We start from the raw sequence: 144,179 nt of genomic DNA, 5'->3' as shown, positions 1-144,179 counted from the left end.
ATTGCTAATTCGCAACACTATCTCGTCAGTGGCTACTGTGCCTTTTTTTCCTCTAATCCTCCTTGGCTGGGTGAGAGGGGGTAAGGATGGCAGGAAATTGGTGTTAAATATAACTTCTTCATGGACACATAACCCTTCCACTTATGCCTGTAAGACATTGACCAGTTAGGCATGAGTCAGTGATATGAATTATGATAATAACATGATTGAATTTATTGTTACTTGTGAATGTGATGTCTTTATTTTAGATTATGAAGGAAAATTTGCCTTCTCATTTCAATATAGGTAGGAATTTAAACAGTTTTAAGTATCCTTGAATCTTTAACAGCAGATATGAAAATGTTAAGAATATATGTTTATTATTTTTGACTTTAAAAATTGAGCCTCTAGTCACAAACTAGATTTAAAAAATTATTTGTTGATTTAACATAGAGGCAGTTAACCACAAGGTTTAAGAATGGAGTTCATGTGAAAACTCCATTACTTATTAGCTGGGTGAACTTGGGCAAGTTCCTCTTAACCACTTTAAACCACAGCACTCTCAATTTTAAAATACTGCTACTAAAAAATAGCCACACAGTAAAATTATCACTATTACAAGATTATATGACAATATCAATGTAAGGCATTAGCACAATATTGAACACAAAATAACACCTCAAAATTTATCAACCACATGACAGTTAATTTTATTACATTACTATTGTTATTGCTACTATTATTATTTGAAAGTTATAGGAAAAGTGTTCTAGAGTAAAAAAAAAAAAAAACCCTCCAGTACATATCAATGAAGCTTTAGGTTATTGGACACAAGTTCAATGGATTAACCACTGAAATACCTCTTGGATATTTTAGGGGTTAATCCCTCTTCAACTGCAATGGTACATTTCTCAAGATCTTAACCCTTGACTATGACAATAGTTATTTAACTGGTCCCTTAGTTTCACTAATAATCAACTCTCTACACAGCTATCAACATGATATTTTTAAAGACCAATAATCTAATCTGCTCTTACCTGCTAAATATAACTATAAGCCCTGGAAAAAATGCAAAGCAAGCCAAAGGATAACTCCAAAAATGGGGAAGAAAAAGGCAAACTGAATTTCAGGATTAGAGAAACAACACAGGACATGTTACTATGATGAGAGAGAGAGAAGGAAGGGAGAGGAGCCTTAAGGGACTGAGGGAAAATAACAAAAGATCCATCATTAGTCTTGTTGGAATCCTAAAAGGAGACGAAAAAGAGAGTGAGACTTAAAAAGCCTTCAAAGATATAATAGTTGAAAAATTCCTAAATTTGGTAAAAGATATAAACCTACATATTCAAGAAGATGGGTAAACCCTAAGTAGGATTAACATCTGTGTATTGATTGATTTTTTGCATGTGGAAGTCCAGTTGTTCCATATCCTTTGTTTAAAAAAAAAAATCCTTTCTCCATTGAACTACCTTTGCTCCTTTATCAAAGATCGGTTAACTATATTTTTGTGGGTTTGTTTATGAGTTCTCCATTCTACTCCATGGATGTGCTTAGCTGTTCTTTGCTGTCCTGATCACTACATCTTTATCTAGCAAGTCTTGAGATCTAGTAGAATCAGTCCTCTGACTTTTTTCTTCACAATTGTGTTGGTTGTTCTAGGTCTTTGGCTTTCCATATAAGTGAAGTAAGTCAGAAAGAGAAAGACAAATACCATATGGTATCATTTATATCTGGAATTGGCACAAATGAGTCTTTCCACAGAAAAGAAACTCATGGCCTTGGAGAACAGACTTGTGGTTGCCAAGGGGGAAGGGGAGGGAGTGGGATGGACTGGGAGATTGGGGTTAACAGGTGCAAACTATTGCCTTTGGAGTGAATAAACTGAGATCCTGCTGTATAGCACAAGGAACTATGTCTAGTCACTTGTGATGGAACATGATGGAGGATAATGTGAGAAAAAGACAATATATATATTGTCACTGGGTCACTTTGCTATACCTTTGAAATTGACAGAACACTGTAAATGGAAAAAATAAAAATTAAAAAATAAAGTGAAGGAAGTCAGACACACACACACACACAAAGCACAAGAGAGTAAAAGGACCATTGGAGACACTCAAACTTGAGCTCACTTCTTATTGTCTAAGTGGTTTCAAAAAAATTCTGTAACCTTTCTTTAGCTTTATTAATAAGTTCAATTGCCTCAAAAAAAAAGAGATCCCCTTGTATATCATTTTCCTTTTTAAAATATCTTCTCATTTAAAACTACAGGAATGCAAATATCTGAATTATTTTCCCCAGTGCAAGGTTAAACTTAAACTTAATTTTTTTAGCAGTTCAATTTCTCTTTCTTTCTTTCTTTCTTTCTTTCTTTCTTTCTTTCTTTCTTTCTTTCTTTCTTTCTTTCTTTCTTTCTTTCCTTTCTTTCCTTTTTTTTTTTTTACTTTTTAGGGCCTCAGGTATGGCATATGAAAGTTCCCAGGCTAAGGGTCGAATCAGACCTACAGCTGCTGGCCTACACCATAGCTACAGCAATGCAGGATCCGAGCCACCTCTGTGACCTACACCACAGCTCATGGCAAAGCCAAATCCTTAACCCACTGAGCAAGGCCAGGGGTTGAACCTGCATCCTCGTGGATCCAAGTAGTGTTCATTACCATTGAGGCCTGATAGGAACTCTGCAGTTCAATTGTTGTCTTAAGGCCACAACTCATTTTGAATACCCATTAAATATTCTGCATAATAAACTTATTTTCTATTACTACCAAGCCCCAAACAGAGTTCCAGCATGTTCTTTGTTTGCCTTTTTTTTATTATTTTGGTTTAGTTTAGAAGTCTCAGTCCTGAAAGTAGTGCCAACTTGAAAAGAAAAACCCACAGAAAAATAAACAGCAGCAGAATACACTCAGTGAGGAAATAGTAAAATAGCAGAGCTTAGATGCAGATAATTAAAATATTTGCAAAGTTTATAATTTATTTGACTTCAAATTTAATTTCTTTCTTTTCATAAACACAGGTCAATTTATATACGCATTTTTAAACATTTTATTAACCAAAAGAGAAAAACCCAGATTGGAAAGTAAAACCAGCAGTGTGCACATTGTCATTATCGTAGAGTTCCCTGTGCTATACTATCTTTTTCTTTTAGGCTCTACACTGTGTTAAATCATTGTTAGTACCTGTCTTGGCTATTTTTATCCTATAAGGCATGTGATTGATTTTTTTCTGTACAGTTAATTCACTAAAGTCTTCTAGATCCTTTTTCTTTTCTTGTGACTCATATATAAAGGATATTAGCATTATACGGCAGGATTTGAACCCCCAGTAAACTCTGAGTTTATGCTCAGGAGAGAGGAGATTATTCCTTTTTAATCTTCTGATTGGACAGAGAAAAAGTGCAGAAGCAGTTTGGGTTTTTTTAAATGATTTTTATTTTTTCCCATTATACCTGGTTTATAGTGTTCTATCAATTTTCTACTGTACAGCATGGTGACCCAGTTACGCATACATATATACATTCTTTTTTCTCACATTTTCAGGCTCCAAGGGGGAGGGGGAGGGATGGATTGGGAGCTTGGGGTTAACAGAAGCAGTTTTTGATGAGCCTTCCTGATAAACAGGGAGCTACAGCTTTCACCCTGGACACCAGGGTGGCACAGCAGTCAAAAGGCAGTCCCCAGAGCTGCCCATCCACTGACATAGGCTCACCTCCTCCATGCCTGACTGCCCAGTTTGGGTTACTCCAACCTCTGGTTTCTCTACTTCTGTTCCAGCCCCTGAGCAGTATTAGATCATATAGAGAAATGAGCGGCCAAACTTCAGGGGGGTTCTTTCCACTCCTGTGCAATGATTTCATAGATCACTGGGATAATGCTTCAGGGACGACACCACCATTAGGGCCCAGACTTGCTTCTTTTTCAAGGTTTCCTTCCTACTCCCCCGTTTTAGTCCTCTGTCCCAGCCAAAGCCTTTCAAATCCACCTGGAGTCAGCTCCCATATTTCTCTCCCTTCTAGCCCAATGTACTTCTTTGTCTACAGCTACATTCATCTTTTCCTTTTAGACAAAGAAGGATTCTACTTCTTACCTAAAGCTACTTTACCGACAGTAAATGTTGATTTATTCCTCTTTCACTTCTTAAATAACTCACGTTGTCACCATTTCTTCTATTTTCATGCATAAAGTTCTTCTCAGCAGGTAGACATCTCCTTTTGTTTAATGATGACAATGAAAACCCTCACTTAACACAGCTGCCTTGTCTAGTTACCCATCTTATTTCGTTGTAAAATGTCTTACATGTCTAGACAGGACAGTTTGCTGCATCTGGGACAATGCTCCCAAGTTTGACAGACAAGTATAAGCACTTATGCTACCAATGTCCTTATCTCTAAATCTCAATAGTTTCAAGAATAACAAGAATGACCAATGCTTTGCTCTATCTACCATTTTTAATAATCCTTTAATTTGGGCCATGATTATTCATTTTATTTCAACTATTAGACTCCTGGAGAATATGATCCAAAATCTCTTTTCCTTGGCTTCTTCTCCTTGGTCTTTTGTTCTTCTTTCCAATCTCCCTTATTCATAATAGGCATATAAGATGTTCATTCATTCATTATTTACCATCCAGATGCTTTAAACATCTTACTTAACTGGAGAGTGACTACTGATCAGGAGGAAGTGACTCTCACAGAGAGTAGAGTCAGAACTTACTCCAGCCAAACGGTATGCTGAATTTCTTTTCTCCTGGATAGAAGAAAGGACTTCTTCTCATTCAACAGAACAAATAATCTCCAGGTGACTGAGGCATGATATCACAGTGAACCACCAAAGCTACATATGCAGTTCAATTTCGCAACAGCTAGACATTTTATTCATGAAAGAGAAATCCAATAAATATCATAACATCATTTGATTGTTCTTATTCTCTGAGTATGTCTAGAGCGCAAGATCAGACATAATTTCTGAGTACCTGATGTACATCTGACAAAGACAAAGAATACATGAAAGAAAATGAAAAAAAAAGTGATACTGACTTGGCGCCAGTGCTATGGGAGTTTATTACCAGAGTCAAGAAGTCAATTCTACTTATCCTTAGAGAAAGTGCATTATGTTCAGGTTCACAGAGAGGTGCAATAGGTAATTGATGTTTCAAAGTGGGAAACTTTTCCCAGTGAAAGTGACAAAAGACTTAAACTTTTCTGGGAAAACTTCCATGCAAAGTGAACATTACTACTCTAAAGTGTAGTGAACTGGGCAGGCAATGAGAACCCAGGAGACTGTTGATACTTGTCTCATCTCTGGTTGCAAATTTAAAAGTAAAATATTCAAAATAAACACAACAATTGACAGAACATTGTAAATCAACTACAATTAAAAATTAAAAAAAAAAAAAACAAGATAAACACAATGAAAGGAATTACACTCTAATACTAACTTGTCTGTTTCTAGCCTGCAGTGAACAATGGAAGCTCTGGTATCTGACTAACTTGGGATGGCCTATTTCCCTGCTCTGTCAGTGTGGGTCTTGTTAGTGTGGCTATCTACAATTATCAGGATTTTTGTTTTTTTTTTCATTTTGCTCAATGTATATTTTTAGATATTTTCTATGCTAGACACTGAGCTATATCCTAAGATACAGTCAAAAAAGACAGGATCTTTGTTCCTGCTGATTCACAATGGAGCAGAACAGGAGATAGACTATTCTTTAGCTTCATAATTAAACATTAATATATAAATATACCTTTAAAAATTATCCCTTGTTTCGGATTATCCATGTCATTACTTCCCTCCATTGGTGCAGAAAATTGATCAAAAAATTGAGAAAGAGAAAATCAATTAGATGTAAAGCTAAATATGATTAGACACAACTTAAAAATCATTAAAATATTAATTTATTGATTTATTCATTATTTAAAATATGAATAAAATACTTCCAAGAAATCCAAAGTCATGTACTGTAAACAGCAGAATTACCTTACCTGTTGGTCAAATGCACTCAACTCAATGAGAAAATATGCCCACTGTCTTCCCTTGTTTATCAATCCATCAATCAACCAAATGGAAAGTATTTCATGGAGTGCATTCAATACAGGTAAAATTTTGACACTTTCTTTATTCACCAACACCACTGGAGGTATCTGAATTTTCCAAAGAGAAAATAACTAGGATGTAACCCTTTTTTGGAATGTCAGCCACCGTGAAACAAAAATAGCATGAGCTAGAAAAGGCCGCACTTTATCATAATCTCAATGTTAAAAGTAAAATAATCGTCCCTTAGCCATTAACGTATTACCTTATGTGACTTTCACTAAGATGACTCTAGGTCACCAATAAAATATTTCACATATTCCAGGTTTCTTCTGAAAGCTTTGTAACCACTGACACCGGATCCATCTTACCTTGAAAAAGTTAATTATGAAATTAAAGCTTAAGAAGCTAAGCCTGTCATTATAGCCATGTGATATCACAATGTCACCAACTTGTACCTGGGCTTTGGTGCTTATGACTCATACTAGTGATCCATAATGAATCAGGCAGGCAGGGCTATTTCTAAGTCATTTAGTCAAAAGGTTTTTTCCTTCATTGCTGAATGTTCCCAGAGAATATGCATCTCATACATATTATACATAGTTCCCATTAATAAGGTTCACTTTTTAAAATTTATATTCTTAAGAGGAACCTTATACTAACCAATAGTTTTTTTGGGTTTGAACAACCACATTTTTTCCTTTTAAATGTGTACCATAATAGAAATGAATAATATTAATCCCAGAAAAATCGATACTCCTTCCATAAAATTGTGGATAATGATAGAAGTAAACTTGGCTTATAAGAAGATATAAAGGTTAATTTGAGTTAAAATGGGTTATATTTGGGAAATATATGATTCTGGAAGATGAGGTCAATGGATCATTACAGGGATCTATAATGGCAAATGGTACTTGGCAATGTTATTTCATTGGCTGTTTCCATTGAGCTTACATGCAGGCAAATCCTCTCCAAGTATCAACTTCTTACCCTAATTTACCAACAGATCTATATCTATTATTTATTCATAGTGGAGACTATAGATTATATTTAAGTTCTTCTAATTCTGCTATTCTCCTTGATCTTTCTGTAGACTAAAGGATAAGCCACTAAAGTCTGTCTTGGTTAAAATGAGGTTAATTATATGGCAATGACTTAAAAGGGTGCTTGAGGATTAGCTAAGTACTATTTCAAGTAATATGCAAGTAATATTTCAAACAAACAAAGCTAGACCTTCATGTAATTTAGAAACCACTGGAATGGTATTAGGTATCCATAGTTAGATATAATATTTATATGTACTTATCAAGATCAATATCTTTTTCTCTGTCTTACTTGACAATGGATTGAGAAAAAATTTCTGTCCTACCATACATTTTGCATAGTAGTAAAGTGGGTGTGTTACACCAGTGAAGCCAGTGCTTCCTTCACATCACCAACACTGCTGATACAGGCCCCTGTTTGTCTGCTTACTCTCAAGAGTCCTGAGACTAGATCATGGCAGGTGGACCCTTAGGAGGGGGTGGATACAGCAGGCCCTCCGTATCCACAGGTTCCAAATCCACAGACTCAACCAAGAGCAGATGGTACAGAATCTATGACTACAGAGAAGACTGGTTATGAGACATGAGTATGCCCGAAAGCTGGTATCTGCACCAGGTCCTGGAACTAATTCCCTGCAGATAATGTGGGACCACTGAATGTTGTCTGATTTAAGAGGGTGGAAAAGTCCTGCTGCCAGAAAGACCTTTATGGTACTGCAAAGCCTAGCATCCTGGTCACCCGTTTGGATGGAGCACTCTTTCCAGCTGGCTTCTAATACAGAGCATGCAAGTTGTTGGTAGGGTGAGCAGGATGGGTCTGGAGAAGGAGTGCTCATTAGCAGACATTTTTATCCCAGCATTGAAAGAAGAGCAATCTCTGAGTGAATGTAGCACAGAATACTGTTTGACGGCCTGGTACATAGAACTGTACTTGGGGAAGCCTAGGCTGCTAGAGGCAGATAGAGGCTGGCCACCAGGTAAGCAGGAGGATAAGGCTGAGCCTATGGGAGGGAGAAAGAACCAAACTTTCAGAGAAAACACCGGAGAAAAAAATTCCTTAGGAAGTCACCTGAGAATTACGGCCAACTCATAATCCATGTATCTGCGTCAAATTCTCCCTTTCTAAGATGCACATATCTCATCGGGATGCAATCCTTTAATTGAAATGGGTATAATTAAAGTCTAACCAGGAAAAAGAGAGTTGAATAAGAACAGGCATGACTTGATTTTGGGTAGCAAATGTGACAGTGTCCCTTGGGATCTTTCAGGCTTTTAAACTAGTCTTGTATGCTTATATGTCATACTTAAGTATTAACATGATGCTGATTTGCTTTAAATTTTACAAGTTGTAAGTAATGTTTATCTAGTATGGTAAAGTTAAATTATAATACAAGTCAGTGCATGATTCAGGGCCAAGGAGACATAGAAATAAGGTGACCTGGTATCACAGAGTCAGGTAGACCAGGGATTGAATCCTAACTCCACTTCTTAGTAGCTTTGCCATGTTGGTGAGTTGCTTAGCCTTTTTGATTCTCAGTTTCTTTGTCTGTAAAATAGGTAAAATGGGACCTACCCTCAGGGTTAAATATATCTATGAATTGCCCAGAAGAGCGTCCAGTAAAAATGGTAACTGTTATTAAGCAATTATTATTATTTGTGTTGCTATTACTACTGCCATTATAGACAATAAAGGCAACAGATGTTCAAAGAAACTATAAGGTTCTGTGCACTTCAGCCTCTGAGACATTTGCAAGGTAGAGACCCGGCTTGTGCTGACTGTGAATGTTGAGTAGATTATGTAGAGGCAAAACGGATTCTATGAATGGGAGGAGGCTTCATTCCATTACAGGGAGAATGGTATACATGGGCAGACAGAAATATCTCTGTCATGATTTAGAGAGACAGTGAGTACACTGATTTAATAAGGGCCCCCTTTTTAGGGTGACTTGGGGAATAAAGGCAGAAAGATTCATTTGGGACCTAATTATGGATGATCTTGAATAACTGCCAGCCCTTGGGCTTTTTTTTTCTGTGGATAATTAGTAATGGACTGGGTTATGATTAATGAACGAGTGTCAACCAGAAGAGAGATGTGTGGCTATAATCTGTAGGGCTGTCCTCATAGCTGACATTTTATCAAAGAACCAGCCTACAAAATTCGTGGGGGCTCTCTTGGGAGCAAGAGAGTTAGGGGTTCCGTTTAACTGCTCACTAGGCAGACCACACTTGAGGAGGGGGGACGCCCTCAAAAGAGTGAACATAGTAACGAAGAAACTAGAAACCTTTGCCATGGAACAGTAGAAAGACCTGGGTATTGTCAAAGAAAAAGCTCATAGGCGGGTTTTGAGAGCTGACTGAAGCTTTTTCCTTCTTATAATGGTGATCATATGGCAACGTGCAAGGGAATGCAGCTTGCGGAGTAACTGGGGTCTCAAGATAAAAAAGAGAAATATTTGAAGAATTTTTTTACTCTCCTACCTAGCTTAAATGTTATATTTTATACTTCCTGGACCTTGTAATATTCTGCTCTGTATTCTTCAAGGATTATTTAAAGTTAAAACAAAAAACAAAAAACAAAAAAACAGTTGGATAACGTTTCATTCATTTTGACACAAGCCAGGCATTCCTGTGTTTGATAACAAGAGAAAGGAATTTTCTGGCTTGCAGCATGATCCAGAGCTATCTGAGTCTGTTTGTAAACTGTGTCTTTCGGGAATGCAAGGCATTTAGAAATGTAAATCTTTCTGATCCAGGGAATGTGACAAGCTCTATGTCCAGCTAGGGATGGGTTAAACTAATAACAAATCATCAGTTTAACTTTTTTTTTTTTTTAATTCTACATGTTTAGCTTGGGGAAAAAGACTACTCAGAAAGACCATGTTAGCAAATGTTCAAATAATTAACAGGCTGTCACGTGGAAAAGGATAAGCTTATTCTTCATAGTCTCACAGTGCAGAACTAGTTCTGTGGGTTAGAGATAAATAAAAGCCACTTTTAGCTTAACATAAGAGTTATTTTATGCTCTAGGTATACTTCCTTTTTAGGTTTTTTTTCATCTTCTGATGTTTATACTGTACCGTTTCATTTAAATTTCCTACATGCTAACTTCGTTTGTTTGATTGAAATAAAATTACAATATATACATGTTTAACAAAAAGAGATATTTTATAGAGTGGGCGGAAAACAGCTGAGCCTGCTTCATGAAGATGGAAATATTCCAGCGAAATATGGATGATCAGTTGCTTGTGAGGCCAGAAGACATCAGTTAACTCAGAGATTTTCTTTCAGTCTTCACATTAGCATCGCTTGAAGGTTTCGCTTGTTTGTTTTAAGCTACACTGATGCCAGAACTCTAGCTGAGATCAATTCACCAGAACTTCCTGCGGTGAGGTTCATGGGCATTGATATTTTTAGGACGCATCAGACTTTGGAACTGCTACATCAGCTAAGGTAAGTCTGGATGGTCTCACCACAGCCACCCTGTCTGTAATATTTAATGAGGAGAGAGGCATGAAGAAGCCTTGTTAGCGTGGCCCGTCATGGGAGGGTGTGCAGAATAATTGGAGGATAATCCATAATTTGAAAGAAGTTCTTTTACCTTAGAGATTGTTAGAACTGTTTTCCCAAATGGGAAAGCATCTGTGCACCTTCGATGTGATTACTCTTTATCCTTTCCTCCAAATTCTTCATTTTTCTCTTCATTGGGAATATCAAATTTTCTTTGTTCTTACTTTGGCCCTGTGCTTATTCTCTGAACCAAGCTCTGCACCTGTTCAGAAGGTCCTTCTTAAGCTTTGCAGCTTCTTGTAAGGATCTCAGTTCTTCTTAAGCTTTGCAGCTTCTTGTAAGGATCTCAGTTCTTCTTGCAGATGCTTTAACGGTGAAAGCATTTGGGACTTTTCTGAACAGGCAGCGAATTCGCTGCTGCCAGATGGAGGACTGGCTCTATAATTTATGGATTCCAGTGCAAAATGAAAACGATGAACCTCTTACTCAGAAATGATTAGAAATCAAGATGGTGACTTGCACGACTGTACAGATCTCTTGCCTGGACTAGATGTTTTCCAAAATCTCGGGTGAAAGCAATAATTTTTATGAAGGATATTTTGAGGGCCATCCAGTCCACTACTCTTTATGCTCTCACATATTTCTCTGCATTAAACCTGGCCAACGGAGAACTCTCTGTCAAGTAAAGTAGCTAGCTAAAATACAGCAAGCCCAGTTAAATCTGAACTTCAGATAAACAAGGAATTTTTTTCTAGCATAACTCTGTCCCATGCAATATTGGAGAGATACTTTATTAAAACTTATTTGTTTTTAATTTGAAATTCATTTTTCACTGGGAATCCTCTAATATTATATACTACAATATAATAGTATAATGCTAATTCCAAGGTCAGGTTATTTGACTCTTCGTAAAATATGCTTAATACATTTTTCTTCAGAATATTGTCCTATGATGTGCTTATTTATTTATTTATTTATTTGTGTCTTTTTAGGGCTGCACCCGCAGCATCTGGAGGTTCCCAGACCAAGGGTCAAATGGGAGCTGTAGATGCTGCCCTACACCACAGCCACAGCAATGCCAGATCCCAGCCATGTCTGCAACCTGCACCATAGCTCACAGCAAGCTGGATTCTTAACCCACTGAGCAATGTCAGGGATCAAATCTGTGTCCCCAGGAATGCTAGTCAGATTCATTTCTGTTGAACCAAGATGGGAACTCCTGATGGAATAATTTATGATTTAAATTTGATTCAGTGGTTTTTATAAGATTGTTATTGAAGATATTGTTCCTTTCATTCTAACACATTATCTTAAGGGAAAGCATTAAAGAAGACGCTCTTAGATGTCATTTCTCTATGCCTCACCATTGTGTCTCTGTCTTTAAGACATCATAAACAAGACATCTGATACCATCTTTTTCTTTGCATTGGTTTCTTAGAAACTTAGATAAAAATCATGTCGCATTTCTTACAGGGATATATACATGTGTGTGTATATATATAAGATTTGGATAACTCTATCCCTGACTTTATCTTCTTTCTCTTACACTAACTTTATCTTCTTCCCAGTATCTTCATTTTTTAATTTTTTTTACTTTATCTCATCATTATATATATATTTTTGTAAGCAGTATGTTTTTAGAAAAAAACAAGTAGTAATTAACAAATTGAATAATTAATAAAACAATAGAGAGACTTCCTGGAAATTTTATATATTGTTGGTAATATTAAATTTCTTACTGACTCTAATATTCCATGAACATTTATTAATTTAACTACCTGCCTAATATAAGTATATAGACAATACTGCTGTTGATTTATCAAATTACAATTTAAGAAAAGTACTTAGAACAAAATTTCAGATAAACTTTATAAAATCATTCGCCAAAAACAGAGTTTCAGAGAATAGGAAAATCTGCTTGAGCAATATGGTTTAAGGCGGGTGGGGAGATCTTTAACTTGAAGCCTAGATATTTGAATGGTATTATAAACTCATAAAAAAATGCCGTTATATAATTACTCACTCAACAAAATATTTTTTTTTTATCTTTTAGGAGATTGAAGTCTATAGGATATCAAATATATTACAGATTTAAAAGAAAAGCATTCAACAATACAACAAATAAGACAACTTTACTTTTATCATGTAGAATTACCTAAAGCTAAAAAGCATTTGCTCTTGTGTTTTGTCAAATAAAAATAGTTATTTAGGCCAAATGATATATCTTCTTGTCCAAACAAGACTGGTACAAATCATTAACTTTTTAATGGAGATTTCCTTTTATTTGACTCAATTCCAGCCAAGTACTAAGAAGTTATCCATATTTTCTCATTTACAACAGATATTCACTGAATAAGAATCTTCAGGCATTCCCGTCATGGCTTAGCAGTTAACGAATCCAACTAGCATCCCGTGAAGACATGGGTTCAACCCCTGGCCTCTCTCAGTGGATTAAGGATCTGGCCTTGTCCTGAGCTGTGGTGTAGGTCACAGACACAGCTTGGATCCCGCATTTCTGTGGTTGTGGCGTAGGCCGGTGGCTAAAGCTCTGATTGGCCCCCGAGCCTGGGAAATTCCATATGCCTCAAGTGCGGCCCTAAAAAGACAAAAAAAAAAAAAAAAAAAAAAAAAAAAAGTCATTCATCAGGCAGATTTCTGCCATAGGTAGCAATACACAGGATTTGTTACTTTCTTTACTAAAGAATGTTATGATCGAGGAGGTAAATTGTTGCAACCCTTCAACTCTAAGATTAAATCTCTCCTATATACCAACAATAAACAAGAGAAATCTGAAATTAAAAATGCAATATCATTTAAATTATCACCTCAAAGTGAAATATTTAGAGATTTCAAATGTATAAAAGGGACTTCCCTGGTGGCTCAATAGGTTAAGGATCTGTCATCGTCACTGTTATGGCTAGGGTCACTGCTATGGCATGGGCTTGATCCCTGGCTCAGGAACTTCTGCATGATGTGGGCACAGCCAAATAAACCACTGAAACGTATCAAAAATCTATGTTAGAAAAGCTACAAAACTCTGATGAGTAAAATCAAGAGCTAAATAAATGGAGAGATAGTCCATGATCATGGATAGGAAGGCCCAATATGGTCATAATGTTGATTCCTCCCAACTTGATTTATGGATTCAGTGCAATTCCAATCAAAATACCAGGAAGTTACTTTATGGATTTTGGTAATCTTATCCTAAAGTTTATATAAAAAGGCAAACAACCCAGAATAGCCAACATAACATCGAAAGAGAAGAACAAAGTTGAAGGACTGACACTACCTGGCTTCAAGTACTACTATAAAACTATAGTAACCAACAGTGTAGTATTGGCCAAAGAATAGACAAATAGATAAATGGAACAGAATTGAATCTCCCCCAAAGAGGCCACTACATATATAGTCAATAGTTTTTTGACAGAGGAACAAAGGCAATACAATGTACCAAAATAGTCTCTTCGACAAATGATGCTAGAAAAACTGGACATCCACATGCAAAAATAAATAAATAAATCTGGTCACAGACCTCACCCTCTTCACAAAAGTTAGCTAAAATGTATCATGCCCTGACTGTGAAACACAAAACTATAAAATCCCTAGAAAAATAATAAGAGAAATCCTAAATGACCTGCATTTGGTGATGCCGTTTCAGATACACACCAAAGAAATGATCATGAAAGAAATAATTAATAAACCGGTCTTCATTAAATTTAAAAAGTTCTGCTTTGTAAAAGACAGTATCAAGAGAATTAGAAGACATATCTGACTGGGAGAAAATACTTGTAAAAGACACATATGATAAAACCAAAGCAAAGTAAAACAAAACAAAACAAACAAACAAAAAAAACCCAACAACAAAAACAGAAATCACAAAATAAAATATACAGATGGCAAAGAAACATATATGCTACATTATATCATATGTTATCAGGGAAACACAAATCAAAACAACAATAAGGTACCAATACGCACCTACCATTATGGCCAAAATATGGAACATTGACAACACTAAAAGGCTATGAAGAATGTGGACCAATAGGAACTCTCATATATTGCTGGTGAGAATGCAAAATGATGCAGCTACTTTGAAAGAAAGTTTCAATCATAATCCCTAAAACTTGGAAGAAACCAAGATGTCCTTAAGCAGATGAATGAATAAATAAAATGATACATCCATACAATGGATTATTCAGCACTAAAAACAAATGAGCTATCAAGTCATGAAAAGAAATGGATGAAACTTAAAACCATATTGCTAAATGAAAGTATCAATTTGAGAAGCCTATGTAGTATATTTTACCAACAATATGGAATTTCTGGAAAAGGTAAATTATGGATACAATAAAAAAAGATCAAGATCTAGGAGCATGGAGGAAGGAAGAAAAAGATGAATTGGCAGAACAGAAAGGAATTTCAGGGAAGTGAAAATATTCATATGATATTATAATGATGGATATATGTACAAACGCATTTAATGCACAACACCAAGTTAACCCTTGAGTAAACTGTGGACTTTGGGTGATTTTGTTGTGTCGGTACAGGTTCATCCTTGATGAAAAACTTACTATTCCAATGAGTGATGTTGATAATTGGGGAATCTGTGCCTTATGAGAGCTGGGAGTATATGAGAAAACTCTGTACCCTCCTGTCAATTTTACTGTCAATCTAAAGTTGATTTTTTTCTTTTTCCTTTTTCCTTTTCTTTCTTTTTTATATAATTATTTTTTTCCTTTATAGCTGGATTACAGTGTTCTGTCAATTTTCTACTATACAGCATGATGACCCAGTTACACATACATGTATACATTCTTTTTTCTCACATTATCATGTTCCATCATAAGTGACCAGACATAGTTCCCAGTGCTACACAGCAGGATCTCATTGCCAATCCACTCCAAAGGCAACAGTCTGCATCTATCAACCCCCAGCACTCCATCCCTCCCACTCTTTCCCCTCCCCACTCCACAACCACAAGTCTATTCTCCAGGTTCATGATTTTCTTTTCTGTGGAAAGGTTCATTCATGCCATACATTAGACTCCAGATATGTGATATCATATGATATTTGTCTTTTTCTTTCTGACTTACTTCACTCAGTATGAGAGTCTCTAGTTCCATCCATGTTGCTGCAAATGGCATTATGTCATTCTTTTTTATGGCTGAACAGTATTCCACTGTGTATATATACCACATCTTCCTAATCCAATCATCTGTTGATGGACACTTGGGTTGTTTCCATGTCTTGGCTATTGTGAATAGTGCTGCAACAAACATGCAGGTGGATGTGTCTTTTTCAAGGAAAGTTTTGTCCAGATATATGCCCAAGAGTGGGATTGCTGGGTCATGTGGTAGTTCTAAGTACAGCTTTCTAAGGTACCTCCATACTGTTCTCCATAGGGGTTATACCAGCTTACATTCCCACCAACAGTGCAGGAGGGTTCCCTTTTCTTCACACCCTCTCCAGCATTTGTTATCTGTGGACTTATTAATGATGGCCATTCTGACTGGTGTGAGGTGGTATCTTGTGGTAGTTTTGGTTTGCATTTCTCTAACAATCAGTGATGTTGAGCATTTTTTTCATGTGCTTGTTGACCATCTGTATATCATCCTTGGAGAAGTGTCTATTCAGGCCTTTTGCCCATTTTTCAATTGGGTTGCTGGCTTTTTTGCTATTGGGTTGTTTAAGTTGTTCGTATATTTTAGAGATTAAGCCCTTGACAGTTGCATCATTTTGAAACTATTTTTTTCCCATTCTGCAAGTTGTCTTTTTGTTTTCTTTTGATTTCCTTTGCTGTGCAAAAGCTTGTCGGTTTGATTAGGTCCTATTGGTTTATTTTTGCTTTTATTTCTGTTGCTTTGGGTCTTTCTTGTTTTTGCTTTTTAGGGCCACACCAGAGGCATTTGGAAGTTCCCAGGCTAGGAGTTGAATTGGAACTATGGCTGCCGGCTTACACCATAGCCACAGCAATGCGGGATTCAAGCCACACCTGCCACCTACACTACTGGATCCCTGACCCACTGAACAAGGCCAGGGATCCCACCCACATCTTCATGGATACTAGTCAGATTTGTTTCTGCTGTGCCACATCAGGAACTCCCCTAAAGTTGATTTTTAAAAAGTCTTTTAAAAATAAATCTATTTAAATTTATTAAAATAGAAAGATAGATGAATTTCTATAAGCTTATGTTGAGAGAGTCTAGATGTCCTATCATTTATTATATGAATAAACACAATCTTTCCTTATTAATATTTATTACATTTACATGAGCTAGAAGCACCTATTTTATTTTTCAGAAGAGATTCTCTAATGTCAGTATAAACACCAAGTGGAAATTTTAAACCTGCAGATTTTTTGACATTCTGATTGATATAAATGATCTGGGAATGATACCTAGGCATGTAAATTTCAAAAAGCACAAATCAATAGGATTATAGTCAGTATCCAAGTGAATTTCAGATCATCTTTGAGAACATAGGTCTACAAATAAGAAATACGATTGAAAAATATCTTTAGTATAGAAGTCAATACGCTTCTCTGAAAGCAACATAATTAGAAAATGTTAGTAATATTTTTAAATGAGATTTTTTGACCAACTCTACTTATAGTATTTTCAAAGTAATAACAATTAATGTAAATTATTTCTGATTTTTATGTAATGCTCAATTTCTTTCATTATTCTGCGGTCATCTCATTTTGTTTTCATTTTTCTCCTATTCAACTCAGGTAAGGGCCATACCCACATTTTAGGGTAATGGATAGACTTTTATAATTCAAATAAAATCCAGAAAGATAGGCTGATTACTTTAGGATCAAGTCACTGGATGAGAAGTTGCACTCTTGCTGAGATAAAAGGCCTGGCTGTATTGAAGCTTCACCCTAAGAGTGACTTTCTTTTGTATCTGGCATTCATCAGATATATTCACAGACCCTTCCACCTCCATGGGGTAAAGTTTAAAGGAACTGAATAGTTGACATTCCAAGGAAAAGGTCTGAATTGGGTCCAGAGAATAGCATGTGTGTGGAGGTCAATGAGGTCACTTATGTGGGAGGAGAGGAAGTGTCACTACAAAAATTCTTCCCAAAAGACCTGAAAAAGGACATTCAAGCAAACTACTGCTGCAAGTATCATAACAAAAGCTGTTAGTGGCATTTAATGAGCCCACTGGTTCATAACAGTCACTCCTGCTTCCCCCTTCGAGTGGACTCTCCATAGATCATCATAAAGGTTTTGGACTTGAGATAAAGTAGGTTTTAGCACAGCTTTCTGGACTCCATCGGAGTGTTTGGTCACCTAAGGATTTTTTTACTGTTTTGTTTTGGTTTTTGTTTTTTAACCAATGCACTGCATGATTTGGCCATATATATTAAGGAAATAGTAAGGAGATGATAGTTTTTATCAAGAGATATGGATTATCCAGCGTTTTGATTTAAGATAATCTAACAAAAATACTAATAATAAATGGAGTCGTATTTACTAAAACATTAATACTATCTGGGATAATAATTTTAAAACATTAATCATTTCTAACTAAGCATCCGCTATTTATTTCTCATTAAATGAATCCTATTAAATCCAGTAACATCCAAATTAAGCATTTATGGTTTCTGTCCAGAGAGCAATGTAATATGATGTAATATGAATGAAAAGTCCCAGATTTTAGCCCCAATTCCAAGCTTTTACTCTAATTAACTGTGTGATCTTTGGCAAAGTATTTAATATCTCTTGAGATTTTGTTCCTTCATGTATAAAAAAGGATATTTTTTTTGCTCTTTTTGCTAATAACTTATGCAAAAATGTTGTGTCAACTATAGCAAGCGCAAGAAATGTAAGTTATTTATATTATCATAACAAGTAGTATAAACTACATATTAAAATACAGGATATTTTTCATACATATTTTAAACTAACTACTTATTCCAGAGAGATTTTCTATTTTAATGTGAAAAACCAAAAAAAAAAATGTCCGCTAATAAAAGCCTAGAGGGGATTAAACTCTCCAAGACGGCTTCATTCATTGGCTTAACCTGTCCTCTTAGTAAATGCAAATCCTTCATATACGGAATAGACAACCATCTGAAAATAAGGGCCTTGTAGCATGGATCTTAGAACTGAGGATTTTGTTCTCTTTCTGGACACACAAGATTAAATATACTTTTGGAAAAAAAAATTATTTGTCTCTATCCCCCCATCCATTTTCTGCACTATTGCAAAATGGTATTGCCTGTTCATTTCATGAACCAGTCCTTAGGTTTTCCTACATGCACTTCATTCTCTACCTAATATCCTCTCCAATTGTCCCTGTCAAATAAAAAAAACCTATAAATTTAGTCACAATGTTATTTATATTAAAAGATTGAAAACAAAATGAGTGTCAATCTCAGAGAATATCAATTATAGTCCACTATTTTTTTCTCCACTTCTTGATCATGAAACCCCTAGCTTTTAGCTGTGTCTCAGTTGTCTGAATTGAAGGCTACTTTTCTCCGATTCTCTCACAGCTAAATGGGAACATGTGACTAAGCTCTAACCCTTGGATTAAATAAGAATGGCATGTGCAACTTGTGGAAAAGTTCTTCCCCTCTGCTTAACTTTACTCCATTGTCCTGAAACTTGAGGAACAGATAGGGTCTGGGATTCTACATCATGTGGCATCATATCAACCCAGAAATTCTTTCACGCATGTAAGAAAAATATTCTGCCATGTTTAATCCACTCGTAGGCTTGGTTTTCTCTCAATTGCAGCCGAATCTAAAACTAAAAAATATAGATTTTTACTTAGGAGAACTGATTTTTAAAAAAACGATTCAGACATTAAAATGATATAAGCAAACAGAAAGTTAATCACAATATATTGTGATAAAAATCAGATGACAAAACAGCACTCCTAGTATGATCTGAAAGCATAGCAAGTGCTGTGTTAACTATTGACCAATTTCCTGTACAGCAAACTACCCCCCACAATTCAGTGGCTTTAAAAAAATTATTATTTATTCTGAGGCACATGTCTATTGGTTGTTCAGGAGTTAGCTAATCTAATCTAGACTTGGCTCCAAGTGGTTGGTTGGTCCAGGTCGTCTCTACCAGTTCTTATTCTCCTCGATCCAGCAGACTAGCTTATTATTATTATTTTTTTTTTCATATCAATGAGAGCAATATGAGGACAGTCACATTTCAAGCTGTTGCTTGTGTCACATCTGCTAATATCCTACTGGCCAAGCAAGTCATGTGGCCAGGCCCACAGCCAAGACACAGGGAAGTACACACAGCCTTTAGGGGGAGGAAATGCAAGTCATATGGAGAAGGTTGTGGCTATGTGAAGGGAATAAAAAATTATGACCAGTAATTTAGTCCTCAATTGCAAAATTACTTTTGATTGACTAGCTTATGGGTAATTTTATTTCTATCTGAATCAAATGTCTAATTGATAGGAAATAAACTGTTTTAGTATAAAATACATTCAAAATAAACAGTTTTAGTATAAAAGAATTTCACAAAGGAGTTCCCATTGTGGTGCAGCAGAAATGAATCCAACTGGTATCCATGAGGATGTGAGTTCCATCCTTGGCCTTGCTCAGGTCTGGGATCCTGCATTGCCCTGAGCTGTAGGTCACAGACACAGCTCAGATCCTGCATTGCTGTGACTGTGGTGCAGGCCAGCAGCTGTAGCTCTGATTAGACTACTGGCTTGGGAACATCCATGTGCCGTGGTGGAGGCCCTAAAAAGGGAAAAAAAAAGAAAAGAAAAGAAATTCACAAAATTTATTTTTAAAACATGTTTATGCTTCAAGTCTAATCTCAAGGCCACTTTCTCTTTGAGTCCTTCTTGAAGAGCCCAACAAGCACTAGTACTTTCTTCCTCTAAACTACAAATCACTTACTTATGTCTCTTGTGTGGAATTTCTCCTGTAGCTTTTTATTTTAATTATCATTGTCTGAACTCATTTCCTGTTAGATCACAGACCAGAGATTATACTTTGTTCAGAAACATATCTACTTAGCCCAAGTTTTACATGTAGAAGGTATTCAAGAAATATTTCTCAAATGAGTTGGTGAAATATAACCCAATTAAAAACATATGACACTTCTATAAAAATATTTATACAAAACAGATGTTGACAGATCATATATAAAATGTATGAAACTTCTACAGAAATAGTAATTCACTGGGACAGGCTCCCTGAGAGATACTGTTGACCTGATTTGCACACTCTGATGACCTCGATCTTGACTCTTGTAGACAGATAAGGTCCATGCATTTTTGATAGCCAATACTTTAACTTAGGACCTTACAAACATCACAGTAAGATTCACTGAAAATGAACAGAATGCGAGCTGTTCTCCCGGACCACTCCAGGAGCTCCCAGGAATAATTTGCAGAGATCTAAAAGGTGGGATCTAGGGTGTTCTCATCATGACTCAGCATAGGTCACCAATGCAGCTCAGATCTGATGTTGCTGTGTGTGGTGTAGGCCTGCAGCTGCAGCTCTGATTTGACCCCTAGCCCAGGAACTTCCATATGCCACAGGTATGGCCATCAAAAGCAAAAGAAAAGAAAGAGAGAGAGAGAGAAGAGGTGGGATGTAGACCCTTGCTCCTCTTACACAGGTAGCGGCTACACCATTTTGAAAGTATTAATAATGTGTCATTATTCATTTCCATTGATTGGTAAGGAGAAGCTTATATATGTATTATATATAATACATATTTGCTTTTTAGGGCCTCACCCATGGCATGTATTTTTTTGTGTGTTTGTGTGTGTGTGTGTGTGTGTGTGTGTGTGTGTGTGTGTATGCAGTAAATTTTACTGAAAAAATGATGGATACATAATCAATCTCTAGTGCTTCCTTACAGTAAGCCTTAAGAGAAGTCTCATAAACTAATAGTTACATCCAACACAATTCCCTTCTCCAGATGTCTCATGTAATTCTTGTTCTATGCCACTTGGGCTCTTCAAGGTATGCCAGTTCTTTCTTTTCAGACCTTTACGTCTACATTTTTAAAATAGACTTATTCATCGCATCAGTGCTCATTAGCAGGTTTCTTCAGAAGCCTTTCCATCGCTCCGAAGGGATCCGACAGATGCTTCATGTGACTGTAGGTGCCACAGTTCTCTGTATCTGAGAAGAGGCTTTTGAGTTGTACTCTCCCATAGAGAATAAGGGGGATACAGCACAAAAGAAAGCTTAACCCTGCCTTGGCCGGGGGGTTCATTTCCTGCCAGATATGGAATGAAACCATCTTGCCACGATAGGACCCCCATGTCCTCCACCAGCCTCTTGAATGTAGACAAAATTTAGTCAAAGAATATATTTAATTGGAGATGTGAGAAAATGCAGAAACAAAAGAAAGCAGTGAAACAAGACCAAAGAATAATAGTTGAGTTATTAATCAAAACCAAGTACTTTTAGTTTCCCCTCAAGGGCTATAGATGGTATTCTGAGCCATATCCTTTGAGCTGTTTTGTAGAAACTTGAAACCCCCACCAGGTGAAAGAAGTTAAGTACATGATAACCAGACTGTAGCCACGACAAAAGCTGCCACGATTCCAAGGACTGGCCACAAAGATATGAGAATAAACCGACTCTGGAACAAAGATTAACTGTACTTAAAACAATCAAGATGACCACACAGACCACCACATGGCCAATTTCAAGACGACTGTCAGAGCTGACTGGGCTGATGTGCACATAGCCCCTTCCTTCCACCTATACACCCCTAAAACTCTCCCTGAAAAGCTCTTGGTGCCTGATCAACAGTGGGGTGTTGGTCCTTTGGGACATGCAGTCCACCTTCTCTGCAGGATTCTGGCTCCCTTGACAAAGCTATTTCTCATTTTATCCAACACTTGTCTCTCAGTATTAGATTCTTGTGCAGTGAACCCCCTCACCAGAGTTCAATGACAGAAGTGATACTTAAAAACGAATGTGTCACTATGCAAGACCAAGACATCACAGACACTGTATATGACTATCAGAACATAGAGATTTATTGACTATTTAAAATAGCAAGTTTATGTCATGGACCACTGAAAAGTTAGCTTGGCTTTACTTTTTATTGCTATAAGCCCTTCGAGAAGGAAAGACAGCTTTCTTTCCTCTACCTTCTCAAGAGAGCCAACAGTTTTTATTTGTAAAGTATAGATTCTCCTTCTTCGCATGAAGATGTCAAGAAAAAGGAGACTTTTGTATTTTGTGACTGGGAAGAAACTGCAAGTGTAGGATGAAATGCTGATGGTAACTCTTTATGACCTTTGGAGAAAATAAAGCAACTCAGATGGTGAAAGTTAGAGTAGTTTTGTATATAGAATTGAAGTGTGTATGAGAAGAAGGGCAAAAGAAGAAGGGACACCTGACCAGAGACAGGTAAGAGTTTGAGGACTGAAGTTTTTGTGAGAGGTACCAGGTCCTAAGAAACTTATTTGAAGTCTCTTTCTTAGAAGTAATGCTCAAAAGAGAAAAAGCACAGCTTCCTGGGTACCTGTGAGCACCAAGGATGTAGTGGGGAAGGGGGAAGGGAGGGCACTGAGTAAGCAGCACAGCCTGAGAGCCCAAGCAAGGAGCCCCTGGTGACAGAACTTGGACCCACATTAAAGAGTCACAAGTGAAGCTGTCCAACTGAATGGGGTCCACTGGTTCACGAAGGAAGCTGGGAAAAACCCAATATTGGATGGTACTTCAGCATTAAACAGAGACAACAGACCAGAACCTGCTGTGATATTCTGCTTCCATTCAGATCTGAGGTTGCTATGGAAACTGGGATTTTTTTTTTTCCTGAACCAAATAAGCACATGAGCATGCATAGCTGTTTGCATAAACTTAGGGATGGAGAAGGAAAAATATTAATAGAGGTAGCTATAGCTGCATTAAAGTTGACTCAGGCAATCCAAAAACATATGAACACCGGAGTTCCTGTCGTGGTGCAGTGGTTAACGAATCCGACTAGGAACCATGAGATTGTGGGTTCGATCCCTGGCCTTGCTCCATGGGTTAAGGATCCAGCATTGCTGTGAGCTGTGGTGTAGGTTGCAGACATGGCTCGGATCCCACGTTGCTGTGGCTCTGGCGTAGGCTTGGCAGCTACATTTCCAATTTGACCCCTAACCTGGGAACCTCCATATGCCTCGGGTGCAGCCCTAGAAAAGGCAAAAAAAGACAAAAAAACAAAAACAAAAAAACATATGAACACCACTTTTACTAATACTATTATTACTATATTTTATTGCTAGTATTATTAGTATTATTATTTGTCTTTTCGGGTTCGAGGCCAGGGATCGAACCCAAAACCTCATGGTTCCTAGTCAGATTCGTTAACCACTGATCCATGACAGGAATTCCTATTATCAGTATTGTTATTTGTGGTAAAAGTGCTTAACATGGGATCTAACTTCTTAATTCTTAGGTGTACTATACAGTATTATTAACAATGGACAAAGTGTTGTGCAGAACATCTAGAGATTTTTTTTTACATCTAGAGAGCTTTATTTTAGTACTTCTTTAGTGTTTTTAGTTTAATAAAATGATTGAAAATGAAATAACATTTTTCACCCATCAGCTTGTTGAGAATAATAAATATTTATGTTCATGATTGTTAAAGGTGAAGAGAAATTTGTATTATTACACGCTTTTGTTAAAAGGGATTTTTTAAAAAACATAATCCTTTGTCCTGGATCACGGACCTGGAGCTATCAGAGTAATCCTAACTGGGGCCCTCTTTTCTCAGTCTGCTCTGTACCTCTCCCATCAGTACTTTCAAACCTCAGAAACAGGAATTCCTCACCTAAATGGTTCCTTGATAGAAAATTAGTGTGTGAGAAAGGTGGATTCCAAGAACTCACCTTCTCCCAGGCCCACAACCACCAAGTGTCTTAGAAATGTGATGTGACCTGTCCGGCATATCAGCTCCCTCTAATTTCATGCAATGCTCTTATGATATCACTTTGTTATTTTCCTGACATTTTTCCGTTGAACTAAATTTATATTCATAGAAGTGAAACCAGATTGACACTGATTTTGCATTCATTGAATTAAACCGGTCACTCTGCCATTGATCTGTTTTTTACAAATTAAACAGGAGCTGAGTACAAGAGGGTCGCATTGCTCAGGATCCTCACTGATTTAACCCAAATATGATTCTAAGTGTCAATTTCACACACCACATTCTTTGAGTTGTCATTATTACCAATACATTAGTTTAGGTTACTAATGCTAGATGAGATAGTAACAACATGACAGTGATTCTGAGCAAATCAATGTCAACAATCACAGAGTGTTCTTTTACATCTATAAAATTCAATTTTATCTAAACATATACCAGGCACAGTGCAAAGGGCTGTACAAAAATCATAGTATTCTAATGACAATTCCACAGTCACTGTTTCCATGGGGTGCCTTTTTCTCACTCTGTCACTTTCACTGCCTGTGTCTTTGTGTCTAAAGCAAGTCTCATGGAATCAGTTTAAAGATTAACTATGAGAGGTGCGGCTTTTTTTGCAAGCTATTCTTCCAATCTCTCTTTTTATTGGAATGTTTAATCTACTAATATTTAAAGTAAATATTGATAAAGAAGGATTTACAGTTGCAAAAATACTTTATTCAGATTTTATATTTTGGACCCTATTTACATATTTGCTGTCAGTCTTTGAAATTTGCCTAGTTGCATGGGATTATGCCTAATCCTATATTTTTGATGAGATTGCTATTGAAATTTTGTGTTTATTTTTAATAATAATATATTTTAAAAATCTCTTAAATTTAATCATTTTACATGACTGAAAATATATACCCATTAACTAACAACACCCCATTTTCTCCCCTCCTGAGCCCCTGGTTACCACTGTTCTACTCTTGGGTTCTATACCTTTGACTGGTTTATATATCTCACGTATGTGTAATCATGCAGTAGTTGTCCTTCTGTGACTGGCTTATCTCATTTAGCATAACATACTCACTGTTTATCCATGTTGTCACATATGGAAAGATTTCCTCCCTTTTTAAGGCTAAATAATGTTCCACTGTATGTTTAACCACCTTTTCTTTAAACTTTCATTTGTTGGTTGGATATTTAGATTATTTCCACATCTTGGCTATTGTGATTACTCACAATGCTGCAAAGAATATGGGGATGCAATATCCTTTCAGGATCTTGATTTAGTTCTTTTGGATAAATACCCCCAAATGGAATTACTGAATCATATTTTTAATTAGAGGAGAAACTTCTATTTTCCATGTTAGCTATACCATTTTATATTCCCACCAACAGTGTATAGGAGTTCCAGTTTCTCTATATCCTTACCAATACTTATCTTTTTTTTTTTAAGAATAGCCAACCTAATAAATGTGAGGCGATATTTCACTGTGTTTTGATTTGTATTTCCCTCATATTTATTGACGTTGAATCTCTTTTCATATATCTGCTGGACGTTTGTATGTCTTCATTGGAAAAAATGTTTATTCAGATCCTTTACCCTTTTTTATTTATTTTTGTTATTTAGTTAGTTAGTTAGTTAGTTGTTGCTTCTTAGAGCCGCTCCCGTGGCATATAGAAGTTCCCAGGCTAGGTGTCAAACTGGAGTTACAGCTGCTGACCTGCGCCACAGCCACAGCGACAGCAATGCAAGATCTGTGCCACATCTGCAGCCTACACCACAGCTCACAGCAATGCCAGATCCTTAACCCACTGAGCAAGGCCAGGGATTGAACCTACATCCTCATGGATCCTGGTCTGGTTGGTTACTGCTGACCACAACAGCAGCTCCTTTTTTTTTTTTTTTTGCTATTGAGTTGAGGGAGTTGCTTATATATTTTGGATATTAACTTCTTATATGTTTAAAATGGCAGTAACATACCATATATACCAGATACATTGTTTGCAAATGTTTTCTCCACTTCTGTAGATTATAATTCCATTCTGTAATAGTTTCCTTTGCTCTACAGAAACCTTTTCATTTAATGTAATCTTATTTCTCTAGTTTTGCTATTATTTCCTGTGCTTTTGGCATTATGTTCAATAAATCATCAGCAAGACCAATGTTATGAAGATTTTCTATGTTTCCCCCAGAAATCTTACAGTTTTAGGTATTATGGTTAAGTCCTTAATCTATTTTGAGTTGATTTTTGTGTATTGTGTAAGATAAAGTTTCAATTAGTTCTTTTGCATGTGGATATTCATTTTTCCCAATACTCTTTTGGGGAGGCCATTCCTTTCTCCATTGTGTATTCTTTTCTCTTTTGTCAAAGGTCAGTTAACCCTATTGCATGGCTTTATTTCTGGATTCTCTATTCCATTCGTCTTTAAATGACTGTCTTTAAATTAGTATTATACTGTTTTAATTACTGCAGCTTTGTTTTTTTTCTTTTCTTTTCTTTTCTTTTCTTTTTTTTTTTAGGGCTGCACTTGCAGCATATGGAGGTTTCCAGGCTAGGGGTTGAATCAGAGCTATGGCTGCTGGCCTACACCACAGCCACAGCAACGCCATATCCAGGCCGTGTCTGTAACCTATACCAGAGCTCACAGCAATGCTGAATCCTTAACCCACTGAGTGAGGTCAGGGATTGAACCTGCATCCTCATGAATCCTAGTTGGGTTCGTTAACTGGTGAGCCATGAAGGGATCTCACTGTCATATACTTTGAAATGAGAAGTGAGACCTCCAGTTTTGCTCTTTTCTCTCAAGAGTGTTTTGGTTATTCAAGTCATTTGAAGTTCCATATAAATTTCAGAATTTTTTAAACTTTTTTATTTTTTGCTTTTTAGGGCCATGCCTACAGCATATGGAAGTTCCCAGGGTAGGGGTTGAATCAGAGTTACAGCTGCTGGCCTAGGCCACAGCCACTGCAATGTGGGATCCCAAAACCAGATCCCCCACCCACTGAGCAAGGCCAGAGATCAAACCCGCACCCTCATAGATACTAGTTGGATTCACTGCAGCTGCGCCACAATTGAACTCCCCAGAATTGTTTGTAGACTGTATCAAAAACACTCTTATGGCAGTGAACTTAGAATTTCTTTATATGGAAATATTTTGATGTAGTTGGCAATACAATGATGGATAGAAAATATAGTTGCCTCATTGTGTAAATTGTTTAATAATTTTTTACCAAGTTTTTTTACTCTGAAAATTTTATTAGATTCTCTAACTTCTTAGTTCTGATGTTGCAATATAATTGTATTTGTTCCTTTGCTTCCACCAAAGATATTGCAAAAGATTCTCAATTAAATGTATATATTAGCCATAAGTTTCTTTGCTATTAAATGTTTGCACCACATGTCTTTTTGAGATAAGACTTCACTAACTTCATTGGCAATTTGGCTCAGGGACAGCATTTATGCAATAGCCAAAAAGTCTCTTAAATTAATTATGGTATTTACAAGGAGTTTCAATTGCTGTATATAATCCATGCATTGTCTATTGTGAGCCCTCCACAATTTTAGCCAAGCTAATGTGACTAATGACACAAATATTAAAAGCTCCTTTCTATTTATGATATACTCAGGGCAGATGAGTAAGCCTTTCCACATTGTATTAAATATAGGCTAGGCTCTCTTGTGTGTTTTCTATATGTTTTAGGACTTGGGATAGTATTGATTTTATTGGTAATAAATTATATATTACCTTCTACATATGATGCTATAATTGATTCATTATGTATCTATTACCTCTAAAATGGAGATTAAAATGCTGGTAAACAGAGGTATAGCAGGTACAGCCCTGAAAGTTACCACCAGTGGGTAATTTATGGTTTTCTCTAATCCAGTTAATCCCCTCTGCCTTTTTTCTCCTTGTAAACCTGAGATAATGATACTCATTAATAATACTCATTGATACTGTGCTTTGGGGTATCAGATGAAAGATGTTATTAGATGAATATTTTACAGATGTAATTTCATTAACCATCACTTCACTTCTTGGGTTAAGTGTCTCCAATGATTCTTTGTGAATGTGGAATCTAAGATGTGATGAGAGTTAGTGATGTGATGAAAGTCATATTGTAAATTAGGGGCAGTGCTAGAAATACAGACTAATGATTATCAGTCTAACTAGTAAAGCTGAATAGAATCAAATTCAAATCAGAGAAATCCCCTGACGATTTGTTTTATATAGAGTTGGATAATGGGTTTGGTAAATTTTGAAAAGAACACCACTTATGTATTAAATAAGAGTATTATAAAGCATGTTTTTATTCTAAGGTTCTTGTATTGATATTCACTGCTATTACAGGTGTGCCAAAATCTGTGAAAATTCTATAGATAGAATGAGACAGGGACCAGAGAATGAAGTTAAAATGAAAATGCTAGAGGTGCTAATTCGAGCTGTGAGTATAACATCTAACTTCAATTCCTTCAGTGGAAGATGTGATCTTTATAAATCCTGAATTAAAATATTTGTTCTCCGTTATTACCATCTCCTGAACTTCCTGAGAGTCCAAAGGTTTTTCTCAGACTTTATTCTGAGCATGTTTCACGACACCTCTTTGAAGTGCTATATTTGTTTTCTATTGTTCTTGTAACAAATGATCACAAACTCAAGTGGCTGGAACAGCTCTCCTGTCTTACAGTTCTGGAACTCAGGAGGCCCCAAATGGGTCTCCTTGGCCTAAAATCAAGGTGTCAGCAGAGCTGCATTCCCTCTGGAGATCCTAGGGAAAGAGTCCTCATTTCTGGCCTTTTCCAGCTTCTAGAAGCTGCCCACTTGCCTTGGTCTGCGGACGACTCTCATCTTCAAGTACAGCAGTGGCCAGTCTACCTTTCTCTTATTGCCACCTCTTGGGCTCTCTCTTTTGTCTCCTTCTTAACATCTGGCATAACCCTGTGGGAGTTTCCGTCATGGCTTAGCGGTTAACAAATCTGACTAGCATCTATGAGGATGCAGGTTTGATCCCTGGCCTTGCTCAGTGGGTTAAGGATCTGGCATTGCCATGAGCTGTGGTGTAGGTCGCAGACAGGGCTCAGACCCTGCATTGCTGTGGCTGTGGTGTAGGCTGGCAGGTGTAGCTCTGATTTGACCCCTAGCCTGGGAACTTCCACAGCCGCAAGTGTGGCCCTAAAAAAGCAAAAAAAAAAAAAAAAAAAAAAAGAGAGAGAGAAAAGAAAAGAAAAAACCCTTGTGATTGCATGCCCCCAATTCCCCACACACACGACAACCTAGGATAACCTTCCCCTGATAAATCTTGACCCCGTCTGCAACCTTAATGCTTTTTTGTCATGTAATATAATATATTTCTAAGTTTTGGGGCTGAGAACATGGACATCTTTGGAAGGTTATTATTCTGTCTACCATCGATACTAAGAATTAAAGGCCCCCAAATGAGCAGTGGGTATAGGGATAGTTGCCATAAATAAACATATTAGTCTCAAAAGTTCCAACCTTTTTTCAGTGTGCCTAAATGTCATCTTAATTACCTAGATAATGTTTTATTTTTTGAAAATCAAAGCTTTTGTATCTTAAATATTTTTGTCTTATCACTAATGAAAATGGAAATACTCCTGACTGATAATTATTTGAAAACAGACAATACGTTAAATCATGTAATCATATGCGCCCAGCAACAACATCAGCCAGTCAGCGTAAACACAGAGAATTTGTAGATTTGTATGGTAATAAGGAGAGACACTCAGTCCAGGAGAAATGCCTCTGGTCATTTTAAAACAAAAGGAGCTTCTGCTGTGGAGCAGTAGGTTAAGGATCCAGCATTGCTACATCTGTGGCATGGGTTGCTGCTTCAGCTAGGATTCCATATGCCTTAAGTGTGCCTGAAAAAGAAAAAGAAGGAGGGGGCTAGAAAAAAAAAAAAAAAAACAGAAAATACAGTTTTATAAAAATGGTAAATAGTTTCTTTCTCATAAATTTATCTTTGAAAGTGATCACACATACTTTATGGTCCTTAGGATTTTGTTTTTTAATCAATAAATTTCTGGAGTTCCCATCGTGGCTCAGCAGTAAGGAACCTGACTAGTATCCATGAGGATGTGGGCTTGATCCCTGGCCTTGCTCAGTAGGTTAAAGGATCTGGCACTGCCATGAGCTGCAGTGTAGGTCACAGACATGGCTCAGAAGTTGCTGTGGCTGTGGCATTGGCTGGCAGCTGCAGCTCCAATTCGACCCCCTAGCCTGAGAACTTCCATATGCCACAGATACGGCCATAAAAAGCCAAATAAATAATGTATTCATTTTGCTCAAGAGAAACTTTGTGACAGCAATTGTAGTATTATTTCTAGTTGTAAATATAATCTGTATCATATGGTTATCCAAAATATTGATTTAAATAAATACTTTGCCAAAGGAATTTGCCAGTTTCCTCTTTTGAAATAAGGGTTCTATCTTCATTGTTTTTTGAGGATACAATTCTTCCCTAACTTAGCATTATCATTTATATGTCATATTCTTTACCCACTGTGCCACGGCAGGAATGCTCATCCTTTATATTTTTATTCCCTTTATCCAGACATCAAATTCTGCTGTTCTTCTTTCAAAATAATACTCTCCTTTTGCCTACTCAAAATCCTAATCAATCTATACCAAGATAAGATAAGGATATATTTTAAGAATTAGTTCACTTTTTTTTTTTTTTTTTTGATCTCTAAGGGAAAAAATCAGCTCACATTTATTTACTTTCTAATTGCTTTAAAAGTTAAATTTCATTTTGTTCCCATCTTGACCCTATGAGCTGGGTACTATTTAGCCTCATTTCACAAGTGAGAAAACTGAGATGTGGGGAAGTTAAATAATTTGCCCAAGGTTGGGCAAATGTAAGTAGTAGAGCCAGAATTCCAAATAGCCACTAGCCTGGGCTGTTCCCACGGCCCTGCTCACTCTGGTATCTGGCACATTTTATGAGAGACACATGAGATCCCTTTGTGCCTGGGGGCCTCGTGTGACCCATCATACTAATGCTAAGGTGTTCTCCCTCTCACAGGTTCCATCGGGCACCGGAGGGCATATTTGATAGACAAGGGCCTCCATACCCAAAGGAGAGAAGAGGAGAAACAAGTCCTGCCACTCTCAGAGAGAAACTACCAGAGTCCTGTGTCCCGAGTCCTGCCTCGTCATCCTCTCTGTCTCAGTAGACAAGGCTGCCAGGTGTTCCAGCAGCACCTCTTACATCCTGCTCTTCTCCTTCCCAAGAGCCTAAAGTGACTGTAATGCTTACAGAAGCAAGCCCAAAGGACTCCCTCTGGCACTGAAGCTTCTTACTTGGTGTCATTGTTTGTATCTTATCTCCCACTTCTTCCAAATATATAGATTTCCTAATTTCCAAAATCACAGACACATCTTTGACTCCCCTCTTCCTCTAACATCCTGTAGCCCATCTCTGAGCAAATCCACTAACTACAAAACATACCCCCAAATCCAACCATTTCTCAACCCCTTCCCTGCCTCCTCCCTAGACAGCATAATTAGCGTGCCTTTTTTGAACCATTAACAGCTGCCTAACTGGTCCAGCTGCTTCCACCCTTACCTTTCTGCAGAATTTTCCAAACACTGCCATCCAAACATCGCTTTAGCATAAGTTATTCCTGTGCTAAAATCCTTCTAATACCCCCTATATCACACTGGATAAACACCCAAAGGCTTTCCAAGAATGTGCAAGGCCTTGCATAATCTGGCTCCAGAAATCTCTCTGGCTTTATCTTTTCCACTCTCACACGGGATCACTTTGCGTTAGCCACTTGGGACATGACTATGTATTATATTGTTGGCAGATATATATTTAAAGTAGTTTCTAAAAATGTAGGATTACTCTCTGGAACATTAATATAGAAACCTTGCATTTTGTATAAAAATATTTGTTGAAATTCCTGGAGGGTAAAAACAAAGTACACCTCTCTATTTGAAAAAAAACAAAAAAACAAAAAAAACACCCAGGGATTAAAGGTCATCCTTAAATTGTGTTATGTGTTTGAAAAACATTCATTTTAACTACATATAATGTACCACTAATAAAATTGTAATACCAGAGATGTTACTAAACTGACCTTTCCTAAAGGGAGAGAACTTATGAAAATAAAAATCTGACCCTAGAGTTCCTGTCGTGGTGCAGCAGAAACGAATGTGACTAGGAACCAGGAGGTTGTGGGTTCAATCCCTGGCCTCACTCAGTGAGTTAAGGATCTGGTGTTGCTGGTGAGCTGTGGTGTAGTTCGAAGACGTGGCTCGGATCCCACATTGCTGTGGCTGTGTTGTGAGCCAGCAGCTGGACCCCCTAGCCTGGGAACCTCCATGTGTTGCAGGCGAGGCCCTGAAAAAAAAGCAAAAAAAAAAAAAAATCTGACTCTGACTTATCCTTTAGTATGGTTATCCAATTTCAATTTTGATAATATTGAGCAAAAAATGTACCTGTGAAGTAACTTCTCCATTTCCTTTTTTGAAGAAAAATCACTGCTACAACAAATAAAAGCAGATTTTACTTTACTTCTATTTAAGTATGCATTTCAAGAAAGTCTCCATAATGTGTTATATGAGTTAAAAATAAATTCCAGGAGTTCCCGTTGTGGCACAGCAAAAACTAATCCGACTAGTATCCATGAGGATGTGGGATCAATCCTGGCCTTGCTCAGTGGGCTGGGGATCTGGCGTTGCTGTGAGCTGTGGTGTAGGTCACAGACGTGGCTCAGATCTGGTGTTGCTGTGGCTGTGGTGTAGGCCGGCAGCTGTAGCTCTGATTCAACCCGTAGCTGTGGCCCTAAAAAAAAAAAAAAAAAAAAAAAAAAGCAAAAATAAATAAATAAATAAATCCCACTTTAATGATTAAAAAGCTAGCATACAACTGAATAAACAAATGTTTTCCTATAGAAAAATGCTTATTTAAAATTGGCCTGGTTCTTGCAGTCAGAATCCAATTAAAAATGAAACCACAAAAGTATTAAATGATATAATGGGATAATTCTTGTTTTAAAATTATTGTACAATTTTCATAAGAAAAATGTTACCATTTTAACCATTGTTAAGTCTACAATTGGAATTAAGTGCATTCACATTGTTGTGAAACCAACACTAATATCCATTTCCAGAATTCTTTTTCATCCCAAACCAAAACTCTGTACCCACTAAACAGTAATTCCCTAACCCCTCTCCTCCAGCTCCTGGTAACCACTATTCTACTTTCTGTCTCTATGAATTTGGCTATTCTAGGTAACATAAACAAGTAGAATTATCTAATATTTGTCCTTTTGTGCTTGGCTTATTTCACTTAGCACATTTTCAAGATTCATCCATGTTTTATCATATATCAGAATTTTGTTCCATTTTTATCCTGAATAATAGTCCATCGTTATGTATATACCTCATTTTGTTTATCCATTCATCTTTCGAAAGACATTTAAATTTTCCTCCACTTTTTGGTTATTTTGACTAACACTTTTGTTCAAATTCCTGCTTTCGGTTTCTATGTGTATACATCCAGTAGGGAGATTGCTGGATCTTATGAAAATTCTGTTTAACTTCTTTGAGGAACCACCATACTGTTTTGAACAGCAGCTGCATCATTTTATTTTCCCATTAGCAATTATGCTTTCTTCAGATCCTCTCTAACATTTGCTATTTTCTGGGTTTTTTTAATAGTCATCCTAATTGATATGGGGATAATTCTTTTTTAATCTTGGCATGAAGAAGACTTTTCCAAATGTGATACAAAAACAAAACAAAGTAAAAAGTGAAGCTGTGAAATAATATATTGATGAATTTAACTCCTCAAAAATTTTTTAAAAAATTAAAGTTTTGGTTGAAATCACTTTCAGGAAAATCAGTATTGGAGTTCCCACTATGGTGCTGTGGGTTAAGGATCTGGCATTGCTGCAGCTGTGGTGTTGTAGGTCCAGCTGTGGCTGGTATTCAATCCATATGCTGAGAGTGCAACAAAAAGAAAAAGAAAAATCAGTATAAAGGCAAGCTAGAAAACAATTGCAACTTTCAGAGTTAATTGCCCCAATTTAGAAAAAACTCCTTCAAATAATTAAAAAAAAATCATCAATAATCCACAATGAAAAGTAGACAAAGGATATAATTAAAAATAATCAGAAGAAGAAAATGCAAATAAGTCTTAAATATATGAAAAGGTAGCATGAGTCTTTGGTTTTCCATCTTCAAAATGGGCTATGATATCTATTGCATTAGGTTAATGTAAAGATTCAACAGTAAATATTCAATGAATAAATTTTTTATATTTTAATTAATGATCCAGAAGCTCTAAGAAGTATATCACCAAAATTCCCTTAGGAATGGGACAAAAAAAAAAAAAAAAAAAAAAAAAAGTTCCTAACCTTAAATTCAGCTAACAACTTAATTTCTTCAGAAGCAACCAAGCTGAACCATTAATGAATAGGCTAAGAAGCAACCCCAAGCAGTTATGCTGCGAGCCACATGGGAAGTCCAGAACATTGTAGAAAAATAAAAATCATTATATATAAGAAAAAGAATAAGATAAGCTATTGAATAAAATTGTCAAGTTAGTTCATTGCAATGGTAACTAACAGAATAGATACTCCAAAAAGAATATAGGGAAAATTTTCAACCAAACATCTATTTCTGTGGAGAAATCTTGGAACCTTGTGGATACTAGAAAATTGTCAGAGGATCTCTTTCAAAACCATTCACATCAGAGCTTGAAATAGCTAATCACATTATTCATATACATGAAGATCTCTAAAAGTCTTCGCTCATTGTAAAAAAATATGACTTTAATGGTCTTGTAACTATTTAAGTTTTATTCTAAGATGCCTCATTAACTTTGAGAATGACCCTTCCTTGAGCAAAACTCCTTGGAAAGGAAAATCTATTTAAATTTCATGAGCATTTTATACGGGAGGTATTTAATTGCCATGTTACACACCAGGATACTGAAATAATCAAGAGCATTTGTGTAGCAGTACTTCTAATCCTACTGCCAGGGAGGAAGAAAGTTTCCTCTACCCTTCTAACTTCTGGCTGACCTAAGAATTAAATGGACATGAGACAGATTAGCAGCAGAAAATCAAATAAAGTTTCAATAGCATGTATACATGGACGAGACTCAGGAAAACTGAGTAACTCTCCAAAATGAACTAAAACCTTCACTTTAAATACCCTCTTCAACTAAAGACAAAGAGGATGTTGAGGGTAAGGCTTTGGGACCACAAAGGGGAGGAAGGCAATTCACATGGAGACAGAAGGCAAGTGGTTCCCAAACAAATGTTTGCTGGGCCATGCAGAGCTAAGGGGGTTCAGACTGGACTCTGATCTTTGGGCTTCCAAGTCTCCTCCAACACCCATAACCCATATTCTTCTCCTGTATCTCTGGTAATAGCTCTATTCTGGGAACAGGCCCTTCATCTAAATTATTTTAGGCAGTTAAGAGGGAGAAAAACTTCTGGGTCTTGTTTCTTAAAATAGCCTAAATTCATCCTTAATGCCAAAAAGAGACATTTTGGGGAGGCAACATTTGCTCCCTCATAAAGCCATTATTAAATGAGTAATTCATATTCCTATAAAGGGATACAAAAAAAAACCAAATTAATAAACTCAAAAATTCTTTTCTACACTAGATATTAACTTTTCCCAACTCCTGTTAATAAACACAATTTACTCCCTATTTTATATTGAATGCCCTCTGTATGCCAAATACTATTCTTGGTATTTTTGGATAAAATCATAACAAATGTGATGAAATCCCTGCTCTCAAAATGGGGATAGGAAAGGACCACAAAAATCATGAAAATAAACAAACTAAAATGTAACTGGAAGCAGATAAGAAAAAGTTAAAAGGGTGAAAAGGACAAGAAAATGACCAGGGGAATTTCTCTTGTGTAGAGCCGTTGGGGAAGATCTTACTAATGAAGTCATATCTGGGGAACCACATGAATGCTGAGGAAATGATACTGGAACCAGAAGGAATGGTGAGTGCAAAGGTCCTGCGGTAGGACTTTGTATGAAATATGTGAGTAATAGCACATGGGTGTGTGTAGAACAATGAGCATGGGGGGAAATTCGATGGCAATGAAATCAGGGAGGTAGCCTGAGGAAAATTTATACAGGACTTTTCAGGCTATTGTAAGGAATGAATGGGATGAGATGCCATTGGATAGTTTTATAATGAAGAGTAATACTGTCAGATATAGATAGATATCAACATTATCTATCTATCTATCTATCTATCTATCTATCTATCTATCTATCGGATGCACCCAGGCATGTGGAAGTTCCCAGACCAGGCATCAAACCTGCACCACAGATGTAACCAGAGTCACAGCAGTGATAACATTAGATCCTTAGCCCACTGAACCACCAGAGAACTTGTCTTTTTTTTTAGATATATTTTTGAAATTTCACTCTGGCTCATCTGATGAATAGATATTATGGCGGCATATGTCAGGAGAACAGCTAAGAGGCTTTTCTAAGAATTGAGTTGCTAATCTCTTTCAGGTCACACAGCAACTAGGGGCCCAGATGGTTGTTCTTGCAGAAAACAACCGCAGGTGCTGTAGAATACGCAATGGGAAAGTGTGGCAGAAACAGCTAGATCCTCCCGATATTTACTTTCTTCTTATTCTCTGGTAACAGAGCCCTGATGATTAGCTCAATGCTTCCATGAGAAGACCCTTAAGCTTCCCCACTTCTCATAGTTAGGTGTGGCCAAGAGACAAAGTTCTGGCTAATAACAAATAAATAGAAGACTCCCAGTGAGACTCCTGAAAGGATGAGAGTGACCTCTTCTTTGTGCTTTCCACAGTCCTAGCTCCTCAGAATGCAAACTGCTGCCTGGTCCAGAGCAGACCTCTTAGATTTGTGCAGTGGAACAGGAAGATAGAAGGACACTAGGTCCCTGATGACTGCAGAACTTCCTGGAAATTTCTATCTGGTTCATGCTGCTGTTTGTGAATTCCTATTAAATAAAGCAGGATCTAGCAAACATAAGAACAAAGGTGAAAGCAGGTTAACAAGTTTGGAGGAAGCTTCTGCAACAGTCCAAGGTAAAAATGACCAGGATTAAACAGGAATAATAATGAATGGTGAGATTCAAGATGTAATTTAATGGACAACACAACAGGATTTGTTGGTGGATTGAATGCAGATTATAGTATAAAAGGAGAATTCAAGCATGCATCCAGAGTTTTAGCTGAAATAAAAAGGAATGGAATTGCTATTTACTGATTTGGGGAAGATGGCAAGAAGGTAGAATTGTCTTGTTTTGTTTTGTTGTGTTTTTGGAGGCAAGCCTAACCAGGCTTAATTTTGGGTATGTTCATTTTAGATGCTGTTTTATTTCCAAATGACATATGGTACGTGCATCCGATGAGTGATTCTTCAGATCGGTGGTGAGGACTGGGTTGCAGATAACATTATGGACTCCTCAGAGATCACCTGAGGAGTAGATATAGATAAAAATGAGATCAGAGAAGGAGCTGATAAACACTAGTGCTTATAAATCCAAGAAAAGGGGAATAAGCAAAGGAAACTCAGAAGGAGCAGCCAGTGAGGTGTCTTGGAGGCCAAAGGGAATGGGACAGGGAGTAGTGTTTCAAGAACAGAGAGATCAACGGTAACATAAGCTGGTGATGGATCCCATTCAATGCAAATCAAGAACTGACTATTGGATTAGGTAACATGAAGGACATGCATGAGTTTGAAAAGAGCTCTTCACATCAAGTGAATGGGGAATAAAGAAGGCCTCACTAGAATAGACTTGAGGAAGAGGAAGACTAGCATTAGAGATTCCTGGTACAAACAACTCTTTGTAGCACCTTTGCAGTAAAGGGGAGCCGAGAAATGAGGAAGTAGCCTTTAATTTTCTTTCATTTTCTTTTTGATGAAAAATGCTATAACATGCTCATTTGTTTCTGGAAAAGATCCAATAGAGAGAACTAGAGGAAAGGATGAACCAAGAGAGAGGAAAGCCATATCCTGTCTTCCAGTGGGTGACGGGGAAGGGAATCCTGTGCACTGGTGGAGGGTTAGGTCTTTCCCAGGAGTAAGGATGGTTCACCCAAAGGTTAGAGCAAGACTTGATTTTTTGGTTGTTATATTTGGTTGCCCGAATGTCAGGACATGTTCTTCTGATTTCTTCCATATTTTTTTCTCAGTAAAATAAGTGACGAAGTCATTAGCTACAAGTGGGAGGGTGGAGAAGACATTAAAGGTTTGCGGACAGGGGCGAAGATGGGAAATAGTTAGGAGGAACAGTGGGAAGAGGGTCTTGAACAAGGGAAGTGCAGTAGAGGGGCTGTTGGAAGTTAAGGATCACCGATGTAAGCTGGGACCGGGAAGCAGGGTGCTGAGTTTTTCATCAGCTGTCTTCTCTCCTGGGGTGTGGGTGCAGAAGTGAGTATAGAGAGAGGACTATATTTGCCCAAGACCAGGCACTTGGCTAAGAGGATACAACAGAGGAAAAGAGCGTCAAGGGAATCAAGAGTATAGATAAGGGATTGATGGTAGAGATGAACCCTGAATCCAAGTCAGATAGGAAAGAGGTGAGGGATGAGGGAGGCAAAGAGGAGCAAAGAGATGTTAGAGATGATGGATTGAAGGTCCATGGAGTTAAGGGTTTAGATATTAAAAGTCTAGTGGGGACAAACTGAGAAGAATGAAGGTGGTGGTCAGAGAATGATATGTGGAATTAGTGATTAGTGGATGAGGGATATGTGGAAGTATCATGGAGAGGGTATCGTCATTGGAATGGCAAAGTCTAGGGTATGACCATGAGCATGCTTCCTGAGGTAGGCAATTGCTAAGATTATTGGAGGAGAGATTTTTAAAAGTAACCAGTGACCAGAGTGTGTTGGAAAGATGACCTATACGGATATTTCGTGCACTAGGAATCAGAAAGCTAACCAGGTCCTGGTATCTCCAAGGAATCAGAGAAGGTGTCTAAGAAGTCTAAGGTGACAGCAACAAAGACAGATAACAGGTGGCTAAACTACTCACATACTCCATCAGTTGAGCCTCCTTAGCTACCTGAGTGCCCTGGAACCTTGGGTTAAGCCTATGTTGGACATAATATTGGTGTATTTTACTCATATTTATTAAGTGCTCGTAATGCACTCGGCACAGAAGAAAGAAAGGTGAATAAGGATAGCACAGTCTCTGATAGTAAGGAAATCCACCTAATAGGGGAGCCAGACATGAAAACAAATGGTAAAGCAGTGAAAATCCATTCCAACCATCCATGGAATATTAACAACAGGAAATTATGATAGTGGTGAGTTTTTGAAATGAAATCACTCTGGACCATATACAAGTCATCCCTGGATACAGTTCAAAATTGGATCCAACTCATTGATTTTTCTCAAAAATATCTGGTGAGTACTGCATAAAAATGTACACAGTATGGTAGAAGATACAATGCTATATTAGATTGAATTATATGAATAATATAATTCTTTATATTGAATTATATTATGGCAGGTTGTGTCATAGGTGAGACTTTCCATGCTTATTTTTTTGCCAGACATTTTATTTAGGCAGCCACAGAAGTTCTGTTTAGCTAGGGGCAAAGTTGTTCTTTCATGTTACATCAAATTGCCTGAGTCATGTAAGCATTTGTTTAAACTTTAAAACCAGAGCTTCAACTGAGAAAAATATCAGGGGAAAACAAAACCAGATACTGAAGACGCAATGCAATAAGTGGAATCTCTGTGAATATAATCACCAGATTTTTCTATGAGAACTTTAAACAAGCTCTACATCAGTGGGATATCATTTTTTTGTTTGTTTGGAAGGACTTTTTGGATCAAATAATAGTACCTGTCAAAAAGACTCATAGTGCCACCTTCTTAATAACTATCATACCATGCTGGTCAATAACCAATATCAAAAAAAAGAACAAAAAATAAGAAAAGAACTTACTTTCTTCCTGAAGTTATTCCTCACCTTTTCTGTTGGAAGTTTAACAAAATATCACAACGTATTTAAAGGAATCCAAACTTTATTAATTCTTTAATATATGATAATAACTTGCCTGAATAATTACTCAACTAAGGATGTAAAATATATATTAATATTCATTTCATTGCATTTAAATTAGGGGTAATAATGACATCTGTCTCGTGAGGTTATACTGAAGATTAAATGATATGTCATATAAAGCTATGAAAATGCTTGATTAACATTAGCTAATGTTATTACCATTGCCATCAAAATTATTTTAACAGCGACACAGCTGTTATGTTTTGAAACACACGGTTGTAAGTGAACAGAGCCCAACTAGTAGATGGTTAAACGCACAATGAAGCTTAATGGAATTTGCAGAGGCCAGGGAACCAACAGAAGGGCTGGGATGGTGCTGAGCCTCAGAAAGACAATGGGATTAGCCCCAGGAGAGCCATCAAAAGTCTCTTTCCATTTCTCTTGTTTTTCTCTGCACATCTACCTCAGCCTTTCTATTTCTGCATCATGGCTTTTTCTGCTTCTCATCTTTAAGATGAAATGGCATTGTCGCAGCCTCTGAGTTTACACATTGGGGTTCTAGTCATACACCATGACTAACTAGCTAGTTGACTTTCAAGACCATTTCTAGACAGGAGGGGAAATGTGATCAGTCTGACTTGGTTCGGTAATCTCTTTCTGACCCCGTTAGGATCCAGGAGTTGACACGGTCTAACGATGGCTGCCCTCTCACCCTCATGATGCTTGGGAAGTGTCCAGAGGAGGGACAGTCATTGTTAACACTGCAAAAGAGGTATGCTAGGTCCTGCTCTTGATTTCTCAGCTCAGATATGTCTGTTTCCCTGTATCCCAAAATCCTACCTGATTCAACTAACTGACGCATAGCAACACTTAAATACTCCGTAAATGGAGAACTCCAGAAGCATACTATAAGGAACAGCTCAGGGCTTTTTTTTTTTTTTTTTTTTTAGGACCACACCCACAGCATATGGAAGTTTCCAGTCCAGGGGTCGAATCAGAGCTGTAGCTGCTTTCCTGCACCACAGCTCACAGCAGCACCAAATCCTTAACTCACTGACCGAGGCCAGGGATCAAACCCACATCCTCATGGATACTAGTTGCTTTTGTTACCACTGAGCCATAATGGGAACTGTTCAGGACTTTTGGGGACAGAAACAGCTCAAACTAATTTAAAACTAAAAGGGAAATTTATTAGAGCATTTAATTTGGAAGTTCTCGACTCTAAATTCAAGCTCAACTAGATTTCAGAATTCAGTTTTCTAATATGTGTATTTCTATCTCCATGGCTTCTCTCTATATGTAACCTTCATATTCTCTAGTACAAAGGGACTTTCTCTGTGTGTCTGGGGAAGATGAGTCACTTTTGGATTCATTGTGCTATCCCAGTTTTTTTTCTTCCAAATATATAAATCCAATGGAGGACTCGTAAATGATCTTGTTCTGGTCATAGGATCAAGTGGTCTATTTAAGAAAAATGGAATTCAGTCTATTTGCTTCATGTGTTTCATTAACTGCAGAATTCCTTTATTTTTATTTATTTATTTTTTTTGTCTTTTTGCCATTTCTTGGGCCACTTCTTCGGCATATGGAGGTTTCCCAGCTAGGGGTCAAATTGGAGCTGTAGCCGCCGGCCTATGCCACAGCCACAGCAACACGGGATCCAAGCTGCATCTGCAACCTTGACCACAGCTCACAGCAATGCTGGATCCTTGACCCACTGAGCAGGCCAGGGATTGAACCCGCAACCTCATGGTTCCCTGCAGAATTCCTTTTTAAGAAGCCAATTTAGTTTAAAGAAAAAAAAAAAAAAAAAAAAAACTTTTTCTTGGCTGCACCCACAGCATATAGAAGTTCCCAGACCAGGGCTCAAACCCTTATCACAGTAGTGGACCAAAGCGCTGCTGTGACAATGTCAGATCCTTATCCCGCTGCACCACAAGGGAACTCCTTAAGAAACCAATTTATAAATGAGGACTCTTTGGGTTGCAAAGGACAAAACCTAACTCAGATTATGTTTAAAATAGGAACTGGTTTGATGGTTGGATACTTAGCTATATCCAGGATTCAATCATATTATTAGAATATCTTCTCTCTCCACCTCCCAACTATTTACAGTTTATTTTCCTTCATAAGTTGACCAAATCTACTTCTTATTCGGCATTCCTCCCTGCAGTTAGGAAAGGAAGAAGCCATGCTTCCCCACCTCAGATTAACAATCTCAGTCAAAAGACAGTTTCTAACTTCTCTAACTGCATTATGATATGTGGATATCATTTTAAACTTTACAAAATAATCCTATCTATCATTTGGGGGGTTTACGCATAAGTAGGGAATCAAGTATCAGGACAGACATGGGAATAAAAATTAAGGAAGAATAATTACCTTTCTAAGATCCCAGGGGAATGGCCTCTGATGGGGTACATAGGGGTTGTATTGGTTACATGGATCCTGGTTATATTATCCTTTATACATTTCATTATGGCCAAGCTATTCTGTGATGAAAATTTTAAATGCTATTAATTATTGGGATTTTGAGTCGAGAGACAGCTTCTGGTTGGCCCTATGCAAGTGATTTAAGCAACCTGGCCCTTATTTCTCTTTCTTTCTTTCCTTTCTTTCTTCTCTTTTCTTCTCTTTTCTTTTTTCTTTCCTTTCCTCTTTCTTCCCTTCCTTCCTTCCTTCCTTCCTTCCTTCCTTCCTTTCTTTCTTTCTTTCTTTTTTTCTTTCTTTCTTTCTTTCTTTCTTTCTTTCTTTCTTTCTTTCTTTCTTTCTTTCTTTCTTTCTTTCTTTCTTTCTTTCTTTCTTTCTTTCTCTCCTGGAAACATGGACAGCTAGGTCATTCACTTACCACTGTGGCAAAAAGGAGGTACTGGGGTTCTCAGCTGCATTAGATATAAAAAGAACAGGGAAATGTGATTTTCCCAAAAAGTGGCTATGGGTTGGACAAAAACATCTGAGGGGCATTTTAATGGGTTAGTTTTTCTAAGTGCAACTCATTCTTTCTTGACTGTTCTTACATACCGCTACCTGAAATTATAGTTTGAACCATGGCCAACATACCTGATAATCAATGATGTGGGGAAACCAGAATCAATATTTAATGCAATAAGTCTTGGTCTTTTCCTGGTGCAGTGCTTGTCAAGCTCTCTCCTGAGAGGATCATGGGCTCCTCTGTGAGGGTGTGTGTATATGCACACACACCTAGCTAGGTAACCACACTTCCCTTCTAGTGATGTTTGAATTTGCATCTGAGAGTGACCCAAATGGGTAATACTTCCCATCCTATTTATTATCGTGGGTCACTTTTTCTCAGATTTTACTTTGCCACTGCCCTGAAACTTCCTAGGCTGTATTTTGACTTTATTTGGGGGGACTCAAATTGCTAAAAAAAATTTCTACAAGACACTGTCTATCAAGACACTCTCCAAACCCTGTTTTACATGAAAGCTCCCTCCCTTCCTGTGATTAAGAGTTATAACCATTAGTCACCAACCCCAACGCCCCTCTTCTCTTCTGATTGACCTCAGACACAGGCCATGCACGGGTAACAGCAGATAAGGAAGGAGACTTTCTTACCTGGTCCTGCTCCTTCCTCATGACAATGTAGTGATGGAATGAGCCTTACAATGAAAGGCAAAGGTTATTACTCTAGGAACAAACATTAGAAGTCTGCTTTAAAATACATGTGGAAGGAGGAAGGTGGTCAGATTTGATATATACATACTCAATATAGGGATTCTGTACTTTTTAAATCATTCCATCAATCTTAACCACACCACCTGGTGTATCCACTGACAGCAGTTCATGGGATTTATGATTAGCATGATTAACATTTTTTTGGTCTAGATCTCAACTATTTTTAAAACATTGACCCAGGGTTTTTTTGGTGTTTGTTTTTTTTTGTTTGTTTGCTTTTGTTTTTTAATATGCTTAGAGGTGACTGCAGGACTGGAGCATATCCTGGGCTGAAACTAAACATCCCGTGATGCAAACAACACACTTCCACATGCACTGTTATTTGATACTCTTTCTACTAATGTTCCATTCTTGGTAAGCCCTCAGCCTAAAACTTGAGCCAAGAGATGAAAGCTTAATCAAATGCAGCATTGTACATGGCACAGGCTGTCAATTTCTCCCTTTTGGGTGGGAAAACCCTCCCTGGACCTGACCCTCTCCTGACAGCCAGTTCCACGTTATCTGAGGGTCTATTATTCTTAGCCCTTCACCTGATCCCAAAACAGGTCATTAGTTAGAATTCTTTAGATTGCACGTAACAGAAACCAGCTTGTACTTAGAAACATAGGAGGGGGAGATATGTGATGAGCATGGGTGCATCTCTCTCAGGATTGCATTCAAGCCGTCAACAGAATCCAGAACTAGGAAATGAAAGCAATTAAGACTCGGTTTTATCTTTTGCCTCTGCTCTGCCCTAGGCTTTGTGGGCTCATCGTCTTTGCAGACCAGTTCTCTTTGCTTCTCTGTCTACATGACTAAGTATGGCTACTCACAGAGAGATTTTATGGTTCCAGCACATGCTGAAGTAGTTTCTAATTTTCAAGAAACACTATGATTGCTTTCATTTGAGACAGATGCCTCCCCCTGGTCCAAAGGCTGTGCTAACTGAAAACCTAATGCAGAGGGTGGGTGTTATTTTGAAACATCGGGTCATCATCTTTTTAGGACATGATCACACAAGGTGAACCATCAGAATGGAATTTTGCCATGGAGTGAATGAGATGCTGTTTCTGTTCTAGTTCGTCTTAGAGCTTGTTTCGGCTTTGATGTTTGAAATAGGTGTGGAACGTCTGCAGTAATGATAACTATAGTCCTATTGGACTTTTGTATGATAATTGCAGGTTTTCTAAGCTACTTAAAAACGTCTCTTTGAGGTTGGTCAGTATTATTATAATTATGCCAGATGTAGGGGTATGTATTTGGAGACAGGAATTTAAAATGCCATGTTAAGGGGCATGACAAATCTAGGATTTGAATGAAAATGAGCTGGCTCTATAACTTGGACTTGTAAACTTTGGTAATGATATTGGATTTCAATCTCTGTTCTATCCAGATTTCTGTTTTCTTTTCAGTAATACTCAGTCCAGATGCTCTACTGTCCTGATTTTCATAATAGATTTTTAAATAAAAACAACTGTGTTCTTTTATGATGGTAACAATAGCAATGTACTCTATCTATATCAATAGTATCCTATCCATTTTTGTAAATTGTTTCATTTGTTAAACATTCTCCCTTAACTCTTTTTTCCCCAGCTAATTATTACAATGATGGTGGAATCATCATTTATTTTGCTTATGCTTGTAAGCAGAATTGGTGCCTTAGGGAACATCTGCCTAAATGAAGTCTAGTGTATTTAAAATACATTCCCCATTTAGTCCCCACTGGGGAAAAATACTTTCGGTTGGAACCGGGTAGGTGACGTAGGCAGAACATGGCACAGTTCAAAAGTACGTCTGTTTGTGTTCAAATACTAGTAATTCTGCTCTAATGATTAGATCAGGAATTGAGATACATTTTGATGTTTTAAGTTCGATATTGAGGGATCCAGAAATCAGGTCTTTGAAGCCCCCAGTCTCTTCCCTTTGTCCTTTTCAACACTGTATCAACTCAGTTTTCAGAAGGAGAAGAGGAAACATCAGCCACCAGAGTTGCTAAGAGACAAAAACTTGCGCATGCAGGCACCACTTGGATGAGTGGGAGAGAGCGTGCTCTCTGCTGTAATACTTCATTCACTCTCCCTCATTCATTCTTCACTTATATTTGGAGTCTCTCCACGAGGGGTAAAGTGGTGGACAGAAATGGATGCTTGCTCTCTGGGAACCAAAGGAGTTCAATACTTGCATAACTAAACTTAAAATTCTAATTATCATAGTTTTTAGGAAGAAAAGCCACATGAAAATTTATAAACCTAGAACTGAGTGGTCTAAGAAGCCAGGAAGGTTTTTCCAGGGGAAGGAAGTCTAATGTTTAACTCAGAAGGAGGAATTCAGAGCAGACTTTTTTTCTTAAATGGATGTGGATGTTTATTGCAACATTGTGAAGAGTTAGAAATATAGTAATCTGGGTACAAAATTCTAATCAATAGGAAAATATCATGTATATAATATAGGATATCCTTACAAAGGGATAGCGTACCCTCATTAAAAGAATCAAGTAGAGCTTTGACTTTTTTTTTTTTTTTTTTTTTAAGGCTACTCCTGTGGCATATGGAAGTTCCCAGACTAGGGGTTGAATCGGAGCTGCAGCTGCTCTTAGCAACTCAGTATCCAAGCCACGTCTATACCACAGCTCACGGCAACACTGGATCCCCGACCCACTGAGCAAGGCCAGAGGTGGAACCTGCATCCTCATGGATACTAGTTGGGTTCATTACCGCTGAGCCACAGTGGGAACTCCTGTCCCTTTCTGTTTTTGAAGAAATAAGTTTAATGAGATCAATATCACCTCATTATACTAAAACTAATTAAAAATTATTGATAAAATAACCTACGCACATATTTTTTAAAGTAATGTCACACCCTAATTTGTAATATAAATACAAGCAATTTGTAAAAGCAAATACAATTTGTTTTAGTATGCATATATTCACATGCCACTCTACCTGAAAACATGAAGAAGCCAGCAGATGCTTGACATACATTTCTTGGTAACTCTGAGGCAGTTCTGCTAGTTATGATTTACTGAATAAAGGAAAATTCTTAGCGTATGTCTAAATTAAGCAGAATATGTTGTAAGTAGATTCCTAGAAGTCAATATATATTAAAACTCATTTTACTTGCAAAGAAATTACAAGCTAAAAAAGAATTCCTTACTTGCAAAAAATTACTTAGTTGCAAATAATTCTTGCATTTGTATGCAAAAGAGAGAAACTCTAGTCTTAGGTAATTATTAATGGATTTTTTTACCCTTATTATGTCTGGCAGGACTGCTGTTACTTGCACAAGACAGGGGGTAATTTTCCATTGTGCAGGTCACATTACAGGACATCTGCCATCCCAGATCCTTGCCCTCCAAATGCCAGGAGAGCCCTCAATCATTGTAACATTTTCTAAACGTCCTCTATGAATTGGTATTCCTTCCACTGAGAACCACTGATCTGATTGGAAGACAAGGCACTGGAAAGGTTATATTATATCAGAAGACTTTAATAACAGCCCTGAAAAAACAATAAAAAGGGTATTAGAAGGCAGCATATTTTCTTTTTTGGCTTCACCTATGGCACCCAGAAGTTTCAGCCCGCAGAATTGCCAAACCTGAACCACAGCAATGGCACCACTAGGTCCTTAACCCTCTGAGCCACCAGGGAACTCCAAGGATGTTGGGCGGAGAAGTGGTAATGGGATAAAGGCTTTTGCATTTTAAAGAGCCCACACTAGTCAAAGCTAAAATTAGACAATGTAGGAAAAGAGATGGGTTTCGAGCAATGGCTATCCTGCAGAGAGGCAGAAAGAAATAAGGAGGCTATCACTGGCTGGAGATCCACTGAGCAGAGGCAGACAAACGCATGAAGTGCAAATAAACATGATATGTCTGGGGACAGTGATATAGGATTATAGACGTCCCCAAATTAGACCTTCCAGATAAGGCAGTTGGAATTGGCTGCTTCTGTCTTTCTCTCTTTGCCATTCTCTCTCTCTCTTTCAGTCTTTCATTGTTTTAATTGCAAAAGTTCAAGTTCTACCTCAGCTGACCTCTGTGAAACCCGGTCCAGCTAATGAGTGACTCTGAGAACACCTAGAATGATTGATAGTGATGTATCGCTAAATCATTTATATAACATAGGATAGCCAGGGATGTCCATGATTATGTTAATAACATTGGTGATAATGGCTGTTACATATTGCCACTCGAAACGGTATAGGTTTACATGTACACATATGTATGTCTATAGATACGTATGTATTGGCATGAAAATGGACATTCATCATCATCCATCACTATGACAAATAGCTAATGACTTTTCAGGAGTTAAGTGAAGCATATGAAAAGATATTTAAACTGGACAATTTTCATAGCAAATGCTGGTAACAACACACTAATGGCAATTTTGAAAATTTGTAACTATAATAATCAGGACATTATGTCAAATATGTTCTAACAACATCACTGCATGTCCTGTCCCTCCACCTCATTGCATGATCATGCACTTTACCCGTAAATACTAGCACAATTTTTAAAGTTATTTGTGTGTGTTGTGGAAAATGTAAGTAACCTAATATTTTCATGTGTTTGATCTGCCCAGGTGGAAGAAAAGATACTGTCATGAGATGGTAGGATTTAATGAGTACAGCTAAAAATGAGGGCTTTCTATGTTTTATTACCATTTTATTTCTCTTTATCTCATTTCCTAGAATAATTTGTTACAGTTGTCTAAACTTTTATACTTTTTTTTTTTTCTTTTTAGGGCCATACCCATGGCATATAGAAGTTCCTAGGCTAGGTGAGGGGTCGAATGGGAGCTGCAACTGCCAGCCTACACCACAGCCACACCAATGTGGGATCCAAGCTGCATCTGCGACCTACACCACAGCTCACGGCAACACCAGATCCTTAACCCACGGAGCAAGACTACGGATCGAACCTGTGTCCTCATGGATGCTAGTCGCCCCAGGGTGGGAACTCCTATAGATACTTTTAGATTAAACAAACAATTACACAGCGACACATCATTATTTTGAAGAATAGAGGAGGCAGAAAGTATAATAATGTCTTTTCCATTCTTCTGAAGGAATTTAGTGGTAGGAAAAAAAACCCAGAAAAACAATTATTATTCTACATATGTACCTAATTATATTTAATTACATTTGTTTCCACACCTCTTTTCACAAAGATTCGCACCATCTTTTTGGACTTTAAACTGTATTTAAGCTGTTCCATCTTTCCATACGTATGAACACACATGTGCACACACACACACAGACACAGGAGTCAAAGATTCAGATAAACACGGATGACTCCTAGGCAGATCGACCATGCTTTATTCACTTTCTGCCCTCTGCCCTAACCAATGCCTGACATGATATCTTTCCTACAGAAAACTCTCAATAAATGTGTTGAATTCATGCCACTGACATAATACTTTATGCAACACTTTAAATGTGGCAGGTAGATAAGTGGATTATGAAGTCCGTTTCAATAATTTCCACAATAGTCATGCATGAAATATCATAAGACAATTAAACTAATGTGAGGATTCATCCGCTTCTTAACTTTCTCTGAAATACTTGGAAAAAACTGTTATTGCTAAGCACAACTAGTTTTTTATTGTTAGAGGTGACATTCTTTCTGTATCAGGGGCCTTATCTGCCTGGAAGCCATTGCCTTGAAGTGCATTAAAAAGCCTATTTTGAAGCTCTTGAAGGGACCAGACGCTTAGTGCTCCTTTGGTTTACAAATAATGACGGAGACCTGGTGACCCATTGAAATAGCTTCTTATTTTCTAAGAAATTCTGAAGGAACACATGTTTGTTAGAAGCAAAATAAAACAGAAAAAAGTCACCAAGAATATAATCTTTTCCTTTTCCAAAAAACTTTAGTTGCTTTTTCTCTTCTATGATGTCTGTATATTTTATTTTTATGCATATCTTGTGCATCTGTATATTACATGTGTTATTTTCTGTCATATGTAGTTTGTCTTCTCAATTAAACTATTTAAGTATTCTGAGGACAAAAAAAAAAAAAAGAAAAGAAAAGAAAAAGAAAAAAGAAACCCCCAAACCAAAGCCTAATGCTGCTTTTATTTTATTTATTTATTTATTTTTTTGTCTTTTTGCTATTTCTTTGGGCCGCTCCCGCGGCATATGGAGGTTCCCAGGCTAGGGGTCGAATTGGAGCTGTGGCCACTGGCCTACGCCAGAGCCATAGCAACACGGGATCCGAGCCGCGTCTGCAACCTACACCACAGCTCACGGCAATGCCAGATCGTTAACCCACTGAGCAAGGCCAGGGATTGAACCCGCAACCTCATGGTTCCTAGTCGGATTCGTTAACCACTGCGCCACGACGGGAACTCCCTAATGCTGCTTTTAAATCTCCTTGTGCACTCAACTCAAGGTCTGTTGAATGAAACTCAGCAACATTTCCACTATTTTATCCTTGGACTTCAGCCTAAATTTTATAGAATGGAGTAGAGAAGTAATGATGATTGACTTGCTGTTTGGGAGCCTCTTAATCAAGAGTGCAAACTTCTCACGCCTTTTTTTAAGTTACCTTTTTAGGTAGTAATTGTAAAATTCTTTTAGTTCCTGTTTTGGACCTCCGCTGTATGTTAAAAAAAAATCCTAAGTTGAGAATTTACGGGGCGCAGTTTTCATATGGGAAGGCTGAGGTTCATTGCCCACACTGTCTGGACCTTGCCCCTTATCCCTCCTCTTTCCTGTGCAGTTTTCTTTCCCCAATCTTTCTCTGAGTGCCTGTCCACTTACAGAGACCCACAACATCCCCAAAATAAATTTCACGTGACCCTGTCCCTGCCTCTTCCTTCTTTTCACATACATGGCAATTTTATTTCCTTCCTTCCCTCCACTGATAACTTTTAGTGACTTGAAACTCCAGTTACTTCTTATGTCATTCCCTCTACCTTCCGCATCCAACCTGACCCTAAACTACGCTGACCTGCAGTCGGGTTGGCTGCCAAACTGGTCCCCTTTCCGTTTTCATTGCTCCCACCCTTGTTACCCTTTTAACACCACAGCTGGCCCTAGCTGTTCCTCCAGACTCTAGAATTTTTATCAAAGGGCACCAACTGTTAGACTGGTCATGATTCCACCATCAGTAGACACAAGTCTGTGCTTTTCAGCTTTGCAATCAGGGCTCTTCACAGTGACATAATAGTGGCCACTTAGTAGTCTTACCCCATATCTGTGCTCTGACAAGGGTTTTACTGTTTCCAATTCATAATTCTCACAACAATCCTAGGCAGTAAATAACAATGACCTCATTCCGTAGGTGAGGAAATACCTCTAAACTTTATTCCTAAGCTTACCTTTCAATGCAGCCCTGCCATGCCCACGGCCACATGTGGCAACTGCTGTGTACCGTCCCAGAACTTGCTTTTGCTTTCTCACCAGCCTTTCCTTTGCAATGACACCGTCGAGTTATATATGAGCTTCCATCTCCTGCCAAGTCTGCTTATCGGTCAGGATCCAATTCAAATTCCGAGAGTTCTGTGAAGTTCTGTCAGCTTTCTCCGGAGATCTAAGCAGTTCATCCTGTCCTCCCCTTACCTAGTAAAGCACATAGAGCCTTTCCACTTAAAGTTCCTCACACTGGCTTGTACTAGTAGCTGCCTTTTTGGTGCATGTGTCCTCGCTTTTCACCTAACTTGTCGGCTCCTTAAGATGTCAGGTCAATTTTATACACGCTTTCATCCCACTAAGGAAAGCACTTAGCATAGCACCTTTAATCTATTCTTCCTCTCTACTTATATTTTCCACTCTTTTATTTGCTTTGAGTAATTAACATGTTGGATTTCCTTTTGCGTAATTTCACTTGTTTTTTGATTGAATGCATAACTTTTTTTTCTTTTTTCTTTTTCTTTTTTGGGGGGGCCTATGCACTCTGTACACAGAAATTCCTGGGCCAGGGATCCAACACCTGCTACAGTAGGAACCAGAGCCACAGCAGGGACAACCCCGGATCCTTAACCCACTAAGCCACCAGGGAACTCCTACGTATCTTAATAAAATTCAGCTTCCCACAGGCCCCTTTTAATTTGTTTAGTCTAAATATTCTTGTTTTGTTTTTTTTTTCAACTAGGATAAGTGTATATTTACAAGCAGTTTCAAAAATGTTCATAAGTAGTTCTCTTTTAATCCAGCATTATTTTTGAACTCCATCAAATTAAGATCCACAGAGTGAACATGAATTGAGTGAGTCAGAGGACTGCATGCCAAAAATGAAGTCCAGAGTTGCAAAAATATTAAAAGGTGAGACAAGGAAATTAGCAGAAAGAGAAGAGGGAAAAAAAAAGTTAAATCTATTAAACCAAACAATTCTCCACATGTTGTTGAAGAAAAGAAACTACAGTTCACAGATACCACAATCTGGAAGCTTAGTTTTGTGCCATGCTGGAACTTACTTTTACTTCCTACCTGGCCTTTGCCCTGTTTTAGCACCTAGAACATGCACATTTCATTCTCAGAAGTCTACCCATAGGTCAGGATCTAACTCAAATAGCAGCAGTTCAGCATTTTCCCCGTATTTTATTCAGAGCGAAATAGACAGAATTCATTTTAAAAAGCATTTCCAGGTTATGATAATTTACGTATCAAGCCGGAAGTTGAAAATATGCCCATTATTACCCTAAGTGCCATTCTCCTCCTACTAGGCTGCATTTTAAACATTTACTTCAAATGGCTATGTCTTGAAGACGAGGTGATTATACAATTATTAGAACACCTGAAACAGACTTACTGAGATGTAGATAAGGAAATATAGAACGAATTTTGTTAATTGCTCTCATTACTTTATATTAAAACCAAATGATAATGTCTCATTTCCATAACAATGGTCTATAGCACCCTACTTCGAGTGGCCTGCTTTTCCAGCATGTATTCCCATTTTAAGCAGCACCTTTTCATCTCAAGTCAGTAACCAGGACACTCCTAAATCGGTCCCATATCTTTGATGATATTTAGAATTCTTCTTTCTTATAAAAAGATGAATTCACAGGCACTTTTTTCTTCCACCTTTCCACCTCCTCCTCTCTTCCAAACCTGGGCACACTCGGGCAGTGGGGTAGGGTCGGCATCGCTGGCGGCGGGTGGGAATTATCTCCCGGGGGCTGAGTCCGCCCGCTCCCTGGGGGTGGTACCTCCCTGGCTCTCACCCCGCCGCCCCCCGCCAACCCCTGCTGCATTCCGGACGCGCGGGGGATGGGAGCTGGATGCCGTTCCGCCGAACCCACTTTCTGCCCAGGTGAGCGCCGCGGTCCTCCGGGTTCTGCTCGCCGGGCCGGGAAGTCAGGACTTGCCGTTGCGGGGGAGCCCGGAGGGCGGACAGGAAAGAAAGGCTTTTTACTTTGCTAGCAGAAGCTTGGGTTTCTGAGTTCAGACAGGTTCCGGGGCGCTGGCCGGCTGCGCGGGCTTTGGTGCGACAGGATTCGAGACCTGTTGCAGCCCGTCCCACCCCGCCCTCGCAGGCTCGGCACCTGGGGCCCGGGAGGCGCGGCCCGGGCGGGACTGAGCTACCCTCCGCCGTCTGACGCGCAGGTGACTCCCCACCTCCCGCGCCCTCCGCTTCCTGGCAGGCGAACCTTTGGCGCGGGCGCGGCTGCGCGCGGCTCCCGGGCCCTCCCAGCGGTAAGTGGGGTCCCAGCTCCCCTCTCCTCCCTCGCGCGCGGAGGGCAAGCGGAGGGTGGCCGTGGCCGGGACCGCGGCCACCCGGGGCGGGCTGCGAAGCTGGGGGCGCGAACTAACCCTGGGGCGTGCGCGCGCAGGATCGGAGAGTCGCGAAGTTGGGTCCCTCCGTTTTATGCACTTTTCTTTCATTAGCGTGGCGGGGGTGGGGGGAGAGAGTAAGACGGGAAGTTTGGAAAGTTCAGCCTCAGGCTGGCTGCGTTCAGGTGCCCAAGCGACCGGAGCCAGCCGCCCGTGGTGGACTTTGGATCAGTTGCCTCTTTGCTCTGGGGTCGGCGGCGGGGAGGGTCGCGGCTTTTAGAAAGTGCGGCTCCTCAGCTCTGGGAATGGGGGGACTTGGCGGGGGGCGGGGGGGAAAGCTCGGGAAAAGGGCGGGAGTCGCCGCTGCAGAGGGCGTGGATGCGCTTTAGATCCCGCCTGGGGAACAGAACTCAAAAAGGAAAATAAAAGTTTACCTCGACCCACTATGTGTCCGATCCCGCTTCTCCCAGATTTAGTCCGGGTATGTGCTTTTCAAACATTAGTGTCCCTGAGCCTGTGACCTTGATTAGCTGGTCAGGTCATTCTCGTTCCTATCAGATTTTGAGAATCACTGCTCCGGGTGGTGGTGGCCTTAAAAGGAGAGGAGATTGCTTCTGGAAAGTCACATGGAGATTTTAGATCTGTTCTTTGTGTCGTGTTGGGAGAATCATCACCTTTATAGGGGTATGGGGGGCAGAATGTGTGTATGTTAGTTGTAGGAATCATGGGTATGTGAGGAGACAATGCTGCTTTATCGGGAGGAGGAGACCGAGGTCTGGGACACAGGACTGCATGGGGACCGTGCGTGGAGGGCTGTGCTTGTAAATTACACTGTCTCTGACCCAGAAGTGGAGATAAGCGCTAAGGAGGCCAGAACACTGAGAAAGAGCTGTGCTGGTGGCAGGCAGTCAAGGCTAGACTCTGATGTCCAGCAGCTCTTTTCCAGATTCCCACTTGATAGACTTGCCCTGGTTCCCGGCAGGCACCTCCCCTCTTTCCCCTTCTCATCCCCCACACATGCAAGGGCCCCAGGGAAAGCCATGACTGAGGATGAATCAGACCTGAAAAGATATGGGAAAGCAGACAGTGATGCAAGCCACTTAGAAGAGAAAGCTGGTCTTTTGGGTTTTCCATAGTAACTAAAGAATCAGAGTAGTGTGAAACCGGATGGGGTGGGGGTGGGGCAGGTCTTAGTTTTGTTTGATTTCTCCCTGTCTCCCTGCAGTTCCCAGAATGATAGCTGTTCCCACACCTTCCAGTCCTAATTCCACCCCTGGCTTTGGGTTTACGTGGTGTACACACCTAGGAAGGGTGCTGGCTGCACCCGGCAGAGCCTGCCTAGGGGCTGGGTGGATCCGGCCTTTAAAGCTGGCACATTCTAGACCCCAGATGCTCACAGTGTATTGTGGGAAGCATCACCAATTGAACAATTGCTGAAAGGGATTGAGTAGATGGGGACGGACCACACCTCTGGTGCTGACTCAGTGATGTCTTGTGTGATTGCTCTCTGGAGACTATTACTTTAACTGACTAAACTCTTTGGGGAGGGTTAATTAATTTATTATTCCATCTGCTCTATCCCTTCCTGCTACCAAGCCCCTTACAGTTTGTGGTGGAGGTGTTCCTGACCACGACTTACTCACCCTGCAGCAACTCACCTGCCTGCTTCCCATTATAGGGCTGTGACTTTCCATGATGTAACAGAGTCCTTCAAGTTTGGAGAATCTCGTGGCAAATGTGATTCCAGTAAATCAGGCCTCTTCTGTAATGTAAATCTGGTTGAAGGAGACCTTTTGAAAAGGCCCCACTTAGCTTAATTTAACTAATTCTTTGTAAAATTACAGTTGTCCTTGTTTAGCTAGTTTGATAAGTTTGCATGCTTCTCCCTCTGTAACTTGCAGAATATGAGCATATGAGGGTTTGAGGGATGTTTCACAATTTCCCAGAGTCTGTCAAACACAATGTTTAAAATGTACTTTTGTGCACTTAATTATTTCCAATTTGGAAGTAGGATGTGTTTTAGAAATTTGTTGATGAATTTATCATTTGAAAATTAGAATGTACCCCCCCACCATGCAAAAAAATCTAATTGAGGGATTTTATAGATACAGTGGGTTAAATTTTATTACAAATATCACCTAAGACCCATCAAGAATTAAATCCACCAACATTTCTCTGAGAAAATGTGCTGGAACCTTCAGATGACTATCCCTGCCTACCAAGGTGGGCCAGTGGGATTCTGGCACTGTTTTGAGGTACCTATCCCAGTCCACCAGGTAGGTAGTCTGTCTCCCACAGGGACTGGCATTGCCCATCATGGGAGATGAGTACAGTAGGCTGCTGACGTAGGAGATGGGGGCCGGTGGGTTCCAGAAGAAAGGATATGTGTGGAGATGAACTTGAATAGGACCAAGCTGGCTCCACGGTTGGGACGGAGGGTTTTTTAAAGGGGTCAGGAGGCCAGTGTATGTAGGAGGGACAGAGGGTCATGGAGGCAAAAGACGTTTTCAGCAGCTGTGATGCTGTGAGGAAGCTGAGCCTGGGTTGGAGAGATGATACAAATATAAGCAATATGTACCCGTTGGGCGCTTCACGTGATCACGGCTGGTAGGAGCAACCTTTTCCTCTGGGACGTCTAATTACTACCCGGTTTGTATTTTATGTTCACTCCGTCCTTCGGAGTAAGGCCAGATGTCCCCTAGAGGTACATGCCATTTCACTTTTGAACTATGTGTCAAATAATTTGTAGACTTTACTCATTCTTGGGAAAGGTAAGGTAGTGATAATTAGCCCCTTTACACGGGCAGACCGTCCAGTGTAACCACTGTGTTACTGGAAATGGCCTATTTTAAAGATTTATCCAAAAAACAATGCAGTCGTGAGTGCGTAAAGGTCATGACCTTGTGCTCTTGTGCCCTATCCATTCATTAAACACACACACACACACACACACACACACATTGAGTGTTATCCACTGAGCAATGTTTTCTACTGTGGGAATATGAGGCTAACAAGATACTGTCCTTGGGTCTCAGGAAGCTCATGGCTAGGGACCTAATAAGAATTATAAGTACAAACAGTTATTAATGGATCAGGTCCCTTTGCTTAGTATTTCCTTCACACTCTCTGAAGATCCCAGCAGGTACTGTACATGTTCATTAATCATTTGTGACATTGAGCATTAGCCAGCTGGAGTCAGCAGTGGTGTGGGGCAGAGTATTTCAGTTCTCTTGGCCTCTCAGGTTTATCACCGGTGCTTTGAAGGGTTTGCGTACATGATCACTAGTGTGTCCCATTCTGCTCTGAAATTCTCTGTGATCACTTCTTATGGAGGGTACCATAAAAATAATGTTAACTAAGGTCTCCCCCAAGTATTACTGGCATCTTGTTATTTCCACTTCTGTGGTCCTATTTTCATTTCAAAGGTTTTTAGTTCTCTATGTATTATCACATTGCTTCTCAGATTGTATAAGCATTATTCACTTGGGGAGGAAAAGGCAGTTTTCAAAGCACTAAAAAGTGGTATCTTCCACCTCAATGGCTCTAATAGAATTGCTCACCATGGGGTGTCTCTCTGGGCTGTCATTTATACACATGCGAGGCAGTGATGGCTTTACTTCTAAACAGCACTTTGCTTTGCTCCAAATACGAAGTCTCATCTGACTCATTCAACAGCTGTTTCCTGATGTTTTTTTAAAAAATGTATGTTTTGCAAATAAATGTAGCTTCTGAATTATTTGAGAAAAGTGAAATAAAGCTACGTTGCTTTTAGTGTAGGGAACTGTTGACAGGGTTCCCTTGTGATGATTTTGTTTCTTCCTTCTCCATCCTTCCTTTACTTTGAGTCTCTTACTGTACCTTTAACCTTTTCATCCAGTCGTAGCCTTTTTGGCCTCTCTTTGTCCCTTCTTGTTTCCTCTCTTCCCTTTCTTTTTTTTTTTTTTTTTTAGGGCCACACTTGCTGTATATAGAGTTTCCCAGGCTAGGGGTCTAATCGGAGCTGCAGCTGCCAGCCTACACCACAGCCACAGCAACACCAGATCGGAGCAGCATCTGTGAGCTACACCACAGCTCAGGGCAACACCGGATCCTTAACCCACTGAGCAAGGCCAGGGATCGAACCTGTGTCCTCATGGGTGCTAGTCAGATTTATTTCCACTGAGCCACGATGGGAACTCTAGTCTTGTCTTTCTTTGCTCCTGCCTCTCATCCTTTTTCTTATCTTGTTTTTCTACCTTACCTTTCTTCTTTTCTCTGTCCTACCTTCCCATTTCCTGCTTCTATTTGTTTGCCTCTTTCTCTATCTCTTCATCTCTTAATATTTATTTATGTTTCTTCATTTCTAACATTACTTTCATCAGTACAGGTCTCTACTCTAGCATATTATATGTTCTAAATATCTGTAAAATCAAGTTCTATGAATAACATGTATTCCAAGGGAAATTCTATAATAATGATATATTATATAACATATATAATATGTAATAACCAAAATACACTGTAAATATTACAAATAAAATTGCTAGTTACACTTTAATGTTAAATACAACATTTAACAATGCATTTCTAACTGTTTATGCATTTAAAAAATTATTCTTTTTTTTCCCAGTGGAAGGCAGCTATGCTCACCACTATACCACCAACGCTTTTCTTTCCCAATGGATCATTTGGTTAAAACTAAAGATTTGTCTCATTAGGTATGTCCAATAAGTTCTATCTTTGCCTCAGTTATATCCCATTTATTAGGTAAGCATTTCATCACTATCATGGAGACTTATCTATTTTTCAAAAACTTATACACTGATTTCAAGTTGGAATAAAATATTCAAATAAGAGAGCAAATAAGACAGTAAAAAGAGGATAATGGTATTATTAAAACCACATATTGACATGCTGACAGCCTTCCTGGGCAGTAAGTTGAAATATTTGTTAATTAATGGATTAGAGATTGGAGTTATCACAGAAAAGTTACTTAAGTATGTGTCGAATGCAGAGAAGTTCGAAAGTCAAAAGAACTTAAGTAGGAGCCCACTTGCACATATAATTGAATCTTTTCTTAAGAAGAAAAAAAAACCTAACTAGAAACACGACACTAAGGAAAATTAAAATTACAGCCTGTGTCTACAATTTCTGTGTCTTTTAGGTCAGGCAAAGCCATCAACCTCTATACATTGAAAGTAATATGAAAAGTGCTTTATTACAAAAGCATTTATTTGTGCAATATTAGGCCAATTCTTATACTATTTCTTTAGTATAAGAAATTCTTATAGTATAAAATTTCTTTAGTATAGGAATTCTTATCCTAATTCTTTAGCTATTAGCTCATAGCTAAAGGTATTCTCTGAGAAGTCAGTCAGATCTGATACATTCTTGAAGCCTTGATTCAGAGCCCTCTTACTAAGATAGTGTCTTCAAACTATTTTAGATCCTGTGTTTTGTTTATAGAGTAGATTTACTCCCATTTCTGATACCTGAAGAGATAGGACAAGAAACCTAAAAAGAAAAGAGCAAGAAATATCTTCAAGACCATTGGATCCCAAATGCAATTCCCCTTGTCCATCCTAAGTAGGTGTGTGCAGCATGGAATAGGTGACTTGATAAAATGATTAATTTTTTGAGATAAAGAAGCAAATTGCTATCTTTACTTTTCTTATCACAACATAGTGATACCATTAATTGGGGGAGAACCCAAATAGTTGTTTATTTGGTATACGTTTCATGTGAATGACTTTCTTGATTTGTTTAGAGAATGATTCCAACTGAGGGAAGAGAAGATAGCTTTGTGATGACATCTTTTGGGAAAGAGTGCCCAGATCTTTCCACTTCCCAATGTACATTGTTGCAGGAATTGCTAAATACCAACTACATGTTTTGGGGAAAAGCTAAGTTGCAAGACTAAGAGAGGAGCCTCAGCTTTGAAATCCTTTAGAACTCTGAGCAGTCAAGGAGAGGAAGGAGCAAGATTTACACACCTGCACTTGTATACACACACACAACTAAATCGTGCAGAAGAGAAAGTCACCAATGGTGGTCATGATACCCCGTGGTCATGCCATCCCCTTCTTCACCGTGACACTGACAGGGGCTTTAAGGACAAATGAACATGAAACAGAGAGCTGCCCGTTCAGGTCTGGTTTAAGAAACTGTGAGCAGAGCCTCACAGCTTTGTCATTACAGCCTCCCAGGTAGAACCAAGGTCAGAAATTAAAGCACAGTAATGAGGAGAGATCACAGGGAGCTCAGGTTGCTGTTCTGTGTAATCCAGAAGCGTCCGTTATACAAATCCAGCAGCATTTTACACATTTAAAAATGTGCATCCTTATTTATACCTCACTGACTCATTTCCACCTGTGCAAGTGTTCTGTAAGCAGCTTATTGAGAAAACAATACGAATATCTGAACTAGCATGGGCTAGCTTTCCAGTTACATTTTTCGGGGGTGGGGGTTGGATTTCTAGAAGAAAATAAAAGAGGATCCCTTATTTCAATTGTGATATAGCCATCTAAGCAGCCTTGAGTAAAAGTGACTTCCCAGGGAAAGGACAAATTGAAGGGCTGCTAGACACAGGTTGTTTCAGATGTCCTGATCTTTTTGTATGACTCTTTACGCAAGTTGAAACCAATGTTTTTTTTCCAAGCTAGATGTATGTTTACCATTTAAACTTTTGGTGGTTTAATTAAATACACTTGTATTCACTTGCACGATTTCCACAACCTCATTACTATTTGCAAACCTCTACTTTTTAACAGTCCAAGACTGCTTTTATTTGGCCTCTAAATAAACTACTAACACCTTGGCATTTGATAGCTGTTCCCAACATACCCACACAAATACATTTTTTGCAAGTTTTCACTTTTTCCTAGAGACACTGTTTTTTGTTAGTGTATTTGAAAAACCACTTTTATAGTTCACATTGAGCACATACTTAATGTTTTCCTACAGCACCTGTCTCTCTGTAAATGTCACCATGGACCATGATTGACTTTTTATTTCCTTAAATAGACTCAAAAGGTGGGACAGGAATGCATACGACATATGTTTAACATTTCTCTCCAGGTGTCCCTGGTTGCTTGTGATGCCTCTGTCTAAATATATCAAGTTTTTGCTTTAAATTATCCTAAGGTTCAGAAAACAAGGTTGAAAGAACCTGAATCCCACTTTCTGTTGGAATCAGGGAATTGTGGATGGATCTTGTGAAGTGGGGGGAGAGGCAAGGGACACAGGTGAGGGGATGGATGGATGGCTCGATAGAGATGGATCCCTGGTTGCTTCTCCTTTGTGATTACACAGGGAGGGTAGAATGGAACCAGGATCCCAACATAAGAGCACTGTAAGACAATAGACCTTATTGAAGGTGGATATGACTACACACTATGGCAGGGACACGTAAACGAGAACTTACCTGCTTTGGTAGCCTTCGAGGATCCTCCATTCCTGTGAGGGGATACAAGCAGCAGCAAGAAAGTAAATACCTTGGTTATTTTACATAATGATAAGTACGAGAAGTTAAATAAAGCCAGATGAAAGAATTAAGAATGGCAGAGAGGGTGGATTCTTTTTAAAATGGGCAGGAAAAAAAAAGTTTAAAGAAGTTAGGAAAACATCTAAGGAGGTGATGTATGGAATTCCCGTCGTGGCTCAGTGGAAAAGAATCTGAATAGCATCTGTGAGGATGCAGGTTCCATCCCTGGCCTCACTCAGTGGGTTAAGGATCCAGCGTTGCCATGATATGTGGTGTAGGTCCCAGATGCGGCTTGGATGCCGCGTTGCTGTGGCTGTGGTGTACGCTGGCAACTACAGTTCCAATTCCTCCCCTAGCCTGGAAACTTCCATATGCTGAGGGTGCAGTCCTAAAAAGACCAAAAAAAAAAAAAAAAAAAAAAAAAACCCAAAAAACAAAAGGAGGTGATGTATGATAAGCCAGGAGTGAAAAGAAAGAGTGTTCTGGGCAGACGGTACAGCTGGTGCCAAGATCCTAAGATGGGCGTAAACCCAGATTTGTTAAATGAAAAGAAAGAAAATCTGCTAATTATCCAGGAAAGGTGTCTGGCAACCAATTGACTATAAGAGCCCAGGGGCACAGGCAGGCCTGGAGGTGGGCCTGCCGGCTGTGGTCACAGGAGATTTCCTGCCGTAAGCCTTGGGGGGTCTTCCTAGGGGAGGTATTAATAGGGAAGGTTGTGGATGGAGGTGAGTGAAGCTCCCAAATTCAAGCCTGGACCTCGGGAAAGGACGCTTTGATGGCATTTGAAAAAAATTCTTGGTCACTGCCCTAGAGCCCAGCATTGAGGGTGTCTCGGCCATGATTTTCAGATCTCATTGGCATTAATAGCCATCACTATTAAAAATCATTTCCCCTAACGCTCCAGCATTCTCAAGACCAAAGTAGATCCTGATCCTCTTTTGCCTACTTTCGAGTAGAGAAATAGACCTGCTTCTTGAAACCAGATTCCGGGTTTGTGTCAGGATAGGTATTGGGTAAACTGAGAGCTTACGCTGCTGTGTTTCATCAAGCTGTAAAAAAATAGGTACAGACTTTTATGGAAGTTCCTGTTGTGGCTCTGTGGAAAGGAACCTGACTAGTATACATGAGGATGCGGGTTGATCCCTGGCCTCGCTCACTGGGTTAAGGCTCTGGCATGGCCGTGACCTGTGGTGTAGGTCGCAGACACGGCTCGGATCTGGTCTTGCTGTGGCTGTGACTTGGGCCCATGTCTGCAGCTCTGATCCCATGTTACTGTGGCTGTGGTGTAGGCTGGCAGCTGTAGCTCTAATTTGACCCCTAACCTGGGAACGTCCATATGCCCCAGGTACGGCCCTAAAATCTAAATCTATATACATATATATGGACTTTTAAACTTCTCAGGGCTGTAATGGAATATATAGTTGACTCCAATTTCGCCTTAATGATAAACTGAACAGCCACAATCACAATTCATTTAAACACCCAAAGAATCCTTTCTTCCTGCTGAAGTAAAAACATATAATAATAGTACTGACATCAAAAACACAAGGGAAAGGAGTCATGTTTACACTAATTTGTATCACTTTTTCATTGACAAACTCAAGACTTGAAACTTTTTTTCATTAAGATTAAATGCATGGAGACTATTTTCAGAAAGACTTTATCATAATTAAATATTTCAAAAGATAAAAAATTTTAGGGCAACTCCCCAAGTGACACTTGATAACATCTCCATTCTTCTGACAGGGTGCTTCTTTGAAATTAGTGTTTATGATTTTTGAAAGAGATCTGTAGATTTACCTAATTACCTTTACAGCTCGCAGTGGGTTTCTGTCCTTTTTAAAGCATTTTACCAATGGGCAATATTTTGTATTGTCAAAAAACTATCATCTGCTTAACGTAAATATGTGCTTCAATCTTAACAATGTTCTGCATGGGTGTTATTTAAAAAAAAAACACTTTATACTTCAGCATTGTTTGGCATATCACACTTTAATCAGCGCTCATTCTGTTCCACTGAGTAATTAGGCAGTACAAGATTAGCTTATCATGTAACGTTTCTCTACATCCTGAGCGTTAATGACTGTGCCAGAGACAGTGTCTCCCTCAAAGGACTCCTGGTCTAGTGAAGAGGTAGAGAATAGGGCCTTTCACGGATGCATCAGACAGGATACCTTGTGCCAGAAGTGCTGTGGGCACTCCTTGCCCTGCTTCTGGTTCTGGCCCCTGAGAATTGAAGATGAGACTGAGTGCCCCTGAGCTACTTGCAAAGACCTCATTAACCACATGAGGTTATTTCTGTGTTTTTTTTTTTTTGTTTTTTTTTTTTTTTTTTTCCTTTCTTTTGTGGTCCCTGTAACCAGATAGCTTTAGTTTCTGGATTTTTTGTACTTGTTCACATGTTGCTCTATACGAAGTGTTAGACTGTTTTATAGGCAGGGTTTTAAATTGCCTGTGACCGCCAATAGTCAATAGTTATCTTACCATGTGAATGAAAAAAGAGGAGGCTGTTCTAAGGTACAAACTAATGGTTGGGATACTTCTTTTACCAGCTTTCTTTTTCCTCAATGCAAACACTGCATAGTCATTGATATACGTTTAAAACAGATTAACCAATGAAGTCCTACTGTCCAGCAAATGGTAGTGAATGATTATGTTTTAATGTCATGAACATAAATTGGTGGCCTTTATATTCTTACATTTGATATAGTTTAGACTTGGGATGAAAATATATTAAACAGCCGCTGCACAAACACAAAAACACACAAACACTGAATCATTTTGGTATGAAAGTGATCATCACCCCATCCCCTAATTAAAACACATGAATGAAACTAAGCAATGATTAGATATTGAGCAAATGGCATTTTTCTCTGGGATTTATAGAATGAATTGGAGCTGTTTAGTTTTGTCCTTTTCATGATAAAATGGGTGATTCTGTTAAATGTGTGGGGCCGTCTGCACCCACACTCTGTGACTGAGGGTACCGTGTGTGTGTGTGTGTGTGTGTGTGTGTGTGTGTGTGTGTGTGTGTGTATTCCTTGGTCTGCTCTGTGGAAGCCTGTGACCTGTGATATCGGGCCATTTTGTTGTGCCATTATGAAGCCAGCTTAGAACCTTATGATAAGTCTTGATGTCAAAACTGCATATTGGATTGCCCTGGGCAGCTTGAATATTACAGTGAGTTTTTAATTTAATAGTTTAATGTTTTAATTGTCATCTTTAATTTCTGTAGTCAAAAAGTCAAACATAATCTTGGCATCTAAAAATCTGAAGAAAGAAGAGGTATATCTGTTTTGACTGTTGTCCACCATAGATTATGGTTTTATACGACAGAGATGTTCTGAAATGATCCTTTAGAAACTATATTCTCATTTCTCTAAATAGACTTTTTGATACACATCACAGAGTCATTCCCCCCACCTCAAAAAAGGGTGATTTAAGGTATTTGTTTTTCCAATATTTGAAAGACTATACAATATTCCTTAATAAATTTGCTTAACATCTGGAGTTCCCATTGTGGCTCAGTGGTTAACGAATCTGACTAGGAACCATGAGGCTGCGGGTTCGATCCCTGGCCTTGCTCAGTGGGTTGGGGATCCAGTGTTGCTATGGGCTATGGTGTAGGTTGCAGACGTGGCTCGGATCTGGCCTTGCTGTGGCTCTGGCGTAGGCTTGGCAGCTGCAGCTCCAATTAAACCCCTAGCCTAGGAACCTCCGGGTATGGCCCTAAAAAGACAAAAAGACAAAAAAAAACCAAAAAATTTGCTTAACATCAAAGTTGTGTCAGAGGACTGATTTAATAATATGACATAAACTAGAAAAAAACATTTGAAATTATTTGTGGATGGTAAATTATTTTTTATGAAGTTCTTTTATTTTATATTGTTGAACATTTAAAAATAAAGACTAACTTTTGTATATTTATCTTGGCTTCCTAGAGCTGCTATAACAAACTACCACACTTTGTGGCATAAAGAATGTATTCTCTCACAGGTCTAGAGGCTGATACTCTGAAGTCAATTTGTCCTCGGGACCCCGTTTTCCTAGAAGCTCTAGGGGTAGCCTGTCCATGACTTTCTCTCAGATCTGGTGTTACTAGTAATCCTTAGTGTCCAGTCTCTGCCTCTGTAGTCACTTGGAGTTCTCCCTGTGTATTTGTCTGTGTCTTGTCTCTCCTTTTTAAGAATAGTCATGGGTTAGGAATAGAATATGACGCTAACAGAATATGACCTCATCTTAAGTTGATTACGTGTGCAAAGAAGGCCCTCTTTTCAAGTAAGATCACATTCACTGGTGCTGAAGGTTAGGATTTGAAGATATCTGTTGGAGGGACACTTAGCAGCATTTAGTCCTTAAATAGAAACATCCTAAGACAAGTTGGGAATAAGACCTCAGAAGACTATGGCAACTCTGGTCTTTTTGGTATTTCTTTCAGTCAAAGCCCTGATTGGGGGGCCATCTGCTTACATATTAAGTAGTTGTAACCTCTGACTATGTGCCATGTAAGAAAGTTGTAATTTCTCCTTGGAGCATTTTTCCACTGAGTTCTTATTTCAGAAGTTTCTTCAGTGAACCTGCTTAGATCAGAAACCATAAACAAATCGAGACTAGGTTTAGCTGTTTGCTTAATATTGCAACTGACAAAGCAATGAATGACACTGCTAATGGGATAACAGGAAACATGACCTTCTCTTGAATCCTCAAAGACGCTTAGGACCAAATGTTTTTGTATCTTTATAGTAAAAGATACACAATGTAATGTTAAAATGTGCAATAGCAATAATAGTATAATAATAATTGTAGTAAAAGCGAAATACTTGAAGGGCGTCACCTCATCTATTCCTTCGAATGACCTAATGCTATGAACATGTAACTGAGCAGGACCCCATACTGCCTTCCCAGGGGAGAGACCCCTCCCTCATATCCTCTGAAATACCCAGATAATAGTATCTCATGCCTAGTTCCTGAGTTATTAAGATGCTGAAAACCACCACCAAGTGGAAGACTTTAACGCATAGCACACAGTCCCCAGACCTGCGGGCTCCTAAGAATTGATCACCATCAACCAGAGAATTGTGCACGAGCTGATCACATAGCCTGGGGTGCCTCTCCCTCACTTGGCTTTTATTTATTAATTTTTTAATGACTTTTATTTTTTCCATTAGAGTTGGTTTACAGTGTTCTGCCAATTTTCTACTGTACAGCAAAGTGACCCAGTCACACATATATACATTCATTCTTTTTCTCATTTTCCTCCATCATGTTCCATCACAGGTTCACCTGGCCTTTAAAATACTTTGTTGAAACCCTTTGGGGAGTTCAGAGTTTGCTTACTTATTTATTTATTTATTTACTTACTTATTTATTGAGCATGAGCCACCCATTCTCCTTGCTTGCTTGGCCCTGCAATAAACCTTTCTCAGCTCCAAACGCCAATGCTCCAATGTTTCAGTGTGGCCTCCGTGTGCACTGGGCACAGGAACTTGCATTCAGTGACACACACTGCTGTCAGCCTTCTTTCTACACGTGACCAGACGGAGGCTTGTGGACGCAGGTCACTGGCCCAAGAGCTCTATAGCAATTGGGAAAGCAGGCTTTGAACCTGGAGCTGGGACCTTACACACAAGCTCTAACCCTCCCAGCTATATATATATATATATGTTGTTTTTGTTTTGGTTACTACTCAAGGCAAGTGAAATTGCTCATCAGTATAATTTGTTTTGAGATAATTGATGATTCACAGGCAGTCGAGATAAGTAATACAGAGGAAATCATTGTATCCTTTACCCAGCTTCCCTCAACGGTAACATCTTGCAAAACTGTAATTCTGTATCACACTCCGGATATTGCCAAAGTCCGGAATGTTTCCATCACCCCGAAAATTCCTCTTGTTGCCCTTTTATAGCCACATCCACCCCTTCTTTATGCCCTGGCATTCACTAATCTGATCGCTTTTATAACTTTGTCATTTCAAGACTGTTACGTAAATGAAATCATGCAGTGTGTAATTTGGGGGAGGGGGTTGGCTTTTTTCTTTTCCTTTTTCCTCATTATTATTATTATTATTTTATGGCCGCACTTGTGGTATATGGAAGTTCCTAGGCCAGAGATTGAATCTGAGCTGCAGCTGCAATCTACACTGCAGCTGTGGCAATGCCAGATCCTTTAATCCACTGTGCCAGGTCTGGGATTGAACCCACATCTCCACTGCAGTCAGATTTTTAACCCACTGCACCACAGCAGGAACTCCAGGCGTTGGCTTTTTTCACTCAGCACAGTTCTCTGGGGGTTCATCCAGGTTTCTGCCAGCATCGGAAGTTAGTTTTGTGTTGCTGACTAATGGTATGAGCATACCACACTTTGTATAATATTCACCCACAAAGGACGATTGAGTTGTTTCCAGTTTGGGGCTATTATGAATAAAGCTGCTATGAACATTCATCTACAAGTTTTTGTGTGAAGTTTTCACTTCTCTGGGATCAATCCTAGGCGTACAAGTGATGCCTTTTGTGTTAGTTACATATTTAGTTTTGTAAATGAAATGGGCAGACTATTTTTCAGAGTGGCCCATGAATTGAAATTTCTTTTTTTTTTAATACCTTGTTTATATTTTTTGTATTTACACATTTAACATTTGGAATTTATACTTCCTGCAAATGACCCTAAAGAGCTGATAATCAAAGGCATTGTGTAGTGGTTTTGAGGCCTGGGTCTGAATCATGTATTTTACAAGGCTCTTTTTCTGGAATGAATCACTTAACTAGTAGGTGAGCCTAGCGGTCTACTCAGTTTTTGTATTATGGCAAGATTTTATTTTTCTCTACTCATTAAGTTTATTCTATATGTTAAAAGAATATGTTTTCTAGGGTTGTTAATTATTATTAATTGAATGATACTTTTTATGTGTTTAAAGGCACACCTCTGTAATTTTGTCCTCAAGTATAGCCCTTCAAAGATTTCATGATTGAACTCTTGAAAGTCTTATGTTAAATATGTAACTAAATACAGGAGCTATTTTATTGCAGTAACCATTCCTGCAGGTGCCATTACCTTGTTCTCCTCCATTAAAATTTCTTTGTTGGTGGTTCCTTCGAAAGTATCCCTTGTAAACATCTCTTGTGATAAGTTAGTATCTTTAGGCAGCTGTTAAAGAATGGCCTCTCCAGCAGAACAGTCAAGTGTATTTCTTTCTGTTTTTGTTTTTTTTTTTTTTCTTTCTTTTTAGGGCCGCACCCCTGGCATATGGAGGTTCCCAGGCTAGGGGTCTAATTGGGCCTGTAGCTGCCGGCCACAGCCACAGCCACAGCAACACAGGATCCAAGCTTCGCCTGTGACCTACACCGCAGCTCACAACAATGCCAGATCCTAGTTGGGTTCATGACCACTGAACCTCGATGGGAACTCCTGTATTTATTTCTTATCTTAACTCTTGTACATCATTTCTCCATGTCAGTGCTTATGGCTGTTGCATTTTTCCTATGAAATGTTTTTTCTGCATCACATCTGGCTTTGCTGTTTGATTAGCCCTGTAGTGTTTCACTTTTCTTTCTCATCTTCTATTTTTTTCCTCATAATTACCTTTTCACCTGTGTCTTCTCAGTTTGATTATGCTTTCATAATCCCTCTGATCGCTATGATTTCTCAGCTAGCACATAGTTCAAGAATGAGTTTTTTATAGTGGCAGAGTATACACTTGCATAAGTAAAGCTCGGAAATGAATATAGTTTTTTTTTTAAAGCATTTTATGCGTTTTAATTTCCATATATGTCATGAGCACTTAACATCACATATTATAGAAACTCAAAAGTTAAATTTTTTTTCTTTGCTTTTTAGGGCTGAACCTGTGGCATATGGATGTTCCCAGGCTAGGGGTCAAATCAGAGTTGCAGGAGCTGACCTCCACCACAGCCACAACAATGCAGGATCTGAGCTGTGTCTGCAACCTACATCGCAGCTCACAGCAACGCCAAATCCTTAACCCACTGAGTGAGGCCAAGGATTGAACCAGTGTCTTCCCGGATACTAGTTGGGTTCGTTACTGTTGAGCCATGATGGGAACTCCCTCAAAAGTTAAATTTTAAACGTTTTCAAATGAGTGCTCAGGAAAGCTGGGATTTTTATGAACAGTCAGCAGTTACTGAATGTTTTGAATAATTACAAATACAGTGTGTGAGTTTCATGTGATCACTGGGTATTTGTCCCTCCGTGGACTGGAATTACCAAATGAAAACCACACCACACTGAACCTCAGGGAACTGTGTTCTCATCAAATGCATTGATTTTGTCAAGCAAATAAAAACCGTATTTCTTTGATAAAAAAGTGTTATGTGTAAAAGAGAACTTTAATGAATACTTAAGAAGTCATGAATGAGTAATATGATTTCATGCAGAAGAAAGTGAATAACCTGATAAAGATTTCTGAGCCTTGGCACTATTTACATTTTGGACAGGTAATTCCCTCCTGTGGGCAGCTATCCTATGCATTCATGAATATTTAGCAGCGTCCCTAGCTTCTACCACACTACCTATCAGTAGCATAGCTCCCCACAAATCCTTATAATTAAAAACATCTCCAGATATTGTTCCTCTTTGGAGTGTGGGTGGAGTCAGATCTCCCCTGTGGAGAACCACTGAACTTGCATAAAATGTCATTAGAAAAAAAGATGGCACCATTTGCAATGATTGAGACATTTAGGAAAGCTTCCTCATTGGATCCCTGGTGCATGTCAACAGATCACGTTAAATGTAATTAGGTGATAAAAGTAACACATTTTACTTTTTCATACCATACCTCTCACCCTAGCAGACATCTTGGTGTTTATTCCTCCTCTGCCCAAAGCGTGGGAGCATGTTCCCCCAAAGTGTGGGAGCGTGTTACCCCAAAGCTCCACCGTAATGCTATGTGGGACAAAAAAGACTGTGTGGCCCAGAATTCCCATGTCGCATTGCACACTGATGGCCCTGGACCCAGGGATAATTCCAGCTGCCTAAGTTTCATTCAAGTTATGGCTCAATCTGAGGACCCTCCAGGGGACCGGAAGAACTTGTTCTGTTTTTATTCTTCTATCAGATTTCATCTTGGGGCTTTCAGTACTGTAAGCTTTTCTCTGTAAAAACTCTGAGCCTAGGGAAGGGGTCAAGCTCGTCTGCACTAAAATCGTAACGAGAGGCTACCCGGTGCCTTCCTCAGTCCTCAGCTCTGCCTTCCTGTAGGCTGAACCTCTTCTATCTTTTGTCCCCCCAGCAAAACTTACCATTTAATACCCACTCCTTCAGGACCTCACTCTATGATTAGTGACTCGTGTTACATGTTTTCAGATAAGGGAATAATAAGTGATCATGGCTTTCTGGGTTACCCTTCCCAAATCAGATTTGATTTGTGGGAAGCCTGAGACCGAAAAGACAGAGTTTAGAGGAAAATTGTAAATGAGGGCAGGGCCATGGACAAAGATGTTCGTGGTCAGATTGGCTCCACAGTTCTTGTAGCACATCATAGAGTTAGACTTTGAATCCACACAATGGCGATCATGACCGCAAAAGCCCGGGAAGCCCTTGTTTTGATTGAGATAAGGTCCAGTCCAGTATCTCACACAGTGAATGATTGAGTGAGTATCACTTTGTGGGTATTGTGAGGGATGGGGCAGGAGCTGGGATAGGTATATTTTGATCCCTAAGAGAAGTCTGAATTGTCTTTGATGTCCTGAGTATCTTTATCACCTATATGCTATCAGGCCATCAAACTCGAGTTCTTGCTTTGAACCATCACTTGAATTTTCTTGTCACGTCCTCACTGGGCGTTTGAGCACCGAAAGACTCTGCTAGCTACTCCCTGTCCCCTGATACTGCACAACTAATTGTTTTAAACACAAGTTTTGCTGAATCACAAAAATCTGCAGTGTCCCTCCTCCTCTGATTCCATTTTGTCTAGTCAGCTTTATCTCCTATCTTTAATAAGAATCCTGATATCCAGCACACCAAGTTTTTCTTTTTATTTTTCCTTCTTCTTTTCTTTCTTGGATACCCCATGGCATATGGAGCTCCCGGGCCAGGGATCAGATCTGAGCCACAGTTTTGACTTACACGGCAGCTGTGGCGATGCTGGATCCTTAAGCCCCCTTGCTGGATCAGGGATCGAACCTGGGTCCCAGTGCTCCAGAGAAGCTACCAATCCCCTGATCCTGTTGTGCCACAGAGGGAACTCCTGTTTTCATTTCTGTTTTAAATTCATTCCTGGATGTACCACGTTCTTACCTGTTCTGGTCTTTTGCTTATGTTTTATATTCTTTCATTCTTGTGTAGGATGAAATACTCCTCTTGCCACCTGATTGTTTTTCCCTCATTGCCCCATGTACACCTGAAGCCCACCTCCTGCACAGGTCTAGCCTTAACTCTTTTGTTCCATATTGAGCTCTACTGGCTTTTATTCTGAAAGCATTGACTATAGGCATTACTCATTTTGGCCCTTAGCAATATATGTCTTTGTTCAGAGTGGTACCACACAGTTCTGTATATACATTTTGCCTCTTCATCTACTTAATACATTCCTGGAAGGCAAGTATTTCGTGCTTTTTATATTTGACCAGTATCCATGCATAGCAAGTACTCAGTAAAGATTTCTATTAACGGCTGTCTAGGCATTGAGTTTATCCTAATTCTCTTTTAAAATATTTTAAACTAAAACAAAAAAGGTTTATAGAAACTGATCACGCCATGTGTAAATCCCAGATTAAAGTTAGGAAGGAGGGACTTCCTGGATCTCAGAAAAGGAAGGTACATTTCCTTAGATGAGAAACTAAATTGTAGCGGTACCTGGGAAAAAAGGAATATCAACTAGTGGTCTGTAAAAGGAAATCTGTTTAGCTTATTTGCGATAAATAGGTGAATTATGGTATTATTAATGCCACTTTGGAAATGAAATGTATGGTATATTGAGCTATTGGTAGTAGAAATAAATAAATGTAAAAATGATAGTTGACGTGCATTATAAAACACTTGAAAGTAGAACTCTAACTGATTCTCCGTTTTTCCTTTTAAACACCCAGATCCCTTGAGGCGCTGCACGAATGGACATTTGAAAGTGTTGTTGTCAGAGGTTTGCAAGCATGGAGACCTCTTCAATGCTTTCCTCCTTGAATGATGAGTGTAAATCAGACAATTACATTGAACCTCACTACAAGGAGTGGTATCGAGTAGCCGTGGACACGCTGATTGAACATGGGTTAGATGCATACCAAGAATTTCTTGCCACGGAACGAGTGTCGGACTTTCTAGCTGAGGAAGAAATCGCTTATATTTTGAAAAATGTTCAGAAAGTTGCACAAAGCACAGCACATGGTAATGACAATTCCTATGATGATACTTCATCTTCTGGGACTTACTGGCCTGTGGAGTCTGATGTGGAAGCTCCAAACCTTGACTTAGGCTGGCCCTACGTGATGCCCGGACTCTTAGGAGGCACCCACATAGACCTCCTCTTTCATCCGCCAAGAGCGCAACTACTTACGATTAAGGAAACTATTCGGAAGATGATAAAAGAAGCAAGAAAGGTAATATTTCAATGTCTTTCTTTCTCTCTCTCTCTCTCTTTTTTTTTTTTTTTTTTTTTTTTTTTTTGTCTTTTTGCCATTTCTTGGGCCACTCCCTTGGCATATGGAGGTTCTCAGGCTAGGGGTTGAATCAGAGCTGTAGCCACTGGCCTACACCAGAGCCACAGCAATGCAGGATCCGAGCCGCGTCTGCAACCTACACCACAGCTCACGGCAACGCCAGATCCTTAACCCACTGAGCAAGGCCAGGGATCGAACCCGCAGCCTCATAGTTCCTAGTCGGATTCGTTAACCACTGGGCCATGACGGGAACTCCAATATTTCTATTTCTAAATGAAAAATTGGAAGTGGGGATAATCACCAGAGTAGTATAACAGTTATACCTGTATCTGTATATCTATATCATCTATAGGTACATCTGTAGAGTCTCTGTGTGTACAGCACGTGCCTGTTACCTTTCAGGAAATATACATGTAGATACATTGGAAGGTTTGCCATGGCTTGCGAATATCTTGGAGGGGTGTTGAGTCCTGCTGCAGGTGGAGGTTTCCTTCTCTTTATCATGTACCTACACCTGGGAGGTCTTCATCCGCAAAGACTGAGGTGTGTGGATGGGGAATGATGCATTCACTGTCTCAATCATTCGCATCTTCTTTAGTCCCTGAAAAGAAATAGGTTCTTGGTAAATCTGGTACATTTCTTCTGTTCTCAACAGGATGGAGCCCTAATTCTTGCTCTGGATGAAGTTTATCCTATTAAATACACCATGGATTTTCTTATTTATTTCCCGAGTTGTGTGGAAACTGTGAAATCAGACATGATCATGTAAAATTCTGAAGTGAGATCCTGAAGTGCTTTAGCGTTTTAGGGCTTCAGTACTTTTCATTAAATATTTATATTGGTTTATAAATCTCAGAAATCCTGTTTTGGAGCTCAGATAAACTGTAGACCTGTTCTTTTCATCAGTCTAATCAGCCTGACTGAGAGTTTTCTATGTACTCAAGCCCATGAGAGGTGTTTTGGCAACTACAACAAAATTCCCCAGGCTGTTAATTGCGTTTTTAAGTGTACGCACAAAAAATGATGATTGTACGATTGTCTGTTTCTCAGTCGCAGATACTATATAGTATAGAAATTTAGATCTAAAAGGGGCCTAGGTTGCACATTTAGCAGGCATTGCTTTCTTTCATGTCAACAAGATGCAGAGATACTTGAGAAAGCATGCTTTCATGAAGCACAGACATATTAGACCCTTGAAATCCACAGGGACAAGATACTTTGCAAGACAGGCAACTAAGAGCCTCTCATTCAAGTTAGGGAGACACAATGTTCCAAGGCTAATGTCAAATGCAGGCTTCGCAAAAGTAAGGTGATTTTTCCCCCTAGACCTTTTAAGCTCAAATAATGGGGCTTTTTCAGCTGTGTTAACTCCTCCAGCAGGGTTACTTAAGGGAAGTACTCATCTATTCCAGTAGTTAAAATTTATCCACGCAGGAGTTCTCTTGCGGCACAGTGAGTTAAGATCCAGCATTGTCATTGCAGTGGCTTGGGTCTCTGCTATGGTGCGGGTTCAAGCCCTGGCCCGGGAACTTCCATATGCCACAGGTGTGGCCAAAAAAAAAAACAAAAAAAAAAAACCAATTAGCTGTAAAATCAGGCATGTGGTAGGGGTCCAAACTTTTATTGAGTGAATTGAAGTGTCAGCTCAATTTTCTGAATTAAACAATGAGAATTTTTAAAAGTCGACCATCCTAGGCTCTGTGAATAAATTATACAGTTGTATTTTGACAAACAACAGGACAAAAGTCAAGAATATATACAAGTCCTTGTAATGGTAAAATAACAAATATCAAGCACTAACATTCATGAATTTCTGTTTGGGGACACAGGATGTTTTTGAACCAGTGTTAACTGAAAATTGAAAAGTGCATCAGTGAAACAATATTTTTATTACAGTAAATGCTGTAGCTATGAGTTCATCAGCCTGTACCACAGCTAGTTTCCCTCTGGGGTGCTGCATTTCTGTGACACAAAATGAAATGAGCTAGCTTGAGTTCTTGGGCTAGCACTCACTGGAAACTGAACATTAGTCATGACCTTTTGATGTATTTTTTTCTTTCTAATGTGGCAGCTATTTATTTAGTGAGCCTCTAAAAGTAATATCCTCTGTCTGGTCATTGTCTCCTGGGAACTCCCACTTGAATTAGCAAGCTGAGGAACTCAAAGTCCAAAGTGTAAAACAATAATGTAATGTTTTGCTTCTCTTTCACCAAATTCAAGTGGCACAAAATAAGAAATAATTTTATCTTTATACAGACCCAGGGTATGTATATCACCTTCTGTATGCATATCCAAGCTGAATTCAAAGAAAGAATTATTTGGACTTGATAACTTGAGTGTTTTGGAAATTTAATATAAGTCATAGCAGATAACAGTGATTTTCTTTTGTGGTTGGACAAAAGTATTCAAGAACTAGTTAATTTCTAAGCAGATGCAGTAAACAGCAAGGTCAAATGGGCTATAAAAGCATGGGATGTATATTTCTCTAGTATTTTTGGAAATTTCTTCATATGCTATCTGTTTATTTAAGGATGTTGGAAGGATCTAGTACTCCAGAGAAGAAAAAATTGTTGACCGCATTTTTACAAAACATTTTTAGACTATTTAGCTCATAACCAAACAAGTGAAAAATGTTAAAATAAGAGCAAATATTATTATGAAATGCCAGCTTTTTGGAACATATTGCGTCTTAAAGATTCTACGTGCTTTTCATGACTATCATTTACTGAGCAGATAAGTCAGGCTTTTATAAACCTTCAGAATTGATGGAAGCCTATTAACTATCACAATAAATTTCCTGTTTTTAAACTGTTTTCAGAGAATGAATTCTCTTTATTGGTAACTCTCAATGAATCGCATGGCATTATAAAGGTGATCTTTATTTTTCATAAAATGCTTGAACGGTATTTATTTTGGTGGATAGAATAAAGCTCCTTGCCTCTCCATTTCTTAGAGAAATTCCTTTGTAATCAACATTATAAAATTCTATGGCGGTATGAGGCCATAACAAGGAGGTCTAGAAATGAGCAAAGCAGAACCCAGGAAAGGATCTCAGAGAAGAATTTAAATTAGTTTTCACTGTTTTGTTTGCAACTGAGATAAGGTGCTTATGTAAATAAATGTCATGTAATGGAAAAATCTTAAAATAATGAAAGCAGTGTTCTTGGAGGTCCACACAGTTGAAGTCTGATCATAACTACCAAACCAACGTTCCAGTCCCTTGAGAAAGGAAACAAAAATGATACTATATCTCATCTCTCTTGACTGGAAATATTTTGGTTTTGAATCTCACTAATGTGTATTTGTTTCTATTTTATGTAATAGAATCTCTGGATCATTCTGCTTTCATAAATAGAAAATATAATCTTCATGGTATTTCAAAAATACATAGACTTTGTATTTATTCATTTTATTTTTGTCAGTTGTCACGATTTGATTAGAGAGGGGCTTTTTTTGTTTGTTTGTTTGTTTCCTTTTCCTTTTGTATATTTGCTTATTTGGACATTTGAGATTTTTCCTTTGGGAAAATCCAATTACAGGTAACACCTTCTGCCCTAAATTGGTCTTATTTTTATTTACTGGCTCTTTTCTAATGTCTATTTTTCACCATGTGATTGACATAATTACATTTGGTTCAACTTTATAAAGTCTGATAGCGTCTAGCAAGACTTTTCCCAGGTAATTATTTGTCTCTCAAGAGGTGTTCCCAAGATGATATATGCATTTATTCCTAATTACTGTGAATGCTTCTTATGCAAGTATCCTCTCTAATTACTTTAAAAAGTCATCTTTCATTAAAGTCCTTTTTTCTTCTGGCCGCTCGGTGGTAGGTATCCATAAAGTAATAATTTCTGAAAGTCTTGAATATGTAAATGTTTAACTAGAATGATGTTTGCCTCTGGGTTTCCTAATTCTCAGCTAGCTTCTTCTCTGAGATGTGACTCTTCTGATTGTGAAATATGGAGTTGGGAAGACACATAAGCAAAAGCCTAGTGAGAATTAGGGCAGAGTGAGTCTTGAGGTGCTCTGTCCTGCATCTCCTGAGTTCAGGTCTTGGTTGCTCCCTGAGTCATGGTTCCTAGGTGTGTCTGTTATGGCCTAGGGAGTTCTCGGTAATACAGAGAAACATTAACTACTGTTTGGCCCCATGGCCGCAAAAGGGAAGGTAGACTGATAATGGGGACTTTCCTCAGCCTTGACTGGCTTATAAAAGTAGTACTAAACTAGAGGCTTGATGGCTAACTGGTTCTGGGAGGAAAAAGTCATCATACCTCCCCAGATATTTTCGGTTACTTAATGAAAATATGAAGCAGAGCTTTTTAGTGTGTGTTATATCAAATGTTCCTATCTAAATCTCTGATAGTGCTCACTGACTCTAGATTATTTTAATATGTTATACTCCTTGCTGAATTAGCTTATTATATCAATAGTATTTACTGTGTCATAGTGTGTCACTTTCGTTGCCATAACTTTGCAACCATATCCTGCCCAGCTAAGTGATATTGATGTGTTTATCGGTGCCTTTATTACACTAGGGTTAGCGCTCTTCCGATGTTCCCAATTTGTATTAAAAATTTCCTTTCTGAACCCTCCCTATTCCCACAGTCACTGTGAATATTTCATCCTTTAAATCTGAGTCAAAACTAGTTTCTTCTGGGAAATAGCTTTTGCTTAGATTTAATGACATTAGTATCCTGTGACATTAATTTGGACACCTTTTCTTTGAGTAAAATGCATTATGTGAGAGAGAGAGAGAGAAAGAGAATCTTGTTAAAAAATCTTGTTAAAATTGCCCTGACTTCACCATGTTGCCTATCACTATGTCCGTATGGGAATATTCTTTCTACGCCAAATTCCTGGTGCTATCCAGAGACTTAACACATTCCACATTCTCCTCCATCTTTTTACCTAATTCTATCCTCCATTATGACCAATAACCCTGATGATGTTAAGTATATAATTTTTTTAACACAGTTACTTAAGGGAGAGGAAAGGAGGTGTTCTTTAACCTTGTTGCAAAATAGCTTTGGATTTCCTTGATTGACTTGATAACTTTTACAGGCAAAAAGCTGCAGCCTCTTTTAATTGCCCAAGTTCAAATAAAGCTCCTTTTCAAAGACTTAGTGGAATGACATGAAGACTCTGAATCTTGGTGGCAGCTAGAGCTGGGTTGAATCCCAACTCAAAGAGTTAGACTGCGCTGAGCTTTGGTTTTCCCATCTGTGACACGGAGTTGCTGGTATTCCTTAGGAGCTTTGTGCGAGTGGAATGAAGTGGCTGACATACCTACCATGACACCTCCACACATTCAGTACCCTACATGTGATGCTGAGATGATGATGACTGCGTCTCCTCCTCCTTCTGCTTTTCCCCTCTTACTCCTTTATGCCAGACCTTTAGTCTGTCAAAAATCAATCAGCCTGCATCCGCATCACTGCAATTTGGTATTTCTTCTTTAAAAGTGAGAGCAGTGACTGACCAAGCCCAGTAGCTCACAAGACAGCATCTTGCTAGGAATGCCAGCCGCGGCTATTAGCTGTTGGTGAAATGACTATTCCTGGAAAGACCAAAGCACATTTCTGAAGGATGGTGATAATTATGTACACAGCATTTTCCAGTGTTATTGCTTAGAAAATTTAAAATGGTGAAATATTGATTCAATGTAAGTATGTATGTTTGAAAATAAGACCTACAGTGAAGACAGCTTGGATAGATGAATTTTATTCTCAAGATGTGCAGAAAAGACATCCTTTTTATGGATAGAATTTACACACTTCAATAAGAATTTTTAGAAAAAAATCCTAAATCATACTGTCTTACCTAAAGATTCAAAGATTTAAAAAGATAGAGAACTCTGGTGAAAAGTAAAGTGGGAGGTAGGGGGAGATTCTCTAGACCAAGAGAAAAAAGAGTCATTCCAGTTTCATCTTGATTTTTAAACGTGATGATTTTATTAGACTTTTAAATAAAGATATTATATGAGGCTCCACATTTATAAAAAAGAGCAAATTTCTATAAATGTTTAAAGTTCGTATTTATTATAGGCCTGCTATTTGGTGTCAAAAATGTGTTTAAGTAACTCTGAGTTTATGAACTATTATTACTTATTAAATATTTCTGATATAATTCAAAAAGTGATATAATAAGGTATATCATTTAAGGTCTACATAATTAGTCTTCTTAGCTTAATAAAACTCTGCTTTCTTGATAGTGCTTTTTTTTCGCTTTGTTGAAGCAAAAAATCTGAAGTATATGGAAAAACAAAAAATATTGTTATGTAAGATCTCTAGCTTGGTCACACACTGAGGTCATGTGTAATTTATGAATTTCAGATATTTTACTAAGCAGTGTATTATCAAGTAAAACCTAAAGATCATCTGTGATTTTTATTTTCAACATTTCATTTGAAAGTTTGGTAATTTGGAAGAGTCTAAGTTTAAAAAGAAAAATTAGAATTATTTATGGCAGACAATGAACTCACCAGAAACTCTACCTTGGTGATGTTAACTTAAACTTCTATTAACAGTTAGAAAGAAATAACATAAAATTTGAATTATTTCATAGTGCCCATGATTTATCTGATTCAGGGCAATGTTTTTAAGATCATGTTCTGTCCTCAGTTATTACTCTTTGGTACTCATTAATCCTTTTTTTTCCAAAATAAGTGGTGAGAAGCAATTCCTGTAGGGATTGCATATGGTGTGTCCAATTTTTTCAATAGAAGCTGGTTTGGATCACGGGACAAAATTTAGTTCTGTATTTCTGGGACCTCTGAAATAGATGCTTCTTTTTTATGATCTCTTCTGTTTACTCATTTTCCTTCCTGTCATAGGATTAAGATATAAAAAACCCCACTTATTTAGTTACTTATTTTTCTGATAACACACCTTCAGTAGATGGTTGGAATGGCATCATTGTTATCAGAAAACATTATGATCATAAAACATTTAGTTTTCCTAATGTCTAAATAATACCTAACACGAATAGGGATAAAATCTAGCAATCTTGCAAACTCAGGTGCCTTTATGGCCAAGCTGGAAAAATAACTCTGCAGAGGAGAAGGGACAAATGGTATTCCAAAAGGGAGCTAAAGGAACATGGATGAAGAGAACTTCACCTTGACTCTGTATGCATCCTTGTTGAAAATGTTAGAAAAAAAATGTAGTTTGCAGCAGAACGAAATGATCAGCTGAGGACCTTAGGTATACACTGAGACATCTCAACAAAGGTGAATTTCTGTAAGAATAAATGGACATAACTTTTCTTTGCTTATCTGTCCTCCCGCAATGTAAAATGGAATGGGGGGTTGCTGGGGGAGCCTTTTTGAGATGGCGGGGGCTCTCACACCAGACTGACATTTCATATTTAAAGGATTCTGCCCTATTCTGTAGTTGCCACAGATTCATCATGTGGCACATACTTTTATGTCAATTATTCATGTCTTTTAACTAGACACTCTTCAAATTATCTTGAAAAAAAAAATTGGTTGGCATTTTACCACCAGGACTGGAACTAGCATTTGATTTGGAGCGGTGGATTTATGTTATATAATCTAGTAATCTAGGAACCTGGAACCTTTATTGAGCACTTACATGTCATGCAGTGTTCAGCATTTTACATGCTCTACCTTAAATTGGTCTTTGCAACCCTGCTGTGGAATAGGTACCTTTATTATCCATATTACTGAGGAATACTCTGCTTTCTTATAATAGGTATGACTGAGTGATACGGATCCAAAGGATCATAACTGAAAAGTATTTATGGCTGCGTATTTCCAAATGGAGGATTTAGAAGCCCTGATTGAAAGGGTCTGGGATGGAGACCAGTTGGTGGAGATGTGGAAGCACTGGTTTCTAAACGGGCCAAGTACAAGGCCATCACGGGGTTTCTGTTGGAAGTCAGAGGTAACACACCCAGAGCTGACAGAAGGCTACGATACCTGGATGAGATGTAGTACCTGGAATGCAGACGAATTAGAGGCACTGAAAGGAAACGGGTTCTCTGAGTTCAAAGAAAGGAGAAATATGAAGAAGTAAGAGAAAGGCAGTCAATGAGATTGTCCTTTGACCTTGCTGGGTTCAACTATGACCAGGTCAGCCAGCCTTTGGCCAGGCTCGACAGCTGAGAAGTATGGCAAGCTACTCATTTATTCAGCAAATATTTGTTTAATGCATACTGCATGTTAAGTATAGTTATAAATTCTGAGGATACATAAGGGAACAAAGTACCAAAGAGCTCTGAATGGAGCTTACATAAACATAGGGAGATTTAGATAATGTGTGAAATAAATGTGGAGTGCTAGTGAGAAAAACAGAAACACAGATATGGTCCGGTAAGGAGGATTGAGAGTGGTGGTGGGGGTTCGTTTGTGACTTTAAATCGGGAGCTCAGAGGAAGGCTTATCAAGAAAGGGACATTGGAATCAAGATTTGGAGAAAGAAGCTATGAGCCCTGCACCTAAATTACAGGCAGAGCAGACTAGGCTTAGGGTAAGTTTTAGGGCAGGAACATGCCTTCCTGTTTGTTAGAGGAACAGTATGGATGCCAGTTGCTGGATCCCAGAAAGCATAGGGGAGATGAGTAGGTGAATCAGAGAGGTGCCATGAAGATCTTCATGGACCATTGTAAGGATGTGGCTTAGGCTCTGTGCAAAATTGGGAGCCGCTGGAGAATTTGGTATAAAAAAGACCCAATCAATTTGAAACATGCTGTATATTTATTTATTTAAAATTTATTTTTACAAGATAGAATTGACCTACAACATTGTGTAAGTTAAAGTGTACACATGTTGATTTGTTTTAACTTTTTCTTTTTTTCTTTTTTTAATTAGAATGCAGTTGATTTACAGTGTTGTGTCAATTTCTGCTGTGCAGCATAGTGATACAGTCATACGTATATCGATACATTATTTTCTCATAGTATCTTCCAAAATCTGACCATCACTGCTACCATCCTGGAGATGGTAGCATATTTTACTTTATTTTTTATTTTTTTAATTATTATTTCATTTTAATTTTTATTTTTTTGTCTTTTTGCCATTTCTAGGGCCCCTCCCGTGGCACATGGAGGTTCCCAGGCTAGGGTCTAATCAGAGCTCTAGCCGCCAGCCTATGCCAGAGCCACAGCAACGTGGGATCCGAGCTGTGTCTGCAACCTACACCACAGCTCACGGCAACGCCAGATCCTTAACCCACTGAGCAAGGCCAGAGATCAAACCCGCAACCTCATGATTCCTAGTCGGATTTGTTAACCACTGAGTCACGACAGGAGCTGCAATGGTAGCATATTTTAAAATATAGCGTATGCTGCATTTTAAAAAGTTACATCTCACTGTAGTATTGAACATTGACTATCGAGGCTCAATAATAAGCATAGCAGAGACTACTAAAATAATTCAGATATGAGATTATATTGCCTTAGATCTCCAGGATGGTAGCAGTGATGGCCAGATTTTGGATATACTTCGAAGGCGGTAAATTATGGGGAATGAAATAAGTTGAAGAATTCCAACATTTTTGGCCTGAGCAATTGGGATGATGGCACTGTCTTCTGAAGTTGGCCTCAGAGTCATCAAAGAGTTGGAATCAGGAAGCAGGAAGAGACCAAGGCACAGAGGCCTTCAAGTTATCATTTTCACTGTAGCACTGAGATATGGTTGATGGGTGACCCCAATCCCCAATACCTACAGAGGTGTCTAAGTAGAGATTCTGGTTCAGATTGGAATCTACACCCAGAATGGCTGGACGTGGAGATAGTCCTGGTCCTGAGGGCATAGGTGAGGGATGGCTGTGGAAGTACCTGAATGAGATTTAGATGCAAAGAGAAGGTAAATAGAGAGTGTGAGATAAGAAGAAGGCTGGCTGGGAGATGACCCAGGACCTGATAAAGCAGGAGGTTATATAACCTGTTGAGCAGCAGAACCTCCCAAAGGCAATAACTAACTAATCCCCATGTGCTGGTCAGGTGAGGGAAAGACAAGAACTGGGAGGGTGTCCTTTGGGATCTCACTTTCTGCAGAGGTCACTTTGGGTCACTTTGAAGACTAAGAGCTGTATGATGGAGAGCTTGGCATTTCAGACCACAGGGATTGTGGGGAGAGTAGAGTGGAGCTGCAAAAAGGAAGGGGGAGTTTTGAGGTCAAATGGTGAGGGTCCTTCAGTCCAGCTTTATGAATATGGACAGTGGGAATCATGCCATGTTTCTAAGTTACATCTGATGGTGCTATGAATATGGACAGTGGGAATCATGCCATGTTTCTAAGTCAGTGATCCCATCACATCTGATCTTGCACATATGAACATTTTGTTGGTTAGTTAAAACCTAGAGGAAAATATAAAACACATTGTAACAAATGTTGGGAAAATGCTAATAAAATAATGCTAATAATAGCCTGGAGCTGACCAAGTCCTCCAGAAGTGAGAATATTCTTCAATTTCCTGCCGGAATAGAAGACTATACTTAATTCTGTGTCTTAAGGAAGGTGATTTATTGGGGGGGGGTCTTAAAGTTCTTTTTAAATGTCAGTTATTTTAAGTCAATAAAATTTATTTCTGTACAAAAGGTTTCAACTGTATACTATATTATACATAGTTTCACTTGTACTTATTGAGTCCTTGCTATGTTCAGGACGCTCTGTTGGGTCGTGTAAGTGAGAAAAGAAATACTTCAAGTAGTTTAGAATCTAACATTTGGGGATGTGCTGAAAGATTCCTGCAAGATGAATAGAGAGGACATTGAGAGTGTATGGACATGATGTGCGTGACCTGTGTATTACAAAAGGTGTTGATGTTTTCCCACCTTTTTTACTCTTTGTTTCAGAGTGTTATCAAGACACTTCCTCAAGTTTCAAAGTAGGAAAAAAATTTTGCTGTAGATACAATGCCTTCAGAATATTTGCTGGCAAAACACAGATTACTGGTTCAGCAAATGCCTATAATAAAGGCTTCTTTTTTCTTATTATCAGAGTACATATATTCCTTATAGAAAATATCAGGGAAAGTGAAGGGTTAAGGAAATAAAATTCAGAAAATTTCTTTCCTGTAAGATAAATAGATGGATAGAGAAGTGCATGTACACACACAAGTGTGTGTGTGTGTGTATCTGAACACCTGATCTTAGATCACAGAAATAGAATTTTTTAAAAATATTGAATTAGTTGGTGTACAATGTTATGTTAGTTTTAAGTGTACAGCAAATTGATCCAGTTGTACATACATGTATATTTTATCTATATATTCCTTTTGAGATTCTTTTCCATTACAGGTTATTACAAGATATTGAATATAGTTCCATGTGCGCTGCAGCAGGTCTTTGTTGAGTATCTATTTTATATATGGTAGTGTGTATAGTCCAATGAAATAGAATGTTTAAATGTACAGTACTTGAGATCATACTAGATATTATGTGTAAAAGTTTGCCTCCTGCTTTTCCCACTCAGGATTTTTCCCATAAAAAATTCTTGATTTCCCGTGCTGATAAGCAATGGCATAGAACAGGGGCAGTGGGAGCCACCTGCCCTGGATGCAGGTAATAGGGAAGTTCATTGTCTCTTGGGAATTTGAAAACAATAATGAGACTGACTAAAATGCAGTCGGCTTTTTATGACATCGAGTGCTGGCCCTTGTAAATAGTATCAGTGATAATATGTTCTTTCTCACCAGGGCAGCCCCTGTTTCAGACAGGGCCAATCCCTGCTGCCTCCGCCTGTTCCCCACTATGGCACCCAGTGCTGATATGATAAGCATCTCACAGTAATATTCCTTTAGAAATGAAGAAAGCCTTATAACTGTTTTTGCTTAATTATTAGCTACTCAGTAATTACTCTCTCTTGAAACTTTAAAAACAGAAAAATCGGTAGGAGTACGTTTTCCTTCATAAGCCAAAACTTTCCTTTGGGCTGTATTAATGTCTTATTAATCATCACCCATCACTTTTCCCCCTAAGAAGTCAAACAAATATTTCAAACAAGTAAATAAATGTGAAAATGCAAAAACACTGCCATTTGGCTAAATATCAATCCAATATGTGCTACTGGAAAATCCATAATCGTGGAAAAAAAAATCAGTATCTGAGTCATAGTACAAGGTCATAATCGAGCCTGCTGAAATTGTGGAACAATTTATTTTAAAAAAAAGAAGGAATCTGGGGTTTGTGACCATGTCCTCTTTTTACAAATGGGCAGTTGGAAATTGAGAAAGTCCAAAAGTTCAAAGTCACCCAGCTGATTAGTAACTCTCAGGACAGATGGTGTTCAGGCTCCTCCTGATGTCTATCCCCAGACTCTTACATCTCATTGGTTCTTTACTGGGAAGGAGACCTGAATTTGCTGATGACATTAATATTAACTAGCATTTATTGACTGATATGTGCTAGGCGGTGTCCTAAGCTCTTTATATGTATCAACATTTATATTCAGAACAGCTCTCTAAGAGGTACCTCTGATGCCTTCCTTCATAGGTGAAGAACAAAGAAGGTAAATACTTGATAGAAGGATTTGAAGTAGGAAAGGCAATGTGATACTTGACCCAGGCAGTGGGCCCAGAGCACTTAACCATGGATATTGTCTCTGATAGAGCTTCTGTGTGGGTACCTGGCCAACCACCGAATTCTCAGGACACCTTTGCACAGTCCTATTACATTTGGGTCCTGATGGAGTCCAGGTTGACAAGCATGGCCTATATGGGGCTCCTCCTGTTGAAGGCAGCTCCCCTTGCATTCTCACCTCTGTCCTTTATCTTATTCCACCTCCCTCCTGTCCCCTGATCCTCCCGTGTTACTGAACGGCCATCCACTGGGCCTTCCGTGGCAGCTTGTTGCTTCCTAATTTTCTACCTGATTATTCCCCTCCTTGGAGCATCCTTTTCCATAGTCATTCATCTTTTAAAATCCATGTTCAGTTTTACTTGTTAGCTCTGATCTATTCCCTTGGCAGATGTTGATTAGTTGCCTCTATGATACTGTCCCCTTTATGCTTGTCCTTTGATTTTGGGTGAGATGTGTTCTTCATTCTGTCGTAGAGCCCAGGGTTCGTTGCCCATTCTTTTTTTAAAAGTAGGTTAGTTGCTTGTTTAAAATTGATTTCTAAGAGTTTTTATGTTGTATATGAATTCTTTGTCAGATACATGTTTTGCAAAGATCTGCAGTGGTTTAATTTTTCACCCTGATTGATTGACTGATTGATAAATGGAAAAACCTTAATTTTAATGTAGCCCAATTTTTTTGTATCTTTTATTTTAAAGTTATATTGGGGTCTCATGGAAGAAATATGCCTACCCTAATATCAAGATGTTCTCCTTTATTAGCTTTTAGAAGTTTTATATTTCATGTTTGGATTTACACATCCTTCTGGTATTGATTTATATGTGTGATAATGAGGTCAGGGTTCATTTTAATTTTTGTGGAAATACTATATTTACCCTTTATTGAAAAGGTCATCCCTCCCATTCTTTACTGAAGTGGCACTACTGTCATAGTTGACCACTTATATGTTAGTATATTTCTCACTGTATTCTGTTGATCTATTTCCTAACCTTGTTTCAGAACCACAGGGTTTCAGTTTTGTTTTGTTTTGTTTTTCTTTTTCTTTTTCTTTTTAGGGCCGCACCCATGGCATATGGGTTCCCAGGCTAGGGGTCGAATCAGAGCTACAGCTGCTGGCCTACACCACAGCCACAGCAATGCCAGATCTAAGCCACGTCTGCCACCTACACCACAGCTCACGGCAACAGAGGATCCTTAACCCACCGAGTGAGGCCAGGGATCGAACCCATATCCTCATGGACACTAGTTGGATTCATTTCCTCCATGCCACAGGGGGAACTCCCACCGGGTTTTTATAGCTTTAGAGTAAATCTCTCCCTTTGGTAGTATATGTCCTCTAGTTTTGTTCTTCTTGAACTTTTGATTGGGATTATACTGCAACTATAGACCATTTGAACAGAACAAAACTTCACAATACTGAATCTTTCAAACCATGAACAAGGTATATTCCTCTATTTATTTAGTTATGATAACTTTCTTTCAATGAGATTTTGTGTTTTCTGTCTGTAGGTCTTACATATTGTTTGCTTGATTTATTAATGATTATTTGTTAGTTTTGATCCTGTTAAAAGATACTTTAAAAATTTTTTGTTCTACGTTCTTCTTCTTTGCTAGCATATGAAATACAGGTTTTTGTTTGTTTGTTTGTTTGTTTGTTTTATATTTTGACCTTGGATCCAATAGCTTGATAAATTCATTTATTAATTCCTTTCTTTTTTACATGTAGATTATTTGGAATTTTCTAGCTATATCATCATATCTGTAACTAATACCAGTTTTATTTTCTCTTCTTCAATCCTTATAACATTTATATTTCTGATTATCTTAATACATTGCTAGGTCTTCCATTACAATGTTGAATATACCTGAAATTTAAATGGTAATTCCTGTGGGATTTTTTTTTTTTTTAATAGTATCATTGCAGGTGTAAAGTCAGCTGGCTTTTACTGTTGCTTCTTTAGAGATTATGTATCTTCTTTCCATATCTGCTTTTAAGACTTTCATCTTTCATTTTCAGTAGCAGTAAGATATAACTGGGTGAGCATTTGTTTTACACACACACACACACACACACACACACACATTTTTTTTTTTTTTCTCCCTGACATAGTAGAGCTTCTTGAATCTGTGTCTTGCTGCTGTTTTGGAAACGTCTCAACTACCATCTCTTCAAATGTTGATTCTACCTATTCTATTTCTGTTCCTCTCCTAGAATTCTAATTAGGGGTCTACACATCTTTGTTTGTTTGTTTTTTTAAACACATCCCATGTATATTTCATATTCAATTTTGTATTTTCTATAATTTTCTTTCTGTATGGCTTTCTGGATATTTTCTACATAGGTATTTTTAAGTCACTTTGAGTATTATGATTAAACTCAACTATTGAATTCTTAATTTTGGTATTGGTATTTCTTAGCTGCATAATTCTTGAATGTCTCAATAATAGTTATTTTCAAGTCAGTTTTTGATAACACCAATATCTGGATCACCTATAAATCTATTTCAATTGCCCTTTTTTTTCTTTTTTTTCCCCCCCATGGTGTTTGGTCATTTGGTTCTTAGAATTTTTTGATTGAATACTGAATATTTAGTAAAAAAGTTGCAGAGGTAATCTCCATCTATTAGAAAGAATTTTGTTTTCTTTAGGTTGGCAGTAAAAGGAAGGGTAGATAACCTATTCCATATGGAGTTTGAGATATGAGAATGAATAGAATAGTGGTCTTAAATTTCCATTTACTTCAGGGGGGCTTCACTGGAAGTGTTTAGAGGAGTCTCTCCCCCCCCTTTTTTTTTTTGGAAGAATCTGAACTCCAGTTTTTATCTTAGTAATGTCAAAAGCTTTCTTAAGCTCTTTCCACACTTATCAACTTTCTTCTCTTTGGTTTCTCATCCTTTTACTCAGCGAGCAATTTAAGATTGGGCAGATATCTTCAGGACAATAACCACGCAGACTCTTGAGTTCACTTTATTGTGATTCTCTGTTCTCTGGGATTAGGGATCTTATAGTCCTCTTTGCCTTGGTGGTACTGGACTCCAGTTTTTGTTTTCTTCATCCCTTTGAAATTGCTAAAAGCTCTTCACCACATCTTACTGGTCTGGCCTCAGGGCCTTGCCCTGTGAATTGGCAAATGTGAAAAAAATGTTAGGTAAAAAGTGCAGGAGACATTTGGCTTACCTCGCTTTTTCTCCTTTATCTGTGATCTTGGTTCCACAAATCCTGGCTGCCTTTATTTTTGTTTTCCAGCCTTTATTATTTCCATTAAGAAAGCTGGTCTAACGCAAGCTACCATAATCTTGTACTGAGTCCCTTTCATTTAGCTTTGAATAATTAGTATGACTAAAAATCACAAAATCTACACGTAAGTTTAAGAAAAAAATTACACATGTATTAGATATATATTAATGGAGCTAAAACTTTAAAAGGATAAGCTATCACTATTTTGATGTTTGGAAAATGTTTAAAATTGATGTCTAGTACTGAAATATAGATATTACTCATTCACTGAATCAGTTAAAGTCTGTTTTTATTTTACTCTTATTTTGAGGATTTCCAACCTTTTTTTTTTTTTTGATGGACACCATCCTGTATTTTTTTTTCTCCTCATGCCTTGCTTTTCAAACATTTCTTCATGTAGTACACATCATCAAACTCATTATTTCAACAATTATCCTCATGAAGTTTTGTCTATATAAGCTATAAATGATAAAGTCTTGTGTTTAAAATACTACTTAAAATAGTGCACATGTAAGAATATGTTTTATATATAGACGTTCTCTCTGTGTAAGGACAGATGTTCATGTTTAGATATGTTTTATATGTACATACTTTTCAGTGTTTCATGTTTAAGATCTCCAACTTCTTAAAACATACTTATAAATGTCTAACTCTGTGGAAAATTTAATAGGGTTTAAGTGCTTCTAGGTTGAAAGCCTTAAAAAAAAAAAACTTTGCATGTCTTTTTAAAGTGACACTATAAATATTATAAATATCATCTATAACCATATATTATTTAGTAGTGAAGTCTACATATAAACTTTAATATATATATTTATATATAAAATTTTTATATTTTACCTTTTTCTGTTAAACTTTCTTTTTTAAACAAAAGTATATAATGCCATAATCCGTTCAAAACATCACGATGAAAATGAGCAGTCCCGAATGAAATCAAATACAGGAATTTTACAGCATTATAGTCATCAAAGTTATACTCTAGGAAACATAAAGTTTGGGAAAATGTAGCTTTAAGTTTTTCAAAAGTATGATCATTTCACCCTTTTTCAAAAAGCATCTGTCACATTCAAACAATACATGTGTTTATAGGGCAAGCACACTGGCCTTTTTTGCTTTCTAAGTTACATTTCAAATAGTTTATGTCAGTTAACAATCCAGTTTGGGAAACCACGCAGCGGGTTTCTAAAATAAAAGGTTGTCATGTCAGCTGCCTTTTTATGTGTTTGTAAAAGTAGACCTATCCTGATTCAATCAGTGGAGCTTTTAGGAGTTATTTACATAGTTTCACAGGAGCAAAATCCCTGGAGCTCAGAGTCACAGATTTCCCAGAGCTTAATTCACGCTTAACTTGTATGACCACACTGTTTTATTTTTTAAGGATAAGATCGAAGAACTTGAGAGCCCAATTATTTAAAAATAACTCTTCAGAAATTTGTGACCCAAAGAATTGATTACACATGTAAATTCTCCCCTCAATCCCAGAAGTAGAAAAAGTCCTGTTTTTGTTTGTTTGTTTGTTTTTTGTTTTTAATTTCCTGTTTACTGCTGAAGAAACTGATTACGGAATGCTATAACCTCTGTCACATTATATTCAACTCATGTCATCACATAAGAAGAAGAAACCGTGACAAGAGAATTTTTTAAATTACACGTGTTTATTATGGGGCTTAACATTTAAAACTGCATTTAACATCTTTACTCCTCAAACACCAAGTGCTGCTTCCCTGGATAAATCCCTGATGCTTCCCTCCTGTCTGACAATTTTCCAAGTGAATTCCTTTCAACCTCAGGTTCTTCCTCTTTAAAAACCTAATTTCCACTGTCCTCTCTTCCAATCTATTTTCTTCAAGAGAGGAAAAAAAAAATCTGTGCTCTAAACCCCTACCCCACCCCTGCAATTCTATTACTTTGATTTTTATACCTTTATTTTGTATTTATGATTATCTAGCTCTGCTTTCCAGGATGACATTGAGAGAGTTGCTTGCCTCCATCCTGTACTATCTCATTTCCATTCTTCCTCTCTTACTTTTTTTTTTAATATGTTATGATTTTTTTTTTTTTCATTATAGCTGGTTTAGAGTGCCCTGTCAATTTTCTGCTGTACAGCATGGTGACCCAGGTACACACACGTATAGATTCTTTTTTCTCGCATTATCATGCTCCATCATAAGTGACTAGATACAGTTCCCAGTGCTACAAAGCAGGATCTCATTGTTTATCCAGTCAGAACGGCCATTATTAATAAGTCCACAAATAACAAATGCTGGAAGGGGTGTGAAGAAAAGGGAACCCTTCTGCACTGCTGGTGGGAATGTAAGCTGGTACAACCACTATGGAAATCAGTATGGAGGTACCTTAGAAAACTATACGTAGAACTACCATATGACCTAGCAATCCCACTCTTGGGCATATATCCGGACAAAACTTTCCTTGAAAAAGACACATGCACCCATGTGTTCATTGCAGCACTCTTCACAATAGCCAAGACGTGGAAACAACCCAAATGTCCATCAACAGATGAATGGATTAGGAAGATGTGGCATATGTATACACAATGGAATACTACTCAGCCATAAAAAAGAACAAAATAATGCCATTTGCAGCAACATGGATGGATCTGTCTTACTTTTTAATCATTATGCTTCCTTAGGAAGTAGTTTCCTCCAAATGTCTCTGCTTTCATATTTCTCTTTCCTACTAACCCTACAGTGTGGGTCTTTCTTTCATTCCTCTCTAACCTGGTGCCTCAGAGGCCACTGTTGTCTTGGTGGTGTCCACTGCTACCATCACAACTTTTTAATAACCCTCAGAACATACCCTCACACCATGCACAAAAATAAACTCAAAATGGCTGAAAGACTTAAATATACGACAGGACACCATCAAATTCCTAGAAGAAAACATAGGCAAAACACTCTCTGACATCAACATCATGAATATTTTCTCAGGTCAGTCTCCCAAAGCAATCGAAATTAGAGCAAAAATAAACCCATGGGACCTCATCAAACTGAAAAGCTTTTGCACAGCAAAGGAAACCCAAAAGAAAACAAAAAGACAACTTACAGAATGGGAGAAAATAGTTTCAAATGATGCAACTGACAAGGGCTTAATCTCTAGAATATACAAGCAACTTATACAACTCAACAGCAAAAAAGCCAATCAATCAATGGAAAAATGGGCAAAAGACCTGAATAGACATTTCTCCAAGGAAGATATACAGATGGCCAACAAACACATGAAAAAATGCTCAACATCGCTGATTATAAGAGAAATGCAAATCAAAACTACCATGAGATACCACCTCACACCAGTCAGAATGGCCATCATTAATAAATCCACAAATAACAAGTGCTGGAGGGGCTGTGGAGAAAAGGGAACCCTCCTGCACTGCTGGTGAGAATGTCAACTGGTACAGCCACTATGGAGAACAGTTTGGAGATACCTTAGAAATCTATACATAGAACTTCCATATGACCCTGCAATCCCACTCTTGGGCATCTATCCGGACAAAGCTCTACTTAAAAGAGACACATGCACCCGCATGTTCATTGCAGCCCTATTCACAATAGCTAGGACATGGAAACAATCCAAATGTCCATCGACAGATGATTGGATTCGGAAGATGTGGTATATATACACAATGGAATACTACTCAGCCATAAAAAAGGATGACATAATGCCATTTGCAGCAACATGGATGGAACTAGAGAATCTCATCCTGAGTGAAATGAGCCAGAAAGACAAAGACAAATACCATATGATATCACTTATAACTGGAATCTAATATCCAGCACAAATGAACATCTCCTCAGAAAAGAAAATCATGGACTTGGAGAAGAGACTTGTGGTTGCCTGATGGGAGGGGGAGGGAGTGGGAGGGATCAGGAGCTTGGGCTTATCAGACACAACCTAGAATAGATTTATAAGGAGATCCTGCTGAATAGCATTGAGAACTATGTCTAGATACTCATGTTGCAACAGAAGAAAGGGTGGGGGAAAAACTGTAACTGCAATGTATACACCTAAGGATGACCTGACCCCCTTGCTGTACCGTGGGAAAATAATAAAAAAAAAAAAAAAAAATAACCCTCAGCCTCCTCCATGTCTCTGTAAGCACCAGTCACCTTTCATCTCTTACCATTGGTTTCTATGATATGCCTCTCTCTCATCATTCTTTTCTTGTCTTACTATTGTTTCTTCATGTCCTTTTGTAGCTCTTTTTCCATCTCCTGCAAATGAATGTTTACAAGATTTTAATCCTTGGGTCTGTTCTCTCTGCATTTTATTTCTTGGCATTCCTTTCCTCTTCCACCTCTACTGCTCTTCACAGTTTTGTTGTGTCCTGGCTTCTGAACATTACCCTTCAGTTCTAGCTGACTGTCTGGCATCTTTACCTACATGGCTCATTGGACTTCCAAAAGAGTAGCCAGAAGTTTATAAAGCTCTCCTGTCTTCACTCTCTGTGAAAAAAATCACTTTCCTAGATGCCAAGGCCACAGCACCTTGGAATCACACATGATTTATCCTTCTCTCATCTCGTGCCTCCAGTTTGTCATTGGGTATTGAGTTTTGGATTTCTGCCACGTCTTCTTCCAGCTAATTCTCTCCACTGCTACCACCCAAGTTCTGCTCACCACTTCTCATGGTTAATGGCAACCGTCCCTTTAACTCCTTTTGCTCCAGAACAATTCTGCTTTCTCTAATATTCCTATAGTCACTTTCCAGAAGGATCCATGTCATCCTTTTCTGATAAAAAACCTTTGTACCTTTGCATTCTATAAATGCCACAAGTGGAAGCACTGTCCAGACTCTGCCCTTCTGGATTTGACATCTGCCATTTTTTACCTTTAAATATTTGTTTTTGCCCTTTTCTCTTTTTTCAAGTACTCTATCTCTACCTGATAATGTTGTACATATTTTGGGCACCACATCTTATTTTTATATGTGCTAATTTTAAAATATCTGCAGCACTTCAACTGTCCTCCCTTCAAAAGTGGAGTCAGATTCCCTGCTTCTTGAGTGAGAACTAGCGTTAGTGAGCCCCTCTAATGAACAGAGAATACGGCAGAAGTGAGACCAGGTTATAAAAGATATCTTTCTTGCTCCTTGCTCTATTCTGACTTCTTGCTTTGGGAGGAAGCCACCTTTTGTGTCGTGAAGTGCCTCAGCAGTTTCTATAGAGGTTCATGGGGCCAGGACCCAAGACCTCTGACAACAGATGGGTGAGTGAACAGCCTTGGGACCAGACACTCTTTCCCAATCAGCATCCGATGATTACAGCCTCGGCTCTGAATCAGAACCACCCCGCTAAGCTTCACTCAAATTCTTCACCCACATAAACTGTGAGATAATAAATGCTTGTTGTGTTAAGCCACTAAATGTTAGGGGTAATCTACTCTATGGGGATAGATAACTATTAGAGGAAGCCTGCTCGCTACTAGTGAGATAACTCCTGAGAAGTCTTTTGATTTATACCACTGACGTGTTCCCAGCCACAGTCTATTTATATTATAGTTCTTGTTAATCCATTTTATAGTTGGTGTATTAGGGCAAATTTTTACAAGTCTAAACTGTTTAATAGACTGTGTCAATACATCAGAGCTTAACATACAAACCAACTTTCTTTCTGGTATCAATTCAGTAACTTAATACTTTATACCTTGGGGGAGTTCTAGAAATGATATTTACTAACACCTAGTTGTTCTTAAAAGACATTCTTACTTTTCATATATATATATGAAAAGTATATATATACATATATATATATATATATATATATATAAAATATATATATATGAACATTTCACATTTTCGGCCGTGATATATGTCCAACATCTCTGGACCAATTAAAATAGTATCATTCTACTAAACCAAATTACATACAGAGACAATTTCTAAATTAAATCCAAGGTCACCTATCTGAAAAAAAGTGATGTAGATGGAAAGTAATTCTTTTAGAAGGACCTTTTAAAGTTGAGCACCCAGGATTCTCCTTTGATAATATTTATATGAAGAGAAATAGAAAAGGCATTTCCAAGGAGAACTTTCTAGTGCATAGGCAAATATATGTGAGGCCTCAATATTTATTCCTGTATAGCCATCCTACTTCTCTCCATTCTGGAAGTGATTTGACATTCTAATTACTGTAAGTGTTACAAGTGCTAAAAGATAATTGGTTTCTTGTCACCTTACTTTAACCTGAGCTGGTATGTTTTATGGTGGTCGGAGAACCGTGCTCTTGAATTATTCCCCAAAGGAAAGTGTTCTTTTCCATTTGGACATTTATATCTGTCTGTTAATTTAGGGGTTAATTTAAGGGTGAGAGCAAAGAGTTCTTTCCAGGCTCATGTTTAAGAGCGTGTCTTTTGTGCGTGAATCGCATTAAGTGCTGTGGTATATGGAGCCAGTGGCCTTCAGTGACTGTGGTGTCTGTTGATTTAAGTGGCTCTCTCAATGTTTCCTACCTAAATTCAGGAAGCAAGGGATCTGCCCAGAATTTACAAACACCAAGTTCTTGAAACTTTTTTTTTTTTTCTTTTCCTAAATAGTGGTCAGATGGTCCATGTAGTCTCTTTGGATACTGATGTGTCTCTTGACTTTATTTGGGATGATAGTCATAGATTAAACTGAGGAAATATAATCTACTTGCTGTGACTTACCATATGTGTGTGGAGACTGCCAATAAAAAAAAAAAAAAAACACATACGCCCCAAAAAGGTACAAATACAATATAGTTTATGCAGGTGTCTTATGCTTGAAGAGAGAACATACTTGAAGAGATTTTAATTAAGAATATGTGTCATCTTAGGGAACCTAAGAAACAGAACTCTACAGGGATTTGCCTCAGCCATCTGGTATTTGAATTAACATTTTTGTTTGTTATTGGAATAGAATACAAAACCTGTTTCTTAAGTTTTCAGTAGATAACATATTAGAAATTCCAAGAGGACATCCTTGGAATTTGGATGCTAATGAAGGATAGCTGTATTTGTCCAGAAAAGTAGTAGAAATAAACAGGGACACATCTGATGTTAGACTTTTCAGAAAAAAAAACCTTCAGAATATGCAGAAGTATTTGGCAGCTTAGGGCACGGGTTGTGGCCTTGAACATGAACTCTGAATCCCAACTGCCAGGCTTTGAATCTCAGCCCCACTGCTTAGCCTTCCCTACGTGTTATGTACATGCCAAAAAGACTACTTCATTCCATCCTTGAAAATCCTGTTGGGGTATGCTTTATTTCCCCATTTTCCAGGTAAAGAAACACATTTCAAGAAGTTAAATAATTTGATCAAGGTCAGCACGGTAGTTCCAAGACTGGACCTAATTGCTGCCAGGGCATTTACAAATTCTTTATTGCTATGGACTTTGTAACTCAGAAAGACTGTGGGAAAACAACAATGGTGACATCCAAAATTTGGATGAGTGAGAATGAGCATTACAGAGGGATATGGAAGAGATGGTTGCTGTTGAACCTGAACAGGACTAGCCTTGGTAGGCATGGGGGCCAGGTATGTTCTTGGGAAGGTAAAGGGATAGATTTGATACCACATCAAGGTCCCTTTAGTCTTTGTCCTTTCAGCCTTGCCTAAAACGCTATTATAATTTGTTGTACTTCCTTGACACTTGCCTGTATCTTTTTTATAATGTACATGTGTTTTTTTTTCTGTCCTTGGGTAGACATACCAGTTTGTGGTTCTGGCTTTGACTTTCTCAGGCAGTATGTTCATGTTAAACCATATGTTCTGAAAATAAACAAGTGAAGTTCATGTTCATAGTTTTTACTTGTGCATGTTGTAAGCGTTGTGCATAATGGTTGTTTCTATTGAGAGATGTTTCATCTAAATTAGGAAAAAATGGGTTCTGAAGCCAATAACCATTAACAGGACGTAGGCTAAAAAAAAAATCGTTGGTTAAAATAGCTCATACATCATCCATTGCTTAAACCAAAACTATACACCCACGCGCTACCTTTCCAGAGGTGGCTGCCTATTGAGAGCATTGTCTACAATGATGTAGAGAACCAAGCAATAAAAATCAGCTCTAGAATAGTCAAAAGAGACGTGATAAAAACTACAGCTTTTTGATGGAACAGGCATCCTCTTCCGATGGCAGAGCCCACTTACCTTTGTATTATACACAATTCAAATTAGCTCTTAGATCTTCTTTCCAAACCCAGATTAGATTACAGATATTAAATTAGAATACAAAGAGCCACACTGACAAGAAAAAAAAGCGTTAGCTTGACATCCCGACAGCAAGAGAAAAAACAGTAAGAAGCATATAGATGAGGTCCCTGCCTTGGCCAACCACCTCTAAAATGGTCATTGTCCTAGAGTATATTTAAATAATATCAGATTTAAATTATATTTAGTATACTATCCTTGAGAAGTCAGGGAAGATTATTCTTTTTTAAAACTTTTTTTCATTGAAGTATAGTTAATTTATGGTATTGTGTTATTTTTCATTGAAGTATGGTTAATTTACAGTTATTGTGTTATTTTTCAGGTGTACGACAAAGTGATTCAGTTTTTGTGTGTGTGTATATATACACACAGATTCTCTTCCATTGTAGGTTATTACGAGATATTGAATATAGTTCCCCATGCTATATAGTACGTGCTTGTTGTTTATCTATTTTACATATAGTAGTGTGTATATCAGGAAGATAATTCTGTCCTTAAGAATGTTATCAATTTGAAATTGATAGAATTAAAACCAACAAAAATATTTTGGCGTTTAGTCACGTTTCAACAGCTATCAGGAAAATTTACCTGGTCTGAATTTTCACGTTACCCAGGTTCCTTGGAAGGATCTTCTTTAATAAAAATCGATTGTATTTGGTCAAAATGAAACAATTAAATGTTATAGTTAGGTGTAGATTCTTTTTTTTTTTTTTTTTGTCTTTTTTTTTTTGCTATTTCTTGGGCCGCTCCCGCGGCATATGGAGGTTCCCAGGCTAGGGGTCGAATCGGAGCCGTGGCCACCGGCCTACACCAGAGCCACAGCAACGCAGGATCCGAACCGCGTCTGCGACCTACACCACAGCTCACGGCAACGCCGGATCGTTAACCCACTGAGCAAGGGCAGGGACCGAACCCGCAACCTCATGGTTCCTAGTCGGATTCGTTAACCACTGCGCCACGACGGGAACTCCAGGTGTAGATTCTTAGAGGTCATATGGAAACAGTAGGAATGCAAAATTGTCTAAAAATACATTTGACACCATGTTAGTATTTAGATGGTGTCACTGTATATCCTTCTTGGTTGTTACAGTTTTCCTGCTCACCACCACTGTATTCCTTCACCTGTCCTCTCTCAGAGCCCCATTAGGCTCCTTTGTACCTTCCAGCGGGCCTGGGACAGCAGCCCAGCCAATCCTGCTACTGCACTAGTATGGAGTAACCCCCCATGTGACCTGGTAATAGAGAACAACAGTGACATCTGGAAAGTAGGGACACCATGGATGGGAAGTAGCTCTGGGTACCACGCTTAATCTGAAATGATCTCTGTAGTCTTCTTGCTGATCATGAAAGCCCTGGTTGCATTGTTGTGTGTTCTGAGTAGTTTAAATGTTATAAATAGGAAAGGCCTTAAATGAGGTTAAAATTTCTGACATGTGCTTATATATTATTATATTCTCTTCAAATAGAATACAGGGACAGAGGCCTCAGAAAATTTTCTTATAGCTTTTGACAGACATTCTAATAACAATTTCCATGTGAAAAATTCTGCGGGTGTCTGCAAAGAGACAAAGGAACACAGAAACCTAGCTTTGAGCGAGCTGTCAAATCCAGGTCGAAGTGTTTGAGCTTTGGGTTGGTGAATATTCTGGAATATTCACTCTCTTTTTTTTTCTGGACAAGTACAATAACATGACAGTAAAAAAGACATAAGGAACATTAAGGCATCTAGAGAAGACTTAGGCAAATCACACGCCAGCCAGTTCACAGCCAGCAGTGACTTTGACAAGTAGGTAGGGATTAGTACCTGTACTATTTTCCTAATTAGCAACTTTAAAGTTTAAGGAATTTTGGTGTTATATAGAAATAGTACCTGTACTGTTTTCCTAATTAGAAATCTTTAAATTTAAGAAACTTCAGTGTTATAATTACAGCATACGCAAAGGAAATAATTACGTGGGCCCAAGAGAAGACCTGAAGAAGGAAAATATCCTTCCATCCTCTAATCAGGTTGGCCTTTCTTAGAGTGGCTGATCTTATTTTCATCCCCCCCTTTGGCAATTCAGCTATGATTCTTTGTCTTATACCGGGTTTCCGAGGATCCCATCTGGCTTCCTCTATAGATCCCCTGGGAATTCAACCTGCAATGAACCAGAAGCTTTGGCATAGTTGCACCTGTCTGCTGCTTCTGGGTGATGCTTTTTCCTCCCAAGCTGGGCCCAGCTCAGAGCAGAGTTCTCTACCAGCCTCGCAGCAGCCTCGCAGAGTCCTCAGGAGATGCATCCCCAGCTCTGTTCAGGTGTGACAGGCTCCAGGATGCTTTGCAGAGACTCAGGCACAGAGGTGGCTGGTCGGTGTAGGTAACAAATGACCTGGAGAACTGGCGACAAAGTCCAGAAAGAATGAAGGGTTACCCACCACCAGTTCACAATCAGTCTCCAGACATCACCACCTGAATGTCCCACACATCCAAACCTAGTACTCTCCCAGCTGAACTCCTCTTTCCACCCCACTTGCAAATCGCATGTTGCATTTATATTTTCTGACTGTATCATGCATTCAAAATAATAACCTCGACATTGTTTTTTAACTCCTTCCTTGCCCACATACCTGTCCCTGCCCCCATCCAAATTTTTATCAAGACTTATTAGTTCTTTAATCAACATAGGCCAAGTGCCATGTCCCCAGTGCCTTCTGGTCAACTTTAGGCTTGTGTGGTCTCTTTCTGGACTGATTTGGGAAGCTCTCTTCTGTTCTTTTGCAGTCATCTGTCCCATTGATTTCCTCTTAACTTTCATGTTTTAATTAGCAGGTCTTCTCTGCTAAGCATTTCTGAAACTTCCCAGATTCTTTCAGGATTACCTTCCATGCTCCCAGGCACATCTTTGTAGCCTGAAAGCCTGCTGTGATTCAGATCTTGATTATGCCTCTGCTTCTCCAACCAGACTATAAAGTCCCTGCGAAAGGAATTTTATCTTGCCCGCTTTGAAATTCTTAGCACATTTTAAATGCATAGCCTATTTCTTAAATTAAAATGAGAAAGAGAAAGGTAGATTCTGACTTGTCATGACATCTTAAGTCAGTGGTATAAATTGATAAAGCGTAAGTTAGGGAAGTCTCATTATATTTTAAATGGACATTACATAAAGCATTTGTGTGAATGGGAGAAGAGATTCAAGGTCTTTACAAACATTTCTCTCTTAAGCATTTTAGAAATCACCTGCAAGGATACCTTGCACCGAGGTTTTAGAATGTAGTGGTAAATGCAGGTTTTAGAATGTAGTGGTCAATTATGTATTTTCAAAATACAAATTTTGTCTTTTGTGATACCCAATAATGCCAGTGCCCTCTTTACTTGGGTCTGTCGGTGTTCTGTTCAGAAGCTCTTGGAAATTGCCCAGCTGAATGCTTGCTGTTCATTCTCAGATATTGGTGACTGAAGGCAAATTGAGCTCCAGGGGCCAAATGACCCAGAGCATCCTTTTTAATCATAAATAAATGAAATGATTCGAGTCAAAACAAACAGAAATCAGACCTGATATGCATAACAGATTAAAAGAGGTTACCCCATGATTGTGTATAAATGTTTACAAAACAGAGTTTCACTTTAAAATCAGCGAAGATTTTGTGAAAAAGCACATTTAATATATAAACTATAAATGGGTGCACAAAGTTATTCATGTAATTGAAGTTATAGCACACTTCAGATTAGTGGTGGGGCTCCCTGCTTTTAGCATCTTCATGCAAATACAGGGCACAACTTGGAAGCAGGACTGAAGAACATAACCCTCTTTAGATCATTGCCTTTCTTTGGATGGAATGATGGGAAGAGAGTCAGGTACCCCCAGCCTCACCTCACCCCTGTGGCAACAGATTGGGGGGGGAGCTTTTCAGACTGCTCACTCAAGGCCTTGGGAGGAGTCTCCATGTATAAAGAAAGCTTTCCCTTGATGGGAGTGTGATAGTCTTTCACTTGGTGGGAGTGAGGCAGAAAAAAATGCCAGTACTATTGAAGAACAAAGTCAGTCATCATCAGCAGTTGGTATGCTCTCTGTTTCATATTTCAAAAACACCCAAAGTAAAGCACTTTTTTATATTTTTGCAAATGTAAATGAAGCATGTATAAAATAATAGTTTGGGGAATTCCAGCTGTGGCTCAGTGGTAATGAACCTGACTAGTATCCATGAAGATGTGGGTTCCATCCCTGACCCCCAGTCAGTGCGTCAAGGACCTTGCCTTGCTGTGAGAGGTGTAGGTCACAGATGCAGCTTGGATCTGGTGTTGCTGTGGCTGTGGTGTAGGCCGGCAGCTGCAGCTCCGATTAGACCCCTAGCCTGGGAACTTCCATATGCCCCAAGTGCAGGCCTAAATAAATAAATAAATAATATAAAGTAATAGTTTTGGTGCCATAGATTCTGCCTTTGCTGTTAATAAAGGAAAGGTTGATGACAGAGGGGAGAAAAAGTCACATGTCAATGACAATATAGGCATATAAATATTTATATAGAAGTAACAAATTTACATAGCAAATAAAATGACTGGCTAGCAGAGCGTGTGCTTGCAGCTAAATGGTGGCATGTCTCACATAAATTATTTTAGCAAGAAACTGAGAGATGCCCAAACTGAGGGGCATGATGGACCATCCCACTGACTAGTAAGAATGGTGGGGAAAGGTGGGTACCCACCACGTGTGTAACCATACCGGTGTATTCAGTATTCAAAGCAACTCTAACGGTGTGTTAGGATATTAAAGGGTGATCAAAGGGCAAAATTTAAATTTTTTCAATAGATCCTGACTCTTCTTTGACACTTGTCAACTCTGCTGAGCTGCTGGCAACAGAAGCTATTGTTGACACATGTGGAAAGAACTAGGAATCTGCTTACATATCTCACCAAGTCAGTATTCTTGAATAGCCTGAAAACTAGAAGGCTGAAGGTTAAAGATGACAAATGTCTCAGAATTCAATTTATATTGATCCTGCTCTCCTTCAGTTCTGTTGTCTGCCTTTTAATACGTTTACCATATTTTCCTAGACTGGAAACAACACCGGGACTGGGGAATTGGGTAACCATTTCTCTCAGTGTAGCATCTCCGTGAGTAATATTGTATCAGGTTTACAAGGTCACACACCCTTATTAAAACAATGTGTATTGTTATCCTTTGAAACAAATAAGGTGAAAGCCTGTTACAGTCAAGCAAGGAGATGATTGTCTTATCCCTTGAGACCATTATGTTAAAGAATTTCCTGTCATAAGAAAAAAAAAAATAACATGCTATATACTCATGGAAGAAGTTTTTAAAAACATGGTGACACAGTAGCGGGTATATAAAAGAAATGGTTAACAGGAACTTACTATATAGAATGAGGGAATCCACTCAATAGTTTGTAATAACCTATGTGGGAAAAAAAGAACGGAGATATATATATCTCCATATATATATATATATATATATATATATATATATATATATATACGCATTCATGATTCACTTTGCTATACACCTGGAACTAATACATTATAAGTCAACTACACTCCAATAATTTTTTTAACAATGTGGTGAAACAGCATTGCCGTGATATAGAAAGTTAACAAAATAATTTGTGTAGGTTCTTAGAAAAATGGCATTGCATTGCTTCCTTTCTTCAGTCCTTTAATAGTGAGCATAAAGAAAAAAAAACAACAGTTGCTGGCTGAAGTTAGGCTGTAAGGCACTAAGTTCTACTTTGGAATGAATTTGAAGAGCAGTCAGTATTTTACATGCAGATCATTTTTATTAACCAGATTTATTAAGAAGTAATATGAGGCAATTAAGCACTTTAACTCTGACAGGTCGATTTTCTTTGGTGACAGGTGTGTCACTGGTCTGGCAAGTAGCTAATTTGACAGGCTGTATTTCTATCCAGGAGTCCCTCCTCTGCCTCTTTTTCAAGTCTTTAGCAGTCCCTTGGCTTTTCACCCTGGGTCTGTCTATTCAGGGAGGGTAAGACTGACTTTGTCTTTGTGTGTTCATTCTTGGTTTGTGAACTTGTCACCATTTACCTGAATCACTTTCAGCACAGTTGTTTCTTATCTCATCTGACTCCAAGCAAAGGGGTTGACTTTTGGAGTCAAACATTGTGTCCTGTATGTGTCTCTATGTTGCGTTTCTGACGTTGACATCCAACCGCATGCGGTGAGATAGAGTGTTCTGCAGGCTTGACCCCCCAAACAGAAAACCATGTCCCCAAGTGCCCCCATGTTCTACTTCAAAGTTATGAGTCTATAAATCATGAATTCACGTTTAGTAATTCTGGATCATATTTGCATAGTTTTGATTCTACCAAATTCCAGAGGTTGACATTCCTTCAGTCCAATATCTACTACATGGAACTTCTTCTCTGAAATTCATTAGTAATTGTAGCTGTCTTATGATCCTAGTCTCCTGAGAATCTAATCAATTTATCATGATTATTGCAGAGGCTACATACCCTTCTGAACCATTATAGTTATCTTGTTTTTGACAATTGCTAAAACTTTGGAATTTGTTCTAAGATAAAAGAACTCACTCTGAAATTCCAAGTGAACCTCCTTTATTTTGTCTAAGAGTCAGACTGTCCTCTTCATTTTATTTCTGGTTTTCTACAGGAAATATCCAAAATTGTATGTACATATAGCTTGTAACTCAGGCAGAAATAAATGTCCTTAATACAGCATTGTTCAAGGACCACTGGCTACTATATTTGCTCTCTCTATGCACAGGAATCTTGTGGGGTCTTTAACTTCAGCTTTTCGGATAAAACAAAATGATTTGTTCAGAATGACAAGAGCTGTATGTAAGGTGAAGGGTATATCATTGGATTTCATAGATATTTAAAACAAATATATTTTGATAATAAAAATAGAACTCATCTCACTTATATAATATAGCACAAGAATAAGAGGTAGTTAGAAGACAATAAAAAATAAACTGAAATATATTTGGTGATTCTAATTGTAGATTTTTTTCCTGTGTATATTTCTCTATATTTCAGTAAATGCGTTTATATCCTATATGTGCTGCTTTGAACCTGGCTTCTCTTCACCACTTTTTCCACTATATGGATGTACCATAAATGCAATAGATTATTTATTGGGTGGGTGCATAAGTTGCTTACGGGTGTGTGTCATCACAGAGTCGAACATGCAAGTGTACATCTCTACATTTGAGCACCATCTCCCAGGATGAGTCCAGAGAATTGGTCTAGTGGGTAAAAGGATGTAATTTGGTACCTATTAACGGTAAAGAACATTACCGGGTTGTCACTTAGGAGAACTGTCTCAATTCACACTACCTCTGAGATTTTCGCTCGCCACCTGCTGACGTTGAATATTGTCAGTCACTTCAGTTTTTTGACAGGATGATAGGTAAAACATGACAATCTAATTTGCAATACTGTCTGTTCCCAAGTTTTTGTGCTGCGCCCCACATATTTTTTGGCCATGTGTATTCATTTTAATCACTTTTCTATTGGGGTATTAATCTTTATTTTCTAATTTCCTTGCTTTATTAATTTAATAACATTTTATTTCTTTTTTATTTTAGGGCAGCACTCATGGCATATGGAAGCTCCCAAGCTAAGGGGTCAAACCAGAGCTGTAGCCGCCAGCCCAAGCCACAGCCACAGCAAAGCCAGATCCGAGCTGCATTTGTGACCTACATCACAGCTCACGGCAACTCTGGATCCTTTAACCCACTGAGTGAGGCCAGAGATTGAACCTGCATCCTCATGGATACTAGTCAGATGCATTTCTGCTGAGCCATGATGGGAACTCCCTTTTATTTCTTAATTGCTTTATAATCATCTTTAACAAACTCTTAACTATGTTTTGTTATGCATCCTTCTCTGTTTTTTCTCTGTTCCTTTCTACTGCTCTATTTTTTAATATGCCAGTAGCATAGTATTTGGTCTAGCATAATATTGTGCTTTCAATTACTCTTTTTTCTGAATGTTTTTGTGACTCACATTTCATTTGCAGTCATTGTTCTAGATGCTTATGGATCACGCATGTACAGGGTAAGTTCTAATAGTTCAGCTCCTCCTCACTGAGGAATTAGTGTCATCCCTTATCCGGTATGAGTGGGGAAGAGTGGTGAGGCTGAAACTGTCCTGGGCACCCTAGATGGTTATTGTCTCACCCCATTTGGCCCAGATGATTGCTTCTTATTTTAAGGCTCGTATGAGTAATCGCAAATAGTTTAAAGTCTTTGTTGATCTATTTTTCAGTAGTCAGTTGTTAAATGATGAATCCATATTCTTAAAAAATCATAAGTGAAAGGCTATTTCTCTCTTCGACAATGTCTACAAATTAGCTGGTCTTCCCAGAGATTTCATGGTGTTAGGGGGTGGTGGTCAGTACATATCCTGATAAGCAGGCAGGGATCAGCAAGTCCACCTGAGCAAACAAGACTTGTCCAAAAGCAGTGGGTAGCATACCTGCCAAAAGTCATAAGGGGCCTTGTTGAGTGAACTTACAGATATTACCATTTCTGCCTAGAAGTCCTGTTGTCCAAAGATTATGTATTGTTTTAACCTAGATTATTGCCTCCCCACTACTTTCAAAGAGAAGATAAACAATCCTTCTCTCTCCCTCCTCCAGCCTCAATTTAATGCCTCTCGAGTCTGGCAAAGGAACATATAAGGCTGTGGGGTAGTTTGAAATCACTGTTGGTTCCAGCTGTGCCTCTCACAGCTGCATCCATGATGGCCAGGTGCCAGGGAACCTTCCTTCAGAAAGTAGCTTCCCTTCCTTGTACCAAGATGAAGCTATCAGGTTGTGTGCCATTATGCTACAAGGACTAAATTAAGAATCCAAAATTTTGTTTCAGCTGACCTTCCTGTTTTAGCTCTGTGGAGAACCAAAATGCCATTTAAATGGAATTTTCAAAAGACCCCAAATTATAGAATGTCTGGTTCAGTTTAGAAATAAACTAGGTAATTTATACTATGAGGAGCAGATAAAAGTACCAGAACCTGTGACAAGAATCCCATATAAGTAACATACATGGGCTGAACTAAGCTCATACTTCTGTTAGCAAATCAGGTCTGGCTGCTTGCCACTCCAAAATCAATGAGAGAGAGAGAGGGAGGGAGAAACGTTGGTAGGAAGGAAAGTTGCTTTTAATCAGAATGCCTACAATCTGGGGAGATAGTAGACTCAGTGTCCCTCAGAAACTGCCTCCAAAGATTCTACTCTGCCATGAAAGTTTTAAAGGGAAAAACAGAAGTAATCTGGGTTAATCGTTGGGATATGGGATCAGAGTTGCCCTCATCCCCCACTGCATGCAGGCTTGTCAACCTCTTGTCATCTTTCTCTAGATGCTCTCTTGTTCACAGTTTCTTCAGGGGGATACAGAAGGGGAAGCTAGGGAAGAGAACTAGTCATCTGTTAATTACTTATTCTGTATTTCTGCTTCTTTGATCTTAGAAAGAACCAACAGATGAGGTAAGGTCTTATGTCATCAAAGTCTATAAAAAACAAATGCTGGAGGGGATATGAAAAAAAGGGAACCTTCCTACACTGTTGGTGGGAATGTAAATTGGTATAACCAGTATGGAAAACAGTATGGAGGTTCCTTAGAAAACTGAATATAGAACTACCATATGATCCAGCAATCCCACTCCTGGGCATCTATCTGGGGAAAAACGTAATTCAAGAAGATGCATGTACCTATTTGTTCATAGCAGCACTATTCACAATAGCCAAGACATGAAAACAACCTAAATGTCCAATGACAGATGAATGGATTAGAAAATGTGGTACATATGTACAGTGGACTACTACTCACCATAAAAAGAATGAAATAATGTCATCTGTAGCAACATGGATGCAACTAGAGATTCTCATACTAAGTGAAGACAGGCAGAAAGAGAAAGACAAATACCATATGATATCACTTATATGTGGAAGCTAATATTTGGCACAAATGAACCTATCTATGAAACAGAAATAGACTCAACAGACATGAAGAACAGACTGTGGTTGCCAAGGTAGGGGGCAGGGAGAGAGTAGGATGGACTGGGAGTTTGGGGTTAGTAGATGCAAACTATTACAGTTAGAATGGATAAAGAAGATCCTACTGTATATCACAGGGAACCATATCCAATCTCCTGGGATAGACCATAATGGAAAAGAATATAAAAAAAGAATATATATATATGTGTGTGTATATATATATATATATGAAACTGAGTCATTTTACTCTACATCAGAAATTGGCACATTGTAAATCAACTATATTTTAACAAAAATTTTAAAGATAGATATTAAAAAAAGAAAAAAATATTTGAAAGGTTTTCTAGGCCAAAGATGAGTAGAGCATGGGGGTGCCTGGTTGAAGGTTAGTAGCAAAAGGAGGCTCCCCTATAAAGAGCTCTTTGTAGCCAAAAGCTGCTTCCTTTTCCTGATCTATTTGGCTGTACCTTCAGCATGCAGAAATTCCTAAGCCAGGGATGATCAAACACCACAGGATCAACCTGAGCTGCCACAGTGACGACACCAATCCTTAACCCACTGCACTGCAGGAAAACTTTGTTCCTCATCTATTTTATCTGATTCTATTGTCTAAATTTAAATTAAGGGAAAAAATCAACATTTTTCTAAACATAGAACTCAGTCTAGCATGTGGGCAAAGCAAAATAAGTTATTATTTCCACAGTTAATAGGCGATTTTTAAAATATGGTGATTTGGTATGTTGCTAAGAATTATATTTAGGGTCTGGTGAAATAGTATGACTAAATATAACATACTGAAATATCCATTCACAGGTATGGCAAGCATCTTGCAACCTCTTTGATTCAGTGTATATGCTTGAACCCCTTTGATTAGACATTCTTTTGGGGTTACATTAAAATTCATCCTGTTTTATGAATGTGCCCATTTCCATTTTATTCTATCATAGTAATGTGTTTAGGGTAAACAGGACCATCAAATATAAAGCTCATTACAGTTCTGTGGAGAGTCTACTTTTTAATACGTGCTGTGCATCCCTCTCCAGACAGTGCCTTTTCTTGAATGCTGGTTAATGGCATTAAACAAATGTTGGAAACATATTCCAGCCTTTGTTGTTGTTTCTTCAGTGTAGTAAAGCCATTATCTAGATTGGTCTTATTATATTTTTAATTAAACTAAAGTAGACTATTCCCATCATTGTTTTATTCAATCAAATGCTATTTAAGAATGTGGTATTTTTCTCAGATGGTATAATTTTATTTACTGCTTTAAGTCTTTGGAAATGTTACCATGGAAAACAACCAAATGAAGGCAAGGCATTGTTCAGTGCTGCTGAAATACACAAGTAGAAGATGCCAGTGTGGCTGACATTTCTGAGTAACATCATAGCCAAGTGCTGCTCTCTTCAGCAGTTCCTTCTTCTCTTTACTCCCATTTGATTTTTTTTGTTTTGTTTTGTTTTTCGTTTTTTGCTCCACGGGTATGGCATATGGAAGTACCCAGGCTAGGGGTCGAATCAGAGCTGCAGCTGCCAGCCTATGTCACAGCCACAGGAACACGGGATCCGAGTATCGTCTGTGACCTGCACCACAGCTCATGGCAACGCTGTGGTGGGTTTGAGCAGGGCCAGGGATCAAAACCCACACCCTTATGGATACTAGTTGGGTTCGTTACTGCTGAGCCACAACAGGAACTACCCATTTGATTTTGACCTTTGACTTCTTTGTCGAATGTGTCGTTATCTTGCAGCATAAGGAACCAATGACATGAAACAGGAAGTAGAAGGGAATCTTCGGGATATTTTCATAGGAAATGTTTTATGAAGTGTTTTTATGTTAAGAATCATTAGAATCTCAGAGTTTGAAAGCACTTAAGAGGTCAGCATTGATCTAATTCAGGTCTTTGCTCAACAAATGAATTTTCTCTTTTCTATGCAGGGATTCCGGTTAAACACTGGGACCCAAATTTCAGAGAATGTATTAAGATTTGAAGGAATCTCAGAAAAAAAGACCTAATGGCATAAATGCTATGATGACATATTTAGCTTGAGTCATCATGTGATTTTTTTTTTTTTTTTGGTCTTTTTAGGAATGCACCTGCAGCATGTAGAACTTCCCAGGCTAGGGGTTGAATCAGAGCTGCAGCTCCCCTGACCTATGCCACAGACACAACAACACTGGTTCTGAGCCACATCTGTGATTTACACCACAGTTCAGTGCAACATCGGATCCTTAACCCACTGAGAGGGGCCAGGGACCAAACCCACGTCCTCGTGGATACTAGTAGGGCTCGTTAGTGCTGATCCATAATAGGAACTCCTCCATGTGATTTTTTTTTTATCAAAGGAATGGCATTGAACAGATGCAACAGATGTGACCTATCATGAAAGAAAATCCACTCGAGGGACACCAAGAGAATTACCATTACTTATTTAATGCTCTCTTTTACCAAAATTTGGAAGAAGAAAAAATTAAGTAGACTTGACACTTGTAAAATACAAGGCAGCTCGTGAATGCTGGTAAATATGCTGGTAAAAGATACTCTACTAATAGAAATTGCAGTCAGTGATTTTATTCACCTTCAAAGTCCTTATCTTCTCATCGCACTTTATTTTTTTCCTCCATTTCTTTATTAGAAACTAAGCAATTTCTTTCATGAGCCATTCTACATACAGTTCTGTGGTTTGGTTCCTTACCTGGCAAGGTTCTTCCGTGTTGAGGAATATCCCTAACATATAGTTCTGCCACCAAGAAGACCTCCTTTAAATACTCTGAAACCCGTCTTATTTAAATATTCTGCGTATTTTAGTAGGGAGGAACATATGATGGTATTTTCAAATAATCACACTTCAGCTATACTTTTTTAGAAAAAAATCTAGCCATAATTGTAATATTTCCTATAATTTATGCATATATTAGAAATCATTCATAGTGGGTTTACATATTTTTTACTTCCAGTTTTACTGAGATAGAATTGACATACACATACAGAACTGGATAAGCTTAACGTACACAAACAGCATCATGATTTGACTTACATACATCATGAAATGATTACCACATGAGTTGAGTGAACATCCATCATCTCATAGAGATACAAAATTAAATTAAAAAATTTTTCCTTGTGATAAGAACTGTTCAGATTTACTCTCTTGACAACTTTCATACATTGGGTACAACAGTGTTAATTATATGTATCATGTTGCAGGTGGCATCCCCAGTACTTACAACTGAAAGTTTGTATCTTTTGCCACCTTCATCCAATTTCCTCTGTTGCCACCCCCAGCCTCTGGAAGCCACAAATCTGATCTTTTTTTCCCAGTGAGGTTATTTTTGAGGCATAATTGACCTGCAACACTATGTTAGTGCCTGATACACAACATTGTGATTCAAATATTTTTTAATATTTAAAAATGCTCACCACGATAAGTCTAGTTACCATCTGTCACCATACAAAGATATGACACAGTTATTGACTATATTCTCTACACTGTCCATTTCGTAACTGTGACTCATTTATTTTGGAGCTTAAAGTTTATACCTCTTAATCTCCCTCATCTGTGTCTCTCCTCCCTCCAACCCTCTCCCCTCTGGCAACCACCTGTTTGTTCTGTTTCTATGACTCTTTTTCTGTTTGGTTATGTTTGCTCGTTTGTTTTGTTTTTTTAGAGTCCATATATAAGTGAAGTCACGCAGTGTTCTGTCTGACTTATTTCACTTAGCATAATGCCCTGTAGTCCATCTGTGTTATCACCAATGGCAAGATTTCTTTCATTTTTATGACTGAGTAATATTCCTGTGTATCACGTCTTCTTTATCTGTTTATCTGCTGAGGGACATCTGTTTTGCTTCCATGTCTTGTCTATTGTAAATAATACTGAAGTGAGCATAAGGATGCATAGAACTTTCTGAATTAGTCATTTTCTCTGCATAAATACCCAGGAGTGGAATTGCAACATCTTCTGGCAGTTCTATTTTTAATTTTTTGAGGCATCTGCATACTGTTTTCCATTGTGGTTGCACCAATTTACATTCCCACAATGGTGCATGAAGGTTTACTTTTCTCTGCATCCTCTCCAATACTTGTTATCTTTTTTATAATAGCCATTCTGACAGGTGTGAGGTGGGTTTTATATACATTTGGAATAGAGCCTCTCCGATTAATATTCTGTTCTGTAGTGGCTCAGACATAGCTCTAGACAGACTGTAGAGACAAAGTAGAATTTCATACTTGCTTAACCTGATGATAATATTGTGGAGATTGTCAGCACTTTTAGACAAGATTCAGAACAGAGGGTACAGCTGTATTTCAAGAATGGAACTTTGCATCAGACTTTTCTTTGCCTCTCACTATCAACGAAGCATTAGCCACACGTATGGGATCAAACTGGATTCTACCAAACGCCATGGCTGCCATGTTCTTGAACCTCTTTGGGAGGGAGTTGGGGGCGTATGGCATGGTGATAGAGCACTGAACGAGGAGAAAATCTGTTCTCGTCAGAACTCCCTCACTTACTGTGTGGGCTTCAGTAAGTCCTCTAGTTTCCATGATCTTTAGCTAACTTCGTTGCTGATGTTACGACTGTGAAATACTACTTGTCTGGCCCAACTCAAATGGGTGTTTTGAGAAAGATGATTCTTAGCACTTTCCACAGTGCAAGTGTTATTATGCCTCACTTACTAGGGCTCAGGTTTTCTGCCTTTATCATCTGTGCCATTTAGGACATATTTCAGGACATACTCCCTTTGAAGAGGAGACAGATGACCTTCAAGGGTCTTCTAGATACTTCCTACTGGTGTACATACATAAAATATTGCCTAGAAACAGAAGACCAATAAACACAGTAATAACAACCGTCCATGTGCCCTGACCCAGAACTCTGTAAATTTTTAAATAAGTATCACGAGAGATTGCTGAGACACTGCTTTCTTTAGAAAATCACAGGCATTTTTAGGAATTCAAAATAAGAAATGTAAATGTTCATTTAAATATATTTGCATGTTTACTATTTGAAAATAACTATATATCATGCTTTAGAGAAACGGCATGAATAGTTTAACAAATTGTATTGAGTTGTATTGTTAGGTTGATTGGGATACAAAAAGACTGAAGTATAGTCCCCACCCTCCCATGGTTTATTACTTCTTTGAAGGTAATAAGTAAACAGCAAGGCTGATGAAGTAAATACTATACTAAATGTCCTGAACACTGTGGATGGAGCATCAATTAGGATGCAGTTTATTTGGGCTCAGGGAATTGGCAAAGGCTTTGTGAAAGAGGCCTGCAGGGAAGCTGGGCCTTGAGAGGAGAGCTGGGTTTTCATAAAGAAAGAGAAGGTGGGCATTTTAGACAAAAGGAGCTGTACATGCATCACATTCAAGATGGCAAAGGAACACGGCCAGGAGAGCGGGATGCATGGAATATGCAGTGAGGCATGCAGTGAAGAGGAAAAGTCATTCCAATTGTGATAGATCTTGAATACCATTGTAAATAGTTTACATTTGATTCTATAAACTACGTAATTTTAAATAGTCTGAAGGATAGAATGGAAATTTGTAAAATTGGAGGCCAGAAGCTTTCTCTTGAATGCCAGACCATGACAACCAGCAGCCTGTGAGAGGTACCCCCTAGCTGAGTCAGAGACAGCTGAACCTCAACAGACCCAAGGCCAACCTCCTCCTTTCCAACCTCCCATCTCCCTGTGTCTGTCTTGACAAGAGCAGCCACTTGGTTGTTCAGTGCAGAAATCTGGAAGTTATCTGCAACTCTCTTTTTCTCATGACCCCAGCTGAGGGTCATATCTTATTTTTGCCCTCTCCTTCCTAAATACTTCTGGAATCTGGCCTCTGTTCTTGTTTCTGAGCATGTTATCTTCCTTCCCCACCCGTCCCAGATCTGTTCTCCACCTTTCTCTACCTTTACTTCTCAAAGGCTGATGCCATTGACTATATCACCTGGGTCTTTCTGCCACCAGGCTTGGAGATCAGGAGAGGATGCCCAGTGGGAGGTGCCAGCAGGAGCGTGCACACCAGAAGGAGAGAAGTTTATATTCTGTTAGTTTTTTTCCTTTGCTCTTTCCCTACTTTAGTGATACCCTTCTGTCCCTAGGGTCAGTTCCCTGAATCGTGCCCACGCTTCTGTAGTCTTTTCACAAATTTTGCAACATTGAAAACTCTTAGGGAAATTTGTTTTCTCGACTCCTTTGCCAATCAGGTTCTGGATGTCTGCTGCAGATTTCTGGTTGATTCCTTCTGTATGCAGACTACCTTCTTCATGCCGCTTTGGAGAATTATCTCTTCCGAACATGTGATGTTATGACAATTTGTTTAATAGAATATTCTATAATGACAAACATATGGCATAAACATTACATAAATGATGTGTCAGTTTTGTAGAAATATGTGTATACCAAGATGAAAGGAATATACCATTGTCCCTGGCATAATTGTGAAATTACTGCAGTTTTTCCTTTCTTAAGTCGTTTTTGTAGTTTTTCCCTTGAAGGTAGAGAGAACCATGCCAATCTCTCCCTCTCTCTCCCTCTCTATCTCTCTCTCATTGTGTGTGTGTGTGTGTGTGTGTGTGTGTGTGGTGTGTGCACGCACGCACATATATAATTACAAAAAACACTATAAATTTTGTCATGTCATAAGAATGTTGCTAACCACTTATTTGTTTACTTTCTCATCCAGATGCTAGAATTGAGAGAAATACTCCTAAATTTTACTTAGGAAATTTGAGTTCAGTTAAAACAGGGAAATATAGCATTGTCTTAAAAAAAAAGTAAGAGGATCTTTTAAAGGAATAATTAGCCTGTGTGAAAAAGTGGTGCTGGGAATCTTTTTAGATGCTCATGAATTAGAATTTAATTTGCAACTAAATATGTCATTGACAATGTATCCTCCTATCAGATATTTAAATTCACAAAAGCATTTTGCAATACCCCTTTTCTCTACTCCTCTCAGAGAACAGATTCCTATGAACCTCTCATCAGTGGGCAGGTTTTTTTGTTGCCTTTGGTCAGCTCAATTATAAAAGCTTAAGTTTAGATTTCTTCTTGAATTTTAATGATTTGGATACTTTTTTCTTTTTCTATGATTACTTGAATGTTTTAATGCTTATCAGGCATACTTTTCTCTCATTATTTGATTTCCAAAAAATGAAGTCTCAAGAAACCCAAATTACTGGCATATATAAATTGTTTCAAAAGTATTTTACCTGTCCAGATTGAAACTCTAACTTGAATTTTGTAAGAATGGAAGTACCTTTTATACTTACATTAAAAATATTTGTGCTCTTATATAAAAAAATGAAATTATTTGGCCTTTGGAAATACTTGGAGTTTAAATGACTTTCAAAATTTGTAAATTTGGCATAATAGCCAATGTATTATTCCAAGATAGTTTTTTATTTTTATGGAGGTATAACTGATATACAATGTTGTATTACTTTCAAGTGTACAACAAAGTGATTCAGGTGTATGTGTGTATATATATATATACACACACATGCACAGCTATATGTATACACATATATACATACATACATATATGTATATATGCATTATTTTCCAGATTCTTTTGCCTTATAAATTATTAGAAGATATTGGGTATAGTTCTCTGTGTTGTATAGTAGTTCCTTGTTGTTTTATATATAGCGGTATGTATTTGTTAATCCCAAACTCCTACTTTATCCTTTTCCTTTTCCCCTTTGGAACCATTAGTTTGTTTTCTATATCTGTGAGTCTATTTCTGTTCTATAAATAAGTTCATTTTTATAATTTTTTTAGATTCCATATGTAAGCAATATCATATGATATTTGTCTTTATCTGACTTCACTCAGTGTGAGAATCTCTAGATCCATCCATGTTGCTGCAAACTGCACTATTTTATTATTTTTATGGCTGAGTAATATTCCATTTTGTGTATATGTGTGTGTGTGTGTGTGTGTATTACATCATCTTTATCAATTCCTCTGTTGATGGACATTCAGATTGCTTTTATGTCTTAGGTATTAAAAATAGTGCTGCAGTGAACATTGACATGCATGTACCTTTTCAAATTATATAGTTTTCTCCAGATTTATACAGAGGAGGGGTTGCTGCCTTGGAACTCTCAGTCATCACAGTAAAAAAAATAACACACAACTCTTAGAAGCTAGTTGTAAAAAAAAAAATTATCCAAGAAAGAAAAGAGAGTAGTAGAATTAAATAAATAAGGGATTGAGTGCATATAACCTGACTATAGGGTAAAGACATAGGAATGAGCTATATTCAGTACAAATTGCTACTGTAATATTTTATGACTTTTATGTAACTCTTTGATATTCAAGTTTCTTATTCAAATAGAAATTACTATTGCATACACAGGACTGGTGGTATTTTTGCTGTGCACTATGTTTGATTTTTATGCCAGGTTATTAATTGTTTAGAGTTGACATTAAAGTGAAATAATTATTGCACAAGTAAAGAATGCAGCCTTTGAAATAAGGATAGAAAGTTTTGTTCTGTTTTGTTATAGTTGCTTTAATTATTGGGTAATATTTGGTTAAGGCCAAGATTATAAATTAAGAATGGCTCGAAAAATGTGGAACGCTTTACTTATCTCTTTAAATTGGGGTCTATAAAATTTTACTGAAACATAACAAAAATATCTGTTCTTCAAGCTATGCCATCATGCATATTTTTATTAATAATAACAATTGTTTAATGATCTTTTGCCTGTGATTATAATGTGTAGCATCCTTTTTCTGGACCACTTACTAAGCACTTGCTGTACAGCATCTCCATTTTCCCAGCGATCCTACAGGATAGGAATTATTTACTTGATTTTAGAGATGAGAAATGTAAGGCTCAAAGAGGTTAATTTTCTTCTCTTAGCTCACCGAGCTAGAAAATGGTTGATCCAAGATTCAAAGAGATACATAGGGCAGATGTTTGTGGAAGAAAAGGAAACACTGGAAAATGATTAGGAAGAATGAGTCCAAAAATAAAGGGAAGATTTAGCAAGGACGACATCTGAATTAAAAACTTGTGAATAGGCAAGAATGAGAAGAAGGAATAAGATGGATGAAGTGAAAGTTTATCTAGTTTCTTGATTATTTATCATTTTGCTCTGGAAGCTTTCAAAATATATAAAAGAAGAGAGAATAATGTAAGGATTCCTCGTGTATCCATCACTCTGTTTCAATAATTATCGACTTGTGCTCAGTTTTATTTTCTCTATATCCCTCACTGCTACTGAATTAAGTTAAAGAAAATCACATGACAGATTATTTCACTTCACCCGTAATTTTTTCAACGTAATTTTCTAAAAAATAAAGTCTTAAAAAAATTAGCAAACCTAAAAAAGTCATTAATATTAAATATCTGGTCAGTATTGAAATCCCCCTAACAGTTACCTCAGTGTCTTTTGACAGTTGTTGTACATTGCTGGAAGATTTCTCAAAAGCTTGCTAAAAAAGTCAAATTCTATTTACATTAAAAAATTTTTCAGTTGAGTTCTCACTGTTACACTGAATAACTCTTTTTAATTCCCTGTTAACTCCATACTGTATTGCTTAGAGCAGCTATTCTGAGTCTTTTTCATTCCCATGCAAGCCCAGATCCTGAGCACTTGCCAACCATAGTCCCAGAGGAAAGCTTTACCTCCAACCATGAAACAGATGCTAAGGGCATCCAGTGACAGTCACCTGATCTATTTCCCTTTCCTCTTTTCATGATACCCTACATATCAACAAAACATTTCTTTTGGTTATCACCTATTCTCTTCTTCCCTATGGTCTTAATTCTATAGGACCTAATTCTAAGGCAAACCCTCCTCTGCTCATCCCATCCCATTCTGACACCACTAAGATCGTATGCCAACACCTGTCCTGTGTTATCTCTTCCCTGTTTTCTTCTTTTTATGCCCACCCAGCTTTTCCTGTATGCCTATACATGCTTTCACCTTCAGTGGTTAAAAAGGATGCATGATGAGAGGGATGGGCAAATAAATGAATAAGAAGACAGAAAAAACAAAGAGCGCAACTTTTTAGCACACTGTTTTGGCTTTCCTTATGTACAAAATACTACTTTTGAACTTTAAAATTTTTCCTAATGTTACAGTAATCCTCCAGGTAATTTAGGTCTCTTGTACCTAATGATCCCTGACTGGCTTCTCTCTGTTGTCTTTCACGAGCACCCAGCCATTGATTCTGATCAAATCATCCTTTGTAAGTTTACCTCCATGCTTTCCTTTTATTCCTGTTGCCATCCTTCACATAGGGATCTTACACATTTCTATGCTATGTTAGGACTGAAAGCCCTTAACTCCACTACCTGCTGATAGATGTCCCAATTTCTCACTCGTCCCATATATACTAACATATTAGTCTTTTTAAGTATTGTTCTTATCACATGATTCTTTGCCTATAAATCTTTGAATGCTTCCCTATTGTGCCTTGTGGAATCTGTAGTTAGCCTGGCATTCAAGGGCTGCCCTCCACAGTCTTGCCAAGTGACCACTCCCATCTTTGTAGCCTATGGCTCACTCCTCCTGGCCAGATTCTATGTCCCAGCAGGTGGGTTCCCAAGCTATTCCTGCTGAGTCTTCCTAAGGCTTCAGTCCTATTAACCACAACCTTCCTTCCTTTCACACCCTACTCCGCAATTTTCCTAACATGACTCAATTCTTATTCCTTTCTTCCCTCTGTCTTTCTGCCTGCAGTGCCCTTGACCCCTTTCTTCCTGACAGATACCCCTTCCTAGTGAAAAAATTTAAATAATGGCTTCCCCATGCCCATGAATGATTATGTTACAGACTAAACAAGATCTCTTGAGAGCCTCAGGAAAAAAAAAAAAGTTATTTTGGTTTACCAAGATCTAGATTCTGATGCCTTGGTTTGGGGGCTCGTGCTGTGGACTCTGGCCAGGTCGAGTTTCAGGAGAAGTCGCTTTCTAGGAAGTGCTGGAGAAGTGAAAACTTGTAAGAGGGCTGAATTGTGAACTCGGTAAAAAGACTCTTAAAAGTAAGAGCATCAGTAAAAAGGCTCTTCTTGCTGTTTCTTTTACGACTGCTACTCATTCTTTCTTTCTTCCCAATTCCTTGAAGTATTAGAGTAAAAACCATTTTAAAAAGCAAAGATAGATGCCTCCTTGCACAGAACTGATAAAGGTTTTGCTTAAATATGGCAAAAAATAAAACAAAAACAAAATAAACTTTCATGTTTGTGGTTATCTTAGTCCGTTCAGCCTATTGTAATAAAAATACCACCAACTGGTTGATTTAAACAGAAAACAATTATTTCTCACAGGTCTGGAGTCCAAGATCAAAGACAATGGCAGAGTCTGGTGAGGAGCCCCTTCCAGGTTCATAGACAACTGTCTTCTCACTCTGTCCTGACACGGTTGGAAGGGTGTGAAAGGGCTCTCCAGACTGTTCTATAAGTTCACTAATCCTGTTCATGAAAGCTCCACCCTAATGACCTAATCACATCCCAAAGTCCCCACCTCCAATACCATCGCCTTGGGGGTCAGGGTTTCAAATTATGAATTTTGGGAAGACATAAACATTCACTCCACAACACTGCTGTATGAAGTACTTTCAGTCATGAAACACAATGCAGAAAGGGAGAGAAATATACATATATGTGTATATATATATATAGTTTTGTTTTGTTTTTAGGGCCTCACCTGAAGCATATGGAAGTTCCCAGGCTAGGGGTCAAATTGGAGCTACAGCTGCCAGCCTACACCACAGCTCACAGCAACACTGGATCTGAGCCGCATCTGTGACCTACACCATGGCTCACGGCAGTGCTGGATTCCTGATCCACTGAGCAAGGCCGGGGATCTAACCACATCCCCATGGATACTAGTTGGATTCATTCCCACTGTGCCACAATGGGAATCCCCAAGGGAGGGAAATAATTTGTGTGATTTCTCTTCTGAGTTGTCAAACATATGTACTAGTTGTGCAAATTTATGTTATTAGCCATAACAGAGCCCAAACATTCCTCTCCACTTCTTCTATTGACTTGTAGAACAATACCCAGGTTTTGTTGGTGGTGGTGGTGGAGGTGGTAGTTTGTTTGTTTTTTTTTCACTTTCAACATGTCATGGCTGGTGAGATTTTTACAACCTAAGTATAATGTATGTTTTAATCCAATTGTGGGCTAATTGGGAGTGAATGAATAGTTACTGAAACATAAAAATTTAGAACTTGGTACATGTGTGATCTTCTTTGGTTTATTTAATGTATAATGGACATCGCTGAGACTCAAAATCATCTCAGTGACTTTCCAAAGTTTACGTAATTTATGGCAGACTAAACCAGTTGATCTATTAATTTAGCTACTAGCATCAATACTTAAATATGTGCAAAAATTATGATATTCATAATATAAAGCTGAAACTAGACAATATTACATTGTATACACTATATATAAAATTTCATGCAAAGTGGATACTTCTACTTAGGCTGCAGTAGGAATAGGGCCCAAAGCACTTATTCTTAATATCTGGGGCTCTCTTTTTTTCCATTGAGCACATAGCTTTTAACAGGCATTATAAACTCAGATAATTCCTAAGTGATTGTTTTCCTTGATGTCTATTACTCAATTCTGAAGATTTTCTAATTGTTTTGAATTTTATTATAAATACAGTTATCAAAGAGCTTTCTTGGAGTTACCATCATGGCGCAGGAGAAACAAATCCAACTAGGAACCATGAGGTTTCAGGTTCGATCCATGGCTTCACTCAGTGGGTTAAGGATCCTGCATTTCCGTGAGCTGAGGTGTAGATCACAGACATGGCTCAGATCTAGTGTTGCTGTGGCTATGGAGTAGGCTGGTGGCCACAGCTCCAATTAGACCCCTAGCCTGGGAACGTCCATATGCCGTGGGTACCGCCCTAAAAAGCCAAAAAAAAAAAAAAAAAGAGCTTTCTTTTTTAAAAAATTTGAACTCCTTATTAGCTTTCCTTCTGTTGTGAAAAAGTAAATCCTTCTGTATATATGTAGGCAATCACCAAGGAAGTCTGAATTCTTTCCAATGGTGCTTAGTATTTTAAAGCATGAAAGCTGTAATAATCGCTTTTTTCAGTTTTGGGGGTGATAATGACAGTTCAGTGACTACAGAACATTAACCCAAGGTATACTTACATTTCATTAAGTATCCAGATCATGTGAAAGTTCATTGCTAACGTTCTACTCTAATGGATTACAGTGGAAAAAAACAATATAGGTTTCAAAATTACAGTTCTGAAGATGGTGAGGCTTGTTTCTAAGGAAATTCAAGGAATTCAGTGTCAACACTGGGATGAAGGTTTTCCATCAAATCTATCATACTTTTCATTTTTATCATTTTATCATTGGTTTCTACCTCACATTTAACAACTATTTCTCAGCACTTACCACATTACAATTAAAAGGAGGCTTCCTTTTAGTCATAATCCTCTCTAGTCAATGTGATTCAGGAGCATTTAGATATTTTCAACATAAGCATTGCTATCAGATACATTTTCCCAAGATACTATTTTACCCAGATCCTCTCTTTTTCAGGATTTGTATTGCTCTCAAGATCAAATCTAAACGTGTCAGATTTTCAAGATCCTTTGTAGGAGTTACACAGATTAGTCCTAAGTAAATCTGTTTCCTATTCATAAGTGTGATAATCTTTGTGTTTAACTTTAGGTTAAAAACATGTATTAACATGTTACTTTATCATCTTTGCCTCTGTGTCTGCAGTGCCGGTCTTTCAGCTTGGACGGCTAAAAATAATCTTTATTCCTTTTTTAAGGCTTATTCATGAAGCCCTGTTAGTCTGTTTCATCCTACTGTGGACCCACCCTCGTAGTCGTGAACATACAGAGGCGTTTTTCTTTCTCTGAGTTACTCTTACAGTGTACTGCTTAACTCATTATTTACTCTCCCCAATGGCCTGAAAGGCTATGACGTTATCATAAGTTTACTGTCAGTACTTACATTATTTTAATTCAGTGTGTCTGGGTCACTTCAGGAAAATTTACTACTGTGAGAAAAATAAGTGGAAACCCACAGCCTTGAATCCGTTTCTCTGGAAATACTAAGAGCTGCGTTTCACTCACATCTTAAAATTGACCCTAAAAGTTTGCTATGTTGCTGATGCATACATTTATTTGTTTACTTTTTCAACTCATCAAATCAGAATAAAAAGGTAATTAATGAAAATGCAAGAGAAGAATGTTAAAAGTAGGTAACGTGGTAGTTTAAGGATTACCATTTAATGTAACTGGGTTTTCGTACTGACCTACATAATCAATTAATGTACCTTCTGAAAAGTCTTATACCAATCAGGTATATCATCTTTGTTTCTCCATATATAGTCATTGTGGTTATTACTACATCACAGTGTGATTGAGTTAACTAGCTGGGGAGTGTCCTCCCTTCAGATCAGGTTTGGTTATACTTCATTTTTAGTTATCATTCTTTTCAGGAATGTAACCCACCATTTTTTTTAAACTACATTTTGTTTTCCCTTTCTTTGCACAGCTGAAATTTTCTATAGACTTTATATAATACTTTTCAAGATATCTACTCAGGGTGCTGAGAACCAGAAATCCTGATAAGTTACCTGACTTGGTTGACATCAGATAAGCTTGTTGAAATTGTGTAATCTGGTCCCTTGGATCCTGAGCCACTGTATTATCAGTCATGCAAGAGAGACTGTCGTTCTTTCTACCTTTGATGTGCTAGAATCATCCATTGGCTGAGTGACTTCAATTACTTTTTATAAACAAAAACCTTTAGCTATTCTGGTAATGCATTTTGTTCATTTCCAAACTCAAGTAATTTGTTACATGAAGCTACCTTGCAAATCAGAAATAAATTCTTAAGATATGCTGATGAATTTTGTAAAGAATACCATGTAGTATAATACTGTTTTTTTTTAAATTCCTTTCTTGTTAGAAAAACAATGTCATACTGCTCCAGACCTATATTTTTTTAAGTTATTTTGCAAAATAAGTTTATAAAGTGGACATTTTCATTTCTTTATCTCAATGTCCAAACATCATCACACTGCTCATTATTGCATAGTAAATGCATTATTTAATAATTATGGATGTGACTGAAGATTTTCTATGTGTTTGATTTTATAAAGAATATGTACAAGACATAGGTGAGGCTGTTATCACTAGCTTCTCCCTTCTCCTGGCACCTCATGCCATTTACAAGTAAGGAAAGGATCACAGGAGGTCATTAGAATGATGGAAATTGTTTTTCCTGGAGTTCCTGTTGTGGCTCAGTGGTTAACGAACCTGATTAGTACCCATGAGGACTTGGGTTCAATCCCTGACCTTGTTCAGCAGGGTAGGGATCCGATGTTGCCGTGAGCTGTGGTGTAGGTCGCAGACATGGCTTGGATCCTGTGTTGCTGTGGCTGTGGTATAGGCAGGCAGCTACAGCTCCAATTCAACCCCTACCTAGCCTGGGAACCTCCATATGTCATGGGTGTGCACCTAAAAAGACAAAAACAAAAAAAAAGAAATTGTTCTTCCCAAAGAAAATTTGATTGACTTATGTTTCACTGGTAGTATAAAAAATGTCACCATCTTATATAATTTCAGCATGGCTCAGTATTTTCTTTACATCGTTTTTTTTTTTTTTTTTTTTTTTTTTTTTTTCATCTTCTCACATATGTGCAGTGCATCCAGTACATTATCCTAGCTCTTGCTGCCATGTGTCTATTCCCAGGCATTCCATTCCTTCTCATTTCTCGACAGTTTTTGTTCTTTGGTGTCTGTCACTCTTTCCAACACTACTCCTGGCAATTTCAACATACAAATAAGAGATCCTTCTAAAGACTAATGCCTTTCCCTTCTCTCCTCCTATGATTTTGCCCTACACATTTCTCAGCCACTGAGTCCCAATCATATCCTCGATAGCATCACAGTCTGTAATGTCAAATCATGGAGAACCTAATTCATGCATTCTCATCTGACCACCACTCTACTTATATGTCTGGCCCCTGCTGGTATTCAGTGTCCCTTTATTTATTTACTTATTTTTAACTTTGTGCTGTGAAAGTTTGCAAAAGGAGGGAGAATAGTCTATAGAACACTCAAGTACCATCAACTGGTTTCAGTTATCAATTCACTGCCCAGTGTTTTGGTTCATCTTTTATGATTTGAAGGAAATACAAGCCAAATATAATTTCATCTAAAATTATATTAATATATACATATATTTAAAAGATAGGATATATGTTATCTTTTTTATTATAATATCAGTCAGTGTGAAAAATTAGCAGTTCCTTAATATTTGACTGTCCCTTAGTCCCAGCAAGACCTCGCGTTCCTCACGTCCATGGCATCCCCTCCCCTCTCATTAGTTTAAACCCCAGGGTCAGTCCTTATAGCCACTCCACCTTATATACACCCTCAATTCTACTTCCTTCTCTCACCCCTGCAGGCATGGAGACTAGCTCACAACCACAATGACTACCCTCATTTTAAACTGATGACCCAGTGCATCCTTGATGCTGCCCCGCAGTCATGTGCTTTAGTCTGTTCCCTCCTCTACCATCCTGGATGACTGCTCGATGCCCCTTTGCTCGTACCTCTCACAGGCCTTCCATAATCCCAGGTCTTCTCCTTTGAACACCTTGCCTGCTGTTTCACTGAGAAAATGGAAGCATTTCTAGGAGAATAACTTCCATAGCCCTACCACCACATCTGTCTTCCCACGAGCACTTAGACCTGGCCTTCTGGCTTGGCAGTACAAGGATCTTTTATGGTCTTTATTCCCTGTGCTCTAATTACTTTATTTTTGCAGATCCTATCTTTTACGGCCCATTCAAAAGCCTTCTCTCAGAAATTCCCTATATCCCCATCCCACCTCCCACCCTCCCTTGTGGACCTAACTTTCACTCTTTACTGGAGCAATGCATCGTAAATCAACGATACTTTCATAATAAAATTTAAAAAAAAGAGTTACATACACCTGCTATTTTAGTGCTTGCCCTTTCAGTTCCTCTTAAACTCCTCCCAATAGAGCTTTTGCTCTCATCACTCTGCTAAAATGACAACGTGAAGTCATCAATAACCTATCATTAAATCTGATGAATGCTTAATCCTCGTGTTACTGGCTTTCCAGTAGGATATGACATTCTTGAGGACATCTTTCTTCTTGATACCTTGTCTTAACTTGGCTCTCCGGATGTCACCTTCTTTTAGTCTTCCCTTGCTGGCACCCCCTCTTGTATCACACCTCCTATTCATCCAGGGTCCCTGGATGACTTGGATTTTGTTGTCATCTCTACACCATGGTAACCCAGTTGACACCTCTGGCCTAGACCTCCCTACTAATTCCACTTGGATATCTCAGCCCCTCAAACTTAACTTGCCTTTTTAATCTTCTACCTAAAACTCTATGCAGCTGCACCCTCTCCTATCTCTTGGTGAAAACTTGGTCCTTCAGAGTCACCCTTTTTCCCCCTCTTTCTCTCACATCCCACATTCAGCCCATCCAGAAGTCCTTTTGGTTCATAATATCCAGTGCTGACCATTTTTCTTCAACATTGATGGTGACTGGTACCAGGGCCATTCTGGTCCTAGCTACCCTCACTTCACCTCCCACTAGAATTGTTCCAATAGTTCTGACTGGCCTCTCTGTTTCAACCCTGCCTCTGAGCCTTAAAGTCTGTTCTTTTTTTTTTTTTAAAAAGGGCTGCACCTGTGGGATATGGAGGTTCCCAGGCTAGGGATTGAATCAGAGTTGCAGCTGCCGGCCTACACCACAGCCACAGCAGCACAGGATCCTACACCACAGCTCATGGCCATGCCGGATCCTTAGCCCACTGAGTGGCCAGGAATGGAACCTATCTCCTCATGGATACTAGTTGGGTTCCTTACTGCTGAGCCACAATGGGAACTCCTATCCCTGCTGTTTCTTGAATCTGATGTAGGGCCTTTGCTTGGCTGGTTTCCTCTGCTCGGGATGCACTTCTTCAGGATAGCCATTTTTATGACTTCCTCAATATCTTGATCTCCTCAACTACTTTTAAGGCATTGTTCAAATGACATTTTCTCAAAGACACCTACCCTGCAAGCCCCAAACCCCCATTTCTCAATTTCCAGGGACCTGTGCTCCTCCTTATCCTGCTCGAATTTCCCTCCAATAAACATCATCTTTTAGCTTATCGCATAATTTACCTCTTCTATGTATTGTTTGTGGTTTCTTCCCCCATTAGCATGGAAGCTTCACAAAGGGCAGGGATTCTGTCCTTCTTGTCTGGCACATAGTAGGTGGTCAATTGAATGATTTTCCCTTCTTTCAGCATCGTTTCACTCCCATTGCTTCTCAGAGTCAGTAATGATTCTGTTTCCAACAGTTAACTTGGACTCTTGCCGTCTTAGGAGCCTGTTTGTTAGAATTTGTCTCTCGGCATTTACCTTTATAATCATATCTCCTTTTTTGTCCTTTTTTTTTTTTTTCTTTTACCTGTTCTGTCTGCTAGGCTAATTTTAGGCAGATATATTTAATTTTCTGGTCTTCAAGTCTTCTCATACCCTTTCTTATCTTTGGTCCTTTCTGAGCTGTATTTCTATTTCTAGAAAATTTTTTTTTCTGTCCTAGTTTTCCGAGACTTTATTCTTCACAAGTTCCAGAAGTCTTGCTTTTCCCTGGAAATGTTTCCCACAAAAAATCTGGAGCACTGATTTCTACCCTCCGTCTACCTGTCACCTCCATCCATCCTTCAGGGAACCTTGAGCACTGTGATTTAGATTTGCCCTGCACTCAATGGTCTGCTGAAATGCTCTAAATTACTTAGTGCTACAAATCTGTGTATAGTCATTTGTTTATTTTATTTATTTATTTATCTATTTATTTATTTTGTCTTTTCTAGGGCCACACCCACAGCATATGGAGGTTCCCAGGTTGGGGTCTAATCGGAGTTGTAGCTGCCAGCCTACACCACAGTCACAGCAACGCCGGATCCGAGCTGTGTCTGTGACCTACACCACAGCTTGCAGCAACACCGGATCCTTAACCCACTGAGTGAGGCCAGGGATCGAACCCGCAACCTCATGGTTCATAGTCAGATTTGTTAACCACTGAGCCACGAGTGGAACTCCTGTTTATTTTCAATATACTTTTATATCTTCTATTTTAGAAAAATGCATAAATATTTGTGTATACATTTATATATGATGTATTTCACTATTTTCTGTTGTATCCTATTTTTACTAAAAGTAAGCAATTACTAGGTTTTTCTCAATTGAGTATCTAAAATTGTTTCATATTCTTATCTTTAACAGGTCATCGCTTTAGTGATGGATATATTTACAGATGTGGACATTTTCAAAGAAATAGTGGAGGCGTCAACTCGAGGGATATCTGTATACATTCTGCTTGATGAATCCAACTTTAGTCATTTCCTAACTATGACTGAGAAACAGGGCTGTCAAGTTCAACGTCTTAGAGTAAGAATTCTATGTTTTGTTATCTTTTTTTTCCCAAGTATTTTATTTCAGTCAAATTTCAGGCATAGTAAGCTATATTGCTCCAAATATATACCATGTATTGAAGGCGGTAATCACAGAAGGGTCCCCTTATACTTTTCCAAATGTGACTCCACAACCATCTTCATGATAGTTTTATATGATGCTTTTCTTGATGCTGAGGCACTTAAGCTTCTGAGTTAACTTTGCTGCCAGTCATAATTAATGCTTTCGTTGTGCATGCGCAACCTTGAAAGCCCTGGCTTGAGTGATTTTCTTCATTCAGTGGATGTTGCGTATCACAATCTGTTGGCATAGTGTTTTCAGTCATGTTTATTACAAGAAGGGTGGGTTCTAATCTTAGTTATTTTGGCATCATGTTACTATAACCCGAAAGGGTCTTTTAGAATAAGACCCCAAGTGATTTATGCAATCACTCTCTGTAAATGTAAGTAATATCACCTGTTTATCTTAAAATATGTATTTTAAGAGGCTATTTTCTTTGAGTATTTCTCCTTTGGGTGGTGTTTTGATATATACTTTTCACTGTTTTGGTTGTTGTTATGCGCTTTTTTTAAAAATAATTTCACGTATACTTTTTCGGTTACTAAGCTTTTATGTAGTCATATATTTTACTTTGCAAAATATTCCCCTTCTAGCCGTAATTTTTACTTTATATTTACATATGATTCTAGAATATTCGAGTGCGGACAGTAAAAGGCCAAGATTATCTTTCCAAAACAGGAGCAAAATTTCATGGAAAATTGGAACAGAAATTTCTGTTAATTGACTGCCAGAAAGTTATGTATGGTTCCTACAGGTAAGATCATTGTATTTACCTTCAGCATTATCAATCATTTATATAATTTATTAGTTTCAAATTTTAACGCAATCTGCTTGGTCATTTCTTAAAAATAAAAGAAGAACCCTTGCATGGAAGCTTGGAGACTTGAGTTTCAGTTCTGGTTGTGCCTCTAAAGAAGTCGTTGGGCAAATCACCTAGCATCCACGGGCTTCAAAATGAGGGAGCTGACTAATATCTCAGATTTCCTACAGCTCTATAAGGCTAAAAGCATTTTTGTTCCTTACAAAAACAGTATGAACCATCTTAATTGCTCATAAAAAATAGAAACTGTTGACACCTCGGAGAATCTGTCTAAAGGATTGCTCTTATTTTAGTACTATTAAGAATTTGATGAATATCATAATGTCATCATAAGACTACTGAAAAAAATCATTTGAGTCTGGCTACTAAAAATGCCATGGTAGACAGTAAACAAGGCTATTCAGCCCCAGATGTGCTATCTGGCGTCTTTCTAGGCTTTCACTGGTGGAATGCATCTACTCTGTTCTAGCTTGGCTTTTAAGTTGCATTCCTGGGCCTTACGACTTATCTGCAAGGCAGTTGTTCTTATCTACATTTTATAAATGATGAAACTGAAGTTCCAGAAGGTTCAGTAGCTTGTCTAAAACTTCAGAGCTAAGGGCTAAAAGGCGATTCGGGACCGGCAACGTCCAGAATATAAGTGCTGCTCTAAAACTTTCATCATTTCGGGGCATAAGTCCTGAATGGAGTCCATAGTAAGGCTGTATCAGCAGGCAGATAAAAACACCCACACACATGCGAAGTGCTAGGTCACCAGAGCATATGTCTCACAATTAAAGACCTTGAGAAGAAGCCAGAAGAGCTGTGCATCTCAACAAGACAATGTGAAGGGAAATTTTGCCTTTCCTCTTAAGAACTTAAAAGGTCCAAGAAAAGGAGGCAGCATGTTGAAGGGATGGACATGGACAAGCTACTGAACTTGGTTGCACTTTAGTTTCTTCCTGCATAAAAGGATGATAATCATAGAACCTACCTTGTGCTGTTGTGACAATTCAATGAGTTAATGCATCCAAAGCCCCTAATGTGAACTATTATTTTAGGCCTGTTATAACTGTGAATATCTACTAACTTTCCCTTTTTTAAGGCTCAGGGACCCTTTTTTTGAAAATCCTCTTTGGAACTTTAAAGGAAAACTTGTTAAGAGCAGAAATTACAGCTAATGCTTAAAATTAATGAATTCTTTTAAAGAGTCATTATATGGGTATCTATTTGTTCAGACCCACTTGATTTTAGAGGGATTTTAATTGAAATTTTAATTAAAATGTGAGTTCACTTGGCTTAAAGAATGGTGTTTAGTCTCATCATAATGAGTGCTTTCTATTTTTATTATTTAACTCAGCTTTGAAATTACCTTCAACAATAAATTAATGTCAGCTTTGTCTTACTAGGTATTAATAAGTGCTATCTGTTGAGATGACTATAGCTGAGCTACTTTAACTGATGTTGGGAAAAACAAACAGCCCACACATCTATACATGTAACAGAAATTTTATCTTTCTATCTATATCATAAGCCAGAGGCAAAATTTAAGTTACTATTTCTGGAGGTGACTATGGAATGCCTAGGACCACAGATTATTAAGATTCATCAAAATTATTATTTAATGACTGTTATTTCATATTAATTTTAAATATACTTCTTTAAAATAATTGATGAGCATCAGCTCTTGTCATTTTTGTTTTTTTCTGACTAATCATCATGGACCTTTTTATTGTTAACAAATATCATAATAGGATCTGGTAGAACAGTTATGAACCAGTATTTGTAGAAACTGGTTAAAATGTTACTTCCTTTTGATTAAAAACAGCCTTTGTCTCTCATATCCTGGTATTGCCATTGGGTTCCTTGTTAGGCAAATCCAGAATGCCACCTTCTTTAATTCAAATTTCTTTGCCATAAAATGTCTTTGCATTCTAAACTCCCAGCATTTCTAGAGAGATCTGGCATATGTACTTACATCATGAGGGCAGTTTTATCAGGAAACACCAACAGGTGTTTTGCCACATCATGGTAACTGACAATGAGGAGATAAAAAAACATATATACTTTTTCTGATCAATGTGTGTAAATCACATTTTGAATTGGATACCCTCCTTTGAAATTGTCATATGAAAACCAGGAAGATATTTAGTAAAGTATCATCCACAAATTTGACTAAGAGAGAATTTTATGGTTTTTTTTTGATCTTGTGATCGCTGCTTTGTCTGCAAGATTTCCACTAGTTCATCAATCTGTTATATAGTTTCTGACATCAACTTAATATAATTTGTTTTCTCTGCTCAGCCGAAGCATGGCCATTATTGCTTCCTTCCTTTTTACATAAGTTTCTTCTCCCACACAAATTGTTCTCCCACACTTTTCAAGTCTGAACTTCTGGGCATCTAATCTCTGTCAAAATACTGCTTAATTCTTACTGTCACTGAGGATTTTCTCACATTTGACAGCTGATTATTCATTCCTTACTTGCTGTTTCTAACAAGTTTTATATTCCTGTCTTCGGTTGGATAGAAAATTCCCCTAATGAGTCATGCTTGTACCATTTCTTTTAAGTTGTCCTGGTGGCCCACACATCTGTACATGAAGAGAATTTAGGAATTTCTCATACTGTGCATTGAGGCAGCATACCAGATAACATTAATCAGAATAAAAAGGTTAAGTCCTACCCTGTTTAAAACATTTTATGTATTTAGATTATTGCTCTGCACATTCTTTTATGAGTTCCGTTTGCTTTTATTATTGTCTTCCCTGTGTAAACAGTAAGCTCCTTTGCCCTGGAGAATGTCTTTGTCTCCCTTTTCTTTTGTATTAGCCCGCATTATATCATGGGCAATTTTTGAGACATAGCAATTTAGCAGTGGCGTTTTCAACCTAGTAACTTTGTATATTACATTTTCTAAAAGAAGATTTTAAATGATATTTGAAACCTCAAGATAACTGTCACCTCTAAACTAGAGATTCGAAGTTCCATAAATTACGATAAAGTAGTTACAAACTTCAGTTTCCTAGTAGTTGTATTCTCTGTGGAAAGATCTTAATTGGCAATCTGACTGGCACGGATTGGAGGAATTTACTGTGTACACTGAGTTAAGTTTCGGATGCCTTTTAGGGGCTGGAGACTGCTGCCCCAAAATTCTGTCTCTGTTTACAGCCCCTGGCACCCTAAACTTCATTCACTTGTAAGCCACAGAGATGAAATACCTGCGGTAGCACAAACTTGCATCATGACATATTAGGACCATAAGGAATGGTAGTGAGTGTGCATCTGTCTCCTCACTCTGGACGGGAGGAAACGGAAGTCCAAGCTCCTGTGGAGTAGACAGCTCAGTGGAGGCCAGGCCTCTCAACTTTTCCTCTGGGCACCAGCATGACTGCACCCTGCCAGGGTGCTGTATATGAAATACAATGTCATATTTTACTCCACAATCTCTTAGTAGACAGAGATGCAAAATGCACACCAGGCTTTTCTTTGTACTTCTGGAAATTATGGCTGGATTCACAGCTAGGACTTGAGTTGCTTTATTATTTAAAATAGGAATATGGCAAAGGGACATGCATTGCAAGCATACCATGATTGAAGACGTTCTAAATGATGGTAGCTAAGGAAAAAACCACAAATACTCTCTTATCAACATTAAACAGCACTTTTTTTTTTTCCTTAGTCGAGCTATGTGTGGTCAGCAAAATTGCAGTTTGCCAATTTTGATTTCTTTCTTTCCAGCTACATGTGGTCATTTGAAAAAGCTCACCTCAGCATGGTCCAGCTAATCACAGGACAACTTGTCGAGTCCTTTGATGAAGAATTTAGGACGCTCTATGCCAGGTCCTGTGTCCCCAGCTCCTTCGCTCAGGAGGAGGCAGCGCGGGTGAAGCGCGGCAAAGCCTTCTGGGAGAACGGCACGTACCAGCGTTCCGTGTCTTCCTTCGCTTCCGTTTCCAGCCAAAGAAACCTTTTCGGTAGACAAGACAAAATTCATCACCTAGAGTCTAGTTACTTCAAAAACAGAGGGATGTATCCTCTCAACGAACACGACAAGTATAACATAAGAAATCTTGGCTACAAGCCTCATTTTGTTCCCAACTTTAACGGGCCAAATCCAGTCCGTCCGCTTCACCCCAGCCAGATGAATGCAAACTGGAAGAGGCACAGCTATGCTGGGGAACAGCCAGAAACAGCACCGTACTTGCTGCTCAACCGAGCCCTGAATCGAACCGGCAATGCTCCTGGTCATTGGAAAAGGCCTTCGGATAGTCTCAGTGTGACGTCCTCGTCACGGGGAGGCCTCGCGGGCCGCCAGAACACACCTGCCCAGAGTTTTGCCGACCGACTTGCCCAGAGGAAAACAACGAATCTTGCAGAAAGGAATTCCAACGTGCGGAGGTCTTTTAACGGGACAGATAATCACATCCGCTTTTTGCAACAACGCATGCCAACCCTTGAACACACCACAAAGTCGTTCTTGCGTAACTGGAGAATTGAATCCTACTTAAATGATCATTCAGAAGCTGCACCTGATTCGAACGGATCAGCCCTGGGTGACCGGTTCGAGGGCTACGATGGGCCTGAGAATGTGAAAGCCAGTGCTCTTTATAATCACTCTCGGCTTCGTTCCTCTCTTGTGTTTAAACCGACTTTACCTGAGCAGCAGGAAGTAAATAGTTGTACAACTGATTCCTCAAACTCAACTGTCATTGGTTCCCAGGGAAGCGACACGCCTAAAAAGGTCATAGATGCCCCAACAGGGGCGCAGCATCAGACAGACAAACCCTCGCAGGAGTTGACTCCCAGGGTGCCGTTGCAGTCAGAGGCACCAAAAATGCATACCTTGCAGATTCCAGAAAGCCACCCAGCAGCCTTGCACCCAAATACAAATGGTCCTACAGAGTCAAACAACTATTTATATACAACCTTATGTGTAAATAAGCAGACAGAAAACCTAAAGAATCAACAAAATGAAAATCTGCTGAAAAGGCGAAGTTTCCCGTTCTTTGACCACTCAAAAGCCAATTTAGATCATGGAAATAGTAAACATTATGTGTACAGTACACTTACCAGGAATCGAGGTAGACAACCAGAAAAACCCAAAGAGGACTTGCTAAAAAGTTCTAAAAGTATGCACAATGTGACCCGTGGTGTGGAAGAGGAAGAAGAGGACGTTGTTAAGAGAGAACCTCCAAGTGCAACTACTACTAAGTCCATTTCCATTGCTGCTTTGCTTGATGTGAATAAAGAAGAACCCAACAGGGAACTCACTCCCAAGAAGGAAGTGAAGGGTTCCCCAAGCTTTTTGAAAAAGGGATCTCAGAAGTTAAGGTCATTACTTAGCCTTGCCCCAGAAAAGAAAGAAAATCTGTCCAAAAATAAAGCACCTGCCTTCTATAGAATGTGTAGTAGTTCTGACACTTTAGTCTCTGAGGCCGAAGAGAATCAAAAACAAAAGAAATCAGAACCTAAAATTGATTCATCTCCTAGAAGAAAGTGTTCTTCTTCATCCAACTCTCAAGGCAGCATCCACAAGAGTAAGGAAGATGTAGCAGTTCCTTCATCTCAGGGGGTGCAATCGCCATCTGATGAAAATAGCCAAGTCATGCCTTCTTCCAGTCCAGTTGAAAGCAAATTCTTAGAAAGAGCAGGAGATGCTTCTGCACCAAGATTCAACACCGAGCAGATCCAATACCAAGATTCAAAGGAAATTCAAGCCGTCGTCCCTGAAAGAAAACCAGCTTCTCCAAGACGAAAGCCCAATGATGAGCTTCTAAGAACTCATTCAATTGATCGGCGCGTTTATAGTCGTTTTGAGCCATTTTGTAAGATTGAAAGTTCTATTCAGCCAACCAGCAGTAAGCCAAATACCAGTACACACCGCCCAGAAATAAAATCCACAACTGTGGGCAATAGTTATGGGAGGTCCAGCCCGATGCTTAATTACAACACTGGTGTTTACCATTCATATCAGCCAAATGAAAACAAGTTTCGAGGATTTATGCAAAAGTTTGGAAACTTCATACACAAAAATAAATGAAATACTGTAATTATGAAATAGATGTTAAAGTACAAAATGAATGTGACTATAAATATTTGTCCAAAAACCTTGTGGATGGTTTTTTTAAAATGCTAATAGATTTCAATGAGGGCAGAATTTTGGGTATGATGTATATGCCAGCTTACTGATGTACAGTAAAGTTATTATTCTGAGTGATAAAGTTATTTGTGCTTAATTACACTGTAGATGGAATATCTATAAGTACATGATTTTTAAATTGTGGTGGTAATACAGATGTAATGAAATTGTTTTCTTCAGACTGAAGATCTTCTTAAGTCTTAAATGGAAATTTTAGTGGAGAGATGGTATATGGATTTTAACCATTCATCACACACTCTTTCTTTATTAAAAAGGATCATAACATTCTCAGTGGTCCTTTATGTCTTTATGAGGTTTTCATATCTTCCAATTATGAGAAAATAGGACAAAGCCTTTGTGGTTTTTAATTACATTAAAATTCTACAGGATAACTTGTATTTTATTAACGTTTTATTAATTTTTCTTTGGAACTGGTTGGGCAACAACAGTGCAATTTAAACCACATAGCTCAGCACATTTTTTATTTTTCCAGAGGCAGACACAAAATATCAGCCTCAGGTACTTAATACCAGCCTCGGGTAGTTCAAGTACACCATAGAAATTTATTTTCAGGTTGTGCTTATTTTCACTCTGGACCAAGGGAACCTGTACTCCACTCACCCATCAGCTGCTGATCTTTTATAGTCATTCCTTCCTTCAAACTTATGGCAAGTCAACAGGAATTCGGAAAACCTGAATTATTTCTCTTCTTTTTCTAATATAAGGAAGCTTTTAGAAACATAAATCTCTGTGTAAATTTTTATCTTGGATTAGTATGACAATGCTTAGGTGTTTTGCTTGCAAAAGTCTTTGCTCTTTTTTATACTGTGACTGCCTAGTGTTTTCTTGAGAGTACCTTGATAAAACTGAAGAGAACTGGTACCTGGCCTAGCTCTTCCATGACCTTGGGCATGGTTGAAAGTTTTACATCTTTCTGTATCTGAATTTGATGATGATATACAATTCATAAGATACTTTCTGCCTTTCTTAGAGTAATGAAATTAAAAACTCCAAATCCATTACAGAGACTAACTTGGCTTTGCTTCATCCGCAAAGAACAAAATTCAAGAAACAGTGCATCATTTGCAAAGTGGAAAGTATTTCTATGGCACTTTAAATATATTATTTAACACCTTCTAAGTTGCCATATGGGGCAGCATGTTGTTTTAAAAAGTCAGGATTCAGTCAAATATTATCTTTGTCATTCTGAAATAATTAAAATAATGACATTAAAATATCTGTATCATTAAAATAATTTCCCATAGTATTTTAAAATCATAGTAAGAAATGTGACAGGATGAAACATGCCAGCAAAAAAGAAAAACTAACATTCGGAGCTAGAATCTGAAGTCCCCACAACAATATTTTGAGTACAATATTTTAAGTACCATTGTCTTCCTTATCTATAGGTGATAATTGAGAAACTGGGACTCAGAGAGGTAATGCTCCAATCCACACAACCAATAAGTAATGGTACTAAAGTGTCTGTAACACTGTTCCATCATATTACCTCCAAAATGTGTTCAACACTTGTCTCACCCACACTGCTGAGAATTAAATGAGAGAATATTTATATTTCCTGAGTCAACACCAATCAACCCAAAAGGTTTAGTTGAATTCTACCAGACAACAAAGGACAGGCAGAGGTTAAAATAATCTTAGTAGGTGAGTTTACTCTCTGAATGTAACCTGGGAGGCCAGTTTTAATTCCTAGGCAGCTATTTTGATCTCCTTCCGGTTGACCACTGATGATGAGAGGAAGGGGAAAGAAACGGGAAGTGAACCTGCCTGTAACCTGCCTTCAGGGTAGAGAAAGTCTTCGGCTAGGTCAGAAACTAGGCAGGGAGTGGAACCAAATGTTAAATTCATTGTCTCAATAAATATTCATCATCACCCCTGCCATTAGTACCTCCTTTTGGCAAATGAGAAAACTAAGCCTCAGAGAAGTTATATTGCTTTCCAAGATCTACACGGCTCCTAATTGGTAGAACTGGGATTTAAACACAAAGCCTGTATTTTTAATACTTTACCACCCCATACCTTGCTGCCTTCTACTCCACTATGCTTGAAGAATCTTCTTTGAAAGTAGTTATCTTTTTCTTTTGCTATCTTGTTAACAGTTGTAGAAATGTATAAGTAACTAGAGCAACAACATTTTATACACCTAAATCCAGACTAGAGTACTCAGTGTCATGTAATTCATAAAAGTGAGTTGTAAACTCCCATTGTAACATAGGGAATTTCTAAGTACTACAGCCTGGGATTTTCCAAGTATTACAGCATGGGATTAACTATTACTGAGTGTTACAGTTTGGAAAATTTACAAATTTCCTAAAACTGTGATAACATAAAAATACAAAATAAGAGGGAAAAGTCATTTGTCATGAGAAAGGTAGTCAAGAAGATGTACAAAAAACCTTGATTTTTTAAAAAATGTCCTTTGGAATGAATATTTCCTTATAATCAAATAAGGAATTCAGTTGCACTAAGAAAATGTTTCTGATTGTTAGTGTGTTAAATTTTAGAGTCACCTGGAAATTGTATGATCTTCATAGATTAGTACCAGATTATTCAAAAGCATTAGAATTGAGGTCTAGTAAGTGAGAGAGATTTTTCACTTTGCTCTTAGGAAAAGTCATATCTGTGATTCTGCGCCATAGTCCTTTATCCGTTTAAGGCAGAACCTGGAGTTAACCAAAGCAGACTGACTTTAATATTACCCATCCTTTGTTACTGTTAGATGGGGCATCTTTCAGAGCTTAGGGGATAATGGGCTAATTGTCATTAGACAGCTCTGAAATTGGAAGTTCTGAAATTTACAGCAGTGCAACTGAAATTGCATAAAGCTGAAATTACATAAAGACTAGAGTTTTAATCATGTTTAATTACATGCAAAAGCCTGTTCCCTTTTTGTACAACAGCTGCCATCATTTCTGGAAACACAGATAGCTTTTAAGTAGTTCCTGAGTTCCTCCTCTCCCTGGTAGAGTTGGAAGCACAGGCCTTCATTTCACCCACCTGTGATGGGTAGCTTGGGCTTTTTCACAGAAGATTTAGTCCCCTCTGCCTTTTTTCTTTGATTATTTTCCTTCTGTTTTTTTCCTCAAAAAATATCCGTATGTCAGTACGTATATGCAGTAACTTTCCAAAGTTTCTGAGGCTGAAAAACTCCCCAGGCAAGCACCCCATGAGCAAGCACTGAATGCTTCAGATAATCTACTTGGAGTTTGGAGTTTTCCAAAAATACTCCCAGACTTCGTGGATATAATAATTTCAAGCACTATATTTTCTTTTACTCCCCATGTTAATATCAGTGGAAAGATAATGTCACTTAGAGATACTTTCGTATTAAAGTTTGGTTAGGCCATTTTTTCCCTCTACATAGCATATTGGTTTGTAAGCAGAAACTCAAGAAATTAGGTACAATCTGAAATGAAAGTAGCTCTTGGCAGATCATTTCAGAATAGTTTAAGTGGCTGTATCCTGAATACATTGGTATCCTTCTGTTTCAAGGACTGGGATTAGCCAAAATCCCGACTTGTTGTATTGAGGTCTGAGTATATGATGGCCCTCTACATTTGTGGAAGCAAATTATTTAATCAAGAGGGCGTCTAGTGTGATCCAGAGGACAAGGAGGAAAGTTGAACTATGGCTGTCCTCAACGAAAACCTTCCTCAAGACCATCCAGTTATTCCACTGGTGCTTGTCTATTACTATTCCGCAGATGTTTGTCTTCTGTGAATATCTGTGGATTCTTAATGTGCCTAAGGTTGAAGGGTGTAAAAGTAGAATCATTGTCTCATGTAATGTGTGACATACATGTGATGCTGTTAAAAAAAAAAAAGTTTATCAAAATGTTCATTTTGGTTCTAGAATATTTCAAAAAGAAAAAGATGAAATTATACACCAAAGAGAGTCAACTTTTTATACATAAGCAATGCTAGCAAATAAATATACTTCCAAATTAACTTTTGTTAAGTCTGATAAATGGATATTAAATAATTTTGTACAAAATCAGTATGTCATAAGTTGTTTATTTTTTATCCTTATACCCTGGATTTCTCTACGGAAGCTGTTTTTCACTTATTATGTCATGAATTTAGATTTTTACACATTTTAAAATATTTCTCAAAGAATTTTGAAATCTCTTAAACAAAATCTTTTATTTTAACAATTCTATTTCATATAATAATTTATCCATTTTGATATCCAATGACAAAACTCTTCTCTTTACAATATCATTACACATTCTCTTTATTTCTATTTCTACTAGAATATAGTTGTTATTTTAAATAACTTGAGGCTTTGAGGAGTCCCTTGGTGGCCTAGTGTTTAAGGATCTGGCATTGTCACTTCTGTGGCTCAGATTTGATCACTGGCCCAGGAACTTCTGCATGCCACAGGCACAGCCAGTAAACAAATACATGTTAAATAAATAAATAGTGACTTTGAAAAATAGAAAATGTTTTGTTAAAATATTGATAGCTGACCTTGGTAGAATTTTATACCATTTAGTTTGAGCAAAATATTCTAAAAATGCATTTGTATTACATCAATTAATGACATTAATCAACCTAGAGTCTGAAGTTTACTTAAAACTCAAAATACATTTTCCTTAGGAAAAAAAAGTCCCTAATATTAGAGATTAAGACGAAGTTAAAAATTGTGTATGGGAAATTAAATAATGACTCTTTCTTTTCTTCTTTCTTTCTGCCTTTCTTTCTTTCTGCCACATCCACAGCATATGGGGGTTTCTGAGCTAGGGGTTGAATCAGAGCTGCAGGTGCAGGCCTATGCCATTTTCATGGCAACACCAGATCTGAGACGCCTCTGGGAACTACACTGCAGCTTGCAGCAACACAGGATCCTTGACGCTCTGAGCAAGGCCAGGGATTTAACCTGCATCTTCATGGAAACAACATCAGGTCCTTAACCCACTGAGCCACAATGGGAACTCCTAAATAGTGACCTTTTAAGGGAAATGTGATTTTTAAATAAGTATAATACTAAATAAAGATCAAATTTTCACTTTTTTTACATTCATCATAAATGTCAATATTTTTATGAATGTTCTCATTCTATGCAACAGAGATAAGGTTTTACTTTTGTGGCTATCCTAAAGGAAACTTATGAATAGGCTCAGTTGATTTGAGGAGTCAAAGATCATCCTGAGGTAAGTGAACTAGAAAAAAATAGAAGGGCATTAAAAGGAGTAAGTATCCTGCCTGGGGAAAGAATTACATGAGGTAGAATTCCCTGAGCTGAAAACATTAAAAACAGAAAAGATAAACATAGAATACTCTTGAGTTGACAAAAAAAGAAAAAAAAGTATAACAGGTCTAATTGGGCATTTCTCCCATAATACTCTTTTTCAACAATCTGGCTCATTCACTTATTTAACACTCATACAGGGAACCTACTTTGTTCCAGGTATGTAGGTTACTGGATGTAAGAAAAAAGAATGGATAATTAGAAGCTACAACCATTTTTCATGAGTGTTTTAAGAATCATTTTAAGGAGCTCCCCCCATGGCTCAGCAGAAACGAATCTGACTGGTATCCATGAGGATGCAGATTCAATCTCTGGCCTCATTCAGTGGGTTAAGTATCCGGTATTGCCATGAGCTGTGGTATAGGTTGCAGACAAGGCTTGGATCCCACGTTGCTGTGGCTGTGGTGTAGGCTGGCAGCCGAAGCTCCAATTCCATCCATATCCTGGGAACTTGCATATGCTGAGGGTGCGGCCCTAAAAAGACCAAAAAAAAAAAAGAATTGCTCAAACTAACAGCAGAATTTTTTTCAATATGAAGTCTATTTGTCTTGATGTACTCCTAGTGCTCAGGAAAGACTGCCTCATAAATATTCTGTGTATGAATCCACTCATTTCCTTAACTGTAGTAGGTAAATATGTATTCCACTTAAATCCATACATTAAAATGTGCATTTTATAACTATCCGAAGAGCCATTTGTGTTAAAAGACACGGATGGGTTCATGCAGCAGGGGTCCTAGTTTCAATTTCAGCCACACTGACCTTAGAATCAGCATCTTTAGAGATGCAGCAGAGCTTGTCTTCTGAGGACATTTGTTTGTGAAGGAAAGAAAACACCCTATGAAGAATGAATCCTAAAGGAAGCGAGTAGGGCTGCTGAAATTCAGTTCAGACATAACTGGCACCCAAGGGAAGGAAGTGGTGATTGTGTTAGTCGGTGAGATGTTCAACCCACAGAGGTTAGCTGCATGGGACCACAAGGAAGCATGGCTCCTGTGAGGTCTCCATGGATGGTGCTGGAGACAGTAAGCATGAGGGGCTACAGCCATGGGCACCCTCCCCATGGCCTCTGCACACTGTCTCCTGTGTTCGACAGCAGCCTCTCTGCATCATTCCATGAAGTACAAAATGTTACATTTGCATTTAATATGAAGGAAATCAAGCACAAAGAATATCAGTGTCCAAAAATGATTTGTCACCAAATAGGAGTAACATTCAACTTTCCACTTGCTCTCTGCTCTTCCTTCAATTTTTATCTAATAGGAGTACGTCAATATTAAACACATCCACTTGGTAATTTGAGTCCCCTTGAACGAAGAGCAGAGTAGGATCACCATTTCTCTTGCCTTGCTTCGAATACTCTTTACTTAGCTGAAGTCCGTAGTAACTTTGAAAATCTTAGTCATTCTCTCCAGTGAACCCAAAATTTGACAAAGTGGTTGATTTCCAGACACTGAGAATTATAACAAAGTATGTGAGAGTAAAATATACTTTGAAAAGAAATCTAGCATTACATTTTGTTGTGTGAGTTCCAAAAATTATGAAACCAGAGGTCAAAGATTGACTGGGATAGAGGGACTTGGAGGCAGAGCAGATCAGCAGGAGGGGCTGCCCTGGCGCCATCTTGTTTTCTCCCAATCAGGCGCATCCTTTCTATGATGTGCGTGGAGAGACAACTGTTCCAGCAGACAAAACGACAGCATATCATTTACTCTTACTGGAATCCTAAATGTTTAAAAGTTTGTAAGTTTCCTAGATGTTTGATGAAACTGGGGAGTTAGTTTTATCTTTACCTCATATCAGGGAATCCTGAGAACATTGGGGTTCCAGCAGACCACCTACGACCATAGCAACAGATCTCACTTTGGGCAATGGCAAAACCTGTGTTTCAAGTTGGTGACCTGTCTTTCTTTTCATTAATCTCTAAATTTTAGATTTTTAGATTAGTTACAGACTTTTCTACATTGGGTGCCATATTGACTTCCTGAATTCATGCCAGTTTTTTTCCCCACAATATGAATCAATATGTAATCACCAAAAGCCATTTATGGGTCCATTTTTCCAAGTGCTTAATAAATCATTTTCTTTTCTACACCTGGAAATTATTTGTCTTTCTATTTCCCTCAGTCAGAGAAATAAAAAGAGATAGAATGAGTTATGACCTTAATTCAATCTGCATAATATTAAATTACCTGACATACATCAAGCACTGTCTCCCACATGATGAAGTACGAGCCTCAAGGATTATAGACTCATTGATGGAAATTATGTAAACACACGAGAACACTTACCAAAGGTTAGAGACTGTAACTGAATGTATAAATTGATGTATTCATCTGTATCAGCCCTTTTGATTCTTAAATGTTGTGCCATAAATGAATATCTATTAAGTTATCCTGAAACTGTTACATTATCACTTTTCAGACATCTGTATGGCTTGTTAATATCAAAAACTTAGTGGCAATCAACTGTTCATTATTTAATACATTACTTGATGAATTAAAACAGGTTCAAGGCTTGAAATAAAGTATCACTACACTGGAAATGACAGTAAGAAAAGAGGTATGGTGGGACCCATACTATTGAACAATATCATTAAGCTGAATATTGCAATATAGAAAGTATTTTTGTAGATGACACCTCCCCATGAGGCGCATCTTGCGTCATAGAAAATAAGACTGAACATGACCCTGGCAAGTGAAAACGCTTTTTGAAACAGAGAATGACATTCGATTTCTAAAAATAAGAAAATAGGCTGTACAAATACAAGTCCAAGAGTGACTTTGGAGGCCTGGAATGCCTAAGAAGTGGGCATTTCTTTGTGGTTGCAAAGCTAAAGAATAATCAGGATGTAATGCTAGAGAGACCAATAAAACAAGGAGAGCACAGATGTTACGCTCAGAGTGGTGCACAGGGAAGAGCGTATATTCAGGAGGATTCTTTTTCTACACTGAAGTCAAGTTTGAATGATGGATATGTCTTAGTCACCTGGAACAACAATGCTTTATTCAAAGTAAGGTTTCTGTTCAAATATATAAGCACGTTTCAGAGATGTTGAGGGTTCAGATCACCACAATAAAGCAAAAATGCAGTAAAGTGACTCACGAGATGTTTTTTGTTTCCCAGTGCATATCAGTTATGTTTATACTCTACCATGGTTTATTACAAGTGCAATAGCATTTTGTCCAAAAGACAATGTGCCTGTCTTAATTAAAACATACTTTATTGCTAAAAAATTCTAATCGTCGTCTGAGCCTTCAGTGAGTCATAATCTTTTTGCTGGCTGGGGGTCTTATCTCAGTATTAATAGCTGCTGACTGATGAGGCTGGTGCTTGCTGAAGGTTGGGGTGGAAATTTCCTAAAATAAAGCAACAATGAAATTTGCTACATCATTTGACCTTTCCTTTCACTTGAAAACTTAGAGGCCATTGTAGGGTTATTATCTGGCATAATTTCAACATTGTGTCTCAGGAAACAGGGAGGCCTGAGGAGAGGGAGAGAGATGGGAACAGCCAGTAGATGAATCAGTCAGAACACACACACATTTATTGTTTTAAGTTCACCACTTTATATGTATGTCATTCTTGGCACCTCCAGACAATTATAATGATATCATCAAAATCACTAATCCTGGGAGTTCCCTTTTGTGGCTTAGTGAGTTATGAACCCGACTAGTGTCCATGAGGATGTGGGTTCAATTCCTGGCCCCGCTCAGTGGGTTGAGGATTTGGCATTGCTGTGAGCTGTGGTGTAGGTCACACATGCACCTTGGATCCGGCTTTGCTGTGGCTGTAGCGTAGGCCAGCAGCTGTAGCTCTTATTCAACCCCTAGCCTAGGATCTTCCATTTGCTGCACAGTCGGTCCTAAAAAGCAAAATAAATAAATAAAATTTTAAAAATCACTGAAGATCAATGATCACAGATAACCATAATAAATATAATAATAATGAAAAAAGTTGAAATATGGGAAGAACTACTAGAATGTTACACAGAGACATGAAGTGAACAAATGCTGTTGGAAAAATGGCGCTGATAGACTTGCACAAGGCAGGGTTGCCACAAAACATCAATTAGTTTAAAAAAGGGCAGTATCATCAAAGAGCAATAAAGAGAAGAACAGTAAAATGAGGTGAGCCTGTTCTGAGTCAGGAAAATGATTTTATGATGTCATGTATTGTCCTTCCTAGGTTGCTGTAGCTTGTCCATGGCTGGCCTTAATCATCTGTTTAAACCAATTCTGGATATTTTTCTACAGCAGACTTTGTGGCAAGGGCCATGTGTCAAAATTAGAGCAACAACAGGAAGATAAGACATTTAAGAGGCTGAGAGCCTTATGAGAATGTTTGTATCTAAAAGAGAATATGGAAAACTCAGAGGGAGCATCAGACAGGGGAAGAACAACACAAAAATTTTTCCATTGTGTAGAACAGTGTTTGCCATTACATATTAAAGCAAATAAATTTAGTAAAACCAGAGTGCCTCCCAAAGAGTAAGAACAAATATTTGATGTCACTTTAATTGTTGACAATTGTGGAGGCATTGATCACAACTGAAAATGTATTCTTAACTTCCTGAGAGAATTTCAAACATAACACACACTTAGATATTTTAATGAATGCCCATAATTCATCACCTGTCCTGAATGCCCATCAACACATAGATAAATGTGCCTCATACATACCTTTAACTATTTCCCCCTTTCATGTTATTTCGAAGCCATACAAGATGTCACATCTGTGTTTTCATTATGTACCCCTAAAATCTAAGAATGCTTTTCTAGAGTAACTACAATATCATTATCAATTAAATCAATTATTCCTTAATATCATCAAAGATCTGGAGTGTGTCTCGTTGCGTCATTTATGGTCACCATCTACATGTCGTTCAGAAGAAGTAATGTTCCTGACACTCCACATGGGGAATTGAGTCAATATTAAATGTGGGAAATTTATGACATCATTTCTGAATGCATGTTCAATGGGGATGTAAAGAAGAACTCTATGGGCTGCTTTAAATGCCGAGCCAAATTTTCCTTCATTCTGCAAGGAGAAGAGAACATGGTATCTTTCCAGATTTTTCTTACCTTCCTCAAATGTGTACCTTTTGAAGAATTTAATACTCATGCTTTGTCAACCTTAGCCTACCATCAATGAGATCCTTTTATATCAATACGACTACTATGCATGTTGCCTTGGATTCATTTACATGTTTATTCACTGAAATGTCTACTATTTGCTAGATACCAACAGTGTGCACATAATCCTCTCCCTCCAGGAGCACAATTTGGTGAGCCAAGAGCCACAAATGAACAATCTGAGTCTACTCTAGGCAGAGGAAACATATATACTAGGAAATAAACGTATAGAAAGGTATGGTGCATTTCTAAAACAGTGGAAAGATTGTTTCGGTTTGATCTTAGTGTTTATGGGGGTGCAAAGAGCAGTAAAAGTTAGGAAAGATGCTTTAGAGTCAAACTGTAAGGCTTTCCTTGTGCCAAGCTAAAGTTTAGATGGTTTCTTGGAGGCAGTGAGAAATCTTTGAAGGCTCTTCAGTTTTGAGTGACCTTTAAAGATTTTTTTGTAAAAATTAATCTTAAGAAGCAAAA

At 38.2% G+C, this 144,179-nt stretch overlaps 1 protein-coding gene across 1 annotated transcript; it reads left to right on the top strand.

Annotated features, from left to right (window-relative positions):
* On the top strand, positions 53,422-137,287 carry FAM83B (family with sequence similarity 83 member B). The gene is made up of 5 exons (XM_001927561.5): positions 53,422-53,754; positions 72,343-72,846; positions 126,116-126,280; positions 126,994-127,118; positions 130,903-137,287. Exons 2-5 carry the CDS (start codon positions 72,403-72,405, stop codon positions 133,202-133,204), a joined length of 3,036 nt encoding a protein of 1,011 aa, XP_001927596.2. The 5' UTR covers positions 53,422-53,754; positions 72,343-72,402; the 3' UTR covers positions 133,205-137,287.

Source organism: Sus scrofa, chromosome 7 (assembly GCF_000003025.6).
Source record: "Sus scrofa isolate TJ Tabasco breed Duroc chromosome 7, Sscrofa11.1, whole genome shotgun sequence".
Lineage (NCBI taxonomy): Eukaryota > Metazoa > Chordata > Mammalia > Artiodactyla > Suidae > Sus > Sus scrofa.
Note: the sequence above shows the minus strand (reverse complement) of the source record. Positions and strands in the feature narration are given on the sequence as shown.

What these genes read in the sequence shown, in the direction of transcription:
- FAM83B (XM_001927561.5), top strand. Translation starts at nt 72,403, where the DNA reads ATGGAGACCTCTTCAATGCTTTCCTCCTTGAATGATGAGTGTAAATCA. An exon ending in TGATAAAAGAAGCAAGAAAG is followed by an intron (nt 72,847 to 126,115) that starts GTAATATTTCAA and finishes TATCTTTAACAG; the next exon opens with GTCATCGCTTTAGTGATGGA. An exon ending in GTTATGTATGGTTCCTACAG is followed by an intron (nt 127,119 to 130,902) that starts GTAAGATCATTG and finishes CTTTCTTTCCAG; the next exon opens with CTACATGTGGTCATTTGAAA.